We start from the raw sequence: 130,000 nt of genomic DNA on the forward strand, positions 1-130,000 counted from the left end.
TTAACTAATGCTAACGTAAAAACGATTTGCATATTTACTTCAGCGAGATTTTCTTCAATTAAAGGAAATATACTTTAGAGGTGTAGAAAATGAAATCTCAACGGTGTCTTTCAGTTTAAAACTTGAATACTTCGGAGTTTTTTATTTATTTCATTTTTTCCCTGTATATTATAAATAAAAATGACTATTAAAATTTCTCCCTTGAATTTAAGGGATCTTTACAACATTATGATAGTATATGGGTGAATATTTGATTCTATTATATTTATGTCACATTTTTAAGAGCCGCACTTTTATTGTTGAATGTTTGTATAGGGTAGGGGGGTTGTATTTAAGCTTTTTTTCTTAAAACAATTTGATTTATTTTTTATTATTATTTGCACAATTGCATTTTTAAGTTTTTTAGCATTTTTTTATTGGATCTTCAAGTCCTGTAGTATTAAATTTTTTGCGGTTTAACTTATAAGTATTTATGTTTTTTCGGCTCACTGTATTTTGTTTTTTAATTTAATTTATATAGACAAAATTATGTTTTAATTTTTAGGTGTAAAATATGTATTTCTTACGTGCGTTATCGGGCTCATTCTGAAACGGAATGTATAAATAGTTACGGTCTTTTAAATATATATATATATATATACATTATATACATGAAAATGTAAGATTGTTTAATTTTAGTCCTTGAACCCCTCTTTCTATATGGGGGGGGGGTAAGGTTATTTTTATAAGTCAACCCCAATTTTTTTCTTCTCAAATAAACTACAGGAATGTAAGGTTTTGGTTTAAGCTGATAATGCCTGAGAGATAATTAGAAGCTTAAAAGTTTATAAAGATGTTATCAATGAGTGTTTAAGATTTAGCTGTTATACAAGTAGGTAGGATTATGGAAGGATTAAACGAGTAAGAGCATAACAAAGCAAGGTAATTACAATTAGGATTAGATTTATCAATGTTAAGGTGAAGATATATTTCTGAATAAGGTTTGACAGTTTTATTTAAGTCAATAACATAGAATTTACAATTTATAGCAGAACCAGAGATTGTATCAAGTTCTCTAATTATTTTTCTTGAATAAATTAGAGGCTTAAAAAAATTTAAGGGTGGAGTTTGTGGATGCTTGCATGATAATGTTAACAACAGCTAAATATCAGTAAACAAACCGAATGGCATGTTTTTAGATACACTGTTAAAACAATACCAATTCTATTTTTTTGCACTTAGCACGAACCAATGAATTGCAGCAGTCACAGAAGGTGGCCCTGTGGTTATGTTACAGTTTTAAAACAAAAATTGCAGAGTGTTTTAATTTTCATAACCTGATAGGCAGAATGTAATTATGTATGTTTTATTATACATAAGCACTGTGCTTATGTTATATATTGTCAAATGGATTGTATTGACAACTAACAAAAATACTAACAAGCAAATGTTTGATTTATTGCTTTCCAATAGAACATCTTTTTTCATTTTTGTACTTATGTTATACTTTTCTTCCTGCTTCTTTTTGTTGGATAATTTGAATCACTTTTTGGCGAACGGACGTGTTTTTATCTTTTTAAAAAAATAAAATATGGATCTAACGTTAAAAAACATCGAAAAGTTAACAACAAAGCTTGAAGAACAAAAAACTTTTATACTATCAGAAACAAGCAAATTATTAAAAGAACAAGAACAAAACTTTATATTAATAATAAGTGGAAACTTAAAAATTCTCGCAGGACGACTCGACAAGCTTGAATATGAAGCAAAAGAAAGCAGTTCAAAAGATGCCATCATTGAAAGAGAAATTTACGAAATTAAAGAGAGCTTGAACTTTCAAGAAGAAAATATAAATAAAAAATTGGAAAAAATTACAACAAATTTAGGGTATGATACAAACTATCTAGTAAAAAAAACAGTGGACTTAGAGAACCGCTCACGCAGAAACAATTTAAGGATCGATGGAGTAAAGGAAAAAGAAGGTGAAAGCTGGGATGATTGTCGAAACTCGATAAAAGAAATAATTAAAAACAAACTTAACATATCAGACGAAGTTGAAATTGAAAGAGCCCATCGCATTGGAAATGCAAGAAATGTTAAGTTACTAAGAACAATAACCTTCAAACTGCTGAATTATTCAGATAAAACTAAAGTTCTCAATAACGCAAAAAAATTAAGAGAGACTGGCCTATACATAAACGAAGACTACGCGAAAGAAACAATAGAGCATCGAAAGAAACTGTGGGAGGAAGTTAAACGACTTCGTAAGGCTGGTAAGTACGCCATCATTAAATTTAATTAAATTTATTGCAGAGATTTTAAAAAGTAAACAGCTGTTTTAAGCGAGCGCATTTTCTAACTAGTTTTTATTTTTTTTTTAAATCATTACGGCTTATGAAACAATAGACTTTGAAACGCTGCGTTTAAATATCTTTGAAATTGCTAATAAATTTTTACCACATAATCGTTATGACGACTTTAGCTTTTAAAACGAAAAATACTCCGATTCTGCATATTTTGACAAAATTTTAAATTTGAAATAAAAACCACTATAAATAACTTTACGGTAATACACATAAACATCAGAAGTTTACTTATTAATATAGACAAATTAAAAAACTTTCTCCTTGAATGCAAACATGCTTTCGGTATGATCTGCCTTACAGAGACTTGGTTCTCTGACGAAGCAGCAGAAACAAACTCTGACCTGCAAATTCCAAACTATAAATTATTTTTTAAAGAAAGATCAGTTTGCAAAAGAGGAGGAGGAATTGTGAATTATATACGGAATGATCTAAACACTAAGATAAGAAATGACCTTTCAATCTCTGATGGCAATAGTGAGGTCTTCACAATGGAAGTTATAAACACTGCCTCAAAGAACTTTCTAGTTCCTACGTGCTACAGACCACCTGATGGTGATACATGTGAATTTTCAAATTATATTAAATATATAATTACAAAAAATAGAGAACAGAAAAAGTTATTCATAATTGGAGATATAAACATAAATATTTTAATGTACAACAAGCATGCTATTACTAAAAATTTCTTTGACGACATGTTTCAGCTTAATATCTTCCCAATTATCAACAAACCTACCAGGGTAACTTCAAAATCTATTACTGCTATTGACGATATATTAACAAACTCAATACAAGATCCTTCTTTAAAATCAGGAATAATAAAAACAGATATTTCAGATCATTTTCCAATATACTTCTCACTGTCACAAAATTCCACAAAAATTGATAATTCAAAAATCTTATGTTATAAAAGAATTATCGATAAAACGTCTACTCAAAAATTTAAGGACTTGCTATCGGCAACAAATTGGCAAACTGTCTACCAAGAATGTGATTAAAGAAACACAAACTCTGTGTACATTAACTTTATAAATTTATTTATCCTACAATATAATAAAAGTGTTCCAATTCAACAAAAAGAAATAAAAACAAAATATTTAAATTGTCCATGGATAACAAAAGAAATAAGAAAATCCTCAAAACAAAAACTATACGTAATATACTTAAAAAATAGAAGCGAAGAAAACCTTTCCCTTTACAAGCAATACAAAAACCTATTTGAAAAAATAAAAAAAAAACACAAAATTTTATACTATTCTAATCAAATACAAAAATTTAATGGTGACCTAAAAAAGACATGGGACATTATGAAGGAAATTATTGGTAAAAGTAAATTTAATGTTAACAAAATGCCTTCTAGAGCAATAATTAATGAAAGTGAATCAAACAACAAGCGAGATATTTCCAATGAATTTAATAAATACTTTGCCAACATTGGTGCTGATCTTGCATCAAAAATTCAATGCCCAAATATTACATTTAAAAGTTACTTAACAGGCTCACACTGCTCTTTAAATTTCAATGAAATAAATCAAGACGAACTTGAAATAGCTGTTAAATCACTTAAAATAAAGTCCCCAGGAATCGATGATATCTCTTGCAAAGTAGTCTCAGATGTTTTTGAGGAGATACGTAATCCAGTTTACCAAATATTTAATTCATCAATTTCAACAGGTATTGTACCTGATAAACTAAAAATCTCTAAAATTATACCAATTTATAAATCAGGAGAAACCAATTTTTTAAACAATTATAGACCAATCTCTATCCTTTTGGTATTCTCAAAACTCCTAGAACGAATAATCTATAATAAATTAAATGAATATTTAAAAACTAACAAAATTATCAATAAAGGTCAATATGGTTTTCAAACGCTACACTCAACTGAGCATGCAATCCTTGACCTCTCAAATAGGATAAGTAGATCATTTAAAAAAAAAAATTCACATTAAGGATCTTTATTGATTTGTCAAAGGCATTTGACACCGTCAACCATGAAATTTTACTAACAAAAATGAAAAACTATGGTATAAAAAATCAAGCTTTCAATTGGTTTAAAGACTACCTTAATAACAGACAACAGTGTGTTATTATAGATTGAAAAAGCAACTCAAATTTACTAAAAACAAAATATGGTGTACCCCAAGGTTCCATTCTTGCTCCTCTTTTGTTTCTTATTTATATAAACGATCTTCCAAACACCTCTAATATCTTTAAAACTATAATATTTGCCGTCGATACAAACTTATTTTACTCGTCAAAGACAATCAAAGACCTCTATGAAAAAACAAATGCTGAACTAAAAAAAGTTAACATATGGTTTAAATCAAATAAACTGTCACTCAATATAGAAAAAACTAAGTATATACTATTTCACTCTAATCAACAAATTACAAAAATACCCCTGAACCTACCAACAACTAATATAGAAAATATATCCATCAAAAGAGCTCTGAATACAAAGTTAATTGGAGTTCTAATTGATGAACACATCTACTGGAAACCCCACATAAACTACATAAACACAAAAATATCAAAGAACATAGGTTTACTTTACAAGGCAAGACCATTTTTGTCACAAAAAAGTCTCAAACTTATCTATTTCTCATTCATACATAGCTATCTCATGAATGCCAATATAGCATGGGGCAGTAAGCACAAATCTAAATTACAACCACTTTACTTACGCCAAAAACACGCTTCAAGACTAGTATACAGCAAAAGCAAATTTACTCATGCTCAACCCTTACTGGAACAAATGAACGCTCTAAATATATTCCAAATAAATATTTTTCAAAATATACTTTTCATGTTTAAATATAAACTTAGTCTGGTTCCAGAGGTTTTTACAGCACACTTTTTTAAAAACAATATAAATAAATACAATACAAAAGCAACAGGCAACTTTAAGATACCTTTTGAAACAACAAGACTCTCAAAATTCTCAGTTACATATCGTGGTCCCTATTTATTTAACAAATTAGTTTCCAGAAACGAATCACTATTAAACTTGAACAACGAACACTCTCTGAAAAAAAGCTAAAAACTACAATAATCAAATTAAACAACTGTAAAGAATTTTTTTAAATTTGAATAAATAAATAAATGTAACTTAACTTTTAATACAAATCGATAATAAAAATAATATTAATAACAAGGTATATATTTAACACGTATATATATATATATACCACGTATGCAACTGGTTTTTTATGTGTATTACACGTCTCAGAAATAGGTACTCGATGACAAGACTGACTTAAGTCTCCTGCGAGCTTCCTATGACTACAAATAAGTATTTTTTTTTATCAATCTTACACAAATTTTGTTTTTATCATATTTATACACTAACATTATCTTGAAATGTGGTAAATTAACTTATAGTGAAACATCTAAACTCTCTTCCAAAAAATCAGCAGATTATTTTTATTTATTGTATTTTTTATTTTAATTGGAGTTTTATAGAGATATATTTCTCGGATTATTTTTACTGACACGTTATTATATTGTTGTAATTGGTATTTATTTTATTCATGTCTCGGAGTTGTAAGCAACTATATTTTTATTTACCTCGTATATTTTGAACTTTATATTTATGATTTAAATTTGTATATCTTTACTGCCAATCAGTGATTGGTAACTTGTAATTACTTTGTAGTTGTAAAATAAAACATGTATAAAAAAATTAAAAATAAAAAAAAATAATGGCCTAATTTTTGTTTGCTCTTTTAGATATCAAGATTTTGTTATCAGATTTTGTTATAAGATTTTGTTATCAGATTTTGTTATAAGATTTAGATATCAAGATTTTGTTATAAGATTTTGTTATAAGATTTTGTTATAAGATTTTGTTATAAGATTTTGTTATAAGATTTTGTTATAAGATTTTGTTATAAGATTTTGTTATAAGATTTTGTTATAAGATTTTGTTATAAGATTTTGTTATCAGATTTTGTTATCAGATTTTGTTATCAGATTTTGTTATAAGATTTTGTTATAAGATTTTGTTATAAGATTTTGTTATAAGATTTTGTTATCAGATTTTGTTATAAGATTTTGTTATAAGATTTTGTTATAAGATTTTGATATCAAGAAGTTTGCTCTTTTAGATATTCAACGATATCACTTTGTATTGATATCGCTGTATATCACGTCCAACGATATCACTTTGTATTGATATCGCTGTATATCACGTCCAACGATATCACTTTGTATTGATATCGCTGTATATCACGTCCAACGATATCACTTTGTATTGATATCGCTGTATATCACGTCCAAATTACAGACATATTTTAATTTTATTTAAAGCATTTTTAAGTAAGACGGCTGATCAAAATCATAAAGATGTTCAAAAAGATTGTCAAAGATGAGTTTTTAAGATTTAAGTTTTACTAACTCGCCTTAACTACGTTGAGACTAATTAATATTTTCTAATTTTAAAGGCCTGTTTACACTGATTTTATTTTTTTTTTAATTTTTTAGTATTAGAATATAATTTTTTGTTGTTTTTAACAAGTAAAAATTAATTCTGCGTATTAAGCTTAAGTGACACAAAGGCGTAGTTTATATAATATTCGTAAATGTTCGTACCAACTTTTCAACTAATTTTTTATTTATACATAAACATTCTCTAAAGAAACTCTAACTTTGTCAAAAACATCAGATGTGCCTAAAAATAATTTAGGAACATAGTATGTCTAGAACGTATTGGTAGTAAACATTTCACGTTTTATCTTAAAATAGCAAAAATCAAATGCTGAATAATAAAAACTGAATAGTTTGGGTTAAATTTAAAGCCAATTACACCATAAACAATCTCATTGTTTTTTTAAGAGAGGCTACAGTTCAACAGGCATTATCATTTCAAGTTTGTTATAACATTCAAGTATTTCTTTGCATGTGTTTTCTTCGAACGTTCCTCGTTAGTTACCTTTGCGAAGGTATCTAAATTGCTAAACCCAATTGGTAAACTCCATCAGAAGATGAAGTTACCAGTAGGTAATGGAACTTCTCTTATTACACTTTGGGACTTATCTTCCTTCTTGAGTAGACTAGAATAGATAACATTCTGAATATATGTAAATAATAATATTTTATTCTTTTAAAAATGATAATTTTTGAATTTATTTAAAAGGCTTTTTATTGATAAATTATATTTTTCAATATCCCAAAAATATTGAGATTAAAAACCGCTTAAACCTAAAAATAATTACTATTTAAAATGTGTATTTTATGTATTTTATGTTATAAAATGTGTATTTTATGTGTAAATTATACACATTTTCACGAAAATTTATTTAAGACAAATGTTGACATTTAAAACTGCGTAAACTTAAAAGTAATTACATATTAATTACAATAAAAAATGTTAATTGCAAACCATATGCTCATTCCCGAATGTTTTAGAGCTTTTTGTAATGAAATTACAACAAAATACCGAAATTCTTGGCAAAATGTTAATTATTTTAATAATAGTAATAACAATAATAATAATAGTTAATGCTGTTGAGATAAAGTGCCAGGCAATATCTATGACAGCCGGTATAAATTAATTATTGAACAAGTTAATTCAGTTACTAAATAATAAAATGTTATTAATAAGCTTTCTTGGTTTTTCTCTTGTTTGTTATTGCTCCTAAGTCGACCGATTGCAAGTTTGATTTAAACCTTTTAACTGTAATAGGTTGAACGACTTTTGCTGATAGACTATTCCTTCCATCAACGACCTTATTGTTGAAAAAATATTGCCTTTTCAAACAATTTCTGACCAATTCAGGTTTTATTCGATGTTTTGCTCCTCCAATGTTAGATGCAGGACCTGACAAGCAAATAGAGTTCATTGTTTGATTTTGTTTAATATCAACTATTTCAATACCTTTAAATATTTTGAAATGCTTGGATGAAATATTTGGATCAAGCCGTCTCTTAGCTGTTTAGTCTTCAAAGCAGTCAAACCCAAAATTTCCAATTTTTTTTCGTACTCAAGATGTCTTATATCTGGTATGATTTTGATTGCTCTTTGTTGAACTTTTTCTAGTTCATGAATATCTTTTGTATAATATGGACTCCATGCTTGAATCAAAAACTCTAAATTTGATCTAACATACGTACAATACAGTGTTTTTATTAGATCTTTATCCTTGTACTTGAATGTATTATTTAGTAGTGAGAGCAAACTATTTGCTTTACTATATTTTACTTGTTTAGCTCATTTCAAATCACTTGATATATAACTACCAATGTCTTTTTCTAGTTTTGACTTCTCGATTTCCATTCATGTGTTGTTATTATTCATAAAATATAAATATTCTTTATTATTTGAACCAAAGTGCATAGTTTTACATTTTTCAAAATTGAATCCTAATTTCCATTTTGCAGACCATTTGTCAAGTTTATTTATATCATTTTGAAATAATTGTGAATTATTTTGAAATAGGCGCAATCATCTTATTATCATCAGCATATAAACGACATTCATTAAAAAAATTTTCTGGTAAATCATTTATAAATACTAGAAAAAGGAGTGGACCTAGAACAGACCCTTGTGGTACACCACTAAATACATCAACCCAATCTGTCACAATTTCACCTAAAACCACTCGTTGTTTTCTATTAGCTAAGAAATAGACTATCCGCCTAAGAAGTTTACCAGAAATACCAATAGTCAATAATTTGGGTAATAACTTTTTTTATCGAAAGCTTTTTTAAAGTCTGTGTACAATTCATCTACCGTTTTCCATTATGGAACGCATCTGTTAAAATATCAAGGTATTCTAATAGGTTTGTTATACAGCTCTTACTTTTCATAAAACCATGTTGTTTTTTGAAAGTAAATTATTTTTTATGAAGTGTTGCATGATACAATCAGCTATTATTCTTTCCAACACTTTACATGGTATAGAAGTTAAAAAGACCGGTCGGTAGTTAGATGCTTTTAATTTCCTTTTTTAAAAAGTGACATTACATTTGCCTTCTTCCACATATCTGGTAGGGTACCTGTTTCCATCGATTTTTTGAACACTAAATATAAATGGGTATGATATTGACGAGCTGCATTCTTTTAAAATATAAGGATGAACAAATTCAAAACCGACCGATTTCGATCAAGTGCTTTAAGTCTAGTCTTCATATTGCTTTCTTCTTTTTTTTTAAATATTTCTTGTAATTTTTAAATTTCGTTTCGTTATTAAAGGTTGATTTTTTAATATTTCTTGTAATTTTTATATTTCGTTTCGTTATTAAAGATTTTTTTAAAAAAATTTTACTATTGAGCTTTTGTTTTCTCTTTAATGATTTGAAGTTTTCGAAAACGTGAAATCGAGTCATTATTAACTTGCCTCATTCATAATGTGAAGGATTTTCGATTACACAGCTTTCAGAGTTTGTTGTTTAAAAAACAACGAAATGATCACTTATATCTATTTTTATGATAACAATGTTTATTTTCAAGTTTCTTTTTTGTTGTCTAAGAACTCTTTTCTACAAGCTCTTTATTTTTTTTTATCTGAATAGTTTGGGGTGCGTAACTTTTTTTATTCATTTTTTTAACCTTGAAATGCCTAAATTACGAGAATTTCAAACATATGTCAACATCATTAAATAAATATATTTAAAAATATTATAAAGATAACATAAAAGCAAGACTAGTTCTTACACCTGTTAAAATAAGTAGTATGATTTCTATAAAACACTCCTTACCCCAATATTTAACATCCTTTGTTGTTTATAAATTTGTATGTCCCAGTTGTAATTCTGGATATATTGGTGAAACCACTAGACACTACGCAACAAGAATTTCAGAACGTTTAAATTCTGATAAGGCCGTTTAAGCACTACGCAACAAGGATTTGCAAACGTTTAAATTCTGATAATTCTGATATTTACACGCATTATCTTTCATTAAAAAAGTTCAACAAACTTAGTTTTTTTTTCCATTATTGACAGAGCTTCCTCTAAACATGAGCACAAAATTAAGGAGGGTATTCATATTGAAATGGCGAAACCTTTACTTAATACACAGTTAAAATTATACAACAACTCTATAGCAATATAATTTCTCAACTAACTTTTTTTTATTAATAGTATTATTACTTCATACTTTTCAGATTCTTTTGTAAAATTTCTTGGTAACTACTTTTTTTATAAAAATGTAATAAAATTTTAATGCAGCCAAAAAAAATTGTTTATATACAGAAATTGTAACTTATATTTTTATATCTGATGATGTCAATTGTGATTGATGAAACATGTTGTTTAAATGTTTAAAAAAAATTGTCATTTATTTGAAAATTATACTAAATTAAAAACTAAATTAGCGCGACTTTTACGTAAAAAATTTTATGCAATTTATAAGAGGGCGGGAAACGTTTATCAACCAATTTTAATTATTCTGTGTTAGTGGAAACATATATGCTATATGAGGGTCAGGGGTCGGACGGGGGCTAAACCAAATTATATTTTTAGTTATATTCGTTTTTTTGCATTCTTTAATTCAGGGTCAAATTTAAATTCAAGATTTTAAAATCCTTTTTTTTAGGGGATATTTTAAACACGTTTAGAGGAGTTTTTTATTCAGCCAGTTATCAATTGAAATAAGAATTTAGAATTTGGGTGGATGATTTAATATTAATATACAATAATTCATCATTTGGTTTGTTGAAAGACTTATACAAATTTTCAGAGAGGTTTAATGTGACATCAAGAAAATATACAATTTTTTGTTTTATGCTTATTTTAATTTGAAAGCCAATATTTAAAAAAAAATTTTCTAATATTATTGAGCTTTGAACCAGATTTTTTACAAATTACTATTAAATTATCATCGCAGTAAAATCATAAATCATTAATATTTATTATTTTACTTAATAAATCTAAAATAAATTGTTCAACAGATTCACAAATTTCTACTCCATCAGAATTGCCCATAGTTAAATCAAAGTAGTGATGAATGTTTTTTTTTTCCTTTATAAAATAAATTAAGGTTTTTCTGCAATGTTTTATTATACGAATTGTTTCTTTTGGAATAACTGTGTGGGTTTTGGCAAATTCGATTGTTTTTTTTTTTTAATTTTCAGTTATTGAGGGGTAAAAAACATTAATGTCAAATTGAAAAAATTATAAAATATTTTACAAACATGGAAAATTCGTTTAAAAATATAGAAAAGTTAATTATCAAGAAATTGGATAATTTAATTTCTAATAGAAAAGATAAAACAAATTAAGAAATGCTATGATAACGAGTTGAATATTTTGAGCAAAAAAACAATCGACTTAGAAAATAGATCTAGACGAAATAACCTCCGAATAGATGGAGTAGAAAAAAACCCGAATGAAACCTGGACTGATTGTGAAGATACAGTAAAAGATATTTTTAAAAACCAACTTAAAATAAACAGCGATGTAGTTGTAGAAAGAGCACATAGAGTAGGAAAAACAAGAGATAGCAAAATACCCAGAACAATAGTTCTGAAACTCTTAAACTATCAGGACAAGAACAAAATTCTAAACGCCGTTAAAAACTTGAAAGGTACTGGTGTGTTTATCAAAGAAGATTTCGCGAATGAAACGATCAAGAGTCGCAAAAAATTATGGGAAGAGGTCAAACGATTGCGCGGTGAAGGTAAGTATGCTATTATTAAATATGATAGAATTTTATGCAGAGAATTTAGAAACCGTATCCCTTACACTAAATTTTAAAAATAAACTTTTCTAAAATGAATGATCTGATGAATTTAAAAAAATAATAAAAATGGCTGGAATAAGTGATTTTGAATTTATAAGATTTAACTTTACTGAATTGAATTCTGACAAAAATATAAAAAATTATATATTATAAATTAATATAAAAATGTAAAAAATTAATATAATAATACAATATAAATAATTGCTAATATAAAAAATTGCTCGGATTGCTTATATCACTATCCATGCGAATTAGAAGGGTTTCTTTTTAAAAATGTTTACGACAAAAATTTAAATAAAATTAGAATTCTACACGTAAATATTCGAAGTCCTAATAACAATTTTGAAAAACTTCTTAACTTGTTAGATGAAACAAAAAATTGTTTTAATATAGTTTGTTTAACTGAAACGTGGATTTCGAATGACTTAGTAATTCTAATTTTAATATTCCACATTTTAAATTAATGCGCTCAAAAGACAAGTAAATAAATGCGGCGGAGGAGTCCTTATTTAAGTAAATGAAAATATTTTTGATTACGTTAGGAATGATTTCTGATGGCGATAAAAATATTTTAACTATAGAAATTATAAACAATCAATCACAAAACATTTTATTAAGCTGTTGATATCGACCACCTGACGGCGTGAGCGAGAACTTGAGCATTTTTTTTGAACAAAGTATTTTTAAAAAAGGTATTAAAGAAAAAAAAAAGTTTCATTATTGGGGACCTAAATATGAATTGTCTTCTGTATAATGAAGATAACAAAATTAAAAACTTTTCTTCTATCTCCTTTTTTGAAACGGGTGCAATTCCTTTAATAAATAGGCCGACCAGAGTTACAAAAAACTCGCCATCTTTGATTGATAATATTATTACAACAGATATATTCAACAATGATATTCAAACAGTTATCCTAAAATCTGATATTACTGACCATTTTCCAATACTTTTTACACTTAATTCAAAATATGAAAATAAAAATCAATCAATCAAAATTAAAACACGCATTTTTAACCATACTAATATAAACCAGTTTAAAAACCAATTATCGTTACTGCACTGGAAGCATATTAACTTCAATGAAAATGCAGACAAAGTTTACGATAATTTTTTTGAAACCTTTTACTCCGTATATGATGCAAACTTCCCTATTATTGAAAGAATATTGAAACAACCAACTCCAAAAAATATAAACAATCCTTGGGTAACAAAAGGATTTAAAAAATCATCCAAGATAAAACAGAAGCTGTATATAAAATATCTCAAAACAAAATCATCTTCAAATGAGAAAATATATAAAGATTACAAATATCTATTTGAAAAAGTTTGTAAAAATTTGAAAAAAAATTACTACTCAAAACTCCTAGATAAATTCAAAAATAACTCAAGACGCATTTGGCAAGTAATGAACAAAATTAGTGGTAGACAAAAGAAAATCAGGTTCTCTCCCCCAGATGACTATTGTTGATAACAAACGTATATGTGATCCAAGAGATATAGCTCATGAGTTTAACAAATTTTTTATTGACATCGGTCCTAAACTAGCAAATAAAATTCCTTTTACCAAAGCAAAATTTAACGATTTTCTAGTACAGATTGATAATTGCAATGGTTCCAACGAATTATATTTTAAACTATCTTTTCGAGAATTTGAAAGAGCATTCAAATCACTTAAAAAAAACAAAGCAAGCGGAGTAGATGACATAAACGGTAATATAGTTATAGAATGTTTTGAACAATTAAAAGATATTCTTTTTAAAGTATATGGGGCGTCTATCCATCAAGGAGTATTTCCTAACCGATTAAAAATTGCAAAAGTTCCCCTATTTTAAAAGAGGGAGATCAAAAAAATATCAGTAATTATCTTCCTATTTCCGTCTTTTGCACATTTTCAAAAATACTAGAACGCATTATGTACAATAGACTATACAATTATTTTCTTTCTAATAATTTGTTATACGTCAACCAATTTGGTTTTAAAATAAACGATTCTACGGAACATGCAATTATCCAATTTGTACGTGAAATTTCAAATTCTTTTGAAAAATCTAAATATACTTTAGGTGTTTTCATCGACCTATCGAAAGCATTCGATACTGTCTAGTGAATCCATTTTTTTGTAAAAAACTGAATTCCGGATTTTCGGAATTACAGGAGATGAAATCCGGAATTCCAGAATTATTATAGAAGAATTTAAAAAATATAAAGAAAAGAAAGTGCATTATTTTTTAACATAAATGTATTTAGTTCAAAACAATAAAATTAAAACAAATTACAAAATAAGGAAATATATCATATTAAAATATTTTTGAACTACATAAATAAAATTGCAAAATGAAAGTTCAATTTTCATTTTGATTTTTGAAAAAGCTTCTTAAAAAGCACAAAGTATCCAATGTTTTGTCGTTGAGCCTTGATCGAATTTTTGTTGAAAATGCTCCTGCAGCGGAAAAAGCGCGCTCTGACTCCACACTAGTTGGTGGAATTGTTAATAAACTTTTGTAAAGATCTTCCAAAAGCATACCGCGGGATCCCCCTTCATCCCAAAATTTCATTTCACTGCGAATTTCGGAATGAATCGATGATTTTTGTAGAACTTTTGACCGTGATTCCGAGAGTGATTCCTTTATCTTTTGCTGAAGAATTTCCTGCAAGGATAACTGAGTTTCCAATGATTCGATAGGTTTATCGTCATCCATTTTAGTAGACTCAGATACTGTCGGGTCTATTTCTAATGCTACTTCACTACTAAGTCTTTGGATTAGGGATATGATAATTTTGGTTATTTCAGTTTTCGAGCGACGCAAAATGTTCTTGTGAATTTTGGTTTTACCCCCATTATGCAAATATTGAAGAACATCGGATACCACAGTTCTTCTTCGATTAATTTGAACTTCAAACTCTTTTTTCATTTCACGGCCAATTTCTTCATTCTCATCAAAATTTTCTAACACAAACGTAAATGTTGCATCCGCAGAAAGTAAATTTGCATCAAAAAATTGAAAATTTACTCCATAGTATTTCAGTTTTTGTATCAAATTTTGATACAAAAACTGAAATACTATGGAGTAAATTACAAAGTCATAAAATGGTTCAGAAGTTATTTATCAAACCGTAAACAGTTTGTTTTTAGTAATAATAATTATTCTAATGAGTTTCTAAATATTTCATGTGGCGTTCCCCAAGGCTCCATTTTGGGACCACTGTTGTTCTTGATTTATATAAACGACCTAAATAAAGCCTCAAATTTAATGAGTATCATGTTTGCTGATAATACCAACTTATTTCTTTCCAATAATGATATTTACAAACTCTTCTCTAGCATGAAAGAGCAACTTAAAAATATATCCAAGTAGTTTAAATGCAATAAACTAACTCTAAACAGTAACAAAACAAAATGGATTCTATTCCATCCTGTCTCAAAAAAAGCTTATTTACCCCCAAATTTGCCCAAAATTATTATTGATGATACTGAGATAAAAAGACACTATGTCACAAAGTTTTGGGGTGTTTTTCTTGATGAAAACATCACATGGAATATGATGTTTTCATCAAAATGACTATATGAACACAAATCTTGACTATATTAACACATATAAGCGCATCTTGACTATATTAACACAAAAATTTCCAAAAGCATTGGAATTTTATATAAATCCAGAATATATTTAAGTAAAAAAAATTTAACCCAACTCTACTACTCATTTATACATAGTTATTTAAATTATGCAAGTATTGTATGGGGAAGCACAGAAAAAAGTAAGTTACCATGTCTTTACCGCCGTCAGAAGCATGCGATCCGTTTAATTAATTTTGCGGATCGATACACTCATTCCAAACCTTTTTTTATTGAAATGATAATTCTCAATATATATGAGCTTAATGTGTTTATTCTAATGTCTTATGCTTTATGTATTTGTGGAAAAACGACTTATTCTTAACTGTCTTTAAAGATCTCTTATGTGAAAAACCAATAAATAAAAATACACTTAGAAATAATTTTCTCATATACGAACCTTTTTGTCGAACCAAGTTTAATAAGTTTTGTATTGCTTATCGCGCACCGTATCTTTAGAATAAGATTGTTTTGTCAAATTTTGATATGTTTCACACTTATCCCGCTTTCAAATACAAACCGAAAAATTTTATTTTATCTATTGATGACGGAGTCAAGTACTTATAATTGATTCTTTGTAATCTTTGTTTAGAACTTTTATTTTATTGTAAAATACGCTTTATGAAACATTTTAATTTTTGTTTTTATCTTATATATAAATGATATAGATTCTATATATAGTAACGTCAGATTTATTTACACGAAGTTTCATTTTATTTATATAGCATCGTCAGATTTATTTACACTGTTTATTAAAAAAAAATTTTTATTCATTTTTGTTTTGCTGTAAAGTGTCTAAAGCTGTAAAAGGCATCTTCTTTCAGATGCCTTGTTTGTTTGTTTGTAAAATACGACAAATGTAAACGAGCAAAAAAAAAGAATAAAAAAAAAAAAAAAAAAAAAAGAATAAATGTACAGTCTTTTTGATTTTTGATTTTTAGAGAACCAATTTATAACATCAATGGTATTTTTCCACTGTTGTTAATTTAATTTATTCCTAAGAATATTATTAATTTTTTCCAATTTACTTTTGCTTACATGTCTAATCTCACTTTTTGAGGGAACCAAAAGCCTTCAAAGAAGTTTGTTTTGAAAATTTGGTTTATGATCTTTTAGTGTTAGAAAAACATGGGCATGGGCAGTTAATTCAATTCTGTTGTCATGGTTTATTTTTTAACGATGCTTTGGGTATCTAAATGAATTGCATTTTTAGGGGCTTTTTCGCAAGAATTAGTAACTTTGTTGCGTAAGATTTTTTTTATTGTTTTCTATTGTTAGTTGGTAAATGTTATTTGTTTTATCAGAGTTAACCAAAATATTAGGGTTTGATTTAATTTTTTTCAACATCTAACTTTAATTCCTCGAAATTAGTATTATATACTAATATGCCGAAACATTATTGTTTTAAATAAATGTAATAAGTCATTTTAAAAATTTTCTAAATAAGGTATAAAAGGTGGAGTATTTTAAAGGTGGGGTATTTTTTGTTTTAAATCCATATTTATCATTATCTTGGTTATTTCTAATTACGTCATCTGTGTTTGCTTCTGGTTTAAGAATAAAAGTGTTTTCCAACAAATTCTTTTAATAAAATGCTCAACTTTTTTAATCAAAAAATTTTTTATAGAAATATAGAGATGTTTTTAAACGAGTAAATGAAATTATTAGTTTCTATTTTTACACTGAGAGTTAAAAATGCATATGTCTACAAATAAAGTTTGAAATAATTACGCGTGTGAACATAATATGTTTATTACATAAAAAAATGATTTCTAAATGCAGGCATGAAACTAAGTGTTTCCTAAAAAACTATAAAAATAAGTGAGCTTTACTGTAAAGGTAAGCTACAGTTGCACTGAAAATATAAAAAAAATTATAAAAAACCACAACAAAAAAATTATCTTCCCTAGAATTGAAAATAATGATCCAAAATGCAACTGTCGAAATAAAGCAGAATGCCCCCTGAATGGTAAGTGCAAATCCACGAATATTATATATAAATGCATCATCGCAGCAAAAAACCAACCCAGCAAAGTTTATATAGGATTAACGGAAGGTGAGTGGAAAATCAGATACAACAACCACAAATCATCATTCAACAATATTAAATACAAAAATTCTACCGCCCTATCAAACTATGTCTGTGATTTAAAAAACAATTTTAATGAAACCCCTATGCTAACATGGTCTATTCTCAAATCAGTACCCCCCTACTCAAATATTATCAAAAGATACCCACTATGTCTGTATGAGAAATTTACTATTATATCATATCCAAAACCTGAAGAACTGTTAAATAAGAGAACCGAAATTATATCAAAGTGCCGCCACGAAAATAAATTCCTATTAAAAAATTACAAAGCTCGCTACAAACCTGACTAACAACTATAAATAAAAATAACTATACTAATCTGGTCCATATATCTCTAGGCTAACTAATAAATTACTCACATACACAGCTTTTGTAATATATTTCATAATATTATGTATATTTTTATATCAATTTTAATTCTTATTTTTATTTTATTATTTTTTAATACACAAATAATGCACACTAACACATAAAAAATATTTTAAACAACATTAAACATATAACTATTTCACAATTATTAGCCAACTAAAAACAAATTAATAATATTATTAACCTAACTACTAATCAATTTCTGTCCCGTAACGATCTAAAATACAAATATAAACCGTAACGTCCACTAAACAAATCGTAGCAAAATTAAACTTTTACTACTTGCCTGATGATTGTGATAAAACATGAAACTCAGAGTTGCAATATTAAATTATATTATAAACATTAGCATTTAGCTAATTCCTGGTATTGCGGGTAACAGTAACATATATATATATATATATATATATATATATATATATATATATATATATATATATATATATATATATATATATATATATATATATATACACATATATATACAGGGCCTTCGAGAGCGCCAATGGCGCCCGGGTCAAAAATGGAGAACAGCGGCCTAATTTTAAATCAAGAAATTACAAAACTTAAAGCTTTGTAAACGAACCATTAATCTATTTCTGATACAGCACATTGTATTTCTGCTTTACTATTAATTAGGTGGATTAAGAAACGGTTAATTGATCAAAACTAACCTATGAACCAAAACATCAGTATTAAAACTAGTTAAAAAAAATCAATCAACAAAGTCTTAAAGAATTTTTTGAGCTTTTCTGGCCGCCCAAGGATCGACGACATTGTTGTAGCTCACCTTTTTAGCAAAATCTTCTTCAATCAAAATAATCAAATATCAGTAATGTGGCCTGACCCATGGGCAAAAGGAGAGAGCTTTTACAATCTTCAGTTTACTAAACAATCGCTCACCCCCAGCAACCCACTCAGGAATAGTCTTGTTAATCCGGTGCTTGATGCAAATATATAGAAACAGGCGTTCAAGCTTCTTCTCAAAGATTTGATTGCGTTGCTGTACTAAATTTTAAAAGTTGTTTGCGGGCATTGTTAAAATAGCAAACTTTTTCAATGAGATTCTGTTTGTTCGTCTCAAGGAGAAAAATGTTCAAGTTCTCAAGCTTTATTTTAAACATAAAGGTTATCATAAATCAGACGAATGAAAACGTATTTCCAATCGTCCTGCTCCCCTCAACTCTTACATCAATCTGCTGTATCAGACTATCTAAACCAACATTAAAAACGTTCACGTTTTTAATGTTGCTTTAGATAGTCTGATTAAGTGTTTAATCTCAATGGCTGGTTCAATTGCGTGCTCACCAGCCAACCTCAGACTGTGAGCGCTACAGGAAATGTAAAAAGCTTCCGAATAATTTTGCTTTACTAAGGTTTGAGCTTTCCTTAAAAGCATCTGACATATTAGATCCATTATCGTATCTCTGACCACAACAGTTTAAAATATTATTACCTAGCCTTGAAATCTCATCAATGATAAGCTTTGCTATATCGACTCCATTCTTCATCTTGAAAGCTTTAACACACAAAAATTGTTATTAGATTTGCCAGCAATTAGTTTCTCTTTCACAAAGAATAAAGCGAATAACAAAGGTTATCTACTTAGTGTGAAATATATTGAGGGTACCATCGATTATGATTGTAAAATAGATACCATCCTAGATTTCTTCAACAGCTGCACTTTGGATAACACCACCATTTTTTTGATGAAACAATCTTGAGACAACGGAGAGAAGAGCACTCATTCTGAAGCCTTCTTGTAAATAGCGTTTTACATTTTTCAAGTGGGATTCAATAACGGTGTTATGACAACCAATAAGCTCCATACCAGCAAGGAAGTTTCCATTTTCTTTCTTATTAACGTGTGTTGTTTCACCTGCAAACATAGTTGTATATAGTAATTTTAATTAAATTTGTTATAATAACTATATAAATAATTAAATTGATATTGAGAGAACTTTGTAATAAGTTAACTAGAAAAGCTAAATTTCTAGAAGCCGAGTTAAAAGTAACACCCGAAATTCAACGAATTATTGTCCTCTATTTAGCTGTCTCAGAATTTATTTACTTCTGGAGCTCTGAATATATGCCAGTAAGTGATTGAATAACACATATTATGTGCAGTAATATACACATATTGAGGACAGCAGAGATGCAAAAACTCAATTATTTGATAACTGGTTGGGTCTTGGTAGAGACAAGCCAGCTACTGGCTGGTCTCTACCAAGAAATATATTAAGAAATGAGTTTTTTCTATTGCTTCAACAGTCAAATACTACTTGAAAAACTAGCGCTTTTATCGTGAAAAGGAAAACATGTGCCTCGTTCGCTTCAACTTCTTCAACAACCAAGTTTCTCACCCATAGAACAGCGCATCATCTTACACCAGCACGAGCTGGCATGGCTAACTGTTGATGGGCTAACGGTATACGCCCGGTTCCATCTAACTCAATTACAACTAAGTCCTATTTTATCTTTAAAAATATTATATAATTTAAAATTTAAGTAATTTTTTTCGTGTGCATTTTTATTCCGAATACTAAAATTTCAATCTCAAATACAAAAACTAAGAAGATTTCTAATTGTCAGTCATTAAAATGTTTTCTATTAATTGTAAAAAAAACCAACGGATCCGGCGTCCCTTCAAGCATAGAGCCCGGGTCAATTTTCCCCCTTTGCCCCTCCCTCTCGAAGGTCCTATATATACATATATATATATATATATATATATATATATATATATATATATATATATATATATATATATATATATATATATATATATATATATATATATGATTTCAGTGTAGACATCGTGTATAAGAGTGTATGTTATATTAATAAGAAAACATCAAACAATACGAATTCTCTTAATACAAATAATAATTTATTTTGAGAAATTTTCACTGGGTTATGGATACCAGCATCATCAGCTCGTAATATTTTACAATAATAATATATATATTATTTATATATATATTATTTATATATTATATTATATAAATATAATATATTTATATATTATTTATATATATATATAAATAATATATATATATATATATATATATATATATAAATAATATATATAAAAATAATATATATATATATATTTTTTTTTTGAGTTTTTACGCGTGTTATAAATTTATAGTTTTAGCAATTATACTGCAACTGCAATAAATTTATAATTTTAGGAATTTTACTGCAAAGTTTTCTTTTTTTAGGCGTCTTCAATTAAATTTTATATTTTGTCCTTGTAGGTTTGAATTTTTTAGTATTTGAGTTTAGTACCTTACAGGTAAGTTTTAAACTCCACACTTTTGTTCATACTTAAGTTGTATGAAAACGTTTTTGCGTTAATTAGAAAACGATTAAAGACAATGAAACGCAATAAGTATATAGCAATAAGTACAATTGCCAGGCCAGCATTATTTCACAATTACCAGGCCTGCAAAACTTTCACTAGTCAAATGGTATATAAGTATATTCAAACTGAGAAATTTGTCCTCAAGTTCCTCATATGGCAAACAATTTGATCCGCTGTACGTTTTTAAGCATGATATGCTGACAAAATTTTAGGCCTAATTCGGCTGACATGAACAAAATGACATGAACAAAATAACATGAACAAAATGACATGAACAAAATGACATGAACAAAATGACATGAACAAAATGACATGAACAAAATGACATGAACAAAATGACATGAACAAAATGACATGAACAAAATGACATGAACAAAATGACATGAACAAAATGACATGAACAAAATGACATGAACAAAATGACATGAACAAAATGACATGAACAAAATGACATGAACAAAATGACATGAACAAAATGACACGAACAAAATGTCGAATAATATGTCTTGAGCAGCTAGTTATTAAAAGTTAATAATTGATATAAATCTTATAATAATCAATAATTTTATATCAATTAAATTGATATAAAATTATTGATATTAAAATTGATATAAAATTATTGATATTAAAATTGATATAAAATTATTGATATTAAAATTGATATAAAATTATTGATATTAAAATTTAATACTCAATTATTATTAATATTAAAAGCTAATTATAAAAGGAACTTAAATTGTAAAAGAAACTTAAAGCAAAATCCAGCAGATAATGTCAACCCAGGAAAAAAAGTTCTATAGAATTTCTATAGAATGTCTATTAATGTCTGTAGAAATTGCTAAACAACTTTTTTATCTATAGAAAAAAAAGTTGAAAAAAAAGTTCTATAGAAATTAACAGAGATTCTATAGAAGTTCTATAGAATTCTATAGAATTCCTATAGGCTATATGTTTCAAAAGTTTATAGAAATTCTATTGAATTTTTTTTCTTGGGAAGTACTTGCTAAAATATTCGATTTCTATCTAAAAATGTAAAAAATAAATGATAGAAATAAATAGATAATTCAGTTTTTTTTTTGTTTTTTTTTAAATTTAGTTCAAGGTGCCCTAGCCCTAGCGGTCTTGTCGCATACCTAGACCTAACGATCCTGTCGCAAAGCATTGCTGAAGAGCATATAACTTGGAAGTTCACGCCTCCTTCTCTACCGATGACGCAAAATATATCTACAGCTTGTTTTGAACCCTGGATCTCTTGCTTCTAAATCAAGCACTCTAACCACTGCGCCACGGTTGCTAGTCTTTAGCAACTTTGAGTTTTTTGTCGAGGATTTTACATTATAAATTTTCATTGATCATATCAGTAGCAGCTAATACTTTTTGTTACTAAAATAATTTGTTACTCTTAGACTGTGGCGTAGCATCATTTTAATTGATTTGCCAGAGGAATTTTATCAAATTAAAATTTCATTTTGTTTTCAAGCAATCAAGTTATAAAACATGTGACTTCGAATCAGCTGCTGGGGTCATCAGACCAAACTAGTCATTTATTATACATATATCATATTCCGTGATGACATTCAGTTATCATGGAACATGGTTTTCTTTCAATTGAATCAATGAATTTTTTAAGCAATCTTGTTGCTGTTTTTTTACAAATATGCGAGACACCACCACGTGTCATGTTCTGTGTAATCAAATGTTGTTTTAAAATTTTTAACTTGTAATCAAAAATGAAATCTCAAAGTTAAAAAAAACTTTCAATGTAACCTGGCTTGAAATGTTTGTCCCTATTCGATCCCAGAATCCTTAGGTTTAATTTATTTAACAAAAGCAAAACGGTACCCTATTACGGGACGACCAAAAAAAGGTAGAAAACGAAAATTTCCTGGTCAAGATAAAAAAAAATAAAAAATTGAAATGTAATAGTAATTAAGAATATTAATCAGCCAAAGGAAAATTCGGGCGACTATAATCTACAGAAAAGTTTTATTGCAACATGCGTTAAAGAACAGTCAAAATGACGAACCTTGCACACTCTTGTGCAAAACTTTCAAAAACGACAGTTTTCAAGGCAATATTTTGCTAATAAAATACAAATTTGTAGAGACATGTTTGTTAATATCCTGAATGTTTCAACAAAATGTATTAACACTGCTCTTTACAAAACAAGAAACCAGAAAGTGTGTGATTAACCTGGTACAGGTGGTGGACACAATAAAATATCAAAACATCAAAAAAATTGTTTCATCAATTACATAAACCAATTTCCTTGTTATAAGTTGCATGACTGCAGAGAAGAGAAGACTGCAGAAAAGAGTAGAGCAGGAATATCTACAAGAAAAAACAACATTGCCTTTAATGTATGATCTTTATATAGCCGGTAATGCTAATGCAGTAGAATTTTCATCGTACAAAAAAATTTATTTTTTGGAACAATTTAATTCAAAAACAAAACCCTCCCAAAAAGATACTTGTAATAATTGTGACACATTTAAAACAAAGTAGACAATCTTTTAGAGGGTAACGAAAAGAACCTGATAATTTTTGACAAACATCAGAGACAAACATCAGAGACAAGCTGAGGAAACTAGGGAAAACATGAATCTAGATTTAAGGACAGCTGAGGAAGATGGGAAAACCAAAACTCTAACTTTTGATATGGAGGAAAAACGACCGTTACCTTGTCTCACAACATTACCGTTACCTCACCTCACAACATTAATCAAATAACTTACTTCCTGGTAATCAATATGGATTTCAATTTTCTTGCTCTACTGCTGATCTGTTAACGGTAATAACTAATAGATTTTATCATGCATTAGATAGATGTCGAGAGGCTAAGGTTGTCGCTCTCGACATTTCTTAAGCTTTTGATAAAGTTTGGCATGCTGGTCTTCTCCATAAGCTCTCTTCTTAAGGTGCATCAGGTAACATCTTTAAGATTGTTGAATTCTTCTTTACCAATTGTAGAATAAAAGTTGTTCTTGATGGGAAAGAACTCTTCTTCATATCCTGTACTCAAAGTTCTATCCTTGGCCCGATACTTTTTTTTAACTTACATTAACGATCTTCAAGATATTCTCACATCTAAGGTGGCATTGTTTGCTGATGATACTACCATTTATTCTTGTTGTGATAAGAAGCCAACACTCTCTGATTGCTTGGAGGGGGCATTTGAGCTTGAAAAGGATCTCACTTCTGCCACAGCATGGGACTTTCAGCGGCTGGTGAACTTTAATTCAGATAAAACTCAATTTTTTCAGCCAATCATTATCGCAATAATTTAGATCTTCCTATATTTATGTACTCAATGAGTCATCTACCCTTCACCTTCTAGGATAAACTCTTACTTCCGATCTTTCTTGGAAACCACATATCAAATCCAGTGCAAAATTACCATCTTCTAAAGTTGCATCTCTTTATCGTGCTTGCCACTTACTCCGAATTCTATTCTCTATCTCTATAAATCTCAAATCCTTCCTTGTATTGAATACTGTTGCCATATCTGGAGCGGATCTTTGAATGTTAGCCTTTCTCTTTTAGATAAGGTGTAAAAACGTATTATAAGCATAGTTGGACCTGCACTTAAAGTCAATCTTCAAACATTGTCACACCGCCGTAATGATGCTTCTCTTTCTCTTTTCTGTAAATACTACAATGGGTGCTGCTCTAAAGAGCTAGCGTCTATTGTGCCATCTATTAAAATTCCTCCTTGTGCTGCTTGTCATTCAATTAAGTCTTATCCTTTTACTGTGACTGTTCCTAAGTCCTCCGAAAATTCAAATTTTTTTCCTCGAACAGTTCTTTGGAATTCGCTTCCTTTTTCTTGTTTTCTTGAATCATACAATTTGAAATCTTTTAAGTCGTCAGGTAGTAGGTGGTAGACCACTAATAAACTCAAACCTTTCAAAAATTAAATTTCTGCATATATTTACTTATAAAATGATTAAAGTTTACATTTTAATGAAAAAATAGTTTTTTTTTTTAACTAATTTCAAGTTTTTGCAATTTTTGAGGAGTCAAATTAATAACATTGTAACTCTTCAGAGACAATATCTGCAGCAAATTGGATCCTTTTCATACAATAGCAAACAGCCTCAATATCAGTTTCATCATCCATACAGTAAGAAATTGGGTAAATTATTTATTTTTTCGTTTATTAATCTTTTCTTCTCTGCCATTATACAAAACAGGTTTGCATGTAATTGGATCATGTTGGATCGAAATCTAATGTAGCACATAAATATTTTTAAATGAATAAACATCTAAACAATTCAAACTAAACTTACTGATTGTTTGTTCTAAATTGGCCATAAAAAAAAAAACTCAACAAAAAATAAGTATATAAGAATACAACTACTAATATATTATGTGATTGTACAACAAACTTTAAATCAATAAATAACTATAACTAAATACTAAGAGAAAATTATATAATAAAATAATAAACCATTTAACAGGAATATAACTGACTTAAATTTATCCTTTCTCGATCAACTTTATCTAAACAATAATTAAATAAACTTTATTTTTAAAAAGTAACATAAACATTTTCATGTACTATATATTTTGATCCCTAATAAAAAGGATATAACTATAATGATATTGAATAAAATAACTAACTGATGTTGTTGATTCAGCCATTAGAAAATTTTTAGTATCTAAAGTAGTATAACAAATAATTTTTATTTGTTTAAGTTATACGTATAATAAACAGTGCTTTTGGTTATTAAATGACATTTAAAATGGATCAACTCAATTTAAAATGTATTTACAAATAACCTATTGAAAACCACATAAACCTTTGTTTATAAATAGTGAACGGAAACTTTCGGCTTCGGCCGAAGTTTCGGCCGAAACCGAAACCGATTTCTGCTTCAACAATTTTTTTACTTTTCCTGTTTCGGCCGAAATTTCGGTTCAAACCGCAACCGAAATGAACCGAAACTTTTAATAGATTTTTTTTAAGTTTTAATATAGAGTGGGATCATGACGGTTTTCTAATTGTAATCGTTTGTTAGTAAATCATTTTTTAATTATAACAATTGTAAAAATTTTAATTGAAATCACGTTACATAATAGTTTTAAGTTACTCTTCTCAAATCATTCTTAAAATGAATTAACATTTAAGTAAAGCAACCCAAACCAATAGTTTCATCAAAATTTTCTCAGTGCTAAATTTTACAATTGAAAATAATTGATAAAAAACTGGTTTATGGAATCATTTAACCGTGACAGTTAGTGATTTCAAATACGGAGCTTGCAATTTGAAAATATCTCGTGGATCGCGCAATCCAAAACTTCAATCACTTAGCGGACTTTCAGAAGGTCTGAAGTTTCTTGTGCTACTTCTTTCAAATGAAAGAAACAGACTTTTGCCAGAAAACATGAAAAAAAAAATGTATTTCGCAGAGAAAATACTTCAATTGTTTCCTTTAATAATTGAAATGTCTTGACATATTATAGTTTTTATCAAACTATGTTACATGGTGATTGCTTAGATATATGTAAAATAATTTTTTTTTTGATTTAATTCGGTGATCATAAAAGGTTCAGGGATTTTAAACATTCATTTTCAAATTTCGGCCAAAATTTTGGTTTCGGTTTTGGCTACGGCTTTACTGAACCGAAATTTCGGTACTTTCGGTTTCGGCTTAAATTTCGGTTTCGGTCGATCACTATTTATAATATTTATAATACATACAACTTTTATAAAGAAAAACATTTCAACTTTTTACCTTTTATTAAAATTTAATAAAAGTTTATTTAAATGTTTTAAATTAAAACTTTCAATAAAAATTTTTAAATAAAAGTTCAATTAAAGTAAGGAAACATTAAAATTGTGTCATAACTTTATATTGAAATAAAGAAAATGTTTATATTATAGATTTTAATGAAATAATACCTAAAACCTTCATAGCTTTTTTGATTGTTCTTTTTTTAGTAGTTTATCTAAATCTAATAGCTTTTTATATGTGACTCTAATGCCACCATATAACTTTGTTACACTGAAATCTATATAATAATGCTGAACTTAATTGTAGGGGAGAGTGTGTATGAAAGAGCCAGTTTTAAAATGGCGTGAAAAAAACTCAATTGTAATAACTTTTTTTTTTATTTTTTTAATTCAGTAATTACATTATTGGGTAATATTATAAAACTAAAAAAATCGGATAACAATGCTAATAATCTATCATACACCTGTTTTAAAAAAAGAAAGAAAACAGCTCTTTCATAACTTTGTGTCAATGAAAGAGCCACCTCTGTGCCGAGTAATTCCACGTCAAAACAACCAATTTTTTTTTTAAATGCAACCCTATGTCCTTAGATTTTTTTTATATTTTTACCATAGTTAGTACATTATAAAATAAGATAAATCCCAAAATTTCAAGGTCTAACTCCCAACGGTTTGTGAGTAATCGTTGTTTTAATTTTGGCTACTATTATTGTTTTGGTCATTTTCCGCCATTTTTAAATTTACATTTCTCCTTATAAAACCAAGTCTATAAACATTTGAGTTCTAAAAATAAGTGACTTAGTTAATTTCTAGGTGAGGAATTTGAATATATAAATAAAAAACTCATTTTATAATTAAAAAGTACCTAAATATCAATTATAAATGTTAAAATAGTGGACACCTGCCCCAGTAAAATTTTTAGGTGTGCAGTAAATTTTTTAAGCCTAAAATTTCAAATTAGATCATTGTATGTTTGAAGAACATTGTGTGAAAAAATCATTTCTGCCAAATACATAGTTTAAAAATTACATGAAAAATGTTACAAAAAAAGCAAATATAGCATATTTCGCTTATCGTAGTATTTAAAATAAATAAAAATGATGCATACTTGAATTGATATACAATCTTTTATAATATATCCATTAAAAATTATTGATTTACAAATATATACTTATTAATTTTGTTAAAATCTTTTTTTGAAAGTTCATATTTGTCTGATATTATTAATGTTATTACATTGGTGATTGGTATCCAACAAAAATTATTCCTTTTCGGCCAGAAAAACTGTTCAGATGGACCGTGTGGATGCATAAACTTTATTTCTATATCATTATATTCTTCATCTTTTTCTTCAACTACTGCAATTCACCAAAACGAGTTATATGTACATGCGTAATATTTGTATTTCTGCATTAGCTCAAAATTTATTAAACCTAAATTTTGGTAGTTTGATTTTTTAGTTATATTAATAGATTTTGGATTTATATTGTTACTAGTTTTTTTAAATAATATAGATGCTTTCGAAACTGGTATGCAATGGTGAAATCCTCGACTTCCTGGTATTGTTTTTCCTTTCTCAAATCGTTTGTTTTATGTAGCTCTAACATTAACCATAGTTCCTTTATCAATTTTAAAGAACTTTATTGTGAGCGTTTTTTGAATGCAAAATTCAAACGTTGCATCGATTGTTAGTATTTGATTTTTCTTTGGACGTTTTTTTGGTGTTGTTCGTTTTACTGTATCACCTATTGCATCACAAGAATATTTGCCATGACTGGTTGCAAAAAATATCCATTCAGCTAAAAAATCTTCTGAGTGATGGCATAGATTTTGAAAATTTTTATACTGTCCTCCACATCCTTCAGAAAAGTAATACAATTTGAGAATTAAAGAAGGGTTTCTTTGATATAATTACATAAAAAATATTTTAAATCAAATTACCTTTCATTTTTTTTTTATACACTTTATAAACATTACAAAAATTGCCATTTTTCTTTTCAAATCTTTTTCCAAAGTAGTGAAAATGGTGATTACAAATGCTGAATAGTTCTTCACAAGCACGCGACTCAGATCTACATAAAATGTTTTGACGAGTATCAGTGTCTAGGTCATGTAGTAAAAAAATCTCTTTATTTCTAGAATATGAGGTTTTATGGCATTCTGACTTCAAAACTTTACCAATATCACATGAAATCATTTTGATAATGAATTAAAAAATGTTATAATTGCAAATTTAAAAATGCACAAGTATTAATTTCATTATTTATGTAGAACTAATTGCAACATTTAAATTAGATGAATATGTCTAAATTCAGCAATTAAACTTATTTTTTCAGTAATTAAACTGATAATTGGAAAAGAAAAGGAACCAAAGAACAAAAAGGAAATACATTAAAAATAAAATAAAAAATACATTAAAAAAACTTTCATAACTTGAGAACCACTTAGATTTAGATTTAGGTAGGAATTAACATTTTTTCCTAAAGTACTTTGGCGAAAATTGAAAAACAAATCAGAGAATTTAGGGTTGTATGGCCTGGTTGTTTTGAAATGGAATTACTCTTAGGAAAAGAAATAAAAATTGCACGTTTAATTCAGGAGCGGATCCACGATTTTTTAGTGTTTGAGTTAAATAACTTCCAGGTAAGTTCTATATTCCAAACCTTTGAATGTTCATACTTATGTCATTTAAAGATGTTTTGCAAAAATTTGCGCCGCAAAGAACTTGGGAACAAAAATACCCTAAAAATTAGAAAACTAAAACGTGGGGGAAATAAATTTTTTGAAATATGAATTCTAATATCCTAAACTAGGTAGAAATTTCTTTAAGGTAAAAAAATTTCATTGAAAAATAATGATTTGTTTAGAAATCATACCTAATTAAATAACCCCCCTCGTTTTGAGGGGGTTGTAAACTTTACATGGTTATACCTTCTTAATACCAAATGATTTTTTGACAAAATTTTAAAAATATGTACAATTTTTAGTCTTATTTAAGTAAGTAATTTTTCTGTTTGGAAAAATTAATTCCCTTCACGTTTGGGCGGATGATTTCTACTTTTTAGGGTATTTTTGTTCCCAGGCTCTTCGTAGCGCAATTTTTTGCAAACATCCTTAAATGACATAAGTATGAACATTCAAAGGTTTGGAGTATAGAACTTAGCTGGAAGTTATTTAACTCAAACACCAAAAAATCGTGGTCCGCCCCTGCAATTATATATACATTTTTAGTACAAAAGTAAAATATTTACAGAACTATGTATTTGGCATAAATGATTTTTTCACACAATGTTCTTCAAACATACAATGACCTAATTTGAAATTTTAGGCTAAAAAAATTTACCGCACACCTAAAAATTTTACAGTGGCAGGTGTCCATTAGTTTAACATTTATAATTGATATTTAGGTACTTTTTAATTATAAAATGAGTTTTTTATTTATATATTTAAATTCCTCATCTTGAGATTAACTAATTCACTTATTTTTAGAATTCACACGTTTGAAGGCATGGTTTTATAAAGAGAAATGTAAAATTAAAAATGGCGGAAAATGACCAAAACAATAATAGTAGCCAAAATTAAAACAACCATTACTCACGAACCGTTGGGAGTTAGACCTTGAAATTTTGGGATTTATCTTATTTTATAATGTACTAACTATGGTAAAAATATAAAAAAAATCTAAAGACATAGGGTTACATGGCCTGGTTGTTTTGACATGGAATTACTCTGCCATGAAAAAGCCGTAACTTTTTTCGAACGACTATCAGTCGTAACTTTTTTTTGAACACTATCAAGTCTTTTAAAAATATTAAACTGTTAAATAGACTTCTAAAAATCAGATTGTACTTAAAGTTTTATAACTCTATGATAATCAATGATAAAACAGCTTTAATAATAGTTTCAGAAATTATTCAAAATCAAAAAATTAAATGAGAATGAGAATAATGAAATAACATAATAATAAAAATACATAATAATATAATAAATACATAATAGAATATAATAAAATGAATCAAACAATACAAAACTAGTTTTAAAAAATTATTTAAACTTTAAAAAAAAAAAAAATGACTTTATCATTTATCATATTGACTTTTAAAAATTTCATTAAATATTATTTTTAATTCAAACGGAGCTATGTTTTACAACTTCAAGCTCAAATGAAGCATTACGAAAAATTTATGAAGTCGTTAAACCGCAAAACGATTATTTAGTATAAAAAAAAGTTAAATAAAAAAGTCGGCTTATTCATAGCATAAACAGTCAGCTCTTTCAAAAAATTGTTTGGTTAAATACGTAACCTTAAATTAAACAATTTTGACAAAAGCTTTAATCTAATATTTTTTGTGTAAATGAAGGGCAAATATATACATAAGAATGCTGCATGTTTCTTTTATCAAACAAAACATTACGCTTAATCTTAAAAATAAATAAGTAAACCACCAAAAAATTACTTTTCATTTTCAAAATCTTTAGTGCTCCCTTACGACGCTATTTATTTTAATAGAACTGTACATTTTTTGTGGGTTACAGGTATCCAGTGTTGCCACACAAAGAGTTAAATACATTTAGGATCGGATGCCAGTAAGTTAGAAATAATGGTATTGGCTCCTTCAAAACCTGGCTCTTTCATACACACTCTTCCCTAGTAGTAGTGCCCTTTTGAGCATGTTTGACACAAAACTCTTGGCAGCCATTACAATCGAGGTAATGGCGAGAAAGAGTCGCAACACTTTGTTATATTAGAATATGTGAACGAATGTGTATGCAAGTATCTAACGTACTTAAACTTTAAATTATGTAATGTTAAAACATACTTAAACATATATCAAGTTTTACAGATTGACTTTCACTTGAAAATTGCATTGCGTTAACCTCTCTTTTATTTTGATCTCTTTTATTATGATCTTCCGTTAAAAAAAATTATTATATACTTTTAAAGTTTCATAATTCAATGTGCCAGCGTGGCCGAGTGGTTAGCGCGCAGAGCTTCTGTGCAAAAAATTTTTATTCGATTTTATAGAATAAAAAAAAAATGAAAAGTGTTATAGAAATTATTTACAAACATATGCAACGATATTATACACTTTAACAAACGAAAAGATTTTTAAAAAAGCTAAAAATTCTAAAAAATGGAGGGATTTGTTGCGTTATTTACTTAAGGTATTTTAGTTAGACATTTCAAGTTTTTTTACAACTAAGTTGAGTTCGTGCAAGGAAAATTAGTTACAAAATGTTTATATATAGAATATAAAATCTAAAGAACTATAAAGTTGCATTTTAAATTCCAAAAATTAAAAAAAAAGATTTAAGTTTACCACGCGGCGACCTAAACTTCTTTTAAAACGGTAAGGTTGTTTAAAAAGTATGTTTTTATTAAAAATATAATTGAAAATTCTGATTTTATTTGTAATTTAAGCTATTTTATTTAACATATTATTTAATTTTAACTTTTAAATATAATTTAAAAGTTAAAATTATTTGATATTGATATAATTAGGAAATTTAGAGCTATTTTACCATGTCCCGTTAAACATTCTAAACCGAGTGCGCAACATTTTTTTGGCTTAACTTTTAGATTAGGGTCGTCCATAAATTACGCAACGCTAAATTTCACAAATGAACAAAACAAAAAAGATCAAAGATTTCCCTCGCAGAGTCATAAGTTAAATAAAAAATCAAAATAGCTTATTAACTTTAATGAAAATTGCTACCTTTAAGAACTGAAGATCTCCTTCTTTTTTAAAAATAAATTTAGCGTTGCGTAATTTATGGACGATCGCTTAGTCTAAAGTTTATTAGTCTATAGTTTTTAATAGTTTAAGATCTTCTTACTTCCATTTATATAGCGTTGAGTACAAACGTCTGTGAGTGTGAATATCTTAAGCTTATGTTGGGTTTGTAGGCAGTATATGGAACAATCATGTATAAAAAATCTATAAAAATGAGAAAACTTTTGAATTTTATTTTAACAATTAGAAAACTTTTTTCTATAAGTATATAAGGATATATAAAAGGAAAAAGTATGGAAAAGCTCAGTGTGGAGTAGACTTACAAAGACCTGTATTTTTACGGGTTAGATCAGCTAGTTTTTAAATAAATTAAGTATACAAAAAAATCGCAACTAAAAGCGGTTTCTTGATGACAAGATCACACGGTCTTCTGCAAGTTTCCCGCGTTCTTTTAACAGCGTTACTTTTTTATATTTACTATTTGTGCTAAATTTATTATTTGTACTGAAAAACGTTCTTATTTTATGTAGGATATTTTATTTTATACATTGTAAACGAATCAGTTTATATTTATGATCACGTATATGTAAATTCTTATTAAAAAAACAAAAAATAAAAATAAATAAAATGTAAAATAAAATCATTAAGTAACCCCACTGCCTTCTAAATCGACATAACAAAAAAATAATTTGTTTCAAAAATGCGGCCGTGGCGTAGTGGTTAGAGCGCTTGCTTTAAAAGCAAGAGATCGAGGTTCGAAACGAGCTTTGGACATATTTTCGCGTCAGGAAGCATAAGGAAGGAGACGTAAACTTCCTGGTTAAATGCACTTCTGCGGTGCTCTGTGACAAGACCGTCAGGTCTCTGTGACAAAACCGTTAGGTCTTCTTGGGGCACCTAAACAACAATATTAAAAAAAAATAGGGTGCCTGCTACTAAAAAAATTTCATTGAAATTTGGCAAGTGCATAGATAAATGAAAAACTTAGGTGAAAAAATAGAATATAAAAAGTTTCTAGCATATCTTCGACTTTGATTTCATTCCTAAATTACAACAGGACATCAATAAACTCAGTTTATTGTAATAAAGTTAGTCCATATAATCATAAACCAAACAGTAATAAGGTTTAACTAATCTAGTGTTTAAAAATAATCAATGTTGATATCAAGTTCTAAAAAGCTATCTGACGAAATGTGTTCTTTTTACGCTAACTCGTACTTTGAAAAACGTGGCACAGAATTTTAGCATAAAAATTGGAGCTGTAAAACGCGATTGTCACGTACCTACATTTTTAAGATACACAGAAAATAAGTAGTTGGTGTGATAAACCTTTTTTTATTTTTAGCATCATGATAAAGTATTTGAAAAGTGGCCGATGGTAGTTGTCATATCATCTAATATGTTAGTGTTCATGAAAATGTATCAGTCATTTGTATCATCTAATATGTTGGTGTTGAATGCATGAACATTGGACTGTTCATGCTGAGCAGAATTACTATTTGTATTTAAAAAATCATTATTTACAATATCTAAAGAAGATTTAATGCTGGAACAGAATAAAAACATGTTCAATTTTTTTGCTGCGTTTAAATTTTAGTTCAAAATTAGATTTTGCAGCTGAAGAAATTTTCTTCAGCTGCAAAGTTTTTTGATTGATAACGATTTCCTCTTAAGAGTCTACATTTCTTACTACAGCTTATTTTATTTTCAATTAATTTAATTTATATTTAAAACAAAATGATAAGATATCAAAAGGATAAAATCAACGTGCTTAATACTGAAAAATAGTTGAAAAATCCGTTGAAAACCATGTCACCAAATTGATAAACTCAATTGATAAACAAAAAGTAGTTCTAGATCTAGAATAACAATCGACGTGTAGTTTCTTTTATTAGTTCTACTGGTACTTTGTGGTATAAGTTCCTTTTTAGCTACCTAACAACGGAAAAAAGCGTTGCTGTGGGAGAGCAGCCGTGGGGCAGAGTAGCGCACTTGCCTCAGAAACAAAGAATCTGCGGTTAAAACCCCCACCTTTGGGCAAGTTTTGCGACATTGATTAAGAAGGAAGCGTGAACTTCTTATTAAATGCTCATCCGCCGTGCTCTGTGATAAGACCATAAGGACTTCTTGGGACATCTAAATTAAAAAAAAAAAAACAACAACAACAAATAAACAGCTTATACCGATTTATAGAAAAGTGACTTTTAATGAGGTTAACTTATTTTTTTCATGGAAAAAACTCGAAATTCGTAATTCACGATAATTAGAAAATTACAATTGAAAAAATGATTTTTTTGTTTTTTAATAATGATCAATCAATCAATCAATTCATATATATTCTGAAATAGTTGTTACATTCACGGAAGTTTACAAATAGTACATGTACTAATCTTAAGTAAAAACCTTGTAAATAAATGCTACTAAATATATTGTTAATGTTAATAGTAATAATTGTCCACAGCTGTAACAAAGCAAACATTAAAAGTTAAAGGAGTAAAATACTAATAATGATAATAATAAGAGTGGTAGTAGTAACAATACTAACAATACAATGATAAGAGTATAATGATAATAATAAAAATAAAATGACAACAATAAAAATAATTACAATAATCATAAAAAGAATAATAGTCATTTAGTATTAGTCACACACATACACCTTACAGATCTTACAGATCTACAGAGCCGTTCCGAAGAGATTTTAATGGGGGAGAAGGGGAGGGACATATCTGTTTTTTGCCGACTAAAGCCAAAAACAAGTAAAAATCAAAACGAATTTTTAAAACCCAATGCTTTGTTATTAAATCACAAATTTTGCAATCAATTTTTTTTGATATTACTATTTTATTTTATTAACATTCGGCTGTATGCGTGTGTAAAAAAACAAAGTTTAGGAGGATGCGGATCTTAAACCACAGGCATTCCGTTTATGAAGTCAAAAGTTGATTGCAAAATTTGGTGCTCATAGACAAACAGAGACGACGAGTTAATAAAAGCATTGGTAAAAAAATATTTCGCCGACTAACTTACCTGGAAAAAAAAAAGAAAAGGTCCTTGTTGGCCGACTGCCAATTATAGATCCAGTTTTGCCGACTCCAGTGTCTAATTTTACCAAACGACAGCGATTTTGGGGACGGTGAATGTAAAATTAAAAAATAAAATCTTTTCTCCTAAAGTTGTCATCCAAATTATGAAAGATTGTAGGATGAAATGCTCTATTGTAGTTTATAGAATGAAAAAAGATTTTGATAATACTAAAAAATTAAAAAGAGAGATTGTTAATAGAAAAAAAAACCTGTTCTGGCAAAGCAATAAACTGACTGCACAAACGGCAATTAAAATTGATAAAAGAGCGCTTTAGTATTTTCATTAAAACAGTTCACAGTACTGGTAAATGTAAGGAAATCAATATTAAAAAACGGGGAAAGCCAAATGAAGAATTATTCCCAAATATTTAAAAACATGGTGGCAAACCAGTTGCCGAACCTAAACTTCAAGATATGAAAAGTTATTTGCACTTAATTTCTGCGACAGATTGCGTTTTTTATAATAATTTAATATCAGATTTAACAGTTGAAGAGGACATAGACGGCAACGGCGAAATAGACTTTGAACTCGAAGAAAAAAGTAAAAAAAAAAATTACATTGTCCTCCACAAGAAAATCTTTTTTTTAATGAGAATTTTTTTATTCTATTGTCCTTTAATTCTAATTTCATATTTGCATTATGAAAAAAAGAACCAATACTAAACCTGAGTACTTTTAATAAGCTTTATTTGTTTGTAATGCTTTATCATTGTAAACGCGTAATAAAAACGTTTAATTTTCATATCGTTTATTTTTTTCATGGCAAATAATTACGTCTAGTTTTAAAATTTTTTTTCTTAATTATTTTGAAATATTGGTTGGTTTCCTATTGCAAAACAGGGTCCAATGAGTGCTATAATTAAAGATTGCGAGCAAAAACTTGTGATTTTTTTGTTTAGCTTATTAAATTTAGCGTAGCTTAATTTATGAACCAAATGAGAATGGGTCATCGATAACAGCTTTTCTGTGACCAACCTTTTGTTTCTGATTTCCTTTGTTCAGCAAATTAGTCTATCTTGTTTTCAAGTAATCATACCAAACTTGTAGGCATTTGACACTAACTTCGAAAAAGTTATTTTTATTATATTTATCAGCAGATCACTAAAAATCATAGTTTGATTCAAATCTTCGAAAATAATCTACGAAAGAATATGACGAGCAAACCGTCAAAAATAACGACAGATTTACAAAAAATTTTATACTAAGCAAGAGAAGTAATTGTTACTTGCTTTTTTTTTCAATGCAAAATTTGGTTTCAAGTTTTTAATTATTATTTAATATTACCACAAGTACCGGCGGTTAACCATATTTAAATCAGGATCGCTACTTAAATCGTTTCTGTGTTCTTGATTTCTTTTCTTAAGATTAGAAAGGTGTGGCACTTCACTAACATCACTGAAAAGACTTGACTTGTTTTTTCTCAAGGTAAATAAATAATATTTCCAATAGTTTATGTATCTTCCTCATAAATGATTTCTTTATCAATTCTTGTTTTATCTAAATTATATAAGTTTATTACATTTTAATCTCGGTTTTTTTTTCACTTTCTTTATGTTTATTATAACTCATGTTTTACATAATTTTTCATTTCACCACTTAACTCATTTATAAAATTTTTGAAAATAAATGATTGATTTAAATGCGTATATTTTGTGATCTCATATTCAAATCAATATCGTTATTTAAAAAAAATAAATAAAGCAATTGTCTGAAAAACTTTTTCAGACAATTGATTAACTTTTAATATTTAAAAAAATAAACAAATTAGTTGCATATACGAAAATTATACGAGCAGAATACAACTTTTTTTTTATGATTAAGACAGCTAACATCCAGACATGGAGCAAACTCCAAACATTTAAGTTTATAATAATTTCAAATAAGGATGCTTAGCAAAAAGCAGCAATGATTGTAGCCTGGGAACAAAAAAGCCTTAAAATTATGGACTTATTGACTTTTTAACTACTCCGTGATTAAATATTAAAAATTGATTAACTTTTAATATTTAACTTGATTTTAGAGATATTTTTGTGGCTCATAATGTATTTTAAAAAACCATTTATACCAAATATAAAATCTTGGGTAAACTTTCCGTCTATTGTGAAATGTCGAAACTTTTAAACTAAAAGAATGCGTCAAATGTAAAGTTTTTCGAATGCGTAATACTAGCGAACATAACCAAACAAGCAAAGAAAACAAAAACAAAAACATAATAGTATAGGATGTGGCAAAAAATCTCAAGTAATGCATGACAACAAAAATATCAAAAAAAACAAACAAATGTTTTAAAACTGCAAAATTTTGCAAGTAATAAAAAAATTAAGAATCTATTTGACAGGTTTCACTTAAGTTGTTCAAAGCAAAATTTAAATCACAAAAGCTATTTTTCCACCAAATAAAAAAAATATATATTTAAAAACATGACTTTTTTTTGCTTGGTTTTACTTAGTTGCCAGAAAATTTTATAAAAATCAATGTTTATCCAGATAATCCTGAAAGATATCCATACCGCGAAGTATGATCATACTGATGTACTTGATTTGATATAGCATATCTATCGCTTCCAATATGAACAGCTTGCCCCACTCCATAATTTCCACCGGTAGCCATCACATTACCCATAGCTTGAGTTGTGTATGCTGCTCCTCCGGTACCTAAATAATAAATATTTACACGAATAAAATCATTGCTTCATGACTTGGTGTTACCATGACGATATTCATTACATTAAATCTGTTTTAATGAGTACTTAAGCTAATCAATAAATGTATAAAGATTACTTCATAAAGTTTTCTTCCCACTCAAACTGATTTAAAAAAATGTCACTTCCAACAATGCTGTAGAACATACTATTTAATATTTGGAGTCAAAGTAAAACCCAAAGAATAAGCTAAAGAGCATTGAAGAGAGATCTGGAAAACATTAAATAACAGTAAACAGTAAATCATTCTCTAACTCAATAAATCTCTTGTCTATGTATGAAATACTGTTGTCAAATTAGGGCTGGTTTTTCTAATGATGGTGGCAATTTTAGGCAGACACAAGAGACGCCAGCCAAAAGCCCATCACAAATAAAATCACAAAAGAAATCCAAGTCATTTTTGTGGTAGCAATAAAAATTACAGGGTGATAGGGTGAATCTAAAGTAGAACTGGTATGAGATGAAAATTTTAGTTAAATTATAGGATGATCTGAACCACTTAAAGGAGAGTAAGAAAAAATGACTAAATGTTTGTGTTGAAGATGAGACCAAAATCAAGGAATAAAGATAAGTGATTTGGGTTGTCTGGAAAACGAGTTACAAAGTTATGCGAGTAAGAGATTAAGAATGACAAAATTATTGAGCTTTAAGGCCAGTATGTAAAGAGCAAATCTAATTAGTCTGATAAGCATTAGAGTAACCAATAACAACTATTGGCTGATAGATAAGGCGAAATGGCTAAATCAATTCAATCATTAACTTAAAGAAAAGTATTTAAGTAAAGAGTTGCCTTGAGTTGTTTAGTCAATTTAAACCTAAATTAAACAAATTGATGAATTGAAACATAAGTATATGTCCAGGCCAAGTATGTGGCTATTGGAATCTTTGTAACTCAATGTAGAACAGCCATCAACATTGAAATCCAAAGATGAAACAGCCAAACTTGCACTAGTTTTACAAAGAACAAACAGGTCTGTTAAATTTTGCAAGAGGTAAATTTCAGTGAATAAAAAGTTACTTCATAGGGAATATATGTTTATAAAAAATTGAAATGATTTAGCGATCAGCGGATGGTTTTTTATTTTTAATATTTTCAAGTACTATAGTCATGTTTTAAATTATAAAAGAACTCAACCATAGCTAGTGCATGGCAACCTAAACAATAAACTAATACATTTCAATTAATGTCCCATTGACATATATTAGATTAAATGTTTTTAGCGATCAGCCGTTGACTATTTTTTAAATTATTTTGCTACAGCTGGATGTTGATAAACAAAAATAACTATTTTTATCTGCATAATAGTAAGTATAAATAACAACAACGTTGAGCATAAATTAAACTAATTTCTAGTTTTTTTGTTGCTAAAAATTTTATAAAAAAATTTATAAAAAATAGTTTTAACTTTTAAAAACTACTTTGTACTTTTGTGACTTCTTCCAAATTTAAGTTTATTACAAAAGTAAAGTTATTGTGTTTATTTATTACCTAGATTAATTGTAGTTTGCGGAACAATTGATATAATTTTTTCTTTGTTTATTAAAGTGTAGAAAAATTGTTAAATTTATATGGTGCAAAATTGTGTGTTGATTGAAACTGCTGTTAATATTTGAGTCGGCTGTGATGTTATAACTGAGTTTGTTTTTCAGAAAATGTTGTCTATAGATAAAATTTTATTGGTTTAATTTTCAATTTTTGTTTTTAGGACAAAATATTAATTAATAATCATATTTATAAAGAAAATAAAGAATAAACTGAAAGGTATACATAATAAAAAACCAGGTGGTTGCACAATATTTAGTGAAATTGAAGAAGAAATTTTTGCAAATTATGTTATAACTGTCTTCTTTTGGATTCCCAGTTCACTGTTATGATTTACGAAGTATTGTGAAGTCTTATGCAGACCGTAAAGGAATGTTTATAAGGCAATTTGCAGGAAATATGCCTGGTGTTAAATGGGTAAAATCATTCCTTAAAAGAAATAAGCAATTAAGTGTTAGATTTGCAAGTAACATTAAAAAAAAGAGGGCAGAAAAAGTTACTATTATTATTTGATACAACCTTTTTGATACATCAATCCTGAACCGGCAGGGGTTCCTCCATCAAACATTTGAAATTACGACGAAACTAATTTAACCAATGACCCTGGTAATAAACTAGAATAATAAATAAGCGAGAATCAATAAATAATAAATAAGCGAGAATCAAAATACAAATAATAAATAAGCTAGAATCAAAATATCCTGAGAGGATAATTAATTTAACAAAGTTTGCTACATCTTTGATATATTGTGGTAATGCAGAAGGGCATATCTTTTCTCCATATATTATGTACAAAGCACATTCGATGTGGACAATTTGGACAGAAAATGGACCAAAAGGAGCACGCTATAACTGTTCAAAGAGTGGATGGTTTGACTCCAGTTGTTTCACAGACTGGTTTGAATCTTTATTGTTACTTGAATTAAAAAAGACTTCTAAAAAGCATGTTCTAATAGGAGACACTTTGTCGTCACATATAAATACATATGTATTGTCTTTGTGTGAAGAAAACAACACCAAGTTTATTGCACTTCTTCCTAACATTTACAAATGAAGATGCCACTGTAGAAATAGGTTCTCTTGTTAGTGATTCTTTCATACAACACTTAGTTGAAGCTAGAGGTGATGATCATATGCTCCCTAATAAAAAGTGACATAAAGTCTCTGTTGTCCAGGAAAAAGTGTATCATCAATTGATGTAATTAATATGCAAGCAGCTATAAATACAAATAAGACAAACAAAAAAATGACTGAAAAAAACCAAGATATCCACTCTTGAACAGCAAATAATTACATATAATCTATTGAATAACTTTAGCATTGATAGTTTGATGATTGATGCATAGTTTTTTGAGTTTTAAATATTAATAAGATTTCTTTGTGATTTATATCTTGAATAAACTTGTAAGTTAGTTTCAAGCTAATTTAAATATTTTTTTGTCTTAAAAACGTATCACCTAATATCCCTGTATCTGTGAATATGTAAAATATGAAATGATTAATCAATAATTATAATTTCCTTTTAGGTGGCCAAAGTCACCACCACTAAAGGGGTGACATTGACTCACTCTTAAAATTAAAAAAAAAAAAGGCTCAAAGATATAACTTTTTTATATTTTATTTAAAATATATATTTCTTTGACATGCACACCTAATGCAATTTATATCAACATATTAGGGTCAAATCATTATATTTCAACCAATGGTCTGTGGCTCACCATCTTTGATTTTCCTGATTTTTACATATTGTTAAGTGCATCATGTAGATAAGTTAAATTTGAAATTTCAGACTTCCAAGTACAACGGTTCGGAAATTATAGCCTTACAAACATGACACAGTGGCCCCCCTCGATTTACAAATGGTCAAAACAGACTACTTTAGAGCTGTATAACTTTTTTCTCACTTTCAACCAGTGTCTCATTTTTTCTAGAACTATTTTCTGGATAGTTCTCTCTTTAAAAAAGTGGTTTTTATTAACTTGTAATAAATTAGAAAAAAATTATGACTTCCTCAACTTTGGAAAAAATCATGAAATTGCTAAAATATGCCAAAATGAAACTAACTGTAGCATTATTCTGTTCATCCACAAGTCTTTACAGATAGCTTTTCTGATTAGCTACTGCTGTCTGCAATAAACGGGCAAAATATAGGCAGCTTGTTGCAGTTTAGAGCTTAAATATATCTAAAAGCATGTCCACTCGCCTAAAAAGTCCAATTTTTAGCCATTTTGAAATGCTTGTAAATTTTTCTAACACTTTGTTTTGTTCTAAGATTAACAGCATATAAGACCATTAGACCTAATTATCTGAAAATGCAAACATTATAAACTTGTCAAATCCACACCAAAAATGCCAGCATTTTTAAACCACCCTAATTTTTAATCATCAACGGTTGTATGTATTACTAGAAACCAGTGCCCCTCTAATCTGCCAACTGGCCTATGTAAAAGGTGCAACTAATTATAAGTCATTTCTTAATAAAAGAAAAGATATGGTTGGTTGTCCTCTCCTTGATCTGGTTTTTATAGTAGATAGGGACACAAATAAAGGGGCAGTAACTTTTTAGAGACCTTCATTATGGTTCAAATAAAGGTCTCTAAATTAATTTAGATATTTAGGTACTTAATACCTAAATATCTAAATTAATTTCGAAATGAAACCATTATTTCTTTAAATTCTATTTCATTATAGGTAATCAGTGGTGTTTATGTGGTCTGGACCCCTCCCCTCCCTCCCTCCCCACCCTCCCCCCTCACTCACTAAAGGGAGGGGTGGCACCAATCAAAGGGGGAAGAAGGGCAACCAACTTACAAAGGTATAAGCATTCATTTTCTAGCATGAAACATACATAATTCATTTTCTTATGAATATACAGTTAAAGCCATTAGATCTTTATTCATTTTTTCATGCTTTTACCATAAGATTCAAATTTTCATAATAACTATCAAAAATGTGTGCAAGATTTTCCAGCAAATATACAATGTAATGGTCTTAAAAGGGAATTAACAAAAGTTAGTTAAATTACTAAAAGTTAATTGAATTTGATTGGTGCCACCCCAAACCTCCTCCCCACTTCCCCTCACCTTAGTGAGTAGGGGGGGGGGGGAAAGGGAAGTCCAGACCACATAAACCCCACTGATGAAAATCAGAGATGGTGCCCCACAAAGTTTTCTTTAAATTGGTTGAAATATAATGATTTGAACCATTAATCATTTAAAATTAAATTTTGAAAAAAAAAAAAAAGATTTTAAATTCGGCAAAAGTCACATCATTTTACGGTAATATTAACAACATTGGTAACATTGACAGGAATGCTTAAGTCAACCCATGAGCCAAGAGTCAAGCAAAAGTTGGCGGAATGTCTTACATCTGATAAATTTTTCACCATTAAATGAAATGAAATCAAACAAAGCAAACCTTAAATTAAAAGAGTAAATCTAAATAAAAAAAGTACCAATACATCAAATGTTAACAAATATAAAAGCTGACACTTGCAGAAAGTTAAAATCCACACCTAATGTTGTAGAATAATGGTAAGAACAAATCTCATTATTTCAAAAATTAAACCAATCAAAAGGAGCCCAACAAAAAATTACAACCCTGAGAGAATTCATTGGAATGGTTTTGTAGAACCTAATAGTTTGACACACTATTAATTGCACACTAACAACAAAACCAATTATCTATCAGCAATATTACATGACTAATTAAATTTTTCTATCAGTTTATTGTAGCGATATCAATAGTAATCACATAAAATTATTTCACACCAAAACAATTTTGTCACATCAAGAAAAAAAAAAAATTTTCTAAAGATGTGTCAATGTTACTCTTATAGTTGTTAAAAGTAGTGAGAGTATTGATAGAGCTATTAATTTTAGGAAATATTTATAAAAGATTGAAAAAGTATAGTCTGAAGTAATTTTCTGCTTAACCCCAAAATCTTTGTCATGAAGACTTTTCACAAGACAGCACGCAGATGTAGTTAACATCTGGCCATAATATGTATTAATATCAAGACATCATTTCTAGCCTTTACCTTTAACAAAGAGCCCCAAGACAGGTAGATATTTAAAGTCAGAGATGAGTTCTCCTAGCATTTGCCTAGAAAAACAAATCTTACAAGGCAGCAGGAAATGGGGCAGTCTGTACTGGATTAAATGTAAACAATAGCAGGGTGATCATGATAAACTTGATTCTGACCAGAATTTACTACAACAAATTACTAGATTTGATGAAATTACTTAAACTTATTATTGAAACAGATCATTGGAAAAAATTACCAGAACATATTCCTGACATAGCTCAATAACACAACGAATCTTATAGCAAAACCCTAGCCTCCAAACATTTAAAAAATATAAACCAACAATAAGTTAGGACAACTGTGTAACACTGATTTTTTCCAAAATACTGGGTAGTATGAGATAAAGTTTAGCTTTTTTCACAACTTACTTTTTTGAATGCAATTTAATTTTGTAACTGCCTTATTTTTTGGCTACCATGGTGATGATATTTTTTGGCTACCATAGTTGGTAATGATGTTTCAATATCATGAAGATATTGAAACATCATTATCATTACCAACTATGGTATAATATTGAAATATCATTACCAACGATTGCCTTATTGTAAAAAACAGCAGCTAACAACCCTGACCAATAAATACAAATATATTAATTCTAGATTCCCAAATACAGATGCAAATACAAATATATGTAATCAGCTTTTTCCAAATATAAATATTTGTATTTTAGATTCAGAAAAAATAGAAAGAATTTTTTTATGACAGTACTGAAAATGGTATACTAAACAGAAGAATGAAAGCAAGTCTTTTCACAAATATCAATTAAAATAAATTTTAAAATTATTTAGTGTTAAAAATGATAAAAAGTAATAATGAAAAAAAATCTCTTAGTTTTTCCAAAAAAACACCAGCCAACATAATTAAAAAAATTAAAAATAAAATTACAGCAATTTAAAATTTAACTTTTTGTAAAACCACTTTTTTTTTAAATTAATAATTAAATAAATTAAGAAAAATATGAAAACAATTAACAATTTAAAATTTAAAAACTAAAATTTAAAATTTTGTAAGAGTAACAACAGGAGAATAACATTTTTTTCCTTCTTTAATTAAAATTATAAATTTAAAACAAGTATCCATTTAATTTATGTAAATTATTAATTTACAACAATTAGGCATTTAATTTTTTATATTATTCAATTTAAATTTTAATAATTTTTTAGAAACATAAAAGACACTTGTTTAACAATGTTTGCTTAACAAAGACTTAAGGGATATTTTAAATTAAAAATGATTATTAAAATTTGTCACTTTAAACCCAAGCAAAACTCTAGGTCCAGAATAAACATCAGAGTTCATTTCTCAAAACTTAAATTTTTATAAAATAACATAACAGGTGTAAGAAAATCTAGTTATATACCTGATCCATGTGATGGTTGTCCAACATATGCAGTTGATGTATTCATAATTCCCCCATTCAAAACTACTCCAGCATTATTCCAATAGGTTTCTGTAGGAGACTGTGAATTTGCACCTGGTGGAGGAGCAGTTTGGACACCAGTGTAACGGAAGAAAGGGTTCTTTAAATCAAGAATATTAGTAGATCTCACTCCTGTTCCATCTAAAGTTACTTCCATTTCAACATCATAGCTTTGTCTACAACCATATTTTATAATGTTAATAAAAAAAAAATATTTATATTTGAGATTTTTAAACATTCAAATAAATATTCACAAAAAAACAAAAAAAAACAAAAAAAAAATTACTTTTGGTTTGCATGTAAGATTACATTTCCTGTTACTTTTTGACCTGCCCTTACAAACAATGGATTAGGAAATAAACAACGAACCTATAAAACAATTATTACGCTTGAAAACTATTAATAACACTTTCATATATAATATATAATTGTATTATAAAACTACCTGGTACCAGTGAGTGAGAGGCTCATGAGGGGCTGTAGATAAATATACATGGCTTCTAAAAATTTAAATCAATAATAATACTGGAAAATTAGCTTTTAAAATTTGTTTTCAGGGGTTGCCTAAGACCCTTGAACATTTGACAGGTTTATAACATTTAGAAAACTTAATTTGATATATAATTACCTTTTTATAAAAAAAATTGAAATGTTTTGGTTTATATTATAAAATCTTTTATTTTTTTTATAAAAAATAAACTTTTATTATCAAGTTCATTTTTTCAACAGTTTTTTTAATAATTTTTTTTTCCTCAAGATATCTTTAAAATAAAATGAAACCCAGATTGACATAATATTAAAGATTTTTTTTTGAACAATATAAGTGGTCCTTTAAATATCTATATGTCTTGGAGAATCTCTAAAAATAAACTTTGAAAATATTTTAAGCAAATTAGTTTTAAATAAATCTAACTCATTGCTTTTGTAGCAACAATAAAAACAATAACAACAAATATGTAAAGTTGGACATTTAAAAATATGAAAACAGAATTGTTGCAAAAAAGTAATCAAATATTACTATGGAAAATATATTACAAAAAAAAAAAAAAAAAGTAACTATAGAAATATAACCAAATAATTTAAAAAAATGAATTTTGATATAAAATATAGACAAAATACTGAAAATATAGAAAACAATATAACAAAGATCATAATAGAAATAGTAAATGACTGGGGTTGATATTTGACCAGGTTGGGTTTGATAAAATATTGCTGGATCCAAGTTTGTGACCAGGGCTGCATAAACTTTTATACATCCTAAAGTACATTGCTTTTTTCAAAATGTTTTATTTTGTATATATGCATTTATAAACATCATTATAATCAACATAATCATCATGATCATGATCATCATAATCATCATTGTCATCATCACTATCATATGTTTTATTTTGTATATATATGCATTTATAAACATCATTATAATCAACATAATCATCATGATCATGATGATCATCATTCTCTAATCATGATCAAGCAAGTTGCATTCTTTTACTGTATCTGTCCCTATTTATTAAATACTGGCATAAATATATGCCAGAATTTAATAAATAGTAAATGTAAGTATAAAATTATAATATATAAAGAATTATAAATTTATTTCTAGCCCTGGCTATCAACCCCTGCTAAATCTTACAATTTTGCCGGGGCTGGATTTGCAATAGTCTCATTTTAAGCCAGGGCCCCGGTCGTTTACTATATAGAAACCAGAGAGATGTACTTAATAAACACTCATACATTTATTATAAGGTCTATGTAAGATTATTGAATCAGCTATTCATGATTGATGATAAATTAAAAAAAAGCCTCACCTATTTGTTTTAGATATATTTACAGATAGAATTTACAGATTAAAAAATTCAAACTAAAAACTCAGTAGATTTGTTAGAATAATTTTGTAGATTTTGGTTTAATGAGTTAGATGCCACATGCAAGGATGATAAAAAAAAAATCCTACAATATTGTTGGTAATATCTTAAGATGGATAGAAGATTTTTTTTTACCTAACAGAATAGTTATTCTAGATGACATTCAAACATCATAAAAAAAAAACTCGAAGACCTTAGTTTATTAAAGCTGCATGCATTCTACAACATGATCCTAAGCTTGGTTAAAAAAAATTAAATTATGATAATTATGCACATTTGCTAAAAAACACTTAAACCACTTATGTTATGCACGACTCTGATGTAAACAGTGATCATATTTTTAAAATGAATGTGGAAAGTCTCAGTGTTATGATTCAATTAAACTTAAATTAAAAATAAAGAATTTGTAAAATTGTATTTCTAAAGTTCTATTTATTTCTAAAACAATTTGTAAAGCAAACTCAATGTTGGTTTTAATTTGAAATATTAGATACAATTATGTTTTTACAAACCATACATATATTCATAGCTAGCTTCAATATGCTATACAATATTTTCATATGAAATATGAAATAGAATTTTGAAAAAATTAAATAGGTTTAATGTAAACTCATAACTAAAAAATTTAACATAACAAGAGTTGAGAATTAATTTAATTTAAACATTTCAAAACTAAACTCGACAGGTATTATTAACTGGATTCACGAAAATGTAAGATTTAAATATAGTCTCAACATATGCCAGCTAACAAATAGTGAATGCTAACAAATATTTTGGTAAAATTTAGTACAAATTCAATTTTTTCTTTAACATGAGAAATTAATCAGAGGAATTAATTGATAAAAGAAAATTTAACAACAGATTCAATTGACCAAGTGAGGCACACGATGCAAAAAAGTGCAGAGCCTTAGAAATCGCGTTAAGTGAATCAGGAAAGAAAAAGCTACAAAATAAAGAAAATCTCCATAAATTAATAGTTTTTTTTAGCAAAACTTTGGAAAAACATTTCATCCTAGAATAAAACCCTGTTTTTAAGAAAAAAAGCAAAAGAAAATTTGCTAATTAAAAAAAAAACACCTTTATTTATTGACACCTTTATGTCTATTTATATTGTCTGTCTACACTATACCTGGATATAGGATTGCTAATAAAATTATTCTGTCAGAAGCTGAGAATTTCTTTATTGCCTTTAGAATGGTGCTTATATTTGACCATTACAAAGATTTCTTTTTCAAACTGAAAAGAATTGATAGAAGATTGGGCATGAAGATCAGAAGAATAGCAGAAAGTATTACAGGACCGATAGCATTGATCCAAGTACTTCCAAATTTTGAGAATGGCAAGAAGAAAGATAAAGCAAGGATTTTACAAAAAAGTCAACCAATGATCTAAAACTGAGTGATGTTGAAGTCAGTGAATTACTTAAAGGGATCCCAAACCTCAAAGACATGTTGTGTTCATATTAAAGAAAATCATTTAAAAAAAAACGTTTGGGCTAATTGTTTTTGATTAAAACAAAAGAATAAACACACCAATAAAAACAAACTTTTTTGTTTTAGTCAAAGCTCGCCTTCTCTGTTTTGTAGCAGGACAAAAAGTCTTCATAATATATGTCACAATCTAGAGACTTGATCATTTAGTCAAGCAGGTTTTTTTTCAAAGAGTTTTAATACATGACGTCATTGTTTTTTTTGTTTGTTTAAAAGATCGATTATGTACACAAACAAAAAAAATCAATGATATCATGTACTAAAACTCATCAAGTGTAGATTGTGGCATATATTATGAAGACTATTTACAACTGAGAAGGCGAGCTTCAACTAAAAAAAATAAAATTTGTTTTTTATGGTATGCGTTTGTTTTTTTACTTTAATCAAAAAAAGTTAGCTTTGATGTTTTTTTTATTATTCTCTTTAATATGAGCACAACATGTCTTGGAAGTTTGGAATCCCTTTAATAGTGTTGACGAAGAAGAAGAAAGTGATACTGAATTTACTCCTTTAGTCCCAAAGATAAGGAAAATGCCTTTAACAAATCACTTAAAGTATCAGCAAAGCAACTATCAGAAATTACAGCATCTGTGTCAGACCAATGTCTTTTATCAGTTCGCCAACAACTACTATTACAATATTCCACTATTATCTACAAAAGTGGGGTTAATTTAACGATATGTCTGTATCATTATCAACTGTTCATCGCCAATGACAATATGCACGCAAGGAAAAAATGCTATCAATTAAAGCTGACTGGGAGATTAACAAACCCAAAAAGGTAATTTGGTTTTGCGATTTAACATAGCTCATAATAAAGAACGTGTAGCAGTTCTCATAATGGGCACTTTAAATTTTTATTTCTTAATTAAATAAAGTATTTTTATATATACTAAGCTGTTGTTATTATTGCTGTTTTTGAAGAAATTAATTTCCTTTTAATTTGCAAGCCGAAACTTATTGGTATACCTTTAATTAAAGATGGAAAAATTCAATGTGATGCGAATAGTGAAACTTGTGCAAGATTGGAAAATAAAAAAAAAACATTGTTGGTATATGCTTCGATGCAACAGCCAGCAACACAAGTACTCAAAAAGGAGCTGCATTGTTAATTGAAATTGAGTTAAAAAAAAACTCTCTTAAAGCTAGCATGCCATCATCATCATAACGAGCTGCACATCAGGCATATGCGGTACTGGTAAGAGCGCTTGCTTTGTACGCGAGAGGTTCAGAGTTTGACTCCCACCACGTCCCTGGAAGTACCGCGCTCAACTTAGTTTCTCCGCGCAGCGGACTTGCTCGGCAAGGTTCGTGTTTCGGAGTTAAAGAGTTGAGAGAGGGTTGCACCACAAATAACAACTAGAAAATAAAAAACACAAAAAAATGAGTAGCCACCTCGATTGTAGTGGCCCCTTGTGCCTTGGGGAGGTAAAGAATCTAAAAAAAAAAAAAACTTCATTACGAGCAAGAGTACAAAGGAACCTTTTTTAAAAAAATATTTCAAACAATATTTTCAGGAGTTGATATTTTTTTGAATGGCCTACTGGCATCAAATCCAAAATATTTAATTAAGCAAATTTAGTTTTTACATGGGTCAATGCATCAACGAGAAAACATTTCCACAAGTCCTCTTTTGGAAATTTTTTCTTGTTAATTCTATTAACTTAGTTCTTTCAACTCCAGAAATCTTGAGTAAATAGAATTAACCCTTATTTATCTTGGGAGACAATTGGCAGAGGGCAGAAAATTAAAAGTTCACAAACCTGGTGCAATTCATTATGCAAGATTTATGTGACACTATATATATATATATATATATATATATATATATATATATATATATATATATATATATATATATATATATATATTTATATATATATACATACACATCCTAAAAACAGAACTCTTATTTGATAAGTTTATATCTACTGGATGGGTAAGTTATTAGTCTTTTTATTCAATATAATTTCTCTGTTCAAGGATTTTGGTGTTTGCTTCAGTCATTGACTTTAAATTTTTTGTTGCAATCAACTGGTATTAGGAAAAAGATTCAGATTTTGCATTTGCAGTTATTTCATTAATTAACCATCATCTTTGGTATTTAACTAAAGAGCTTGTTGTTTTATCTTTATTTAATGAAAAATTGTCAGAAAATGTCAAAAATTGCTTTTATTTGTTTTTATTGTTTTTGTCAAAACTTCACAAAAACAATATTAGCAAAAAAAAACTTTACTCTACCCCAAGACCAAATTTTTATCTCGCCATATTTTTAATAAAGCGACCTCTAGACAATGACAAATCTTTATGAAAATTTTGAAAAAATGTGCTTCTCATAACAATTAGTATATGCACCAAGTAACATAACACAAAAGTAATTATTTTAATATTATTTATATTTAGAGCCAAAAAAAAAAAAAAAAGAAAATGCTGATTTTTCAAAATGACAAGCTCAAGAGGAAATTTGAAATTTTTGAAAAATACAGACTTGTTTTTTATCTAATATCTATCTTGTTTTGCATGTAACAAAATCATTTTCAAAAACTCGTTGGAAATGAACAACCCTTATACATGTGCGTGTGTGTATATATATATATATATATATACATGTGTGTGTGTGTGTGTGTGTATATATATATATATAAATATATATATATATATATATAAATATATATATATATATATATATATATATATATAGAACTCTTATATGTTGTCAGAAAGTTTTTTCCATATTTTGTTGACAAAAAGTAAAAATTAAAATGCAAGACCAGAATTTTTTTTTTTTTATTAATCGATAGACTGCCTGCCCCAACCAAACCCTTGGTCGATGTAGCAGCACTCCCTTGTGAGTCAGGCTAAAAGATAGTAGATGTAGCAGCACTCCGTTGCGAGTCAGACTATTTGTCAGTCGATGTAGCAGCAATTTGTTGCGAGTCAGGCTATAAGATAGTCGATGTAGCAACACTCCGCGCATGATTTACAGTAAAAAAAATAAAAATAAACATTTTATTAAAAAAAATAAAAATAAAAACATTGTTTATATTGTTAAAAACATTTAGAATGTTTTTACAAACATTCTGGTCAATTAAATTTGCGCTTTTTGTAAAAAAAGATTAATTTGTAATTAAATTAATGGTTTATACTTTTTGACAACACGCAAATGTTTGATGAAAGTCAAAAGTAATTAAAAGTGACCTATTTGTTGGCATAAGAATCATTTTTTTCCTTCTGTACTCCCAAATGCAACAAACTATATATATATATATATATATATATATATATATATATATATATATATATATATATATATATATCAGGCCTTGTTACGAGATTTCGCTGCGTAGCGAAAATGCGTAACGCATTTCTAAGTAACTCAACTCAGCAAATATATTTTGCATCGTTAGAAGTTATATTGCGTCACTAGCGTCTTTTTAAGTACCGCATTGTAATTAAAGTTATTTTATTAAAGCGTAGCGCAAAACTGCTGAACACGTAGGCAAATCGCCTTTTTGTAAGCAAAATGCAAGCTGCGTAACGCTTCTTAACAAGGCCTGTATATATATATATATATATATATATATATATATATATATATATATATATATATATATATATATAACATCAATAAAATTACTCATTGTGTGATTGATAGTGGTTTTTTTGCTTGTAGCGCCTTTAAAATATTTTAACATAGCTTACAACAAAATTAAAACTACTTTACTATGGCATACAATTTGAATGAATGGTTTTTATCAATAATTCAAAATTGAGCTCAGCTTGTTTTAACTAATGAGTTTAAATCCTCAAAATCAAATATAGTGTCCGACAGGATTCTGTTCTTGGGCCTTTACTGTTTTGTTATGTATTAATCATTAAACTCCCTTGATGATAAAACAACATTTAAACTCATTTGTTTAAATGTTGTTTTATTATTGATTTATCATTTGTTTAAAAGTTGTTTTATGTAAATAATAAATCACAGCTTTTTAAAAAAGTTAATTCAGATACCCACCATTTTATTCCCATCATTTATGGAACTGGCTGAACAGTTATCATACTTCTCTAAATTTCAATAAAACTTATTATAAACAATCTTATTATTAATATTATATAATTATATTACATATTAATTATATAAATATTACTTTTCACCTTCCAAAAAATAAAAATAAAAATCTTCCCCCTTCTTTCCATTCTAATGTGATTCGAGCATCAGATTAGTAGTATCAACTTGATTCTCTTAGAATCTAAGAGAATCAAGCTCATTCCAAGAGAATCAAGCTCATTCCAAGAGAATCAAGCTCATTCCAAGATAATCAAGCTCATTCCAAGATAATCAAGCTCATTCCAAGAGAATCAAGCTGATTCTAAGCAAATCAACTTGATTCTAAGCGAATCAACTTGATTCTAAGCGAATCAACTTGATTCTAAGCGAATCAACTTGATTCTAAGCGAATCAACTTGATTCTAAGCGAATCAACTTGATTCTAAGCGAATCAACTTGATTCTAAGCGAATCAACTTGATTCTAAGCGAATCAACTTGATTCTAAGCGAATCAACTTGATTCTAAGCGAATCAACTTGATTCTAAGCGAATCAACTTGATTCTAAGCGAATCAACTTGATTCTAAGCGAATCAACTTGATTCTAAGCGAATAAACTTGATTCTCTTAGAAGTTGCATTTGCTGGCGCAGACAAAATATGCATCCTAACTTGTTTACAACAACAAGCAAATTCAATAATATTAAGAAAGCGTGACTAGGTCTCTGGTTTTTTCATAGTTAACAAATGCGTGACGCAAAAGAATATTTTATTAACAAAATGAGAATTACTTGTTTTTAATGTTTCTTTTGTTTCAAAGTTACTCTCAACATTTTCCAGGCATTAGAATCTTGCTTAGAGATTTTATCAAAAGTATAAGTAATTATAAAAAAAGTATAAGTAAAGTATAAAGTATAAGTAAAGCCTTGTTTATTTAGTGATTGTTAGTTTAGATAGTTTTGTTTAAAAATAAAAGAAACATACTTTTATAAATAAATTTTTATAGTCATGCTAAAAACAACAACAAAAAAATCAATGGAGTGTTACCTAAAATAAATTGTATATAAAAAAAAAATTTAGGAAAAGTTGGAAAACAAAATTACAGATTACATCAATAGTTAATGAAATAAAAAATAAAAAGTTAAAAAAACAGATAAAAAAATAAAAGGTTAAAAAAACTAAACACAAGATAATCCACTCTTGGTTACAGTATCGATATTGAGATCATGTGATATTGGTATCAAAAGTATCGATTATGTTAGTGTCGTTTGATACCGGTGTAATGCTTTACAGAACCCATATCGACATCACGCGATACTGGTATCGAAAGTATCAATTATGCTGGTATACTTTGGTACTGATATCAATATTATCATTTGGCATCACAGCTCAGGTTTTTGCAAGCACTTGTATTTTATTTTTATAAACGATTAGTAATTTGAAATAGTAAATTTACATAATAACTGAGATATATTGGAGCGATGAGTGGATTTTCATAGCGCAAAAAAAAAAAAAAAAAAAAAATTTAAATAAATATTACTGAGGAGCAAATCAATGTGTATAAGTTAACACAGGAAAACAAAATTTTTTTTTTGATTTAGATAAGTTCTGCAGGTTTGTCTAAATTTTCTTTTGTAAATAAATGATAATAAAATAATTTAATAATAAAAGTTTATAGTTTTATTAGCGTAAATTTAATAATATATGGTTGAATAAATATAATTATCAAGAATATATAATTATGCATTTGAAAAACAAGAACTTAAATATAAAAACATAATTAAAACTTAAATAAAACCAAAAAAAAAAAAGAATACAACAAAATGGAGAATATTATAAAAAATAGTTGTTTAACATTAAAAATTAAAACTTGAATAAATTTTAGTGAAAATCAATTAAAAATTAAATTATTGATTATCATTTAAATAAAAAAGTAAAAGTAATTCTTATGTAAGTAAAAACATAAAATAAAAAAAATTTCAAAATAAAAACCTTGTCTCCCCTGAATACTTAGTAAAATATATTTTTAGATCAATAATAGATCATTGCTGTAATAATTTGATTGTAGTTTATGTTAAATTATTCATATAAAAAAATCAAAGTTTTAAAAGACAAAACTTAAACTATCCAGTATAATTGAACTTACGTCTGACCAAGAAAAGCAACATCAAACCAAAAAGCAAGACCATGTAAAGTGCCAGTCATGAGCATCGTGTAATGTAAAGGTATATGAATTCTATAAATTGAAAAATAAAAAACGATTTTTATATAATATACTACTACTACTACTACTACTACTACTACTACTACTACTACTACTACTACTACTACTACTACTACTACTACTACTAGTTCCTTCAAAAAGTGAACTAGGGCACATTAGTAAAATTAAATTAGACAAAATAAACAATATTATTTAAAAAAAAAAAATTTTCAGCAGTGGAAAAATTTCCCTGATATTGCAAATTGGTTTTCTAAAGTTAGTAATAAAAATGAATGCACATTTATACAATTTAATATTAATGATTTTTAACCTTCAATTAGAGCAGAAATTTTAGAAAAATGTTTCCACAAATATTGTAAAAGCGTTTTTAAAATTAATAGGAAAACATTTACCCCCTCCTCCCCTTATAAATCGCACAAAATTTTTAACAGAAATTCTATTAAAGTAAGGTATAGCTGCACAAAAACTATTCAAAGAATCATTAAAGGCTACAATTATGCATTGAATAATAAAAATGAATTTCTTAAAGAAAAAAAAATACTGAAACATGTAATTGCAAACAAAAAATTGATGCCCTAGGAATGGCAAATGCTTATCAAAAAATATTATTTACAAATACATTGTTTCCTAACAAAATAACCCTGATAAACAATATATTGGCTTCACCAAGGGCGAGAAGAAAAAATGTTATACCAACCACAATCTTTTAAATATAAAAAATACTCAAAAGAGACAATGCTGTCAAAATATATTTTTCAACTTCAAGTAAAAAAATATTTTTTTAACTAAACTGGTCTATTCTATAAACTGTGCCTGCCTATAATAACATTTCAGAAAAATGTATACTATGTTTACAAGAAAAATTTGTAATTATTACTCACTTGGATCAAGAAAAATTACTAAACAAAAAGTCTGAACTAATTTTTAAATGCAAATACGAAAATAAGTACCTATCAAAAAATTATTAAAAAAAGTGACCAAAACTATAGTTATACTAAATTATTCTAAAAAAGTATTTTCATAATGATTTTTTTAACTTTAATATAGTTGATGCAACTTCTTGGTTATAAAATAACTAGAGTTATTATATAATTAAGTATAACAATTCCCAACTTCTTGTGAAAAAAAAAACTTTTTCAATAATTTGAATTTTTTAATGTTTAGATATTCTTCCTGATGAACCTAATAATGATAAAACAAGTCGTTAAAGCAAAAAATTAGATAAGTGTTTTTACTAATTTTTATATATATATATATATATATATATATATATATATATATATATATATATATATATATATATATATATACACACACACACACACACACACACACACACACACACACATGTTTGATGACAAAAAATACTTTTGTTTTACAGGGGACAACACGGCCAAAAATTCAGGATACTAAACAAACAACAAAAAAACAGAAAGTGTTTTATAGGAAAGGAGAAATTTTCAAAAAAATTATTGTGTAGATAGCCTTATCTGACCGTGGTATGCCCAAGCCATTGTTTAACACTTCCAAGGCTGCAGCAATTAATTCATCGATCTATATTGATGAATGTTTAGAAAGATGTTTTCTTCTATTCATTCACAAGTACATGGAGACTTTTACTATTTATTTTGGCCAGATTTAGCAAGTTCTCATTATTTAAAGATTCTTCAATTTGGATGGACCAACATGTCTATTACGTTGAGAAAGAATTTAATCCCCTAAAAGGGCCTCAAGCACAACCAATTGAAAACCTTTGGGGACATTTGGCACAGAAAGTTTACGAGGGAGATTGGCAAGCTTTAACAGAGCAAGTTTTGATCGAATTAAATTAAAACTACGAGAAATCTATTTAAATTTCTTACAGTCACTTATGAAAGGCAAAATTGAGATCAATTGCAGATGGTGGTGTTTTTTATTTAAAAAAAATATAATAATAGTTTTTTTTGATTTATAAATAAGTTATTGACGTTTTTATTTTGTCCAATAACTTACGCATCACCCATTATTATAGTAAAAATATTTTTCAAAAAAAATTTTTTAAAGTGATAAAATAATGACTTGAAATTGCAAATTTCAAGTTAACTTAATTTAAAGTTATTTAGAGTTTAAAATTATTTTATTAATTTATTATTAAAATTATTATTTATTTCTATAGAATTGCTCAAAAACAGTGAACATGAATAAAATTTGCACATAAAAATGCCAACATTCTATTTAAAAACTGTTAATTTTTGAATATAATACTTAAAGATAAAACAGAATCAGTGAAAAAAACGGTATTGTTAGATTAGAAATGGAAATTAATCTAACTATGTTAAACCATGTACTAGTTAACTTATTAAACAACATTTTAATTTTGCCAAATATTTCTCTTCAAGTTGTAAAAATAGTTACAATTATTAAAGCTTTGTGAATTTCATTTATTACTTGATGAAGTTAATGAAAGATATTCTGATTTACTGTTGTACAAAAATGTATGTTGTTTATTCAGAGGGGTGATTTAAAACATTTTAGTCACTAAAATACTAAAATCATAGTCTGGGCGGCTGGCCCAGACTATGATTTAGTATTTTAAGATATTTTTTTTTGAAAGTCTTGAAGGGTTTAGATAAAAGAGGCAATTTTTAGGGCATTTTGTACCATTTTAAAACTATTGCAAACATAAAATTTTGATTTTTTTAAAATATTTATATTTATGGAGACTTATTTAATCTGATTAAAATGCGTTTTATACTCAAAAAATTTTTTAATTTATTTTTTAATTTAAAATTATTTATTTTATAAATATTTAACAAATAAAAATACTTGTACACTTTACATTTGTTCTTATTTTTTTAAATAAAGTTTTAAATTTATTCAGTAAATACTATGTTTTCTTAAAATATAACTTATAGTAAATTTTTTTTTTAAATTATATATTTTAAAAACTAATAAAATGCCATTAAAAAAAAGAAATTTGTCTTGCTTTAGCCTTCTGCTATACTATTCTTTTTAAAGTTCCTCCTACCCTATCAACGGCTCCTTTTCCGTGGGCTGTAGCAAAAAAATTCCACTCGAAAGTTGGAATATTAAGTCACTACTTTAGGAATTTTACCATAAAGCGGTTTTTAAATTGAGAAAACGGACCATCACTCCAAAACGGTACTTTGTGTAATTGAATTGGTTGTGTAAGCCTTTAAAAATTATATTACAAATGTTTTGCATCCCTCAAAGATAAAAATAAAAGATATAAAAATTGAACTGTTTAAGAAAAATACCTTTAAAGTTAATTCAAGGAAAACACTGACACATGTTTTGTTGTGATCATTTTTATCTGTTAAATAAGCAACCATATTTTTCAAATCTTTACCATAAACAGCAATAGTGAAGATTGTTATTTGAGATTGTTTCCAATAAGCACTTTGAACTTGTTCTTGATGAATACAGCAATAGTTTTGGCTGAAATCAAAGTGTATTAAATATTCACCATCCATAATATTATTTATTTGGTGGCAATAAACAGACACTTGGTGACATTTAACTAAATGGTAAATCTGAAATTGAGGTAGCATTTTCAAAAACTTTGTATATGTTGCATATAAACACTGTTTGATCAATCCTATGGTAGAAAATTTGTAAACTTGTCTTTATACCAATTTATGTAACTGACTTCATTGCATTCTTCGTTTTGAATGGTTGGCAGCATTTGGTTGTTAGGACAGTTAGTACAAAAACTACATGATAGTAAAAGGCAATCTGGAGTGAGAGAGCTGCAAAGAATCCATTTGTTTACCCAGTTTGTGTTTTTCACAAGGTTCAAAATTAAGATTTGAGGATAAAGTGTTGCATATATTAATAAAACTTTCATGAATTAGACAACAGCAGGTTTCAAGAGGCATCTCTGAATATGTGAGTATTTGAGCAGGACAAAATGCACAAAATTTGGAAAATTTTATCTCTATACCAAATTCTTCTGTGTATATGGCATAACATAGAACTGTTAAATTAATTTAATTGAATTCCTTAATTTAAGTAACAAATAACATTTAAAAAATTTTTCACCACCAATTTTTATAAAGTCTTTCATACCTGGAGTCCATCGAGATATATCTTTGCAGCTGTAAAACTCTAGTACACAATCGAATACACTAGGATGCGTTTTTTTATCTTTGATAAATTTGGCAAAGAGATGTTTATTTCTATTGCTAACTGCTTAATTATATAATCTTCTTTTTGTTGCGACTTTACTAAAGCCAATTCAACGCGGTTCACAGCACGAGCTTCTGACGAACTTGAATGATAGAGCTTTTTGAAGATCTCTGTATTTATACTGTCATAATTAAGCAAGCTCCTTTTTTTTTTATTTGGGCATTGTTTTAATATTTATGTTTTTTGTGTTTTTATGTAGAATATGTCAAATAAGTTATTTTTTAAATTAGTTTATAACCTTTAAATACACAGTTATATCAATTATTTAAATTACTCTTAATAATATGTGTTTTAATTAAGATTTTTTGAATTAAATCTTCTTCCTTGACACATTTGAACATCTAAACGATGGATTTAAACATTGAAACGACACATTTAAACATCAAATATATATGCTAAAATATTAAAAATAGCTACCGAATTTGGAATATATCCTACACATGCATAAAAATAAATGACAAAGTGAAGATATTTTTTTAACCCTTATGTATCTGTTAATTTAATTAAATAAAAATCTATTTCTATTTTTTTTTAACATTTAACAATTTTTTTAAACATTTAAAAATTTAATTAAACAAAAATCTATTTCTAATATTCAGTTTAAATATTTTTGAAATATGACAATCTTAAATGGAATGACCCTACTGTGTTTTGACAGAATAATGGAAACGCTGGTAAAACACTTGCTCAGCTGCGCAACAAATTACTACATTTGTAAGATTTTGAGTGTTCAAGATTATAGTTTTTTCTTTTAAATAGTTGTATATTTTTTTGTCATGGATGATATTTAGAAGTATATTCCAAAGTTTAGGACCATAGTGAGATAATGTGTCCTTTCAATTCCAAAATAGAGGAGAGTTGGAATAATCTGTGAAAATATTTGTAAATATGGTGCGCATAATAATAAGAAGAATTGTTTTATTTTGGAAATTTTGCTCATTATATTGTAGCAGTTTTTAACAATCTTAATTATTTGTGTTTTTAAAGATAACTCATTTTCAAGTATTACACATAAACTTTTTGCAACAAATCTAATGCATTCCTTGTTAACAAAAGTATCTTTAATAATAATATCTTTTTGAATGCTAGGTGATAATAAATATTTTTGTTTTCGATTGGTTAATACATAAGAATGACTTAGTTATCTATTAAGATCCAAGACATTTTGGTATATCCAGGACTAGTTTCATTACATTAAGGAAGGAATGCTTTCAAAGTTCAATGACCATCTGAATATCCAAAAAATTTAAAAATTGATTATGTTCAGATATTTGTATAGTGGTTTCATAGATATTAATGAGTTTTGGATCCATGACCTTACAATTTGGATCTTATGGTTAGGGCTTGGTAAAAACCGGAGAAAATTAAAAACTGGTTTTTGGCATTTTCAAGTTGTAAAACCAGCTAACCTGTTTTTTTAATTATAAAAGCATATTTTTATTATTGCTGTATAAATCCAATGTAATCTACAGAATATACTGACTTTATTAGACCTGTAAACTAAGGAAAATTTTTCATACTAAAGCCAAAACAAAAAATTGAACTTTTTTCATTAATTATAAAACATTAACTTTTATCAATGTACGGTTTTCAGTTTCGAGAAAACCAAAAAAAAAACAACAGTTAACACCGGTTGCCAAGCCCTACTTGTGGTGCTCCATATTTGACATTTTGGTTCATGGAATACGAGTTACCAATTTTAACTTTTTAGATACAGTTAACTAAAAATAATTCAAACCACTTGTGAGATTTCTACAAAAATTAAAAAGCAAAGAAAAAACAAAATTCTCAGATTGTAATAACAAATTTTTTTTCTTTTATACACAATTAAACAGTTGATCAGTCTCAATGCTGCATATTGTCCAAACTAATGGTTCCTTGGATACTTAGTGGATTTAAAGTGCTTACAATACAAAAGCTAAGGTATTTTTTTCAAAAAGTCGACAAAGAATTTCAAAAGAATTTTAAAGAGTCATTTTTAAAGAGAGAGTTAAATCATTTAGTCCATAAACTTTTATACTATTTATACTATTAAATAATATGTTTACAGGATTAAAATTGAGAAACTGTTAAAGAAGCGGATGAAATTAAAAGTTTAAAGATACAGATCAAATTCTTCTAAAATAAAAAAAAGACATTTATTTGAAAAGCAACTTAATAAAGTATTTTGGATTGGAGTATGCCCTCATGTTATGTTTGAGGAAAAATATCAAAAGATAAAATGAGAAAAATGAAACACAAGAAAGAAGATATTGCATTCTTAAAAGACCAACATTTTAAAAGAAAAGGAGGAAGATATAAAGATATTCTGTAGAAAAAAATATAAGAAGCACACCTATATGCAGATAAATAAAATTTATCAGCAGAATTATATAAGAATGATTTAGATCTAAGCTCTTCTAGTTACACAAGTGACAGATTAGGCAAGGAAACAGATATTTGATGGAACAGATATTGACTATGATACTAGATTTTTTACGGGGATCCTAATTTTCAAAGTTCTGTTTTTCATTCTGAAAATATTCTTCAGTCAATAGTCAACAGCAGTGGAAGAGAGTATAACACCCTACCAACATACAGCATTAATTAGTACACAAGCCTTCCCAGGTAACGCATGTGTTTTTTGTCTTGTATGTCCACCCATGAGTATTATATTTTAGACAACAGGTCATGGTCATTTGCAAGTTTTACTATATGTGTTGCTGAAAAAAGTTTTAAAAACAAAGAAGGGAAAACTAACAAAATAGGAAATTAAAATAAACTTAATTAGAAAATAATAATTTAAATAATTTGTGTACTGTTTTTATTTTCAGCAACAAAATTCAGTAGGTCAAAGCAAAAAAAAAAAAAAAAAAAAAAAAAAAAAAAAAAAAAAAAAAAAAAAAAAAAAAAAAGTTTTTAACATTAAAAAGAATGATTTTCCAAAACTTTTTTTTTTTATAAAAAAAAAAGCGAAAATATAAACTGCCACCTGTTTGTAAAATATATTTGTATAATTTTAATGTAAAAAGTATATATTGTCCCTACAAGAAAACCTCTATGTAATGCACGCGTATACTTATATAACTTTTTGTATTATATAAATATATCTATTTTATTTTAAGTATGCGCACTGTTAGCTCATTTGGATAAGGAGTTATCGTCATACACGGAATGTCCATGGTTTAAATCGCTCAACTGTCAACATATTTTTTTTGTTTTCCTTTTAAATACCGCTGATCATACATTTGCTTTGTAAACAATTATCTTTTCTTCTTTATAATTTTTTTGTTCTGTGTTTCTGAATGATACACATCTCATCACATTCAGATTTCTTATACCATTTAAGCTTTTCAGTGTATTTTCTAAGGCACACACACACATACATAGTTTTTAAGCTTCAATTAGGTCATAGCGTCTACACATAGCCTTAATTGTTTTATATTACCTTTCTTTTCCTGTACATTTTTTATCTCTAATATTTTAACAGAGACACGTTTCTTTTTAACATTCGGCTCTGCTCGTGTAAAAAAACTAAAAAATTTAGGAAGAGGTTAATCTTGAAACACAGACATGCGTTTATGAAGTTTACGCCTCATCCAAATAAACTAAACGTGCATATAATTAGGAGAAAATAAATACAATTATATAATACAAAAAGTTATACATAGAAGTATGCGCATTTATTACATAGGCATTTTTATAAAAAAACAATATATACTTGTTACAGGGTTCGTAGCCAAATATTTATATGAAATTCCCTGAGTTTTTTGAAAAAGCAGATGAATTTCCCTGACCATTTTCAACAATGGTTTTTATAAAATGTTTAAAATTACTATCTACTGTAATGGAAATGCTAATATTGTACATGCTTTGAATCACAAAACTTATAAAACTTAGCTATTAGTTAAGTTGGATATTAGTATGGATCTTATTATACATGTTAATATGAATCTTATTATTAAGGATGACTAAGAATGAACACAAAGAAAAATATAAGTTTCAGAAAAAATAAATGGGTAGCATCAACAAAAACATAATAGTTTAATTTTAAACCGAGTAACTTCTCAATCAGAATTCCCTGACTTTTCTGTGACTATCTAAAAAAAAAAAAAAAAAATTTCCCTGACTTTTCCAGGTTTTCCATGACTATAGTCAAAATTAATTAATTTTCCAGGTTTTCCAGGTACAGTACGAACCCTGTTGTTACAATAAAATTTTACAAACATATTTGCAAACACATTGCAATTTATATTTTCAATTTCCTCTTTTAAAAAAAAATTTAAATAAAGGAAAATCATTCTTTTTAATGTAGACTTAAAACCGTTTTTTTTTTGCTTCGCCTTATCTTATTTTGTTACTTCGCCTTATCTTATTTTGTTGCTGAAAATAACAACCACTCTAAAGAAACAAGAATAAAAACAGTTTTTTTTCTCGCCTATTTAAATTTCTTTTTGTTTCCTATTTTGTTAGTTTTGCTTTTTTTGCTTTTGAAACTTTTTCTTTTTTGAAAATTTTTCCCCAATGAATAATATTATAAAACTTGCAAACTGCCATGACCAAGTTGTCTAAAATAAAATACTTGTGTGTGGTCATACAGAACAAAAAACCGCATGCGTTTCCTTGGAAGGCTTGGTACATGTTATTAACCACATAGATGGAAAAATAATTAATGAATTAACGAAATTAATTAAGAAAAATAATTAATGAATTAACAGTTTAATAAAGATGGAACTGCAGTTTTGGTAAGAATTAACGAGAAAACAGAACTACTTGGCAATCCTCCGATATATTGTAGTTGAGGGGTAATCAAAAGCAAGATATTGAGGAACTGATAGAGTTTTTTGGATAAAAAGATAAGGTTAAATATCTCTGTTACACATTGACTGTATTTGCATGAGATTAATTCAACAAGTTCAATGTTGATTGAATGGAGGCATTATGTAATTGAGTGTCACTCAGCCCATTTCTGGAATATTTACCCAAGCAGCAAAACTTTTGGTCCAGAAAAGAAATAATTTGAAATTCTAAAACAAAACTGAAGCAGTATAGATTTTAAAACGAAGGAACTGAAAAAAATAACAATACCACCTGGAGCTAGTAAGCGACCGGGCTTGATATTTGACCGGGGCCGGGGCTCGGTTTGATAAAACATAGCCGGGGCCAGGTTTGTGACCGGGACTGCATCACTATCGATATTCCTTATAAATATATTATTGTTATTTAAAATTCATGATATATTTTATATAAAGGTATATATATCATCGTCATCGTCATCATCATCATCATCATCATCATCATCATCATCATCATCATCATCATCATCATCATCATCATCATCATCATCATCATCATCATCATCATCATCATCATTATCATCATCAAGCATACAGTTGATGATGATGATTATGATGATGATAATGATCATCACTATCATCTTAATCAGCGGCATCATCATCATCTTCTCTGACACACACTATAAATATAATTACTACTCTCATACTCTCTCTAAGATCATTGCTTCTTTTCCTATCTTTTAAAGACACCATATATCCATCTTTCTTTCACCATATATCTATCATGTTCTTTCTTATTTGTCATTGTAAATATTTATGAATTATATTATATTTGTATATATTATTTTTGTGACTTTTTCTTATATTTTCTTAAACTTTCATAACAAATTTTAACTTGAACAAAATAAAAAAAAACAGCAGCAACAACAAAAATCCAGCCCCGGCTAGTAACCCTTGCAAATTGTGTTTGTTTATCTGGGGCCGGATTTGCAAAAACCTCTGTTTTTAGCCAGGGCCCCAGTCACTTACTACCTGGAGCATGGATATATAATCATAGATTAGCTGCTGTTCAGTTTTGCAATAATGTGACCTTCAAAAAAACGAAATTCTTACTTTTATTCATTTTATTTCTGTTAATTCTAATTTTTTTAAAGTAAAAATTATAACAAATTTTAAAATATACCAAAAACTATTCAGGATGGAAATATAAGAAAAGAATGAGAAAGTTGAACTTACTTAACTTCAAATAATTTCATATTTCACTTTTCACTTATAAGACCAGTTCACCATTAAAGATTTGTGGGAAAAGGTTTATACTTTTTTTTCTTCTCAATTGTATATTTAAATAGATGAAATCGCAAATCTGACTGACAAATATAAGTAAGAAACAACTGGTATGGATTTATACATTTGTTTTTTCCATACAAAGTGGTTTTTAAAAGCTTTGTTAAGTTCTTTGGCAACGACACTTTATTTTTTACAACAAGTTATTAACAATTTATTATTTTTAATTTTAGTTATTAGTTCTTTTTTACTCCTTAAATTTTTATAAGCCTATTTGTTTAAATGTTTATTTGTTTAAATGTTTTATATAACATTTTAAAATTTTCATTTAAGGCACCAGACTCCCATTTGAAGGACTATTATGAGCAAATATTTGATGATTCTATCATGAGATTATTGTCATGTTGACTTCTCACAACAAAATTTATTTTAGTTTTGACTTTTTTTAGATGTTAAAAGCGTTGATAGAAAGGAAAACTTTGTCAGGTTTACATTCTTTTAATCTTTTATTAATTAGTTAGAAAGCTTATTCTTGAAAACTTTAAAAAATTATTTTTAACAATTTTTAAAGTCTTTTTTGCTTAAATTGTTATGGTTTGTATTTAAAACAAGGCAAAATTCAAAAACTGAAAAATGTATTAAACATAAGTGTGGATTTGAAACCACAGAAACGTTAGGATGTTGATACTGAAGAAACCATACTCAACCACTCAGCTATCATCTATATAAGTCTAAGTGTAAAACAAATTATTTCATAAATCTTTTATACTAATTGCAATTAATCAATACTTTTCAAGCTAATTACTCAAAATAAGTGCAACTAAATAATATAATATAATAATAAACAAATGTATTATTTGTAAATGTAAAAAATCCACTTATATACAAATGTTGTACAAATTATGTACAAATATCAGTAAGTATAAATGTCAGTAGATAAGTTGAGTTTGCTGGTCGCATATGGTACTAACACTTTTATAAAAAAAATTAAAAAAAATAAATAAAAAGTAAAATAATTATATTTTTAAATCAAATTATTTTTTATTTAAAAATTATATCAAAAAAAAAAGGATCTAATATCTAAACTGCTGATAAATAGCGGTTAGTGCAACAGGTACCGAAGTGTTTAATATATACATATATATATATATATATATATATATATATATATATATATATATATATATATATATATATATATATATATATATATATATATATATATATATATATATATATATATATATATATATATTATATATATATATATATATATATATTAACTTTGGTAATTTTTTGGTAATTACAAAACTATTATATTTTTAAACTATTTTAACTATTTTTTAATTAACTAAAGTAGAAAATATGTAAAGTTTTTCTATATATCTTTTTTTATTGGTTATTGGAAAACTATCTTATTGGAAATAATTAAAAAAATACTTGAAGCTTATATAAAATATAAGTTTAACTTGCCATGACTCTCCCTTTTTAGTAGATACCTATTTGCTAAAAGTTACATCACAATTTAACAACCAGGCAAAGCTGTTATTAAAACAGCCCATTGTCAAATATAATATATAATAGATAAAAATTTATTTAACTTGCAACGACTCCTGTTTCAGAAGATATCTGCAGTTAAAGTATTTTGCCTTTTTTAGATTAAACTAAATTTGGTAAATTTTCAGATGTATAAATAGATGTACCATAACAATATAACAGTAAACAGTGATTTTATTTTAGGAATAATTGAATCACATTAATTTAAAAGATAAAAACAAATACTTGTGCAATTGTTCCTCTCTTGTAGTCAGAAAGTTAGTGGAATGAACAACAGGTTTCGCCATTAGAATTCTAACATCAAATGTATCCTGTATTTACGAATAATAACACCAGAATTTCTAACCAAATTTATAAAAAAAAATCAGTATTGTGTAATTAAAACTGAAATACAAATAATAATAATGATGTAAAATATAAACAATAGGTTTATGAAAATACATATTTACTCTTGCTTTATTATTTTTTCATGTTTTATATGTTCATATTAGGTTTTATATGTTCATACCATGTTTTATATGTTCATACCATGTTTTATGTGTTTATACCATGTTTTATGTGTTCATACTATGTTTTATGTGTTCATACCATGTCTTATATGTTCATACCATGTTTTATATGTTCATACCATGTTTTATGTGTTCATATGATGTTTTATATGTTCATACCATACTTTATATGTTCATACCATGTTTTATATGTTCATACCATGTTTTATGTGTTCATACCATGTTTTATATGTTCATACCTTGTTTTATATGTTCATACCATGTTTTATGTGTTCATACCATGTCTTATATGTTCATATGATGTTTTATATGTTCATATCATATTTTTATATGTTTTATATGTTCATATGATGTTTTATATGTTCATATGATGTTTTATATGTTCATACCATATTTTATATGTTCATATCATGTTTATGTTTTATCAACTTCTAATGATAATAATACAGGGCTCAAAATATCAATGAATTTGCAAATGTTTGTTAAAAAATAACTGAAAAACAAACGCCACATTTCTTTACATTTATTTGCTTAAACAGTGACATTTGCTTAAAATTTTTTTAAATGAACACTTTACTTTAGCGTCTTGACTGAATCTTGTTTTTCTGCTTGTTGGAAAATGGCATTGTGATGCCAATTTTAAAAAAAGTCTAGAGAACATTCTGACCCATCCAACTATCCTTTGATCAGTCTTATACCAGTTATTTCAAGGTCTTTGAGTCTTTGATCAACAAACTCTTAACACCCGATCTTGATTCAAATAACTTACTGTCAGACAAACAATATGGCCTTTGATCTTCTCACTCTATGGTTGACTTGGTAAATACTGAAAATTTTTTATCGTGGATTAGATAGAGGAGGCGAGGCTAGGGCTACTGATCTTGACATATCTTAGGCTTTTGATAAAAATTGGCATGGTGGTCTTCTTCATATCTCAGAAAGTTTTTGGGATTATAAAATCATTTCTTTCTAAGCATTTTATCAAACTCATCCTTGAAGGTCAACACTCTTCTTCTTTAATCTCACTTCTGCAACAGATGGGGGGTTGCAGTGGCTTGTGAATTTTAACTCCAAAAAAACTTAGTTATTTACTCCAGCTATTGCAATACTGTCAACATTCCTTTTCTGATAAATGACAACCCTCACTGAGTCCTCTTCTTTATTATGATTATTGTTATTACTGACCTCTCATGAAAACTATATATGCTTGAATGCTAAGTAAGCATCTGCTAAGGTTGCATCTCTTTTTCACCATCATCTTACTCTTGATTCCATTCTCTACCACCTATTTGTTTTTTATTTGAACTCCAGTTCACTTGAGTTGATTGACTGTTGAAGTTATTACTAATGAACAAAATGTTATTTTTTTATTTTTGTCAAAAAATATTGAAACAAAGGACAACATTTATTTAAAAAAAAAAGAAAAAAAAAGGATTGGTCAATCCCAGTATTATTTATAAAAATTTTTTCAATTTAAGTGGTAAGAAGTCATCACACCGCACTGAACTTTGAATCTCAAGAGATTCACAAATAGCTCTTTAATAAAAATGGCTTTGCAATTTAAGTAACTTTTTTTCTTCCATAAATCAATATTCTCTTTCCAAGTTTTGGCAAATTTAACTAATTCAGTAGGTCATTTTTTCATAAAAGAACTATTGATGCTGCTTCATCGTTTTTATTATACTATTTCACCTATGCTTTTATAAAACTACTTTGATTTTTCTTACTGTTTCACTTATTTTTTTGTTTGCCATTTACATAGAACAAAAAAAATATCTATATAATTATTTTTAAGGAATTTTGATCAATTGCTTAACCCATTAAGTCCCAATTTATTTTAAACAACATATTTATATTTTATTTGAGATATTTCCTATTGTTTTGAGTCACATTAACAAAATAATAATATTTATTTTATTATATATTGTTGTATTAGTATTTTTTTAGCCTGTACTCGTTTGAGGACACTGGGACAATATTTATAAAATATTTTAAGTAATGAAAAATTCATTATAAACAACCTTTATTTGCATCATAGAACCATAAAAATTAAGTAAATACACAACTATTGTACATAAGAATGTTAATGTTCAAGGTCTCATGTGATATGGAGGGAAACAAGAATTACACAAAGTTACATTGCATTAGTTACAAAATGTACAGGGTTTAGTTGTACAGAATCTATGTTGACATCTCTGATTTTCACTTATCAAAATAGAATGACTTTTTTACATCAAACCTTACATCTGAAAGCACTTTACTCCTTAAAGATAACATTTTCAGTCCTTCCTTTTTCATGTTTTTGATGTGATCCCAGTTTCAAATATGGCACTGCAAACTGCCTTCTGCACTCTTTCATTGAAATTGAATTACTTCCATAAACGATATTATAAATAAAACATAATTGTAAAATAAAATAAAATGTAATTGTAAGATATAAGATGTAAGACGAGTAAAGAGGCACCATTTTCCCCCTCTAATTGTAATTAAATGTTTTTCCAGGAGCCAATCATGTAAATCTCCAATAAACTTATTATAGTTATCAATTGACGATGGTTGGGGGAGGTAAATAAATTTCTTTTTCTTTTTGCAGTATTTTCTGATTTTTACTTCAGGACTAATAAAGTAAAAATTCATTCCAAGGGTTACACTTCTATTATTATTTTATCTAATTATTGTGACTTCATTCTTTTTATCGAATTTGAATTCATAATAACCTTGTGGATTTTTTTCAACCATTTTGAAATGCTGAACTTGCAAGTGCTGACAATAGTGAGCACTTGCAAGTTCTATTTTCTCTGATGGTACCACTTGCACAAAACCCCTTATCCTTCATTATTGTCAATATATGAAAGCTGGTAAAAAAGTTATCAAAAAATATTTTATGATTAGATGGAGTCTCTATACCTTCCAAACAGTTGAGAACAACTTTTTTACCTAATGACAAACTATTACTCAAATTAGAAGAAGCTTTTCCACCTAATAAAAAATCGTAACAATACCCATCCGCACCACACATAGCCCACAACTTATATCCAAATCTTATGGATTTTCCTCTGATTAATTGATTTAAAAAGTTTCTGCCGTAATAACATACAACTATTTTATTAACTGACAATTAGGAATGAAAATAACATTTTTAAAACTAGCATTTATTTTATCAAACAGAGGTCTAATTTCCAAAATTCTATCATCTTTATTTTGATTTGCTTTTTTGAAAGTGTATTATAGATTTCAACTCTAAATATTTATTTCTACTAAATGGCTCTTTAACTATTTTCATATTCCGACCAGTAATCTTTCTGACTTGGCAATGTATAGCCAGATAAAATCAGAAGTCCAACAAAAGTTTTTATATCATCAATTGATACATGGATTGACTGTTTGTTTTTATATTCAGATGCGTATCTCCTCATTTCTTCAACAATCAAACTATAAACATCATTAGAAAAAAAACATTCAAATATTTCAAGAACTGAAAAACTAGTTCGCTTTTGAGATTGTCTAGAAGGTTTTTCTCAGAATTATCACTGAAACTACTCTACTGAGGGTTTGAATCTACCTATATGTGATTGAACTTCTTTGACTTCTTTTTTGGTATTGCAATTGACTCACTTTCATTTTCATCTCCAGTTTGATTATGTATTTGAATCTCACGTTGTCCTGGAACATCACTTACATCTAAGCCTTCTGTGTATTCATCAAACTTTTTGTCATCTGTAAGTTCATCTACGTATGATGGAAGAGCAAGGATATCTGCTTCACATTCCTCAGAAAACAAATAACTTGTTGCTTCTTCCAATGTTACAAAAACTTTATTTCTTTTCAAAGACATATCAAAGTCTGAAATAAAAATAAAAAATACTTATAAAATATGATGTACTTTATTATATTTTATAACCTGTAGTACCAGTGTCCTTATTTGAGGACACACACTTTAGAGCAGAATTTTTTTGTAAAAATTTAAAAAAAAGAACATAAAAAAACAATAGAGTATTAGTATAAAACTGCAAAATATGAAAATGGAGTATTGAGTTACTTACTTCAAAGGAAGTCGTCTTCTTGCTGGTAAACACAATCTTGCAGAAAGCACTGATAAATCTCTTTTAACTAATGAACCAATTGTAACTGGAGTCGAGTTAGACTGATCTCTTATCTGGTAAAATACATCAGGGGTATGTCACCAGGCTGCCAATGAAAACAAATAAAATATCCCCTAATTTTTAAGTAGGTAAAAAAATATTTCTCTCCTGTCCTTACGTGAGGACACTGGGGCCTCACAGGTTAAGCTTATAGGGTAAATAGAAATGAATCTTTTACAGCCAATATTGTTATTTTTTGGTCTACTAGTGTTTGTAAAAATATCTTGTAATATTTTACATAACTTGAGTTAATATCGTTAATAACTATTATTTGTTTTGCATGCGATAAAAAACTTTTTTTTAAATATATATACTTTAAAGAAAAACACGATATTTTTTAATTTTGTCATGTTTCGTAGCTAACATACTACATTTTCAAAAGATAAAATTACAATTTAAAACTCTGGATATAAATATAAAATCAAAATTTGAAGACATTACAGAGAAATAATAACAGACAAATAGAATTGTTACAAACCAATAAAAATTATAATACAAATTATAATACCATAAATAGCAAAAAAATAAAAATAAACATTAGATTATCTGTCACTTGTAAGATGCTCATGAATCCTTGTTGTTAATTGTCTGGAGGGTTCTCCAATATAACTGGCATTACATCCAGCACAAGAAAATTTGTAAACAACAATGGATTTGAGCGGCTCAGGAAATGGATTTATACATAAACTGTTTTGTAATTTGTTGGTAGTGAAAATTAAATTAATTATAACATCTTTACAATATTTTTTACTGATTTTATTAACTTTAGATTTAGTAAAATATATTTTAAGATTATTATTAGATTTAGTAAAATATATTATATATATTAAATATATTATATTATAAGCATCTAACTATAATTGTTCTAAAATTTTGGATACTGCTTCTAACAAAAAAAAATTGAAAATTAAAGCACTCCATATTAAATGGGAAAACCCATCTTAAAATAAACAAACTGTTCATTATAATATAAATTTGTCTATCTCGTTTTTTTTTAATTTACTTATAATTTTATTTTTATTTCTTTGCTATTTACAGTATTATAATTTGTATTATAACTTTTATTGGTTTGTAACAATTCTATTTGTCTGTTAATATTTCTCTGTTATGTCTTCAAATTTTGATTTTATATTTATATCCAGAGTTTTAAATTGTAATTTTATCTTTTGAAAATGTAGTATGTTAACTACGAAACATGTCAAGATTAAAAAATATTGTGTTTTTCTTTAAAATATGTTTACATTTATTGCTATTGCATTGCACAAGAAATATATATATATATATATATATATATATATATATATATATATATATATATATATATATATATATATATATATATATATATATATATATATATATATGTATGTATGTATATAGTTACACACATAGATACATCTTTATCTATATCTATCTATATATGTATATAAACAAAAATAAAAATAAATAAATAATTTGGAATTAACGACATGTAAAAAAAAGAAAGATTAAACTTAATTATTTTAAACGGAATCGCTTTTTCAGCATAATTGTTGTTGTCACATAACAATAGGAAATCTACTTATTTTTAAAACTAATATCAGGATAATGATAATAATAATAAAAATAATAACAACAACAAAAATTAAAATAGAAGAGAAGCTTAATAGAAGCTTTAAAAAGATACACAAAAATTTCTTACAACAATTGGCTGTCGAAAATATTCTTGCAAAGCAGCTTGGTGCAGGCTTGTTAGATCCACACTATAAAATGCTGTTTGACACCTGCAATTGTTAAAATATATTATTTATAAAAAACTACTGCATATACAATCAAATAATGATTATAAATTATATAAAATAATTATATAAAAATTTTTACAAAATGATTTTAATGTAAAGTTATTAAATAAATTTATTAATTATTACATAAAATCACAGTATTATTTGCATTAGAAAATTTTATATGCTTCTAAACGAAATTTACCAAAAATTGGATTTTCCGAAATGTTCCATGAAAAGAGCATCATCGGTAAATGGAGCAACATATAAATCACCTTTAGTTGGGTACATATTACCTATATGGAAAATGATACATTTAAAGAGTTAAATAATTGAAAATTTAATTTTATAAGGTTCAAAAGACTTATTTAAATTAAAAACTAAACCAATAGTTTGCTACTAAATACTGTAAAACTGCTTTGGTTCAGTCACTTTGAACATTTTAATGTCAGTCATAATAAACATTTTATAATTCTTTTTTTTTTGGAATTATACAGACAATTTTATTGTTATTTTCTAATGTAAAAATAAAATAAAAATAAAAAATAGCATTAGATATATATATTTTTTAAATGAGAACAACTAGTTTGACTTCCCAATATCAATAAAGTTAAGATCAAATTAACACATTGCAATAATATATCGCAATATCACATATTTAATTTAAAATGTTATGAAAAGAAGTTTACTAATGTTTGTAATAAAATGTTGAAACAAAACTGTTTAATTCAATTTTAAAAAAGGTTCTTTTTTAATTAAGAACTTTGATAAATTTTATAATTTATCAAAAAAGCAAAAATCTAAAATTATTTTTATTTTTTAATTAGATGACTCTTAAACTAATGTTCAATTTTATAATTTCAGAGTTTCAGAGTGCACTTGTTTGAAATTTTATAATTACTTTCAGAAATTTTAATAAGCACAATTTTGAAATATTTTTGTTTTGTAACTGGTTAACATACACATAAGTCATATTTTTCACAATCAACATTTCACAACGTTCAGTGTTTTGAAGAAAAGGAGTAATTAATATTTGAAAATGAAAAGCTTTTTTTTTAAAAATAGTTAACTTGGTGACTCTTAATAATACTAGTGCTAAATTTGATCATTTTATTCAATACTTTGTTTATTTTAGATTTCAATAGTATGCATGATTTCAAAACTCTTGTTTAGCAAACAAATTATTTGAGCTGATTTTAAATTAACGTTATAAGTTATTAATGATTTTTATGCACCAAGTTTGTAAAAATAAAAATACACATGTATTTTTATAATTTAATATTAAATGCCTGAAACTACATAGAGACTAAACTTAAACAATTTTACTTTATAAATATATATATTTTTAAAAAGTAGCACTTTGCACAAAATAAAGAACTGTATATCAAAGTTTCTAATAGTTTATTTTCTAATAGTTCTTCAATAGAGATAGATTCTTCAACGAATCAATTAAATCAATAATGATCGACTTATTTTTAGTATAATCTTAAATAATTTTTTACTTCACATTTTGATAAAAAAAATTAAAATAAAACCTCCTGGTTTTAGCCATTTTTTTGCATGTAAATAAGTTTCCAACATTCTTTCATTAAATAGCATATATCCCATTGGTTCTGATATGATGATATCAACATTTTCTGGTAAAACAACCTAGAGTATAATGAAAAACTTGTATTATAATATAATGTAATTGTAAATATAATGAAAAACAGATAAGGAGCCCATCTGCAAAACAAGCCAAGTCACAAAAAAATTTTTCAAGTTAATTTTTTAATTTTTTCTATAATAATTTAATTTCCATATTCTATATACTGATATTTATCATCTATTTAAATATTAGATCAATTGAAAGTTTATTTGTCCTAATAACAGAGAAAGAAAAAATCAATTTCTGTTGATGCGCAACTAAGAGTAGTACAGTTTTTTGCTATTTTCTTAAATTCAACTTACTCAGAAATATTTTGTGCAAACAAGTTGAGAAAAAAGTTGTCATAAAAACTTTGTATATAATTCAGAACTTTGATGCAAACTTTGATTCAGAACTTTGATGCAAAATATACTTGAATTAAATCCAGATAGAAAAAATATACTTAAATTAAAACCCAGATAAACTTAAACACTAAGTAAGTTTATAAGTAAAATGTAAATTCAATGAAGAATAAAAATAATAAAGAATTTAAAAAACCTCTTCAATCTTTCCGATTACCACTTGAACTATATCATTAATATTATTATTCTTTGCAAGTTCCTAAATAAAAAAATTTCATAATTATTTCATTTTAATATTTACGATACTTTTACTCAATACTTTAAACTTTTTATATGATATAAAAACGTGTCAAGAATGTCCGAGTTTTATATGGAAATATATAAAAACGTGTCAAGAATGTCCGAGTTTTATATGGAAATATATAAAAACGTGTCAAGAATGTCCGAGTTTTATATGGAAACATATAAAAACGTGTCAAACATGTCTGAGTTTTATATGGAAACATAAAAAAACTTGTCAAGCATGCCTGAGATTATCAAGAATATATGTTGATGCTTTTTTATATAAAAAGCATTTTATGAGAAAAAAATCTTTGCTAACAAAAGATTGCCTTAAAATCGTCCCAAGTCAAGTTATAAAATTGCTTTGACATCTTTAAATAAAAAAATTTAAATATTTTGTTAATTCATAACCTATAAACAAAAAGTCAGGTTAAATAAAAGTTTATTAAAACAAGCAGCACATTTCCAATTACTAAAATTATTTGTATATATTTGCTTATATATGAAAGGTTTTACTTTTATGTTACCGTTAGGTTAGTTAAATCACATATTAATGACACCATATTGGTAAAAACATACATACATACATACATACATACATACATACATACATACATACATACATACATACACACATAAAACAATGCTAAGTCTCAGCTTTAAATGAGCTTTTTACTATTTGCAATGTTCCTTCACAAAAATATATTACAATATTTTATTACTATATTGTAAACAGTACTTTTTTCTGTGTAAAATATATTGATTGATTGAGTTTTCATTGCATTGATAAAAAAACAGATTGACAAAACAGGTTTTCTAAAAGTTTATATTTACCTTATCTAATATTAATAATATTATATTTTCATATAACATAATCTAATATTGATATTTATGTGTGTGTGTCTATATATACATATATAAATAAATAAATAAATAAATAAATATATATATATATATATATATATATATATATATATATATATATATATATATATATATATATATATATATATATATATATATATATGAGCAAAAGTTTCATTATTATAGCAATAACAGAATCTTTAGTGTTTTTCGAATAGAACACACGTTACACTTTATTTGAATATTTCTTAAATATTTTATTATTCCTTGTTTGTCTGTTTTTTGTTTCAAAGAATACTTTGAGCTTTTGTTCCAAACAATTATAGCATAGTGTTATGTTTGAAAAACCTGAGATGATGGGTAATTACCCATTAAGAAAAGTTTACTTGGACTTAGCATGCTTTGCAAATGGGCTTCTTATATATTTTGTACGAAGTTGATCCAAGTGTGACTTTGTTTTTATAACATTGAAAGCCTTCCCTAATATTTTACTTATTTTCTACACAGACAAAAACGGATGCAGATGGTTTTAATTTTTTATCCATCTGATAGCTTCTATTTTAAAATGATCTATGTTGTTCACCTTGCTAAATTTGATAAAACTTGGATGCTAAATCTTGCACAAAACTTTTCTGCGAGTGTGCAATTATTGTCTAATTTGTTGATAATCTACATTCCTGTTTCTTAAGGGAGAGAGACACTTTTGTAGGGAGAGCAAGCAACTTCTTGAAGTGAATTATCTCAGGGTCGAAATATATTATTTATTATTAATACCTATTCTATTTATTATATGTTATTATTAAACTTATTAGACAGGGACTAAAAAGTTTTAGTATATAATTTTTTCTGTATAAATATGGCAGAGAAGCAAGCCTTTTCAATGCAAAAATTATCAATAAAAAAACAGAGAATTTTTCATGAAGAAATTGAAAACTATATATTCTATAAAACTGAAGAGTTGAGCGAAGTTGCCGAAAAAGAACTTCTTAAAAATCAGTATTTCTGATGTTTCTGGCAGAAAAAATTCAGATCCAGAGTTATTAGAACTATGTTTAGAGGGAAAATGCCTGCATTGGTCATTGCTCCAAGTTCAATTGATAATTCCTTAGAGAATGAACTTTCTGATCTTTGTACATATCTATATGGGCATCTGTACATCTGTCTAAATGGACATACCTAAAGAGAACTTCCAATTTAAAAAGTTCAACCCTTCGAATTTATATGTAAATATGCTTCGGAACGGTGCAACTACAATATAACCAAAACTGATCTTCTTTATTTGTATTATTATATTTATATATTCATATGTATTATATACATTTATATTTTACATATGATTTGCTTCTCAACTTATAAAAAACATTATGAATACTTCTTTATATGAAAAACATTTTTTTAAATCAAGAAGTACTCTGGAAGCCCATAGATTTGATATTACAATACAAATCTAATATTTGCATATAATAGTATCAAATAGTAACATTATAATAAGTTCAAGTGACAAGACAAGTTCATTTTATTGTTACTACACTTCCAAATAAATATCCTGTTTTATCTAGAATTAACATAATATGTGACCCTGACTAAAAAATACTTTATGAAATATTTCTATTGACACTTTTGTTGTGAAAAGGTTGACTTTCTTGGAAACAATGTATTCATAGCAAAAGTGCCAGGTTTGGTATAAATATAAAAACATTATGTAAGTTAGAATCAGAAAATATTATATATATTTCTGATTCTAACTTAGAATCAGGAATATATATAATATATTCTGTATATTTTACATAACTCTGGACCTGTATATTTTATATACAGGGTCAGAGTTAACAAATACTTTAAGTTCAGATTATTGGTATGTAGCACTAAAAGTGGTAACGTTACTTATGGATTAAACACTTCACCAGGATTACTAATTCATAAATTATCCTGGTCATATTTAAAATATCCGGAAAATTTTTTCCTTATAATATCCTGAAAAAATCCAGAATAAAAATGCTTTTTTTGTATTTAAGAATATCTCATGTGCTTGAAAAGAAAATTTTTGGCAGGTATTGTACTAAAAAAAAAAAGCATTTTATAAAAGAAAAGCATTTTAATGCTTACTTAAATAGAGTTTATAAATTAAACTAGATTTTTAGGTGTAGTCAAAATAATTAAAGTGATCTCTAAGTGCTGAGTGTTTACATATTTTAAATAACCCTTAAAAAAAATAAGTTTCATATTATTTAAATGTTTTAAAACAAAGTATTTATCAAAACATAAGCAAAAAACTTTTTAATAAATAATTTTTAAGGCCATTTTTTTTACTTGAAAGTAAGTTTTGATTTTAACACCATTTTTTTTTTCTTGAAGGTAGATTCTGCAGTATTTATTTAAAAAAAAAAAATGTTGACTTTTAAAAAAATAAATACTGCAGAAATATATGGCAAAACAATAAATACTTTTTTGTTAATATCTCAATAAATAAATTGATTTGGTAATTTAATCAACTCAAGTCTTATTTTATAATTTAAACACATACATACATTTTTTTAAAAGGCTGGGTGAACAAAAAGCAATTGCTTTTACTCAGCATTTTTCTAGTAATTGCTCAGCTTTACGTGAATAAAATTTTTAGCGATTTTGCTCAAATTTTTATTCACGTAAAGCTGAGCAATTTTTTTTTAGGTGCACCAAGAAGTCCTTACAGTCTTATCACAGACTACCGGGGAAGAGCATTTAATAGGAAGTTCGCGCCTCCTACCTAACCGATGTCCCAAAACTTGCCCATAGGTGGGGTTTGAACTAAGGATCTTATGTTTTTGAGGCAAGTGCGCAACCACTGTGCCATAGCTGCTCTTATTACTCAAGTACTCCAATTTGTCTCAGCACTTAGGAATCCCTTTATTAATAAATATACGCGTACAAATAGTATTAGAATTTATAGATAATTTAAAGATAATCCCTGCTAATTATACATTAGTAATTTTGGTATTTTTCCTATGAGCTTTATTCTGTCTCATTGCTAAGATCTACAGATACCATAGGAAAAATATACAAAGTCGTCAGTATGTCAAATTAAAACATTATTATTATTAAAACAAATTTAAAAAAAAGGGGAGTATTTTTTTTTGACTTTTTTCAAAAAAAAAAAAAAAAAAAAAAAAAAAAAAAAAGTGGAGAAAAAAGAGTTTTCAAAAAAATACAGGATATTTAGAAACCACCTAATTAAAATATGTTTGACTATAATGGCCAAAATAAAGTAAAAAATAGATGAAGAAAAAAGCATTATTCTTGTGAAAATTTTTTTTTTTTAACAACAACTACCTTTGCAAATTGGCCCATATTACTTGCTTCAACAGCATAAACTTTTCTTGCACCAGCTTGAGCAGCAAAATAAGAAAGAATGCCTAAAAACCAATGATATTTAACATATATAAATAAACACATTTTTTTTTACATATATTAAATTTAAGAAAATCTTATAATGCATATAACATTTTCAAAAATTTATTATTATTTCAGATATATTAAAATTTGTGTGACTTTGCACAAGACCACTTTGTCAATATCAGAGTAATTTACTAATCTAACTTCTTTTTTATTATTATTAGTTATTATTAGTTAGTAGTTATTAGTATTATTATTAATATTATTATTAAATGCTAAGTAGTTTATGGAGACATCTTGAGAATTATTAAAATTACTTGTAATCACTTATTATGCTGTTATATCTATTATATTTATATTATCTAATATAATTTTAATTCTATTATAATTAAAATATAAGAACATAACATGACTTATTATAATATTATACTATATTTTGATATATACATATATACATATACATATATACATATATACATATATATATATATATATATATATATATATATATATATATATATATATATATATATATATATATATATATATATATATATATATATATATATATATATATATATATATATATATATAGTATATATGTTACTGTTACCCGCAGTACCAGGAATTAGCTAAATAATAATGTTTATAATATAATTTAATATTGCAACTCTGAGTTTCAAGTTTAATTTTGCTATGATTTGTTTAGTGGACGTTACGGTTTATATTTGTACTTTGGATCGTTACGTTACGCTATGTTACGTTACAAGACGGAAATCGATTAGTAGTTAGATTAATAATATTTTAAATTTGTTTTTAGTTGTGAAATAGTTATGTTTGTTGTTTTAAATATTTGTTTATGTGATAATGTGCATTATTTATATATTAAAAAAAAATTAAAATTGATATAAATATATAATATTATGAAATATATTACAATAGCTGTGTATGTGAGTAATTTATTAGTTAGCCTAGAGATATATGGAGTAGATTAATATAGTTATTTTTAGTTGTTAGTTAGGTTTGTAGCGAGCTTTGTAACTTTTTAATAAGAATTTATTTTTGTGGCAGCACTTTGATATAATTTCGGTTCTTTTATTTAGCAGTTCCTCAGGTTTTGGATACGATATAATATAGAACCTATTCATTAGAACTCCTGTTTCAACCAACTACTTTGTGTGAATAATTTAGAACCGAATTCTGTTGAACCAACTGTTAATTAAGGATAGGACCGACTCATGCACAAATGACCATTTAAAAAACTTAATTTACAGCCAACCATTTAAATATACACCTAAATTAAAATCTAAATATTTTTGACTTTGAATCAAAGAAAATCAAATATCTTCTTTGCATTTGACTGTTTTTGTTTTGTTATGCCAAATAATATTCTTTTTAAAAATAAAACCGGCTTTTCAGTAGAATATTCAAGTTTTGCCATTTACTTTCTTACCAGCATTTGTGTAAATTTTGAGTTAAAAAAGTAATATTTTTATTTATAACTTTGCATAAAGTTTTATTAAACTTTTTAAATATTTAAGTTAAAATAATTTAAAACCATATATCAAATTAATTATAAAATTAGCATCTACTAAGGTTGCATCTCTTTATCATGCTTGTCACTTTATCACTCCGGATTCTATTCTTTATCTCTATAAATTTCAAACCTGTCTTTGTATGGAATACCATTCCCATATCTGGGACCGATCTTCCAATGATGCTTTTTCTCTCTTGGACAAGGTGCAAAAACGCATTGTAAACATAGTTGGACCTGCTCTTGCAGCCAACCTCCAACCATTATCACATCGTCGTAATGTTCTCTTTCTCTTTTCTACAAATACTATAATGAGCACTGTTCTAAAGAGCCAGTGTCTCTTTAGAACATCTGCCATCTACTAAAATTCATTCTTGTGTTACTCGCCATTTAATTAAGTCTCATTCTTTTTCTGTAACTATTCTTAAGTGCTCCAAAAACTCTTATTCGCCTAGTTTTTTTCCTCCAACATCAGTTCTTTGGAATTTGCTTCTTTGATCTTGTTTTCATAATTCATATAATTTACAATATTTTAAGCTGTCTTTCAATCGTAATCTTGCTTTATAAAGTTCATCTTTTCTCTTCCAGGAACTTCCATCTCTAATAGTGGTTGTTTGCAGCCTTGTTGGATTTGAAGATGTTGCAAAAAAAAAAAAGAAAAAAATCTTAAAGAAAATAAAACTTTATAAAGGTTTGTTAAAAAGGAATAATTTTATTTATCTCTTAAGTTTCTGGTATCCATTGTACAATAGGGTTAAAATTCCACATACAGATTTTTTTTTTGTAAACAGACTTTTTAGTTTTTTTGAGTGCTCATTGTTTGAAATGATGTTTTTCTCCCCTTGATGAAAACCCTGTGATTTATTTGAAGTTTCGAATATGTTTGAAAAACATGATGTGTGTTTTGAAAATAAAACACATTGCAACATATTTTTCAAATGCATGTGCGATAGCAGTGGCGTTTTAAATTTTCTTTTTTAAAAATAAATTTTCCATATAAATACATTTTTGATTGAAGAAACAAAAATTAAGATTATTTTCTGCTGAAAATGTCTGAGCTTGATAATGAAAGAAATTCAGCATATTCTCACATAAAAATTTAACATAGAAATTTACATAAAACCAATTTTCACTAGTAAAATCAAAAAAAAACAACAGAAAAATCAAAAAAAAACAACAAATTTTCCTTTAAAACATTTCTCAGCAAAAAAAGAATGGAGCTTGAAAAAGTTGAAGGTGATCATCAAAATACTATTGTGTACTGATCAGGTGATTATGCCTATATCAAAAATAAAGCGAAAGCAAATTTACTTGAAATGTAAGCATCAGTGTCTGCAAAGGTAAAACCCTGTCAACATCCTGTTAGGTACTACGAGTACCTAACAGCCCAACAGAAGATGCGTGAAGCTGCCTTAACTATCCAATGGCCTCTCAAGCAAATCTATCAAGATGTTATTTTACTCATTACTCATCAATGCAAGCTATTGCAATTATATATACAAATATATATATATACAGGGCTTGTGATGAAGAAAATCGTCAAGCGTGTTATATTATACAACTTAGTTTCTCCGCGCAGCGGCCTTGCTCGGCTCGGCAAGGTTCGTGTTTCGGAGTTAAAGAGTTGAGAGAGGGTTGTACCACGAATAACAACTAAAAAATAAATAAATAAATAAATAAAAAAACACAAAAAAAAAATGAGTATCCTCCTCGACTGTAGTGGCCCCCCTCGGGCCTTGGGGAGGTGAATAATCTAAAAAAAAAAAAAAAAAAAAATCGCGCTCGTAAAATTAGAATATGTTTTCATCGAGCGCGATTATGTGCGCTCAAGATAACGTCAGCAAGCGCGATCATGAAAATTGCTGAACGCGATGCTCATAAAAAGCTTTTTTCTTTTTTTATGTCTCTTTTTATTTGTTACATAATTCTTTCGTCAAAAAATGTTTGAATTAGTATCACTCATGAAACTACTTCAACGAAGTAGATTTTTATACTTCCAAACTTCTTGTATATTGTCAGATTGCGATTTTATTTTTAACTATTTATGTTATAAAAAAATAATATCAAACAAAAACGCAACTTCTTATTGATTTAGTATTGAAGTATAATTTAGTGACTTAGTTTTGCTTCATTGTTTTGATATATTTATTTTAAAATGTTACGCTGTAAACTTAATTAACGGTTAATGGTTTTTATATTTCTTGATATTTTTTATTCAAATTAATTATTTAATTTTTTTCTAAAATTTCTTTTTTAAATAACGTTTTTTTTATCTTAAAAAAATAACACAAGAATAATTTGAAATAATAATAAGAATAATAACTTTCCATTTAACAAATGTTGACATCATTACTTTGTTTCCTTTTCGAATGTGATTGCAAACATTTTAAACAACAGAATCATTTTAAATTTGAGTTAAATTAATAATAGTTAATAAAAAACCTACACTATGAACAAAAACTAATTTTAAAAATTACTCTATTATTAATATTTATTTTTATTATAAATAATGTGTGGAATATTACAAACAATAAATCAAATAAATATTACTTGATATTTTCACAAGATTAAAAATACTCTGCAGTTTCAATTTTCTTATAATGGTTGGTTTTCTAATTTTCTATTCTTATTTTATTTGCGCATTTTTGTATTCGCATTGTGTTTCCACGTGCACATTCCATTATTGAAATTAGTAACTATTAACGACTTCAAACTGCTCATTCATTACGTTAGGGCAAAAGAGAACGACATAGTGCTTTTTATATTTTATATTAGTGCTTTGATAATAGAATATCTTAAATAAAAAATCTTTTTTAAATATTTAATGAAAATAAAAAAATATTCCCGAACTATTGGACGAGCGTTATATTATACGCTCGTTATAAGCTGAACGAGCGTTGTTAATCGCGCCTAGAACGTTTGAAAATACCGTTTAAAGGCGCATATTACGAGCGGAGCGTGATCGCGCTTGCTTTATCACAAGCCCTGTATATATATATATATATATATATATATATATATATATATATATATATATATATATATATATATATGTGTGTGTGTATATATATATATATACATACACACACACACATAGATATTTATATTAATACATACACATACAGGGGTGTACACTCAGACTTTTGGTCAGTTGCCAGAAGGGTGACTGAAAGTAACGAGTTTGTATATGTTGTTCACTCACAGGCATTTTGAGTTGCCAGTCGCTATTTGTTATAAAAATTTTCACATTCAGCAAAGTTCTCACATATTCTAGTCATTTTTCCTTATAGGGCTAGGTGTAGACTAGAAATAATTTGCGTAAATAAAAGTATTACTATAAACTATTGATAACAGTTTTCACCTGAGTTAAGCACTTATTTCTTTAAAAAAATAGACAATCTTTTTTAAGACAAAAAAGCCTTGATAAATATAAAAAAACCAATTTACAAATATTTAAAAACCTTTTGCTTTTATGTGTTATATTTATTAAGATCATTTTGTTACAGGAGCCTGAAACTATTGATATTTTGTATTCTTGTTTAAAGTACCACGTTGTAATTAAATTTAATTTTAAATCGTGTTAAAGATCATTATAACTAATGTATCAAAAATAGAATCTAAATTTGGTATTTGAAAAAAATTATATTTCCTTATAATTTATTTCTTAAAACAACCTTAAACTTTTCATAATTTTTTGTTTATCACAACTTATTTTTTTTAATTTTTACGTTTTTAATGTAATATTTTTAATAAAGATTACAAACAATCTATAGATAGATTTTATCAGTTACCAATAAGATATTTGTAAACGCAATTTATGTTCATAAATGTATTATGTCAAAGAAACTTTACACGATATTGAATTAATAAGAAGCAAACAATTTTATATACATTAGTGAAAATTGTCTTTAACAAAAACACTAATTCCTTTTTATTAAAAATAAAAGTTTTTATTTGCTTTCGCATATTATAATGAGATGTTTTACATAATGAATTAGTTAGAATGAGATAAACATTTTTTGAATAAAAATTGCAAAACTATTTTACAGTTCTTTGAAACTAAATTTTACATTCAACGTTTTATTAATTTACATTACATTAAAACTTCTAAAAATTTTAAGTATTAAAAACCATACTTAATTTAAATTTTGATTAAAAAAAATTTTATAAAATGAATTTTTTCTTTAAAAAACTCAGTGGTAAAAGCTTTTTTTTCGACCTAATATTTTCTGGATAGATGTCACATAAATGATATTAAAGGATAATTTAAATATTCAAAAATAAAAAAAAGTTTTCTCTTAATGTAAAACTGCTGAACGCGTAGTCAAACCGTACAATATCATACATAAAATACAAGCTGTAAATAAAAGGGTAACACTTCATACTTTAACGAGGTCTGTAGAAGTAATTTTTTTGACAAATATAGTTCTATTATTTTATCTCTAAATACTTAAATAAAATTTGTAAAAAAATAAAATAGTATTTTTGTTTAAACGATAAAAGTTTTTAGTTTTTTTTTATAAATGTTTTATTAACATAAGGTTATCTAATACACGGTTATTGAAACTCAACTTATGTTATGCAAAATTTATACACAAGAATATAAAGAACAAAAAGTTTTGAGTAAATAAATCTATAATCGCTGTAAAACACATGCAAAACTTATAATTAAAATGAGCAATAACAATTTTCTCCAAATTTATTATTAGATTTATTATTATTTTAGATTTATTATTAGATTTATTATTATTTTAGATTTATTATTAGATTTATTATTATTTTAGATTTATTATTAGATTTAATATTATTTTAATTACTTTTCTTTTTAAAGAATTCTTAAACTTTATTCAGAAATATTTCTAGTCCCTTCACAAAATTTAGTCACTGGTACCATTGAGCAACCATGAATGAACACCACTGATATATATTTCGCTATTTTTCACTAGTCTAAATGAATATTTCATTAGTCGATTGTGACTAAAATTTTAATTAATCTATCCTGAACTAAGTTGGCTCTATTAAAGTCATTGTAACATTTATTCTATCATAATGGTCGAACGCAGATAGTGACATGTGACCAGTTGTATCAGGTTTGTATCAAATATACTGACAAAATCTGTAATAAAAATATGTATCATTACACTAACAAAATTTATTAAAATATAAAACAAATAAGTCTTAATTGAAATTAAATATAAAACAAATAAGTCTTAATTGAAATTAAATATAAAAAAAACTTTTTAAAAAATGTAAAAATATGCACCAAAGAAGATCCAGCTGTCAGGTCTAAGTGAAAAAAATAGGAAGAAAGAAAGGATTAAAAAAAATTAAAAAGATATATTAAACAGATGCTCAGAACAAAATAGTAAATAATAAGACATAATAAAGTGTATAACATAAAAATAATAATAGAATATAAGCACCCCGCATGCAATAGAAATGATAAACTCAGAGGCTTATGGGAAAATCATGAACAATGCCTTAAGTCTAAAAGCAACTGAATAAAAAATACAAAAAAAAAAAAAAGCAATATAGTGGGAGTTGAATAATGAAATGAGGGTTCATTAGGTCAACACTCTAAGCGGTTATGCTATATACGTTGATGTGTTGTAAAAATATTTTTAAAATATTTATTCAAAAATTATTATCAAGTACATTTAAATTTTCAAATTTCTTAAATAAATATGGTGATTCCTGAATAGAATTTTATCTCATTCTTCATATATTTATGTATAAAAAAAAACAATATACTTTTCAAACCAAAGAGTTCTTTAGAAATTTATAAAATCAACTTATATATTAAAGTTTATTCTACCTGTTCCTGCACCAACATCCAAAACCACCTAGGGAAAAAAAAATGTTGAAATTATTTACAAATTAAATTCTCTTTTTAAAAAGATTGATATTGCATTAAAATTATTAATTATTAAAATGTCAACCAATTAAAATAAATGATCAAAGTTTTCAAGTAGAGTAGAAAAAAACATCAAAATTGTTCCATCCTAATATAAATGAAAAATTAACTCTTTTTTAACAGCAAGGCACTCAAACTAATTTTGATATTAAAATCAAAACATAATAGGATATTGAGTCTATGCCTTTTAGCAAATTTTAAAAAAATAATAAAAAACACAAAGAAAAATAAAAGAGTAGAATACTTAAAAAAATAAAATTGAAATAGTTGATAGCTTTATACTCTTTTACAAGAAAACTTTTTTTAATTTTTTAGGTTGTCGAGAATTTTGAGCTGTATTTAAATATAAATAACTTAAATGAAAATTCGTTTTACCTTTTTTTAACAAAATTTTATTTAATTAAAAAAATACTTCATTCTATATTTACATTTGGATAATAACGAAATATTTGAAGTCTAAGAGTAATTAAATTATAATGAGTAATTAAAATAACATTTAATTAAATAAAACAATGATGACAACTGAATCACTGTATACAAAAACGTTTTAAGTCATTTTTTTTAATATTTGACTTTTCGATGAAAATTTGTTCTTTGAAGACAGTTCCACCATTGTATAGTAAAACATTCTAAGTCAGACCTCTCCGTACACGTTGAATAGAGAGCTGAAATATTGTCTGTAAACTAAAAGGTTCTAGGTCAGTGACTTGGAAGGTTTTTGTTGGCAGCACTGAGAAAACCAGCTGTGTTCTGCTGATAGCTTTCAGATGTTTTTAATCCAACTTTTGTTTTGTTTTGGTTACGAGTTTGAGGTTATTTGGGTTTATTTTATTATTCATGCAGTTTTCTCGCAATGAACACAATGTTTCGATTTCAGATCTTTTTTATTCATTAAAAAAACTGCCTCTACAAAAAATTCTCATTCAACTTATACTTTAAAAACACCTCAAATATGCTCATAAAAAAATTGTTTAGACTATATTTATATTTCCACAAGGAAACTACGTCAGTCAAATCCGCCGTACAGGGTTTCTCCCACGCAATTTAATAATTAAATAGCGTTATGAATTGTAATTATTACAATTCATCTCGTTGTTTTAATGAAAAAGACTTATAATGGATGAAGAAACTAGTACTAGCAGTAGAAGAAAGGTTAAAAATGAGGTTACGTGGAAAAGGAATGTTGTTAAAGAAGCTAGAGTGAAAGGTAAAGAGTACATTGACTACAAAGGAAGAAATGTACCTGCTACTACTGTTGGAACTGATTGCAGGTGAGATTTGTATTGCAATTTCGATACCCAATTAGCCTTCTAACAATTTGTTTATTACATACCATGCAACATGTTTTCATAAAAACATCTTAGACAAAACTAATCCAACACGATCCATATCGTTCCATTTAGGCTAGTGAATTGACCTTAAACAGTAGTCAAATGTTATTACTCAAACATCATTTTTTAGAGTTTGGCTATGGCATTTAGGCCTACCTCGAACATTTATATCAGCATAATCTAATGAGATATTTTGCTTGCAGATGCTTGAAGAAGTGTACGGAACGTCTAAAAAACCAGAGCAACGAGATCTTCGCACGCATGAGATCGTTAGAGACAAAGAACAAGCAAGATATGTTTCTACAATTGTTGATTACAAGCATGAAGGTGAAATCTCACCGACCCAGAAAGGAAGGTGCCGAAGGAAGAGTAGCTCATGACTTTTCATTTACTTACGAGGTTTTGGTGGGGGACGCCAAAGAAAAGGTATGTGTGGATGCCTTTACAAGCCTTTATGGTATTATTATTATTATTGTATTTATCATATTTATCAGATAACTGTGGAGGACAAAATAAAAACCATGCACTAAACAGAGTCTTTTTGGCTCTCACAGATACTGGCCGATTTGATCGAAGCGAGCAGTACTACCCGATAAGAGGTCACTCGTACCTACCTTGTGACCGGGACTTCGCTGTAATAAAGAGAAAACTGAAAAAGTATGACAGGGTGTACACTGTTCACCAGATAACTGAACTTATCATTACTTCTATTATTACTGGTAAGTTTACTGTTGAAGAAGTTGCTACAGAAGATATTATAGATTTTCAAAAGTGGTGGCCAACATTCTACAAAAAATCTTGCATTTCGGAAGAAACACGGGGAAAGAAAGTTCCTGCTAAGGATAAGATAAGTTTTGGAATAAGTTCTCTAATGCACTTCACTTACGGGACTTCTCCAGGTGTAATTGTCTGTACGCCACTCATTGATGGGCTGATGGTCCAAACTTACAAGATGTCTCAAGTTGTTGATCGCATCGCCGAGTTTCCGCAAAATGTGTGCTACCCATTGGGTAATGTTCCGATAAAAAGAGTGAAACTGCAGGATATTAGGAAGCAAATGCAATATGTTCCGGATGAGTTCAGTGGTTTTTATGACGAACTCATGAGCTGGCCAACAACCGACGAGGCGAATGGCAGGGAAGCGGAACCCGATATTCAGTGAGGTGTCTGACAAAGGCTTTGTAATCAGTCCTTTTATACATTGTGTGATTTAACATGTGTAATAGTTTGAATTTTGATTTTTAATAGTTTTTGGTACAAAAAATGAATAAATATATAAAAGACAAGTTTATTGTTATTATCTTTAACAAATGTAAACAAAAAGGTTCTAAGTCAGACAACTTTAACTATGTATAACGCATATATATCACAAATTTTGATATATATTTTAACAAATCTAATATTTAAAGATGTCAAAAAGCATCCAGATTTTTTTTGAATTTATTAAAGTAATAATTTTGGGTTTAATAAGTTTTTTCTCTTTCCCCGAAAAAATAGTTTTTATGACTTAGAACGTTTTTGTATACATCGATTCAATTGAAAAAAGCAATCAATAAAAGCAGTTTAAAAAACAATCATTTAATTAAAAAAATGTTTATACTTAATGTTGTGTTGTTGAAAATATACTAAAGTTGAATTTAGTTGTCGCTTGTGTAGCACTTTTTAATTCAGTCACACTGATATGCACATTTGAATAAGCCACAGCTTGGATTTTTCCCACTTACACCATTTACTGTTTTGACTTGGTGAAACTTTGCTGAAAACTTTACAGTATTTTTACCTTTTAATATTTTTTTTGCTTTTAATGTTTGAAAAAATGTAAAACAACACATTAAAGTACAAACATTTTAAAATTAATTTGTTTTTATTGTTGCTAATTTAATTGTTATTATTGTTTTATTTAATTAAATTTAATTTTGTTACTCTTTATATTTTAATTAGCCATTAACTTGGTTTCAATGTATGGTATTGTTATTCAGAAAATCTCTACAACATTTAGAGAATCGTTTTATGAAAAAGATGATTATATCCAAATCAACTAAATATCATGAAGATATTCAAAAATATTTGCAAAAATTTTATTAAATATTTAATTAAAAGCATAAGAATAAACATTCCCAAAACTATTTCATAGCCTCTTTTTCATTTAACCCTGTTTTTTTTCAATTCATAAAACAAGATTTTTTATAATTACCATAAAAATATTGCAACTAAATCAAAACTTATTTTAAAAAATCTGTCAAAGATTATAGGACCAACCATAAAACTAATTATAACCATTAAATTAAGTCAATTAACTTTTGATTTTGGACCATTAGATATTAAATTGTAAATGATAAATTTTTCCATTGTACTCTCAAAGAAAAAATTTCTTTGAAAATCAATTTTTTAAAACTTTAAAAATTATTAAAATGCAGCATATTATAATTTTCATCAGAAAAATTTTTTTTTTAAATTCTTAATCAAAATATACCTTTCCTTTAAATTCATTTGCATTTTGCAATATAGCACTTTGATATGTAGACGTTCGTATATAATCCTATAGACAATATTAAAAATTAAAAACAACAAAAAAAAAGTTCAATAAAACAAGATTATTAAGCAAATAATTGTTTAATAATTGATTATTAAGCAAATAAATGTTTAATAGTCTGAATATGATGATGATGATGATGATGATGATGATGATGATGATGATGATGATGATGATGATAAGACTGGTTAGTCTCATCATCAGACTATTTTTAAACTTAAAATCTAAACACACAGACACATATCAGGCTTGGTCAGGAAGGCGTGTCATCGCATGCTATTATAGGATCACGCAAATAATACTTTGTTTTGACGATTTGACCAGAGTTGTTAATATGTTTTCAAAATTTAAAATTGTGCTGGAAAATCTTACCTTAAAAAAAAATAAAAAATAAAATCCTAATGTAAAATAAAATAAAAAGAACTTAACTAAAACTCAAAAAACTAAAACGCTAGGTTTATTTAAATTAAGTTTTTAATTATGCTTGGAATAATAAACTTAATAAATAATAAATCTTTTATTTTTACTACTGTTTATATAATATTATAGGAAACCTGTTCAGGAACATTTTACTTTTAATGATTGTTTAATAAATATTCACATTTAATTTAAACTATAGTGTTTTTTTTTTACTAATTTAAAAATAGTAAGTTTCCATGTAAATTTATGCTAGTCATGAATTTACTAGCATTCAAATTGCACATCAAAAAAGAAAAATAATAATAATAAATGAATTCTTTTTAAAACCTTTTCTTTTTAAAATATCGTTTCTTATTGTTTACAGAAACAAATTACTCCCGTAAGTTTACTGAAATTAATTTTTTGTACTTGAAAACATACTCCTGTAAGTTTATTTTGATAACTAATCTGTTTTATTATTATCTTTTTTATTAACAAATTATAGATCAAAGTAAATTAATTTAAATAGCTTTCAAAAATATTTGTCTTTTTTTTTTTTTTAAACAAAATTTGTTTATTTTTTTAAGTGTATTAACTTTAATGATTCTTATATAAAGTTCATTAAAGAGATTATTGAGACTAAAAAGGTTGAGACTAAAAAACTATTGAGACTAAAAAAGTTGCTCTTTATAAAAACAAAATTATTTTTTTTAAATACCATTTGTGTGTGTGTCTATATATATATATATATATATATATATATATATATATATATATATATATATATATATATATATATATATATATATATATATATATATATATATATATATATATATATATACACACACACATACAATAATCTCTTTAATGAACTTTATATATAAATCATAAAAGTTAATTCACTTAAAGAGATAAACAAACTTTGTTGAAAAAAACATACCATCTGTGTGTGTGTGTGTGTGTGTGTGTGTGTGTGTGTGTGTGTGTGTGTGTGTGTGTGTGTGTGTGTGTGTGTGTGTGTGTATATATATATATTTATAAGGGTGGGCTTTTTTATTTTTTTTGAATTTGATATCGCACACCCTCTTTTTTGGTAAGGTTCAATAAAAAAAAATTATTTTTTGCAAACTGATGATGGGAAGTGGTCCTCCACACATGCTTTGTAACCCCTTAAAAACCCCATTTTTGTCTAAAATAATATATTTCTGAAATCTATTAAAATCAGCTTGTGCCAATGTTACATGCATCAGTTTTTTTTATTAGGGTGATAAGAATAAAACAAATGTATATAGCAGTGACCTATTCTCATACCCCACCCTCAGGGCGCCAGGACCAGGACCTGTTTCTTAAACCCTTTTGAGTCCCGTTTTTTTCGAAAATGATAAATTTCTGAAATGTATTAAAACAAACTATTGCTGGTGTTACATGCACCAGTTTTACTTCAAGTCAGTGTCTAATTTAACTGCCTGTTTTGCACAGTCCACAGTGGGCTATGTATACTATTTGGCACGTGTTTTATTATGAGATCCTCACTCGTGGAAAGCAAAACTTATTTAAGTTTAATATGATTAACTAGTGTTATTACACTTGCTATTACACATTGCTAGATGAACTTGTTTTTCTGTAAAAAAAAATTATATTCTAGCTTAACTAATTTGTTTTTCTAATTAGCAGATTTTACAAGCGTCTAATCACCTTACAATCACCAAAAACCTTTGACAATGTATACTATAAGTAGTACAAGCTTAGCAAACAATAACTCCCAACAATTTGAATTGGGATCTTTCCCAATTCAAATTGTTGGGAGTTATTGTTATCCCAGCAATCTTTCAAATAAATGTTATTTATTTCAATCGATTTTTAAACAACATTTTTCTCTTTATAATTTTTTTCACTGGCCCACTGTGCAGTCATTAACCATTTTCATGGCACAAACTATCTTACAAGCAGACATGTATCCAGATTAGCCCAAATTTTAGGAGAGGATGTCAAGAATTCTTTTGGTAGATTGAGAGAGTCAAACAAAGTCATTGAGCGTCGTGTAACAAAGTTAGCTATAGAAAGTTTAGAGAATGTATAAATCTTGTTTGGAGCAAGTCTTCTATTGTCACCTGGTAATGGTTCTTTTTGTAAGGCATTTACAATTTTTTATTTTCTCTTCAACAGAAATTTCATCACTGAATAATGGGAGAGCAGCTAGATCTTCGCTTAAATACCATAACTGAAGTTTAATTTTATTTTTTGCAACATTTGCAACTTTGCTGTCATTTTTAGATCATTTTTAGGTGGTTCTGTTGTAAGAGGTGCTGAAAACCAGAAATATGCATATATTGTGGTTATGAAGAGAAATATTCTTCTTAAAATTCCAATTTCTTTCTCTGTGATATTTAACTGATGACAAAAACCAAAAAATTTTAAACAGTATATACCTTTAGCCATCCATCTTGCACAATGGTAAGCCCCAGGAATGCAAACAGTTGTTGTATTATTAGTTTCTCCCAAAAGGAAAAGAGCTAGTCTTCCAAATTCTTTATAACCATCACGTAGACTGCCAGTACCAGTAGGTATCTCAGGGATCCCTAATAATTTCTCAATATCCGAGCCAGATACAACAATTGGCAGGCATTAACATCTGGGTCTACCAACATTCAACAAAATTTTATCATCAAAATGAGCAACTAGTGGAATTAAGGGTTGAAAATTTTTACTTACTGCTATTGCAAGAGATTCGCGGGATATAGTTTGAGCTTCCATTAGAGTGGAATGTGAAAATGTCAATTTATTTACATCAATACCAATTGCAGCTATGACAATCATTGCTTGTAATGGTGTTATTTTTGTTCAGTCATGCATTTTGTTCATGCTGCATGAAAGAGTTGACTGTCAAATACAATGTTTGGATACTGTAACTGAGAGTTGACTAGTTCCCATACTAGAATGTTTTGAATTATTTGGACGAGTAAAAGCTTTTTGTGTTTGAATTGACATATCGCAGTCAAAATTTTCATGTCATTAACATCTTTCGGGGACCTCTCTGGTCTAGAAGAAATTGTTTATCTTAATTTATCTTATTGAGACAATCCCATTCACCATGAGCAATATCAAAAAGTGTATTCATTTTGGCAGTGAATTTTTCTTGATAGCTATGCTGAGTAGCTGATTTTCTACTTCTGTGCTTAAACATTTGAACATGCTGCTTGTGAATACTCTTTAGTTTAGCAACTACATGAGGCTTTGCTACAGATGGAATATTAGCCTTAAGCCAGAAAGTCATAACTTTATCTGCAACTGTGTTGCAGGATATTAAAAGAGTTGACTTTTTGATTATCATTTCATAAATAACTCTATATAGGGCAACACCACTTGTTGGCAACTGACTCGGCCCAGCTATTGTTAAGACAATATGTCCAACTAGCATTTTTTTTTGTTTTTGTAATTCACCTCCCCAAGGTCAGGATGGCCACTAAAAATGAGGAGGCTACTTGTGGTTATAACCCTCTTTCAACTCTGTAACTCTGAAACACAAACTTTGACAAACAAGGCTGCTGCGCGGAGGAACAAGTTGAGCATGGTACTGCCAGGGACGTGGTGGGAATCGAACTTGGAACCTCTCGCTCATGAAGCAGAGTACTCTACCACTACACCGCTACTGCATTAAGGTTTAAGTCAGCATTGAGGTTAAGGAGCATTACCACATTAAGGTTAAGGAGCGCTCTAACACTACACCACTACCGCATTAAGATTAAAATCACCAAAATATTGCCAACCTCAATTTTCCTAATTCCGAGGGCTGGCTAATACAAAAACATTAGAAGTATAAAGTTTTAATGTTATTTATTTCTAAGTTATTAAAAATTACTTTTTTATTGAGCGCGTTTTTGAATGTTTGGGACATTTTTTTTTCATTTTCTTTTTTATTAAGATTTCTTTTATTTAAATAAAGATTTATTTCATTAAGTTTTTTGTTAGTTAAGTTAGGTAAGTTTTTCCAGCACATTTTTAAATTTTGAAAACATGTTAAAAGCCATGGTCAAATCATTTTTGAACGCACATTAATACTAAGATACTTTGTCTTATTCATGAAAATTTTTTAAAATATTAGAATAAATCACCTCTTATTCTCCTGGTTTATCAGGTAGTTAACTGAAGTTTTTTTTAACCTTGCTTCATATGGCAAATGCCTTAACTCTGGAATCAATTTAGTTGATCTTTGTTGATCATTTTCTAATTTCTGTATATCATTTTATTACAAGGATTCGATACCAATGCTGCATATTCAAAAATAGGTCTTACAAAAAGTTTTTTGTCTTTGTAAGTAAATGATTTGATTGATGATGAAATGAATGATAAATAATTGACAGTGGCACTAAAAAACTTTCAAAGCAAATTTTAAACACAAGGATATACTTCATATCCACTAGATTTATTTATGTTCAATTTAGACAACTATGATTTTACAAGTGCTTGGTTGACAGCTATTTTTCCAAATCTACTATTTGTTTGTGCTTCAAAATAACAATCATTTGCATTATCTTTTTTTATATAGACAGAATGAAGATACTTGTTTAAAATATCAGCAATACAAAGTTTGTCATACATTGTAGAATCAGCATTATTATTAAGTGCTCTTCTATGATATTTTACTTTCTGCTCTTTTAAAAAATATCATTTTTCACCATATTTATCAAATTTTAATCTTAATTTTTAACAGCATTTTTTTGTTGCTATAAAATTTTTTTTTTTAAATTTTGGTATATTCCTCTAATCATATTGACCAGATATTTAGTTCATTTTTTATTTACTGCCCAATAATTATTTTTTTACCTGATTTTATTTCTTAAGCCAAATGACATCTAAACTTTACTTGCTTTATCTTTCATTTTTAAAATAGGTATATAATTCTTGCACAATTGATATAAAAACATATGATAACATTTGTCAATGGAAAAGTTTTGAAACTCATCCGCTCAATTTATGCTATTTATATAAACATTAATATTATCCTCAACAAAATGCAATTTTTTTAGCTGATCATAAAAAAACATCTTTTCAATTTTTATTTTAATAAAAAAAAATTATTTTTAATTTAGATAAAAACCATTTTAGAGTCTTCATTACTAGTCAAACAAAGTGGAAGATAAAACAAAAATAAAAAAGATAAAATAAAAAAAGATGAAACAAAAACATGATTACAATTACATACATATATAAAAATATGTGTGTGTGTGTGTGCGTGTGCACAGAAAAGAGAAAACATAGAAATGAAGAAAAATGTCTTTTTTAATAAAAACAGATATATAAGATCCTGTGATAATTAAATAAAATGATTTTATAGAAAACAGTTATTAAAAGTAATATATATGTATATATATATATATATATATATATATATATATATATATATATATATATATATATATATATATATATATATATATATATATATATATATGTATATATATATATATATATATGTATATGTATATGTATATGTATATGTATATGTATATGTATATGTATATATATATATATATATATATATATGTATATATGTATATATATATATGTATATATATAAATATATATACATATATTATACATATACATATAAATATATATATATGTATGTATATATATGTATATATATATATATGTGTATATATATATATATATATATATATATATATATATATATATATATATATATATATATATATATTTATATATATATGTATATGTTTAAGATCAGCACTTTATTGCTGACCTAAATGAGGTCAGCAATAAAGTGCTGACCTTATACTGTTAGAGGTCAGAATCAGGTCGGCGAAAAAAATTGACAGAAAGGGGTTACCATAAAGCATTCCAATGAAGTCAGCAATTTTTGCCAACCTTAAACACTTTTAGGTCTGCAATTAGGTCAGCATTGCCAAATGTCGAAACTTATTCTGAGGGCTGTATATAATATATAACCCTCGGAATTAAGAAAAATTAGGTCAGCAGAAAATTGCAAACCTAAATCTGTTTTAGGTCAACAGTAGATTTGCACAAAATTTAGAAACAGGGTTCAACAAATCAATAAACTGCAAAAATTTAGCATAAAATTAAAAAACAAATGTCGATTTCGCCGACTTTTCTTTCAAACATCGTCGTTCAAAAAATTTGAAAAACGAGCGCAGTTTTTTACCATTTTATTAGGAATTAAAACGAAAATTAGTTTTGCAGGTTTTATTTTAATTATTTTATTTAGAATTAAAAAGGCTTCTTTTTTATCTGTTTTATTTAAAATGTTTCTTTTCCCGTTTTTATTTTAATTGTTTTATTAAGGATTTGAATAAAACGTTAGTTTTTCCATTGTTTTCTTTTCTTTTTTTTTTGTATTTATTTAAAATTTATTATCTAAACGTTATTTTGTTTAGAATTTAATTAACTTTTAAATAAAATGCTTAACATAAAAACAAATTTATTTAAAAAACACATTAAAACAAATGCTTTATTTAATTAAATAAACTTTTTTTATTTATTAAAATAAAACGTTTGTTTTAGTGTCGAGTTTTTTAAATTCTTTAGAATTTATAAAAGTTTGTTTTGAAAAAAGATAAAAAATGCAACAATATTTCTTTATATTAAAAGTAATGTTTGATTATTACATTTAATGTTGTAAATTATTGAGAAAAAATCATCATTTTAAAACTCTAAATACCCTAAATTTTATACCTTTATTATTCAATTTACATATAGTTATGGCAGTCTAAAGAGATCAATTACTATGGACTTAAGTGCATTTATGTCTTTACTCATAACATCATACAAAGGTGAAGATAATATCAACATAAAAAAATAGAAATACATCAACTGAGTGTGTATCAAAGATTAGAGAAAGTATTACATTAAAGCAACTTTTCCATTACTCTTTTCGTTTATTATTAAAAAAAACTGTTTGGATTTTGCGTTTCAAAAATTGAAGTAAATAACAGCAGTAAATATAAAAAGTTTTTACATAAATAAATTTATGTTTACATATTTATATATTTGTTTATATATTATATATTGAGCAACTTAACAATAATGCTCATTTGTGCATATTTGCGTTGAACTCACAACAGCCATTAAACCTGAGTTAATGGCAAGAAAGAGTCAATCAGCACCTTTTTATAAAAAAATGTGGCTATATCTAACTAATGTAAATTAAAAACTATGTAAATGTTAAAGTTTATTTTAAGTTTTACGACTTTACTTATTAAGTTTTTTCAACTAAGTTGAACTCGCATAAAGAGTATATGATATATGACATGAAGAGTATATGATATGTATGTATAATACTTATAGAACTATGGAACTGTTTTGTTTTTCAAATGAAAAAAAAAATTTAAAAAAGCAAGCTGAGGATTTAAACCTCCACATGCTGACCTTATCTATTTATAAATAAAAACGGGTCTTAACAAGCATGTTTTTATTCAGAACATGATATTAAAATTCTAAAATATATTTAAATTAAACATTTTATTAAAAATATTAGGATAAAAATTTTTTTCAAATACCCAATGTTAAGGTAATAAGCAAATTTAGGAGTTTCAAGCTGTTTTACTATTTAGAAAATTTCTGAATTTGCAACATGTAGAATTGAAAAAAGCATCAAAATAGTATTGTACTCCATAAAATATTTTATCAACTGAGATGCTTAAATCTAAAATTGCACAAGGCATAATTGATGTGCTCGCAGTTGGGTTATCAAACTTGTATTTCTCATTGAACTATTTTAAATCTCAAGGGTAACTATAAATCTGTCTATTATCATTTTCACAAATAATATAATTATAGAACATACATTCCTTTTTAAATGGTATTATCATTTGTAAAATTTTTCATCTGTTTTTAGAATTACTAAAGTTTATATTTTAAAGGTGTTAAGTAATGAAACATATTCTATTTTGGTATATTTTATACTATTATTGATTATTATATATATTGGTCATATGTGTATATATATATATATATATATATATATATATATATATATATATATATATATATATATATATATATATATATATAATATATATATATATATATATATGCGGTAGTGGTGTTGTGGTAGAGCGCTCGCTTTATAAGCGAGAGGTTCGGAGTTTGATCCCCACCACGTCCCTGGTAGTACCGCCCTCAACTTGTTTCTCCGCCCAGCGGCCTTGTTCATCAAGGTTCGTGTTTTGGAATTATAGAGTTGAGAGAGGGTTATAACCACAAGTAGCCTCCTCATCTGTAGTGGCCTTATCGGCCTTGGGGAGGTGAAGTAACAAAAAATATATATTTACTATAGCTAATTCATAGCTAAGGATGAAATTTTCTAATACCATTTTTGCGTTCTTTATTTAAAAACATGTTCTAAATTTTTCAGAAAAAGAAAAAAAAAAGAATAATGAAAGATAGCTGTCCCATGCCAAACTGTTAGTCAATGTAGCAGCACTCCTTCGAGGCAGTAGGCTATAAGATAGTTGATGTATGTACTGAAGCCCCCACAGCTTTCTGTTTTAATATGACATCATCATATTAAAACAGAAAACTAATGCTGCATTTATATATATATATATATATATATATATATATATATATATATATATATATATATATATATATATATTATATGAAAATTATGTATATATTATATGAAAATTGTGTATATATTATATGAAAATTATGTTTACAAATGTCTACTTTTTATTATTACTATTTTATTTTTTAGTTCTATCTCGATGATATGACAAACTATCATTAGTTTACTTGGTCTACTGATAAAATATGGTTTTAATTTTGTAAATTTAAATGATTTGAAATTTACTATGTTGATTATTAGCTTATAGTTTTTAAAATGATTAATTCGCCATAATTAGGGTAAGTATAATTTTATTTTCTGGTTACATTATAAAGTTTAATTGCACTGTTAATTATTATGTTTTTGCTAATTTGTGTAACAGTTTATTGCCTTTGCTATAAGTGTTTTTTATTCAACTATTTTTAAAATTGCTTTAGAAAATAATGTAGTACTTTTTAAGTGTTATTGGATTTCATTAGAATTTATGAAATCTTACCAAATAAAGTAAATACCAAAATAATGTACTTACTATAAATACATATTTTAGTTTTTGTCCATTATTATAAGAACCTCCTTAAGATATTCACAATCTTTTTGATACCACAAACAAAAATAACCCATTGAAGGGTTCCTACCGTCTTTTTATACAATTTATTTACACATAATCTTATATAATGTCCTTTTACAATTTAAACCTTGCTACGTGGTTCTTCAATATCATCATTAATCTGTATATATCTGCTTATTCAATTATAACAATCAATTTTGCTTACCATGTTTTATGATAATTTAACCTTATCATATAACTTGGCTATGTAACTTATCATTAGTTAAACCTTATTTTTCTTTATTATTATTCATTTTTTAGAGATCTAAAATAAATAAATAAAGAAATTATTTCAATAATAGTCTAACAATTTGTCTTTTTTTATAGACAATATATTACAACCATAGTGGAAATGGTCGCTAAGGTACTTATAGTATTAGTGATAATGTTCTTTTAAGTTTAAGTCATATTCCTTTTTTTAATAGTTTATGCTTTGTTATTTTAGATGTCAATTAGTTTTCAATTGACTAAATTATTTACCTCAGTATTATTATTTAGATTTAAAAATGAAGGAAAAATTGTTAACTCGTTTTAAAAGTTTATACTTTAAAATGTTTGTTTATAATTTAAACAAATTTTAAAAATATATTTAAAAATATATATTTAAATACATAAAATATACCTTGAAAAAAATTTATTACTAAAGTTTTGAACAGGGTTTAAATAGTATGATATAATGATATAATGCAAAACAATAATATTTAATAACATAAACTAAAATATACCTGCATCATATTTTGCTGTTGAGAGAGATAGCCATAAAACTAAAGAGATAAAAAATCTGAAATAACAATTTACATTGGAGTGTGTGAGAGAGAGCATTTTTAATAATGCAAGCCAAATCATCATAAAAATTCAACATTGTGATTTGACACAAAAAATTTATATCAAATTCTTTGTTATAAATTTTTTGTGTCAAATCACAATGTTGTCAAGTGTCACAACACAATGTCAAAAAACAAGTGTCAAAATACAATGTTGATACATACTTTTATAAATTTGTGTACTATTTCTACCTTCGCTTTTTTTGGGTTGTTGTTATTAGATTTTGCAATTCAAATTTTTTTTGTTGCAATACATATTCTTGTTACATTATCATTTATCATTCGCAACCAAACTCGAAAACCATTTACTTTAGTGGTACATATACAGCGGTAAGAGCCTCAGGGAAGAAGGAGAAAAGGTTATATTAGAGTAAAAGTTAGCTAAAAACAATTTAAAGGTGCTGGACAGATGCCCAGTATGAAAGCACAAAATTCAAGCAAAGATTTATTAAACAATTATTATTAATAATTGTTTATGTATATTTCACCAATAACATACTGGACCAAAATGGTGGGTAGAACTAAGCGCACTGAGCCGAATGTTAAAAAGCAAAAGGTATCCAAAATTATAAAGCGATAAAAGTTAAGGGAATAAAAACGTACAGGAATAGAAAGGTAGTATGAAACAATTATGTGAAAAATGTGTAGACAGCATAAATGAAGCTTAAAAACTATGCATACATGTGTGTGCCTTATTTAGAAGATACACTGAAAAACTTGAATGATATAAGAAATCTGAATGTGAAAAGATGTGTATCATTCAAAAATATACAACAGAAAGGTTTTTTATGAACAAAAAAGAAAAGAAAAAGGATTACAACACAAACATATGACCAGCGGGATAGAAAAGAAAAACAATGTAAAATTGGATAGTAATGGGAAAATTCAAACCACTGCCATTCTGTGAATGAGGTAAAAACCTTATCCAAATAAGCTAAAAGTGCGTAGTGATGAGCAAATAAATTTAATTATGTAATTGAAAAAGTGATGCAGAAAGTAAAGTCTACGAGGTTACAAATAAAACATAGAAAAATCTGTCTTTTTAATGTCAACTTGAAACTACTTTTCTTTTTTTTTTGCTTTGTCTTATACAATTTCATTGCTAAAAAAAACCACTCTATTAAAAAAAAAAAAAAAAACTACACAAATTATTTAAATTTATAATTTTTTTTTGATTTAAATTTTATCTTTCTATTTTGATTTACTTGTTTTTGAAAATTAGTATAGAAATTGTATAGAAATGCTTAATATAATAAAACTTGCAAACACCCATGACCAAGTTGTCTAAATAATAAACTTATGCATGGATGAATGAGACAAAAAATTGCACGCATTTCCTAGGAAGGATTAAACTTTATTATTATAAGAGACGGTAGCTTCTTTGAGCAGTTACCATGGTAGTATTTGCTGAAAAAAGAAAGAGATACAAACTTACGACATGAAACTAAGACTCAAGCTTGGCAATTAGAGCAGATCCAACTACATTTAGAATTTTTTGCATCATGTTTAGAAAAGAAAAGGCATCAAAAGAAGAACTTCAACATTTTCAATACAGTTTATACAGTTTTAACAGCACAAATTTAATTTTTATACCTCTACATAGAAAAAAACTTGTACTTACTTGAAAGTATTGAACAGCAGAAGATTCTTCTGTTCTTTCATCAAATATCGACAACTTATTTTGCTTACCATGTGTTATTTGATTAAAAACACTGCTGAAACGCTCCATTTCTAAAGTTATAAAAATATAAATTACCACAATAACCACTACGCTCCATCAGAGGTGCAACGAAACTTTGTTTGCTTTTTATATTGATATTGTTTTTTTAATCTTTAGTACTAGTGGTAAGTTTATTATTACATAAAATACAAAAAAAAGTTGGGTTATTAACTAAATGAAGTAAACTAAAAGAGAATAAAGTAAACTACAAAAGAATAAAGTAAACTACAAGAGAATATAGCAAACATGCTGAAATTCAAAACTCTTCGGATCCAGGTCTTTGTGTGGTTTTTATATAACTACACAAAGATTTAAAGTTGTTTTAAAAACATTACTTATTACAGAGACTTTTTAATAATTAAAACAGAGAATTAATTAAAACTGAATAAAATCAAAAAACACATTTTGGTTATTATATCAAAAATTAATATAAACTGCAAATGCAATTTGATATCTTTAGTAATAGAGGTTATTAAGGTATTTGAGGTTTTTAAAGGTGAATAAGTTGTTTAAGCTGTTTAAAAATATTTTTTAAAAAATATAACAAATTTGCTACATTTTATTATTTGCTGGCTTTCACTTTAGACTTACGATTCTGCCTAGTATTTTTGTTATTTAAGTATCTGGTTTGTTTAGTTAATATTGTATTCACTATAGAGGTTTTTTAAAACAATTAAATTTACATATCCCGCTTGGTCGGGAAGCGGGAGCGATCGCTCTCGATTACTGACCATGGAAATAATATTTAGTTGCAAAAAACTGGCCAGGTTTTGTAGTCGTTTTGAGAACATTTAAGTTTATGAATGTCCGTAAAACAAAAATTTTTTGTTTTACCGACATACATGGAAACATACATAAACTTGAATTTTTTCAAAACATCTTGGTGCGGAAGAATAAAAAGAATATTCGCAAACACTAAAAACCTGCCAAATCTACAAACAAACTAGTTCTATTGGTTCAAAAAATACGCTGACTAAGCGAAATAAAGTTCTAGAGTTTTCTGTTGAATTGTTTTAAAATTTGTATTATTCCAAATTTGTCGAGAATTCTAGCAGAAATTATTTTAAGAACATGCTATCAAACGAACTAATACTTTAATACTTTGGCTCATTCAAGGAGCCGCATCTGCAAGGCCGTAAACTTTTTAAACTAATGCTATTTGTTTGCAAAAATAAATGTTTTAAATATATATATTTTTTAAATGGTCAAAATTTTGAAAGTTTATTATGTATTATTGACTTTTATTAGTATATTCTTATTTTTTATTTCAAAAGTATGTATTTTTTATGTAAATGTAATTTTGTGTATCTGTTTTTTATTCTAATGTAATCTTTTAAAGCAATCTTTACGATTTATTTTGTAAACAAAAAGACTTTTAACAATAATTGCGTTTTCAATGAAATTAATAATCATCAAAGTTGTTAAAACTAATAATGAAATACACATAAAAGAAGTTTCTGGTTACTAATCAAAACATGCATACAAAGTAACTCGCGCTATACTTGTGTGTGTGTGTGTGTATATATATATATATATATATATATATATATATATATATATATATATATATATATATATATATATATATATATATATATACATATATATATTTAAGATGTTATTAAGTATAAAAAAAAGCTTTTAAGTTCTTAGATGTTGGTTTACTAGCCTTAAATATTTTCGCTTCAGTTGCCATTCTTACAAACTGGTTATACTTTAACTTAAAGTTACTTTTTTCTAGTTTAAATACTAATTAAAATTAAAAAGCCTAGTCACTAAACTTCATCAGCGATATTATGAAGCAGTTCCACTTTCTCTTCATAAAATATTTTTAACCTTTTAAGTTGATTTCTATCTAGTTAATTTAATTTCTAGAGTAACTCAATAATTTAATTAATTAATTTGTTAATCTTACTAAGAAGAATTGTTTCAAATATGTTAAAATTTTCACACGAAAAATAAAATTGTTATTAAAAATATTAACTTTTTTATTTATAAAATAATTTAGCTTAAATAAAACTAAAGCTAGCGTTAGTTTTATTAGAATCTTGTTAGAATTTTCAGGGCCAGGGGCTTTTTTTATATTGGAGGCCTTTTTATGTGCCACAGCACGACTAAAAAAAAAAGTCTTCTTGACTATTTCGAGGCCCCTAACATTGTGGGGCCCAGGATTATAGCCCCCTTTAACCCCAACCTTAATCCAGCACTGGAAATAAGACACAAGTATATAAATAAAACTTATATTAAACTCTTTAATAAATAAAAGAACATTCATTTCCATATTAAGCAATCGTAAGATGTTACTTTATGTAAAAAATGTCGCCTAATTTTATAAAAAAATTATCAAAGAGCGATGTTTCGAAAATATTTGTTCCAAATGTAATTTATTTTGCTTTAAGTTTTTTTGCGTTAAAAGTTATTTTCTTTTTCTAGTTTATTTTTTTTTGTAATTGTCTCTCATCAGTCCAATTAAACTTTTTTGCGCTTTTTCTTTTGTTATTTGAAATGTCCTTGAAACGAATAAAAAATCTGGCCGGTTTTTCCCAACTAAATATTATTCCCGTGGTCAGTTAATGAGAGCCATCGCTCCCGCTTCCGGACTTAGCCTGCATATGCGCTTGGATTTTCTTTTTTTATTTGGACTTTTTTAATTTGCAATTATAATAAAACTTTTTTGCAGCATTTCAGTTTAAAAAGGTTCGAATCATAGTAAAAAAAACCAACTTATATCAACCAACTTATATCAGGCTCAGATTTATAGTGTCAGATTTAAATTTAGAAAACATAATCAGTACACACAACTAAGAAATTAATCAAGTTGATCAAGAAAAATGTTGTTGTTTTTTTTTGCACGTGAAAAAAGCGTTATCATTAATAAGCAAGGTCATTCAAAAGTTAAAAAACTTCATTTTATTATTTTAGTTATTCTCTAGTTTACATTTTTCATTACGTTTATTATATTGTTTTTTAAATTTATTGTTCTTATTAGAAAACCTTCACATTTTTACTGCTGTTTATCTTTTGCTGTTTAAGTTAGGAAAGATACATAAATCTTGGCTTAATAATAAATAATTGTCTTTAGGTATGAATTGCTTTTATATATATATATATATATATATATATATATATATATATATATATATATATATATATATATATATATATATATATATATATATATATATATATATATATATATATATATATATATACACACACATATATATGTATATATACATATATATATATGTATATATATACATACATACATATATATATATATATATATATATATATATATATATATATATATATATATATATATATATATTCATATATATATATATATATATATATATATATATATATATATATATATATATATATATATATATATATATATAAGCGGCAAATGGTGCTTGCTATTTTCATTACGAGAGTAAAAAACTGCACTCATCTGATGAACTTGTTAGGGAAAAAATTTAAAGTTGATTTAATAGAAAATATTAAATCAACTTTAAATTTTTTAAAAGTAAAATTTTTTTGCTGAAGTCAAAATGTGTAGAGTTTGCATATTGTTAAATAAAGAAATTATATTCGTAATAAAGTGTCATAAATTATGCATGACATACTTAATTTTAATTTATGCGGCATAAGTTCAAATGAAAAATCTCAGTGCATGAGACCCAATGATTTACTTTTTCTATTAGAAAGCTAAATTCAGCATGATTTTTTTTTAATTCCAGTTAAACTTCATCATACTAACTGCTTAATTGTACCCTGGTTATTTTTAACCATTTGCTAACTCATTCAATTTTTTATTTGACAAAAAACTTTGCTTGAACTTTAACTTTTACTTTAAATTGCATTTAAAGTCCATCCAATAAAATATCAAAACTTGCAACACTGTTTAAAAACTAAATATCTAGCATAATACTTATAAATATCTTATAAATATCTTATAAATAAATATCTAATGTAATAATTTATCAAACTAAAACTTCACTTATAGCTTCGATTTCGTACAGGTTTAATCACATTCTATTATTTAATGACTATTATATTGAAATTTCAAAAACATCACATAAAATTCAAAACGTTGGAATATTAAATATTTTTTGTCAAATATAATTTAATACACTAAATGTTTTCACTGATATCTTCAAATTGGTTGAGTTTATATTAAAGCTTATTTATTAAAAACAATTAAGTTAAACGAAACTAAAAATTAAAAAAAAAATGTTTCAATAAACAACACATATAAAAAATATATTTGTTATAAATATTGTATATTGAAAAACAACACACAATAAAATGTAACGTCACTAGTTTCGTTACAAACGCAATTCTCAAAATATGCCTCAGTATACAGGGTGTAAACAAATAAAGTTAGCTAAGACATAAACTAAAATTTAATAATAATTCTGAAAATTATTGAAAATTCATTACTTTTAAATACTAATAGAAAATCCCTAAAATTGCTGGGATTTTCCTAGCAATTTTAGAGATTTTTTTGGCAACTTGCTTGTAAAATTCTCAAAATTTCATTTCTCAAGTAGCTTGTAAAATTCTCAAAATTAGCAAATAATTCTTTGCCATGCCTTCCAACACAGCAAATATTATATAAAAAATTTAATAAAAAATAAAATACAATGTGTTTGGTTCAACACCCGCAAATGCTATTTCTTTAAAAGTTTCACTCATTTCAGCTGAAAACTCAAATAACTTATCAAGTCTTACTGCAAACTCTACTTCAAATAGTACATATGCTTCATCAACAAAGTTTATTCAAAATATCAAGAAGATGTTTTTCTTTCTTCTTTTTATTTTTTTATTTTTTTTTTTAAATATCTTTGCTTCCAACAAGGCTGCAAACAAACACTATTAGAGATGAAAGCTCCTAGAAGAGAAAAGATGAACTTTATAAAGCAAGATTACGATTGACAGACAGCCTAAAATATTGTAAATTATATGAATTAGGAAAACAAGATGAAGGAAGCAAATTCCAAAAAACTGATGTTCGAGGAAAAAAACTAGATGAATAAGAGTTTTTGGAGCACTTAGGAACAGTCACAGAAAAAGGATGAGACTTAATTGAATGATGAGTGACGCAAGAATGAATTTTAGTAGATAGCACAAGAGACACTAGCTCTTTAAAGCAGTGCCCATTGTAGTATTTTTAGAAAAGAAAAACAGAAGCAACATTACGACGATATGATAATGGTTGGAGTTGGCTGCAAGAGCAGGTCCAACTGTATTTACAATGCATTTTTATAGAGATAGAGAATAGAATCCAGAGAAAGAAAGTTTCAAGCTCGATAAAAAGATGCAAGCTTAGCAGATGCTAATTTTGCAACTGATTTGATATATGGTTTCCAAGAAATATCAGAAGTAAGAGCTAATCCTAGAAGATGAAGGGTAAATGACTCATTGAGTATATTACTGTTCATAAGTATAGGAAGATCTAAATTATTGCGATAACGATTGGCTGAAAAAAATTGAGTTTTATCTGAGTGAGATCCTTTTCAAGCTCAAATGCCCCTTCTTCCATGCAATCAGAGAGTGTTGGCTTCTTATCATGACAAGAATAAATAGTAGTATCATCAGCGAACAATGCCACCTTAGATGTGAGAATATCTGGAAGATCATTAATGTATATTAAAAAGAGTATAGGGACAAGGATGGAACCTTGAGGAACCCTGGAAGTGACAGAATGAGAAGAAGAGTGCTGTCTATGGAAGACAACTTTTATACTACTATTGGAAAGAAAGGATTCAATAATCTTAAAGATGTTACCAGATACACCATAAGAAGAAAACTAAAGGAGAAGCATGCTAAACTTTATCAAAAGCTTTGGAAATGTCAAGAGCGATGGCCTTAACCTCTCCACCTTGATCTAATGCACGATAAAACCTATCGGTTATTACTGTTAGCAAATCAGCTGCAGAACGAGAAGATTGAAATCCATATTGGTCAGAAAGTAAGTTATTATATTTAAGATGAGAGATTAAGTGTTTGTTAATTAAAGATTCAAAAACCTTGCTTATGATAGAAAGAAGACTAATGGGACAGTAGTTAGACAAATCAGATCACTCTCCAGAATTTGTAAAAATAGGGATAACAGATGCTGCTTTCCGGCAGGCTAGAAAACAAGACTCTGATAAGCACTTGTTGAATAGTTTTGAAAGTATAGATGACAGCTCCGGAGAACACTTTAACTAAACAGGTATGTGTCCGTGCCACAAGCTGTAGAAGAGTCTAAGCAGGATATCACTTTAGATACAGAAGCTGGAGTGATATAAATATCATCATCTGACTCCCCAATGATAGGGGGAGTCAGATGATGAAGAAGAATGAGATAATAGTTTTAGAGAGATCAAACTGTGATCAGAAAGCACCTAAGGGTGAATGTGGAAAAACTGAGTACTGACTAGGATCAGAAACAAGACATAAGTCGAGTAGAGAAGGTAAATGATTCGGGTTGTCTGGAAAGCGAGTTGGAAAGTATTTGAGTTAGGGATTGAGAAAGGCAAAAGTTGTGGGCTTTGATGCCTGCAGAGTCACTGACATTTGAGCCAAGCCATTCAGTGCAACAAGCATTAAAATCACCGATAACAACAATATTGGCTGATAAATAAAGAGAAAGGGCTTGGTATATATGATCAGAAATAACATCAAAAAGAGTGCAGTCTTGAGATGAAGGAGAGCGATATAGAACAAAGAGAAAGGCGATAGAGTGAAGTGGTGTTAAACAAAAGCACATGAAAGAATAGTCTGTGGATTCAAACCGAGTTTCATGACAAATGGGTGAATTCTTACGAATGTAAATGCCCAGGCCAAGCATGTGACTATTGGAGTCTTTACGAATTAAAGGAAGATAACCATCAACATTAAGATCACAAAAATCACTTCGAAAAGTTATTTCGAAGACCACAAATATTAGTGAATGATAGGTTCAGAGAACTTGGTGATGATGATGGTTTTTTGTATTTATAATTTTTGGTACTTTATTTATTTTTAAATTTGTTTAAGAACTTGACTTAAAGCTTAGATATTACTCAGTACACTGTTTAATAACCCAAGCAATTGCCTCATAACTATTAATAAACACTAAGCCGTAACAAAGAGCTCCAATGCACACCAAAAGTACAAACACCATCCATGCACAACATGGCACTGTTAATACTTTGATATTTTTCAGCTGTTGATGGAATCAGCCTCTCTGAGAGCTACTACAGAGTTCAGGAAACCTGACTACCAGCTGGCCTCAAAACCATAAAACTGAGTTTTAGAGCTGTACCCTAATTTGGAGATAATAGAAAGAGTTGCCTAGTCATAAAAACAGAGACACAAGCAAAACCTATGCATTGAGTCAAGAAGATCCAGCATTCAACATCCTAAACTGGAAGCAATGTATTAAAAATACATCTGCGCCAGCCTAATAGATGAAGAAAGGGTGCGAGGCTGGTCAACAGATAAAAACTGTTTACCCCTTAAGTCTCTGCCTAGGAGGTCTTCTACAAGACAGTAGCTGGGTGCATTTAACATCTACCCAAGATGAGTATTTTTATCAAGACACCATCTCTAGCCTTACCTCAACCAAGAGCCCCAAGGCAGGGGTGTTTTAAGTCGGAGTTGGCATCTCCTAGCCTTTGCCTAAAAAGGCATATCCTACAAGCAGCAGGACATGAAGCAGATTGTACTGGGTTACATGTTACCAGTAGCAGGATAACCTGACCTGACATGCATTGTTTATATCAGAAATTTTGTCTTTTATTTATTGTTTTTGTTTTTTTTGTTTGGTAGTTAGCATCAACTAATTTAGGTGATCGCACCAACTAGAATCTTTTTTACTTATCGGCATTGACTAAATTTATTTTTTTACTCATCTAACATTATTTCTTGACTAACTTTTTTAAAAAACCACCTCTGGAATACATAGTTAAATACAAAAAATGTTTTATGATTATAATAAGCTGAGAAAATTAAATTTCTTTACTTTACTGCTTGCTTGTATTTAAAACGTCAATCAAATATGTATATTAAAACATAAATTAAATATATTTAATAAAAAAATTTTTTATTACAACAAACCGGTATTAAAAATTTTAAAAAAACAAAAAAACTAGATTCACTGCTTGCTTGAATTTAAAAGTCATTTTAAATTCAAAGTCATTTTAACATTTTATGACTATGAATGGAAATAAAACTATTGGTGTTCTTTGCTGCAACAATAGCGTGCAATTGTTTGCAATCAATACTTTTTTGCAATTAAACATTTGTTGTTGTTTGTGCTGAGATTTTGTAATTGTAACTTCATTTCGCTTCATGATTTATGTATTCGCAATAAATGTGACATATGAAATTTACGAGCTCATGTTTACTTTTTTAAAACCTTTTCTATTTTTTTTTAATTCTAAAACATTTTTTTTTGATGACACAATTTAATACATGATGGTGTAAGGGTTTGTCCATAAAGGACGTAAAGCAGAATTTAATACGTCTGTGTTTGAGATATGTGTTATTGATTTAGTTTTTTTCTTAATTTTTTTGTGCATCAAAAAAGAAATCGATTTACACAAATGCCCACCAGTGAAAAAGAAATATATATTCAAAAGAATACTTTTAAAATAAATGCAACAATTATATATTAGGATTAAAAATAAATCAACTGTATAATTCTTAATAATAATTAATATACACTGATTAAAATAATATAAAATTATATAATTCCTAATATATCTTTGGAAATTGGAGAACGAATTTGCTGTGTTGTGAAGCCAATTTAGTTTTGTGTTGATTTCATATTCATCTTAAATAAATGTTAGAGACTGTATTTTTTTTGGCGCGGTATCAATGTATGCTGCACTGAAGTGTAGTGGAAGAGAAAAGATAAGAGAAGAGAAGGACACCACGCATACCTGGAACACATTTTTGAGAACTATTTTGACAAATTCCCAATTTTGTCAAAACGCTGTACCAAATTTCTTTCTGGTTAACACCCTGGTATATAAGTTATTTATATACTATATTTGTATAAGTATATATATACTTACACTAATATGTATTATATTAGTATAAGTATATTATAAGTCTATTATATATTTATTATGTGTATAATCAAGTGTATAAAAAATTATTCATTTGATAATAATTAAATTGCGCATTCAGTTTAAATTAGAAAACAGTTTTCTGTTTTGTACAAACAATAGATGGAAAGTTATGAAGTCATTATTGCTAATTGATAGAATGGAATGTTTACTATTTTCAAAACGCTTCATACTAATGAGTTTTAATACGCAAAATTTATTTATTTTAAATTAAAAGCGTTTCTGTTATTTAGAATGTCTACAATACAAAATGTTAATTCAACTCCAAAAGAAAACAAAGTTATGTTGTCAACTTTTAGTAAATGTTGATATCTCATTGTTTTTACATATCAAAGCTGCAGTAAGATATTTTTTCTGGTAGATAGCCAAATGCATTATCTAAACACCCAAAGTTTTTTCGTCTGATTTCCCGGACACATAAAAAAATTCAAACAAAAAACATCTACACGTTCCCTTGTGCGCACTAGTACACTTTTGAGTGACCCTCTCCCCATACATGCGTATGCAATTTATGGATGCCCCCATGGCAACCAATTTCCAACTCTGAATATTGCTCTCAAAGACTTGATGCAGATCGCGCATAATCGCAATCGTACATTTCATGTTTCAGTTTTACAAGCGAGAAATATCATACTGGGCAATTTTATTTGTCGCATGCACTGAGATATATATATGCATATACAGATGGGATGTTAAATCATAATTTTAGTTTTTAGTTGTTTTATAATTACATGATATAATAAAAAAAACTTTTTTTATAATTTTTTTACCTGCTTTTGATTCAAACGATAATGTTATTGGCTGCTCGTCAAGTTTTAACACAAAAGATTTTTCCCCAAATTGAAATCCTTTACTGGACTTATTTAAAACTGTTTGATGAAGAACATTATGGCTATCACCTACACAATATTAAAATAACTAATATTTTGTTTCTATGATTTATAACTTTTTTGAAAACTATATTTATATTACAATTTAATTTTTATGCATATTTGTAACATAAATATATATTATGTTACAATTAGTTATACAAATAGAAGAAAACCATCTATAAAAAAACAACAAAGCTTACAAATAATAACCAATGAATATGATATATTTTAGATTTTTTCAAGATGACTGGTACACATTTTTTTAAATAAAAACTTGCTTTTAAAAAAAATAGTACAAGAAACCCAAAATTTAAAAAAAATTTAAGCACAAAGTTACTTTTTAACAAACAACTTATTTTATTAGGCATTCAAGAAATAGTTCCTGATTTTTTTTACAAACATATCACCTCAAATTAAGAGTTAAAAAGCATTATCTACAACGGATAATGAAAGTTTAAATGAACATTTAACTTGCACGCACAATCAAATGGAACTCCGATCAATTGCAAAAAAAAAATATTATAAATGTATTGCAAAAATACACAATGAAGGGGTAGAATTAAATGGTACAACACAAAATTAGAAGAATGTCATTTTCAGTTGACTAACTGTACAAAACTTTGTCTTTCTTATTAATGTTTTCAAATTGTATTCTATTAATTTTTTCTATCTTTTGATAATCTGAAAGTTAAGTAACTTATAAGAAACTTGTAATACTAGATTAGAAAAAGAAGGCTTAAAAAGAAGAACCTTTAGTTCATTTACTTAGTTTTTAATTTAAAAAAAATGTGTATCTTTGTATATGTACAGTATTATATGTACACAATTTTGTTGTTTAGATAACTTTTGATTATTATATGCACACAGTGTGACCTGAACAACTTATACAACATGCAAATCAAATTAGACAATTGCAAATTAACTTAGACAACATGTAAATCAAATAAAAATAAAACTTACCAATTTTAGAAAGTTTCAAAACAAATAGTTGTTGTTCGCCTTTTATTTCAAGAAACAAATCAGTTTCTAAACTGCTATTTGTTCCATCAGCATGGAGCAGCCTTACACTTAAATTACTGAAGCTAGTAGATGTCATGTTATTTAGAAAGTATTAGTAGTGTGATCTAAAGTTAAAAACCAAAGGACATTACTTAACTGGAATATGTAATTCCTGTATAAATGTCAAACCAAGATAAGAATTCTTAAAATTTACAATACTTAACAAACAAACAAAAAATTCATTTTCATATATAATGAATTTATATATTTATAGATTATAATGAACATTTTAGCTAACATTAGAATTTAAAACTGATCATATGACATGTTGTAAAAAAAGTATGATTCCTTAAACTAACCAGACTAACTTTTTACATAAAATTATTTTAAGGACCTAATTAAAATTTGTCACCTTAAAATAATTAAATATTTTAGTGCAAAAATTCATTAATCTAAAGTTGCACGTAATGTGCTATTTTAGTTTGTTTAGTTTTTGCACTAAAATTTTTATTATTATTGTTATTGCTTCTATCATTATTATTTTATCTTTTAAAAAAACTTGAAACAGATAGAGTTGAAAAAAGACAATGATTGTCTTTTTACATTTCTATTTGTTTCAAGTTTTTTTAAAAGGTAAAACAATAATAACAAAAGTAACGACAAAAATAATAATAATAAAATTAGGTATATGTTTAAAATCATTTTTACGTAGATACATTAACAAAAAAAACAAAAAACTAGCTAGGTAAGAAATTCAATATTGCATTAATAGAAAAAGAAATAAAATTTCAATTTAACAACAATAAAAGCTGAAAAAAGAAAGATAAAAAAGGGGGACTTCGCAGCAAAAATATTGCAATGTGTCTTCAATCAAAACATCTTTATTAAATGAACATAAAATGTCAACAGTTCATGTCATAATTGCCTTGACTCTTGAACTGAAAAGTTATTGAATTGCAACTCATTTTAATGGCTTCTTCTATACAAGGATAATTTTTAAATTGAAAAAAGGGATACTCTTTGAAAAATTATAAAAACTTGTAAAACTTTTTAAAAAATTTAAGAAAAGTTAAGATACATTACAACGAAAGTTAATGGGCAACCCAATAACACGCGGGTCATGGATACTCATTCTGCAGAATAGAATTGACTCTAAAAAGCCGGGAGACTGACAAATTTCATTAAATGATCGCTAGCACGGCGCATCGTGCTTGCTATCACTTTCCAAAGCGCTGCTTCGCATAAATGGTAGAGCCATATTTTTATAAGAATTTCTTAAGAATACTTGAGTGATTTCTTCACCTGTAGGTACTGTTCGGGATGTCACTTACTGCAATGATTTATCAAGTCTTGTGAATCATGTTGTTCAATCTCGCAAAATTTCTGTTGGATATTTTGTTAAGCTCGGAATTGATACCTGTGCGCCGCCTCAAAAGCCTTTCACTAAAACGACTGGCAATGACACTGGAGTTAAATAAAAATTGTTGTTGCAGTATCAGAAGATTTGCCAGAAACTCACTCCAATATTGAACAAATCTGGTCACTGATTAATGCAAATGAGTTTAAACTAATTTTGGCTTACGGTATGAAAGTTGCAAACATAAATTGTGGTCTTTAAACCCATGCAAGTATGCATACTTGTACATGTACGTCAAATCCAAGTGTCTTGCCAAATCTAGAAACTTGCAAACACTAGGCTCAGTTAGCCTTGAGTTAATTCAGAAATCTGCAAGGTTGTTGTTTGTGCAAAGTTGCTTGGCTATGTCATTCGAAAGCCAACCATCAGTGGGCCTGATAATGCTCTGATTTTGGAAATAATTTCACGAATGGAATAGCATCTCTTTAAAGGAGTTGTCAATCATCTTTTCAAGATACTTAAAACTGCTCGGATGGAAGCTGTTAAGTGGCCAACTGCCCTCCACATTTAACTGAGTAAATGTAAAGGGCAGTTGGCTATGGGGGGTTAGTTTGAGGGAAATGAACGCTGGAAGCGTCTTAAAATTGTGGATGTGTTCCAGCTACTTGCTGATAAAAATCTAGTTCCTAACACTCTTCACATAATTGAAACATTCAAAAGTTTCAATTTATTTTAAAGGCTTGCTTTGGATTTATCCTTTAGCTGAATTTTGCTGAAATAATAAAAAATTTCAAAAGGTGTTGCTTAATGGTACTGGTGTAAGCGTAACACCCAAAATTCACACGGTCTTCTACCACATCAAAGATTTTATTTGTCGCAAAGATTGGAGCCCTAAAGTAAACAAACTGTCAATACTGCTCATCAAGACTTTTATAAACATTGGTCAAGGTATAAACAAAACAATAATAATCCAGAGTACAAAGAAAGATTGTTATGCTGAGTAACTGATCTGAACAGTAAGCATCTTTAAAGAACTGCTACCATAGTTAAATTTATTAGGTTAGGCAGCAGAAAATAATAGCTTACAATTTATAATAAAAATTTCAACCATTTTAATTCTTAACTGCTATTAGTAATTGTGAATTTTAATATTGCATGTAAAAATATTGAAGAGTATTTGACTAAATGAGTATATTAAGCTATAAATTTCTTGTGGAGAAAATCAAAGACCATGTCTTACAATTTAATTAGATACTACTTGATGTTAATACATTGTAAAAATTGTTTATTTAGTTATTTTTTCAATTCATTTTAAAATTCAATGTATTTGAATGATTCAATGTATAGAAGGTTTTAATGGCTAATAAAAATCTTTTAACATGAATGTCTCTTTTTTTTGGTTAACCTTTGGTCAGGTTGTGCCCTTTTTTTTAGCTCTTTTTTTTGCGTTTTGGTAGTAGTTTATACTTTAGGAAATGTTGAGATATTTACGTTATGCATAAACCAATTCAAACCACGCTTCAAATAGCAAATCAATATTTTTGCCTACAAAATGAAAATGGTACATGTAGCAATAAAATAATCGTAATAAAAATTGTTGATATTACATAGTAGAACGTAACCTTTTTTTTGAAAATAGTGATTGAATACCACAGTATTCTGTAAAGTTTTGAGGTCTAAGATGCAAAAAACTAATAAAATATAAACTAAAACTACCATAAATTCCTAACCAGTAAAATAATTAAACTACAATTTTATCTAGAGTTTGGTGTGGCTATATGCTACATTTTCACTAAGTTTGGTGTGGCCATGCTACATTTGCACCAATTTTTATCAAATTATATGTAGTGGTTCTCATTCTACCGATCTTCCATTGTCGCACTAAAAAATTAAAATTTCACTTAATTTGAACATTCAAACTAAATTATTTTCAGCGGACAAAAGAAAAAAATTTTAAAGTTCGCATCACAGGGTATCTTGATGTGTACGCTATCACCTCATATAAATGGCGTTCTTGGGTCAGCTAAGTTGTCATTATCAGGATCCGTGCTAACCGTGAACGTTTTGTACTGAAACGCCGTGGTTTAAATCCCTGCGCGTCTTTATTTTTTATTATTTCTTTCGATTTTTTTAAAATAAAAAATAAAACATTTTTGATGTTCTAAAAGTAGTTTTACTTTTATAAAGCTATTAATTTTTATTTATAGCATTCATTTGCCGCTTTATAAAGTTATTCCATCTTTTATTTACTAAATAGTGTTAAAAATTGGCAGATAAGTGAACCTTAGTGGCCGAAGTGGTTAGCTCACTGCGTTTCCGAAGCACAACATTAGGGCTCATATCCTGTCGCTTGCACATTAATTTTTTATTTTAAATCTCTTCCAATTTTCTGAAGTTTTCAATAAGTTTTTAAGTCTTTTTTTATAGAAGTTTTACAATTTTTGCATTAAAAAGTTATGATGCATTGAACATTAATCGTTCACTCAAAACAAAGATTTGACAGATTTTTATTTTCTACCACTTTGTAAAAATTGTTGAAATAAAACAACTAAATAAAGAATAAATGGAGAAATAATAGGCAATATGTATAGATTTTCTACAGCTTACTAAAAAAAATTAAAGCGAGGAATAAGTATAGAAATGATCGGCATAGATTAGACTTACCAAGACCCGTATTTTACGGGTCTGGACAGTTAGTAGTATTTTAATACTAAACTTTATGCTACTTCCGTTTCTCATTCGTGAGTATTTTACACAGAACTCATGGCAGCGAGTTAATGGCGAGAAATGGTCGCAGCACTTTTTTATAAGAAAATGTGAACGAAAGTGTCTGCAAATATCTAACTTATGTAAACTTTAAATAATGTTAAAACATGTGTCAAGTTTTACAGTTTTACTTCTACTTTAAATTGCATTGCGGAAATATCTTCTTAATTTTGATTTAAAGCAATTATTTTTCATTTATTAAATTCTTTTGTTTATTAAATAATGTTAAAACATTTATCAAACAACACACCTTATTTGCCGAAGTGGTTAGCTTGCAGTATTTTGAGCTTATTCGTCGTGGTAAATTTTTTTTTTAATCTTTTTCAATTTTTTGGAATGCAAAGTAAAACATTTTTGAATTTCTATATATGTTTTTACTTTTTTGAAGTTTTACTTTTATATAAAAGTTGCATTGCGGCAATATCTCCATAATTTTGATTTAAAACTATTATATATGGCGTTTTATAAATTATTTTGTTTATTAAACAGTTTTAAATCCAGGTTTTTTTGGCGGAGAGTCTTCTGATAAAGAAAAAGCTCTGATTTTTTTTATGTAAGCTTAAATCAGTTATAGAAACGTAATAATCAACAGAGTATTTTGGTAAACTCCAAGCCTTTCCAAGTATTTCCCAAGCCTTTTTTTCCGAGCCTTTCCAATTTTTCATTCATTCATCAGTCATTTCATTTTTTCTAAGCCTTTCCATGCATTTCTCTAGTTTTCTCTAAAAACGATGTTTTTAAACGTCTTTTGAACATTCTGAACGTCTTTTGCACGTTAAAAAGACGTTTTTTCCGTACCAAATGTTGACTGGGTTATTTTGGCCTCTTTCATATTTAAGTGTATGCAGAGTGAAAAATACGATACTTAATGAAGATTTCAAACAGTTAAAAAGTTATTGCTGTATCGCATCAACCACAAGTATGTCAAGCTTGAAATATATTTCGATGGGAAATTAATATACAATTTGATACCTGAACACTGTAACAAATATTTTTCAAGTGTTGAGGTATCAAGTCTTGATCTCAAGGTTCATCTGCTAGGTCCACCAAATACTGAATCCATCACTGGCCTAAACCAGTTTTATCTAATCAGTGAACTTTTGAAGAAGGATTGAATAGCAGACAATGTGCGATCTGTTTTGATACTACTAGCAGTAATACTGACAAACTGCGTGGAGGTATAAAGATAAAGAAGTAATAAGAAAATATTTTAAAAATCTTATTACGAAATGTTTTGTTTGAATTTTTAAAGTCCTATAACAGTTATGTAAGGCTACAGAAATATTGATGATAAATTGACTGTAGTAAATAGAGAATGTAAAAATGCTATGTACTTTAAAAGCTGAGCCTTTAAAGTACAGAGCGTTTAAAGAAGCAATAATCTGACCTTAGAAAACCCTTAGTGACGTTGGTTTGCCGTGGCCACGTCAATATGGTCCATATCAAGCATTTCGAAAAATGCTTGATGTGAACCTAAAAAATTTCAAAATCTCTTTTTAAATTCTTTAAAAAATAATGGCATTCTATTGATACTAAAGGTTGGCAGCTAAACAGGTTTGAATTGAATTTCGCGTCACCCAAGTTCACGGCTGTTTTTTTTTTTTTTTGCTTTTTGCGAAGCTAAGAACCAACTTATGACAATAGTAGAAACCGAAGCTTTAAAAAACTCAGAGATTAGTTTAAAATAATTGTAAACATTTATTTAAACACTAAAAATTGTTTTTAATTGCATTTTTTTAATTACCAAATATCATCTAAATTTAGGCGGAACATTCAATAAAAATACTCAATAAAATAATTATTTTAGACAAATAAGTAGAGAGATGACAATGACATGAGCTGGCAATGACTACCATGACTAGCATAAACTAATGTCTTATGCACCTAGATTCAAGCTTTATCTACAAGTTTAATAAACTTTGTGCTGTGCACCATGCCAGATTCATGGGCGAAGGTATTTAATACCTGAAGCTCTCATCACAAGGATGGAAAGTTTATTGCTATCTACTATGTACCTAAGTTTCTGACGAATTAGAAGCCAGATATTGCGCTACTACAGTTATTCAAACTGAATATAAATATTGTATATAAATATAAATTGACTATGACTAAAATTCATGCATGAAAAACTAGAAATTTATGAAACTACAAAAATATATTTTTATTTATCAGGACTTGAATTCTATCTGGATGTCCAAATAAATTGAAAACGAGTCAGCTGCCTGGGCAGTTTAAGTCTGTTTAAGTTTAAGTTGGGAAACTACAGCTGGTACCAGGATCTAACTTCAGTTATATTTTGCAGAAAAATTCAGACGCTTTAATCACTAAATAAGAAAAAGAGAAGGTAACCAAAATGCCCTATAACATGCCCAAACCAGATAACTATGACATAGACAGACATAACGATAAAGGTTTCTTACATATAAAAGATATGTACTTGAAAGCGGCAAGAGTTTTATTTTTTTTTTAATTTTATATATTTCGTCATTTTCATAATAAATTATTTACAAAATTTTTTAGTTAAGGTGTGACGGAAGCAGGCAGTTGACAAAATTCTTATCATCTAGCCTCATTGTATCATTTACATATTTAACAAATAATAAGTTATCATTTAAAAAAATATTACAATCTCAGTAAAATAATATTTTTAATAATAATTTTAAATAAAAAGTGTTACATTTATTTTTTTCTGAATACAATACAACTTAAAATTAAAAAAAAATAAACAAGTAAAATTTAAAGATAAGTAATGATATAAGGGGTTGTCCATAAAGTACGTAAGCTTAGAGGGGGAAAGAAGATCAGCAATGGCGTATATGAGATGGGGCAGGGGTCAATTATAATATTAAGGAGACACTAAATTGAAAAAAATATCATAAAATGTTGGGAAGGTAGGTTAAAAGCATAGGTACTTTTGGGGAGATGGACGGTACTCAAAAAAGCAAAATATAGCAAAATGCGTGGGGGTGGGGGGTGGGGTTGGGACCTTTTAAATTAGACCTTTCCCACGAAAGGTCGAATTTAAAACGTCCGTACTTTATGGACCCCTGAAGAGTGATATCGCTTTTTAACAAAAGAAAAAGTTGAAAAACAAAAAAGAACATTAATAAAAATTAAAAATAAATTATAATTTGAGATACGTCATAATCAAGTAACTGTTTTTTAAAGATACTTTTAAAAGTTTGAATAGAAATTGTAGTTTTACATTATTTGGGAGAAATAAGTTTCACAAATGTGACCTTCAGTTTTTGAGATTTTATTGAGACTTTGGATTGTTTTTGGTACCTGATATTTAAGCAAAGAATGCTTTGTTTGATATTTATCTATAATAAAGGGAAGGTCTAATAAAAATATTAGGCTGCATATGATATTTTAATCTAGACATGAATAAAAGAATATTATAAATATTTAATTGATAAACATTTAGCACGCTAAGCTTTCTAAGCAGTGGATTGACACTGGTGTATTTATTAGCAATTAATATTAGACGGCTTGCTTGTTTTTGTTTTTTTAAGATACACATTAGCTTTTACGGGTAAGTACTTGCCCAGGCAATGTTACAATAATTAATATAGCTATGAATAAATGAAAAGTAAATAGATTTTTAACAGTTTTTATCCAACATAAATCTAGTTTTATACATAATCCCAATACTTTTTAACTTTTATTTGCTATTAGATTAATGTGCTCTTTCCAACTTATTTGCTCATCAATTGAAACGCCTAAGAATTTAACACAGAATGTCCGTTGCAACTTAGTTTTTTTTATTGAAATATCTGGGAGTTTTAAGGGCAAGGTGTCAGATTTAAAAGATTTAGAAAAAAGAGTACACTTGCTTTTGGTTGTGTTCAGAGAGAATTTGTTGGCTTTAATCCATTCATTGAGGTTGTCAAGTTCACGATTCATAGTGTTTAGGTTAGAGTTAGAAAGGGTATAAAAAACTTGAGTGTTGTCAGCAAAAAGAATGAATTTTAGTATACTAGTTGATCAGTAAATATCGTTGAAATAAATAATAAGCAATAAAGGCCCTAGAATGGATCCCTGTAGAACTTCGCAGGTAATGTTTTCTAGTTTTGTGTAGGTTTTGTCACACATTGTTTGCGCTTTTTAAGATAGGAAAAAACCCATTTAAAATAATTATTTTTGACTCCATAACTTTTAAGTATGCACAGAAGTACATGATGTACTTCTGTGCATCATGTACAGAGTACATGATGTACTTCTGTACATGATGCACAGATCACACCATCAACTAATTGAATTACTTCATTCTCTGTCGATTAGGCTTTTCTAAATTCGTACTGATTATTATTTAGAAATTTGAAATTCGTAAGATAGTTGTAAAGCCTATTATTGGCTCTAGCTTGCATTATTTGCTCTAGAATTTTAGAAAAACATGGGAGTATAGATCTATAGTAAGATAACTTTGAGATATCACCATTTTTAAATATTGGAACCCCTCTAACTAATTTCAAGAATTCAGGAAAGACTTTTTTAAATGAAAGATTAAAAATAATAAGTAACAGGTATTCAATGATATCAAAAACTTCTTTAACAACCCACGGGCTATACCATCAAGACCTGCGCTTTCGTTCATTAGTTATTGTCTTTTTATCATTAACTTTTTGCTCATTATTAATTATTATCTTTTTGTTCATTAGTTATTGTTCTTTTATCCTTAGTATATAAACATTTTGGTAAACGACTTACAACGAGGTTTCTTTTCCTATCACTTCCTCTATTAAATAACAAGTTTTTTATGAGAAATAAATTTTTTAAGCTTATTTTTTCAGGTTTTTAAACATGTTTTTGTTAATTTTACACTTTTTTTTTTTTTTTTTAGTATTTTTCATATAGTTTTTTTTTCTTAGAAGATTTAATAAGCTCTTTCGTAATCTATGAACTTTGTAGACTTTTAAGCTTGATTTTGATTTCCTTCATCAGAAAGGCTTTGTCTTACGCATTAAAGAACACGTAAAAAAATTCTTAGGCTTTATTTATATCTTTTCAATTCTGGGGTTGTTTCCAGTTTACTTGGAGTAAATAATTTGTAAATCCCTTAATATCAAATTCAGTAATCTGCCTTTTAGTACTTTGTTAATTTTTTCTTTTTTATAAAATTTGGATGTAAAAAAACTTGGGAATTTTTGCTTTGAATGTTGCAAGTTGCAAAAATGTTAGTAAAAGTATTGTCAATGAGAGATTCGGTTTGAAGATTTACACGAGTAGGCTTGTTTATTAAGGAAAGAATGTTGTATTGAACGAGAGAGTTTAAGAAACGTTTTACATCGTTATCAGTTTTAATATTAAGAAGATTTAGGTTAAAGCCCCCTGTGATGTAAATTTTTTAGTTTGTTACTTTTTTTTAAATGCCATTTTAAGTGTATTTGAAAAGATTTTTTATTTCCGCATGGTGGTCTATACAAGTTATTAAAACGTTTTTTAAAGTTATTAAAACGTTTTTTTTATTATGGTTTAAAAATTTGATAGTTAATGATTTTAAATATGCGTTTTGAATGCCAGATGTAGTTACGTTTTCTTTTTTTCAGATGTAGTTACATCTGAAAAAATTTCTTTATGTAATAACATCTGGTTAAAATAATTCATTATTAGTTAATATTTTTTTCCAGATGTAATTATATCTAAAATATCCTATATGTAACTACATCTGGTTAAAATAATGCATTATTAGTTATTTTATCTTAAAAATAACTTCATCTTGAAATCTACAGATGTAGTTGCAAAGATGCTGTTACACTTTAATAATTTAAAAGATGTAACTACATCTGTAATATTCATTAAATTTTTGCACAGATGTTATTAGTCATCAATGAAATTTCAGATATTGTTGGACAGATGTTTTTAGACATCAATGAAATTTCAGATGTTGTTAGGCAGATGTTATTGTACCTTATTATAATTACAGATTTTGTTGGAGAGATGTTACTAGACATGGCAAAAACTGATGTTGTTACCTTGACCCAGAACTTATATTTTCTGAAAATGGATTGACTCGTGAATAAAAATGCATACACCGCCACCAATGTTGCCACCTCAAGTTTGGTGGATTGCTTTATAACCTGGAATTTGAAAATTCTTTTTTTCAATTTTGCAGCATGTTTTGATTAAGCATATAACCATAAACTCAGAACTTATATTTTTTAACATTGATTTAAAATTTTCAAAGTTTTTAGTCATACTACGTATATTTAAAGTTAATGTTGAATATAACATTTGTGACGCATTCATGAGGTTAGAAACTTCCTCAATATCAAAATTGTTTGATTTGATCATGATGTCCTCAAAAAAGTTTACATCTGGATTATCATTATAATTCAAAAGAAGTGTTCCAGCTGGAATTTAAAATTTCCAATCCGGAACACTCCTACTTTACAAAAAAAAAAAAAAAAAATTCTTTAGTTCAAGCGTTCATGACCTGGTTTCGTTCCTGGTTTCTACTGATATAATTGACACAATTCCACTAATTTACACTAAAGGACTCAATAAGTGCATACAAAAAAAATTTACAATCTGTAATCATCAGCAATTTCATAAAAAAAAATTTGAAACTGTATCTAAATGAGGGCATAAACAAAAAGCGCATTGAAAAAAATATATATATATAAAAAATTATAAATGCAGTTTTTTTAAAGACCTGATAATGTATATTTTAAACACTTTCAAATTATCCACCACATTGTACATATCCTTTACTCTGCTGCAGTAAGTTTTTGTAAGAATAGTGATATGACTGTATTATAGTCTTCTTTGAATAATAAATAATTGCTACAACCATTGGTTAGAAAAAGAGAATCTAATTAACAGATAATGTTTTCTGTTTGGTAGTTTATCCTCGGGAGTAACTGGACAGCAAAAAGTATTCTTCTCTTGATCATTATTTATACAATTAATTCTGATTTCAGATATAGATACCTAACAGTATTAACATGACTTTTTAAAACAATATAATCTAGAATATAATTTGTTTAATTTTGTTTACAGTAAAACTAATTTTGTTTAATTTTGTTCTAAGTAAAACGGTTCCACCATAAAAGGTATATACATTTTCTTTATAGGTTACTAAACCTGAAAAAATATCAATGTGGTTGCCAGTCAGTATATAGAGAAAAAGAAGTTTTTGTTTTCCTTTTGCTTGCATTATTAATAGTGCAATAACATTTGTAGCAAATTTTTTTTGGATGGATGTTTTCTATTTCTTTAAATTGAATAAGAAACACTTGCGCTATCATAGTTTTTAGATTAACAGTCAAATTATAGTGCCTTTTTCTTATCCATTTTGCACAAGTTCTGAACAAGTAATTTAAATTTTTGTAATGCAGTTCCATCTAATAATAAAACACTATTTTATCAACGTACAAGGGTCACTATTTATATTTCGGGAATAGGAACAAAAATAAATAATTAAGCTGCGAATATATTTTTATTGTTTTTCAAAGTACTTACCACGATGATCGATACACTTTTACATGCACTTAAACCAATTTTCAAAGCATTTATTCCATTCCTAATGAGGTATCTCCAAAACATTGTTTTTGAACGCTTCAATAGCTTCTTCGGGCGATGAAAATCGTTGACCACGCAGTTTTTTCTTCACGGATGGGAACAAAAAGAAATCATTGGGTGCCAAATCAGGACTGTATGGCGGATGACCCATCAATTCGATGTTTTGAGTGCTCAAATAGTCTCTTGTTTGAGCCAATGTAAGAGCTTGCATTGTCACGATGAAGAACAATCCGACATCTCTTGTTTGTTTTCCTTATTTCACCAAAGATTTCTGGCAAACAGATAGTTGTGTACCACTCAGAATTTACTGTTCTACGATCCTCTTGAGGCACTGTTGCAATATAACCAGTTTTTCCGAAGAAGCAGGACACCATTTTCTTTGAAGTGCTTTGTGCGCGAACAACTTTTGTTGGATTAGGTTCATCTTGGAACACCCATACAGTCGATTGCTGCTTACTTTCGGGCTCACACGAGTGCATCCATGATTCGTCACCTGTCACAATTTTATAAACATCTTTTGAAGCGCTGCGATTGTTTTTCTTAAGCATTTCTTTGCACCAATCGACACAAGCCTTTTTTGAGCGATTGTCAAATTATGTGGGATCCAACGCGAACATAACTTTCGCACAGATAAGTGTTCATATAAAATCGCATATATGCTGGTGGAACTTATGCTTAGGGATGCCTCAATCTCACAATAGGTTACTTGACGATCTTGCTTAATCATTTCGTGCACAGCATCGATGTTTTCTGGCACTACAGAAATTTTGGACGACCTTCTACAGTTGATTTTGGACGACCTTCACGAAACTCGTCGGACAGCGAACTACGACCACTATTGAATTCACTATATCAGCGATACACATTTATATATATATTCTTTTTAGACATTGATCCTATGTTTTATTTGTACATTTATATACATTTTGTTGTGTCAATAAATTTAAAATCAATAGACACATTTGATTTTTGGTTTCTTGACACATAAATTTGTAAAAGCTGTACAAAGATTTCCGTAATCAGGAAATACAGCAATTAATTTTGAATATGCATTGGCTATTTACAACAAAAAGTAATAATCTTTTGTTATTAGTGAGTAACTTCTTTAAATATTTTTTTTCTAAAGTAATTTTTATGCTGTGTATTAGCATTGTATTTTTTATTGTATTGTACAATGTACTGCAGCATATTTTTTTGTTTTGTTTTGTTAATTCACTTCCTCAAGGCCGTGAAGGCCACTACAGACGAGGAGGCTACTTAACTGTGGTTATACCCCTCTCTCAACTCTATATCTCCGAAACACGAACCTTGACTAACAAAGTCCGCTGCGCGGAGAAAAAAGTTGAGCGCGGTACTATAAGGGACGTGGTGGGGATCGAACTCGGAACCTCTTGCTTATATATAAATTAACAGGTAATTTTGTTTGACTTATTTGTATTTTCTGAAATTACTTAACAATACGAAATTATATTTAACTTAATTAATTATTAAATATTTTGAAAAGTAATAATATATGCCTATACTAATTATATCTTTAGTAGTTTTTGAGTTCATGAAATCTCTAAAAATGACGGATCTTAATACCATTTTTGTATATTTATAAATATATATTTACATTTATGTATTATATAAGTATATATTTTTATTAAATATGGACTAGGTGATGCTCCTTTGATGTAGAGAAGGTAAGTTACATAAAAGAAGAAAAACTCGAATAAACCAAAACATATATCTTAAAAATATATATATATATATATTTCTTGCTCACCATTTTTGTATACTTCTGTCTATTTACATTGTTTGCATACTTTCAACCTTATATTTTTTGTCCTTTTATTATTAGGTATTTTATGATCTTCATGATCTTCATGCTCTTTTTTCTCAAAGTGAGACTAAAGTTTTGAAAAAAATGCCTTTTGGTAGCCCGTCAGGACAACCAGACAGTTTCTTATTTACAGTAAGTGTTTATTAACTAGTTAATAAACATTTACTGTTTAATACTAAACTAATTACCAGACTACATATTATCATAACGGACAACTCAAGTATTCACTTTCGTTCATGTTTTGCATTCACTTTCGTTCATTCACGTTTCGTTCATTCACGTTCGTTTTGCATTCACTTTCGTTCATGTTTTCTTATAAAAAAAAGTGGTGCGACTTTTCTCGCCACTACCTCAGTTGCAATGATAGCTAAGGGTTCCGTGTCAAACACGCTCGAATGAGCAATTATTATAAAGTTGCTCAATATATAATATGATGATATAAAATTAAGATTATAAATGATTAGTTTTCTAGCAATATCATTTCAACTTATTATAAACATTTTTTTCATAATATGTTTTTCGTACCTGACAATAACGTTTTCTTCTTTTAATTTTCTTTCTTTCGCTTCTTTAAATAATTTCTTGCGAAGGTTTGCCGCCTCTTACCAGAAATCTTTATTCACGTACATATTTAGACCTCTTTTTTTTGTTTCTTTTAGGATGTTTGATTTGTCTTTGAACCTCAATAATTTCAATACAATGGTTCGGGATCGAGTTTTTAAATCCTACTCGATGTGCTCTTTTAACTTAAACTCCTTTAACATCTAAACTTACGCATAATAAATTCTGAACTTTGTCTTCACTTTCATCTCAAGTTTCATTTGCATTTTCAGGAATTCTGTAGATCCTTAAGTTATTACGTCTCGACCTGACTTCAGAGAGTCTGCATCTTTCGTTTAAAGTATTACTAATGATTGGGGTTTCAATTTATTAACAGCTTTCACCATTTGGTCTATTAAATGATCATGGAAATTCAAACTTTCTTTTAATTTTCTAAAAAAACTTTTTAATAAGTGAACTTTTTTTATCGCAATCCGATGATTTTAATTTAATATTATCTAAGCGTGCATTTAGTATTTTTAAGTTATCACTAAGTAAGTCAACTAATATTTTTTCTTGTTCTTTAAATAATATTTGAATTTCTTTTTTGTCTAGAATAAACATTTCTTTTATTTCTAAGAAAGTAATAGCCATTTTTAATTTTTTAAAAATATCTATATAAATATAATATGTCAAAGTGATTAGCTGGGAGTGCAAGATATTGCTTTCCACCACCAGAAGATCATCATAGTGATTCTCTTATTAATACATTTTTATATAAACTAATAAATTTTTATTGATTAAAGATTTTGAATTTAAAACATTTATTTAAAAAAAATTTGATTAATACTTTAATTCACTGGTTTTAAAATTAGTATTTGTAAATGAGGTATGATCGGGTGGTATCGGACACATGTTTGGAGGGTGGTTCCGGACAACTTAACCCATTTTCAAAAATTAAAAAATGAGCAGCTTTTTTATAAAAATAATTATACATTTAATATAGTACACAAACCCATAATAGTAAATCATTTAATTCCAATAAAAAGATCGAAGATTTGAAAAAAGTGTTTTTAAATTGATCACTTTCATTAGTAAAAAGCTAATGTTTATATTTCTAAACGATGAGATTTTTATTCCCATATCAAAGACAATTTTTTAAAGCGATTTTTTTTTAAATGCGTTGACACACTTTTTTGCGTCACATAAGTAAAAAAGAGGTTAAGTCATGATTAAACTATGTGTCCGGGGTTATCCTCCATTTTTGAAACATGGCTATTTTTTTTTTTTTTTCTTTAATGTTTTGCATATTATTAAGGGACACAACAATTATTTTTTTATTTCTAATTATAAACATTAATAAATAAATGTTTATACTTTTTAAAAATGTGATTCGGCACTTTGTTTTCTCTTAGTACA

At 27.2% G+C, this 130,000-nt stretch overlaps 2 protein-coding genes across 3 annotated transcripts in view; one reads left to right on the forward strand and one right to left on the reverse strand.

Moving 5' to 3' along the window:
• Positions 1 to 552, forward strand: part of LOC100198292 (cAMP-dependent protein kinase catalytic subunit alpha) — a 39,921-nt gene extending 39,369 nt beyond the window's left edge. The window contains exon 10 of the mRNA XM_065801121.1: positions 1 to 552. This exon is cut by the window's left edge and continues 252 nt beyond it. The gene's annotated coding sequence lies outside the window, so the exon portion shown is untranslated.
• A 36,664-nt stretch (positions 553 to 37,216) lies between these two features.
• LOC100214978 (histone-arginine methyltransferase CARMER) lies at positions 37,217 to 114,729 on the reverse strand. Of its 2 annotated transcripts, XM_065801123.1 has the most exons (18): positions 114,531 to 114,729; positions 113,469 to 113,597; positions 103,490 to 103,599; positions 101,770 to 101,808; positions 91,386 to 91,451; positions 87,483 to 87,510; positions 80,071 to 80,153; positions 75,812 to 75,874; positions 75,162 to 75,276; positions 73,832 to 73,922; positions 73,548 to 73,629; positions 67,441 to 67,526; positions 55,334 to 55,423; positions 46,230 to 46,284; positions 46,071 to 46,153; positions 45,725 to 45,960; positions 38,543 to 38,687; positions 37,217 to 37,530 (listed from the first exon to the last, which is right to left on the reverse strand). In XM_065801123.1, exons 1-18 carry the CDS (start codon positions 114,664 to 114,666, stop codon positions 37,527 to 37,529), a joined length of 1,641 nt encoding a protein of 546 aa, XP_065657195.1. In that variant the 5' UTR covers positions 114,667 to 114,729; the 3' UTR covers positions 37,217 to 37,526. The 2 variants fall into 2 exon arrangements, with proteins under 2 accessions (XP_065657195.1, XP_065657194.1); XM_065801122.1 differs by lacking the exon at positions 37,217 to 37,530 and having other exon boundaries at positions 38,317 to 38,687.
• Positions 114,730 to 130,000: the final 15,271 nt, after the last annotated feature.

This window comes from Hydra vulgaris, chromosome 07, assembly GCF_038396675.1.
Source record: "Hydra vulgaris chromosome 07, alternate assembly HydraT2T_AEP".
Classification (NCBI taxonomy): Eukaryota; Metazoa; Cnidaria; class Hydrozoa; order Anthoathecata; family Hydridae; genus Hydra; species Hydra vulgaris.

Bases quoted from the DNA above. Each gene is read 5' to 3' on its own strand.
- LOC100214978 (XM_065801122.1), bottom strand. From the start codon at position 114,666: ATGACATCTACTAGCTTCAGTAATTTAAGTGTAAGGCTGCTCCATGCT. The intron at 103,600-113,468 runs GTAAAAAAATTA...TTATAACTTTAG, and splicing joins ATCGTTTGAATCAAAAGCAG to AAATGGAGCGTTTCAGCAGT. The intron at 46,285-55,333 runs GTAAGTTCAATT...TTAAATTTTTAG, and splicing joins GTTGCTTTTCTTGGTCAGAC to AAGCCATGTATATTTATCTA.